General features: G+C 39.6%; 4 protein-coding genes, 2 long non-coding RNA genes and 2 pseudogenes across 7 annotated transcripts; 2 read left to right on the top strand and 6 right to left on the bottom strand.

The window, feature by feature from the left end:
- The first annotated feature begins 2,275 nt into the window (after positions 1-2,275).
- LOC133744905 (uncharacterized) lies at positions 2,276-8,364 on the top strand. The gene is made up of 7 exons (XM_062172931.1): positions 2,276-2,392; positions 3,106-4,511; positions 4,973-5,027; positions 5,127-5,233; positions 6,779-6,869; positions 7,241-7,288; positions 8,072-8,364. The coding sequence occupies exons 1-7, from the start codon at positions 2,375-2,377 to the stop codon at positions 8,174-8,176; spliced, it is 1,830 nt and encodes a 609-aa protein (XP_062028915.1). The 5' UTR covers positions 2,276-2,374; the 3' UTR covers positions 8,177-8,364.
- A 911-nt stretch (positions 8,365-9,275) lies between these two features.
- LOC133745422 (CLP protease regulatory subunit CLPX2, mitochondrial-like) lies at positions 9,276-15,875 on the bottom strand. Its single transcript, XM_062173484.1, has 15 exons — positions 15,178-15,875; positions 15,028-15,089; positions 14,858-14,958; positions 14,681-14,764; positions 13,878-13,924; positions 13,696-13,770; positions 13,535-13,612; positions 12,352-12,408; positions 12,056-12,126; positions 11,877-11,976; positions 11,594-11,698; positions 11,018-11,080; positions 10,758-10,880; positions 10,132-10,290; positions 9,276-9,554 (listed from the first exon to the last, which is right to left on the bottom strand). The coding sequence occupies exons 1-15, from the start codon at positions 15,718-15,720 to the stop codon at positions 9,480-9,482; spliced, it is 1,743 nt and encodes a 580-aa protein (XP_062029468.1). The 5' UTR covers positions 15,721-15,875; the 3' UTR covers positions 9,276-9,479.
- A 28,115-nt stretch (positions 15,876-43,990) lies between these two features.
- LOC133742327 (uncharacterized) lies at positions 43,991-44,826 on the bottom strand. The gene is made up of 3 exons (XR_009862514.1): positions 44,741-44,826; positions 44,514-44,610; positions 43,991-44,187 (listed from the first exon to the last, which is right to left on the bottom strand). It is a non-coding gene; the product is annotated as an uncharacterized LOC133742327 (long non-coding RNA).
- Positions 44,827-52,812: 7,986 nt separating this feature from the next.
- LOC133742276 (uncharacterized) lies at positions 52,813-137,836 on the top strand. Its single transcript, XR_009862465.1, has 3 exons — positions 52,813-53,068; positions 55,867-55,931; positions 136,763-137,836. It is a non-coding gene; the product is annotated as an uncharacterized LOC133742276 (long non-coding RNA).
- On the bottom strand, positions 100,065-102,820 carry LOC133742887 (senescence-associated carboxylesterase 101-like). 2 transcript variants are annotated; one of them, XM_062170584.1, is made up of 4 exons: positions 102,493-102,820; positions 101,954-102,281; positions 101,259-101,813; positions 100,065-101,085 (listed from the first exon to the last, which is right to left on the bottom strand). In XM_062170584.1, exons 1-4 carry the CDS (start codon positions 102,507-102,509, stop codon positions 100,228-100,230), a joined length of 1,758 nt encoding a protein of 585 aa, XP_062026568.1. In that variant the 5' UTR covers positions 102,510-102,820; the 3' UTR covers positions 100,065-100,227. The 2 variants fall into 2 exon arrangements, with proteins under 2 accessions (XP_062026568.1, XP_062026567.1); XM_062170583.1 differs by having other exon boundaries at positions 100,065-101,091; positions 102,493-102,818.
- On the bottom strand, positions 103,051-109,265 carry LOC133742534 (GPI ethanolamine phosphate transferase 1-like; annotated as a pseudogene).
- LOC133742069 (gibberellin-regulated protein 14-like) lies at positions 110,308-111,289 on the bottom strand. The gene is made up of 4 exons (XM_062169760.1): positions 111,201-111,289; positions 111,070-111,108; positions 110,672-110,957; positions 110,308-110,584 (listed from the first exon to the last, which is right to left on the bottom strand). Exons 1-4 carry the CDS (start codon positions 111,255-111,257, stop codon positions 110,403-110,405), a joined length of 564 nt encoding a protein of 187 aa, XP_062025744.1. The 5' UTR covers positions 111,258-111,289; the 3' UTR covers positions 110,308-110,402.
- Positions 137,837-140,788: 2,952 nt separating the features above from the next.
- Positions 140,789-141,719, bottom strand: LOC133744558 (uncharacterized; annotated as a pseudogene).
- Between the last annotated feature and the right edge of the window lie 2,460 nt (positions 141,720-144,179).

Raw genomic sequence — 144,179 nt, 5'->3', positions numbered from 1 at the left:
TCAAAAAGTGAACAGTACTGCATGGGTCATGAATAGTGCCGCATGGGAATTTAAAAAAACAGGCCTGCTAATGGTAATTTATGGACTAAAAGTGTAGGTAGTGGTAATTTGCTAAAAAAACTATCCCTAATTTATTCATGAAGCTCTAAGACCACCCTACACATAGGGGCATCCCTAGGGACAAAATTAAAAATAAAAATATAAACAGACTGAGCCTATGCAAATATAGGCCCAACCCCTAAACATCCCAATAAGATGGAATGCCCATAGTGAGGCCCAATATCCCACCCTTTCACCACAATCATTGCAGAACATGCCTGGGCAATAGCCATCGCCTTCCATCGCTACCTGCACACACCGTTCTCGACCCAGACCAGCCTTGAGATGAACAACAACGCCGATTGACAACCGCCCTCTGATAGCAAAACCAAATCAAATGTCTACGTCCGCTCGACCATGAGAGAGTCACTACGATCCTAGCTAGCAACCCTTATGGCTAGGCACTTATTTGCCCCCCCTCCCCGCGCCCACCTCCCAGCCCAAGAGGGATAGCAGTGCAACATTGACGCTATGTAGGCCTGTCTGATGACAACATCGTAACGACGTGCTGTCAGACGGAGCAGAAGAAAACTTAGAGTTTGACAGTGGCAGAGCTATCCTTAGGGTTTTCAAGGATACTGATATACTCATATCTAGCTTATGGATAATCAATGTGGTTAGATAAGATGAAATAATGTTCATTAAAATACCAATGCTGGATTTAGTTAGAATCATAAAAAATAAAAAAAATAAAAAAAAACCTAGTCAAACTAACTAGGTGAAAAATCTAGTTTTTTACATAACTTTTAATTTTGTTTATCATTAAATGATTATAGAAATTTTTTTTGGACTTCTCACATAATTAACTTTTTGGGTATAATATGAAATAAAGAAACTCGAGTTTGAAAGGAAAACAAACTGAGTTTGGACTTAAAAAAAAAAAAAATTAGGAGATTGCTTCATCTTTAACAGATCCTTCAGTTCAAGGAGTCAAGGACTATATCCCTGTTTAAGGCGGAGGCTTTCTTGGTATTAAACAATATTTAGGACCAATAAAATAGAGAAACCTAAGTTCAAAAGGAAAACCAAATGAGCTTAGACTTGGAAAAGACATGTGCTATGCATAAGTTCATGCCATTCATACCAAGTTTTACTCTGACTAATGGATGCTGACCTATAACTAGTTTTCGGAAGAAAAGAATCAAGAAATCGCATAATAATGAATATTTCCTCCAAATTCAAGGATTGGATCTATATAAGGCCTTGGTTTTCTTGGGTTAATTAAACTAAAGTACATTTCTATTTCGAAAGTGAATCCTAAAGAAAGCAACCAACTTGTGCTTCACAATCCCTAGAAGCCAAAACCATCCAACGAGAAAGAGATGTCTAACGCTTCACCATTTAAAGAATTATTCATGTGGGTTAACATGCATTTGAGAACCTCAACAACAAAAAGTCAAATCAACATCATCATAACAAAGTTTTGATCCCCATAAAAGGGGCTTAAAATGTTGGTAACCCTAACTCAAGTATTTCATCAATTCTAAGTTCCAATAACATGTAAGCATGATGATGTAATCAACCATGGTAGTTTGATGAATCAATGTATCAATATGATTGATTCAAATGCAAAATTTCACAAATGATGAATTATGGATCGTTCATGCAAGTAACGTAGGAATTTTTGGAAATTTATTGAAAAAACTCATATTCCCATTACTGTATATCTATGGAAAAACAACTCATAGATGAAGTTCTCATGACAATTCGTGAATATCTCACAATAGGGGATAATTTTCAAGTATTGATTATGTTGGTCGTAGTCCAAAAGCATACTTCAACTAGTGTAAAGTCAATTTAGCCATTCTTCATAAAGTCGTTAATGTGTTGTCGGTTAAATTTTCTCGAATCGTATAATTAAGGAATAAAAGTTGTGGAAATGAAGACAAATTAAGTTTAGCGGCACACACATTTTCTCTAACACAATGTTTATTGATGATAAATCTACTAGTAGAAGATATCATCATTTAGCCGGAAAAAAATAGGACCAAACAGAGTTCGAAATTGACTCCCCCTCTCCCAATCCTCCAATAATAGAAAAAATTTAAAAGAATAAAATTTATTGAATTAGATTTGATTATATATAAAGAAAACTAATAATGAAAAAAGAAAAAGAAAAAAAAAAAAAAAAGGCTTTAAAGCCATAAAACCCATCTCCCAGTGTGTTTTGTTTGTTTTGGGTAAACCCAAGTTGGTCTTGTCTTCCAATGTCGCCTCTGAAACTGTCCTGTTTCTGATTCCAACTCTTGAACAAACGGCAGAGTCGTCTTCTTGCATGTGTTGGGCATTCATGGTATTAATCTCGCCCTACTATTTCATTCGATTAATTGCAATCCACCAGTAATGTCATTTATTGTTGAATTTTGGAATAGGGATCTCTTCTGGGTTTGATCTAATGCACTAGTTGCTTTACTTTTGATATAAAAGAGAATACAAAGAGAGACAGGAAAGGAGTAATCTTGTTGAATCTCAGGTAGTTATATCGATTTCCCCATCCACCCCGGTTAGGAATTGTTCAATTCTGCAAACATGGCCTATGATTAGGGTTAACATGTCTTTTTTATGATTAGGGTTAACAAAGTTCTAATAGAATTGTCATTGAATGTATTTATCTACTTTACAGTCCACATTTCCGTATTTTTATCATTTACATAGTTTCTGTGTTAGTAGTTTTCCTTAAACGTAACGAATCTGAGTTCTACGATGTAAGAAAGGATGTGCATCTAAGTATCAGCAGGAAATGTATGACGGATGTTTGATTTACCATTTCCTTGTTGGATGAAAGGTTGAAGCAGTAAGATGGAGAGAACATAACATATGAGAGAGGGAATAAGCGTCTCATTTGGTTTGGGACTTTAAAGCAACATCTAAGTGAGTTTGTTTCAGGTGAAAATGTTGATAGAAACTTTCCTTTCCAGTTCAATTGAAGCTGCTCTATTTTGTCTATCTAACTTTGGGTTACAAGATGTCTTATGTGATTGGATGCCTGGTGCTGAAACTTGGCAGATGTGTACAAAATGCGATGATCGTTGCAGTTGCAGAGATGCTCAACTAGCTTCAGAGGAAAAAAAGAATGCTGAGGATTCAAGCAACTTAGTTTTTCCAAGAAGCTCTTCCCAGCTGTCAGCAATTAGTTTAATGTCTGAAAGTTCTGCACCTGATCTTGTATACAAGAGGAGGAAGTTACAAGAAAACTCTGAGACCATACTTTCAGCATGTGATGTGAAATACCCAAGAACTGGTGATTGCCTTTCGTGTATACATTCTGATACTCCTTCACTTGCTGGTAAGGACCAATATGTTCATTCTCAAAAAGGGGAACTGTCAGCAACTAGTTTAATGTCTGAAAGTACCGCACCTAATCTTGTATACAAGAGGAGGAATTTACTAGAAAATTCTGTCATATCAGCATGTGATGTGAAAAACCCGAGAACTGGTGATTGCCTTTCGTTTATACATTCTGATGCTCCTTCACTTGCTGGTAAGGATCAATATGTTCATTCTCAAAAAGGGGAACTGTCAGCGATTAGTATAATGTCTGAAAGTACTGCACCTAATCTTGTATACAAGAGGAAGAAGTTACGAGACCCGAGAACTGGTGATTGCCTTTCGTTTATACATTCTGATGCTCCTTCACTTGCTGGTAAGGATCAATATGTTCATTCTCAAAAAGGGGATCAGAATGGACCATGTTTATGCAATAGAGCATCTGCTGTTATAAAATCAAAGTCTTTTCATGGGTTTTCTGTTGATGAGGAATTAATTTCTAATGAAGCACCTAAAGCTAGTGTTCCAAAAGGTTTAGAGGTAGACAGTGTAAACGATAGTTGCTCGTCATCGAAGTCAAATATGGAGAACGTTTCCACCTCCAATAAGACTGAAGTAGATGAAACCGCTGATTGCTCCTCTTCTAGTGCAATCGTTATGGAAGCTGTGGGAGATCTGTCTGAAAAGGATCTCTGCATCTCTATTCTCAGAACCCATGGGCTGCTCGGGGAAGTTCGGATAACTAGGAGCTGTGGTTCTGCTGATGACATTAATACCAGTAGCAGCAAGAGCTGTCGACGGTCATGCAAAATTTGTAATCGTTCAGAAACCGCTCTGAAAATGCTGATTTGTGATAATTGTGAAGAGGCATTTCACATGTCATGCTGCCAGCCACGAATAAAGAAGGTACCTATAGATGAATGGTTCTGTCATTCCTGCTTGAGAGAGAAACATACAATTCTAAAAGAGAGAGTTACTAGAAAATTTCCGAATATCACTAGTGTCATGAGTAGGAATGCGTCATCTAAGGATGAGGTAAATCCCATACTATTGATGCTGAGAGACACTGAGCCATATAGAACTAGTGTTCGGGTTGGCAAAGGTTTTCAAGCGGAAGTTGATGACTGGTCAGGTCCAATAAACAAGTATGTTCATTCTGTACTTCATTTCTCCGTTTCTGAAAAGTAATATTAAAAAGTATGTTTGTTCTGTACACTGCCTTTGTCCACAGTGTCTCTTCTTTTCATTCTAAATTACAGGTGAATTGGTTTGAAAAAAAAAAAAAACACCCATTTTTCATCTTTCCACATTTTTTATTAACAATCTCTCATACAAAACAAAAACAAAAAAAAAACAAAAAAATCAATCTTGCAAATTAGTTAGGCACAATAGGTTGGAAAGTTCTTGCCTATCTTTCTGTCTTTGTGCTCAATTGTATCCCACAAGCATCATGTTGGTTGGCCCGCATAAAGTTCTGTGTGGGAAACTTTGTTTCCATGCATATGTTGTAGAACAGAAATTTATTTCATCATCTTCCTTTCTCTGTATCCTTGTTTTCTTTTCACGCGTTGCAAGTTACAGCTTTTGTTATTGTCATTTGATACAGTGACGGCATTGGTGAACCGTTGGAATTACATCCTTCGGAGTATGCTAGACTGCATGTAAGGCCTTGATGTGTCTGCTAATTTGTAGTCCACATTTCCATTTGGCATGGGGGGTTTGGAAATTTCATCAAGTACTGACACATCTTTTCTTTGTAGGAGTTGAATTCCAGCAAACCCTCAAAAATTAACTCTATAAGTAACTGGATCCAATGCCGAGAAGTTGTTGATCCTGAAAATGGAATAAGATGTGGAAAGTGGCGCAGGTGATTTATCTACTCTTATATTTCTATTTAATTGGAATTCATAAGGATGCTTGGTATTTTTGGTTGGAAAATTTTCTAGTAATAAGGATTGAATTGCATGCAGTATATTGAGAAGTTACCTTGATACTGATATGAATGAATGGAAGTGATAATTGTAAATTAATCACCAGATAATCTGATCTTTTCCATTGATATTTTACAAACTGGGAGATTGAACAAAGTTGAAGCAGCCCTACTCTCCTTTGTCTAGGGGGATGGTTTGTTCAGTCTGTCTTGGGTAGTGTTTTCGGGTCTCTGTTGGGTGGGTGGGGCTTTGTGCTCTGCCTCTCGGGGTTTCTATTATTCTTGTATTTGCAGTCCGTTTCTCAGGGATGTTTGCGGTGTTTTTATGTAGTCTTGGCCTGATGATTTGAGTTGCGATGTACGAAAATCTGTGTCTCTATGAAGCTGTTTGGGTAATAACAGAGATAAAGTCATTTCTAGATTACTTCTTAAATAATTGGGCACAGATACAGAAGTCAAAAGAGTATCAGGTACAAGTCATTAAAAATGTATCAGTCTTTACAGTAGGGCACAAAAGCTTTTGGGTCATAGCTCAAATAATATGGTATGAAAGGATGAGGGTGGAGAACATATGTTCAAATTTTCATGTAAGAAAAGAAGAGAGAAATAATCGGCATGATCAATGCGAAGTACAAGAACTGGCTAAGTTCAAACACAGAAAACTGAAGATTTCAATTATTGTAACTGCAAAAAGTTGTTCTCGAAAGGTACTAAATGGTGATTAAATAAGAGGTTTAAGGTTAGAAAGAGGAGATGAACAAGAAGTCCATTTGAAGTGAATACATCGTTCAAAAGAGATTGTCCTTGAAGTGCTTAGATCATGAACTCCTCTAGTTGGGTGGCTGTGGGAACTTTTCTACGTAAATACATTGTCCAAAAGAAAAGCATTTACTTAGAGAAATCTGATTTATTTATTAGCTCTGCGTTCTTTTGAACCCTGTATAATTCCACAGTGGCAACCATCTGAGTTGATAAGTGTAAGTTGGTCGCTACAAGCTGTTAAGTATCTCTTTAAGTGTGTCGGCAGGGTTATGAAAGCTAAAGCCTGGTGGAGTTGAAGAATGTTGGCTTTTTTTTAGGTCATTTGGCAAGAGCAGAATAGGAAGATTTTCGAAGACTTTCCTGGTTTGTGTGTGGAAGAGCTTTGTGTTCAAGTGTATTTCTGGTCTGTTCTATGGGCATCAGTCACCTTAGAGTTTAGAAAATTTTCCCTTTCAGCCTTACTGCTAATTGGACAGCTGCACTAACATGATTAGTGTATTTGTTTTGAATTTTTTTAAGCTCTGAGGGCTTCTCGTTCTCTTTCGTACTTGATCTTATTTGTATAAAATAAATGTTATATTAAAAATAAAAAACACCATCGGAGTAAATAATTACTAAAAAAATTTGGATTAGTAATTTGATATGTGATGGAAACTAGTGATTTAAAGTTCTGTTATATCTATGAGATATTTAACATACTGAGATAATTTCATAAAGCAGGGCTCCTCTTTTTGAAGTTCAAACTAATGACTGGGAGTGCTTCTGCTCTGTTCTGTGGGATCCAAGCCATGCTGATTGTAATGTGCCTCAGGTATTCATATCATTTGCAGTCGTCATATGTCTATATTATATAGTTGTAGTTCAATATTCATGTCATATTATGAAGCTCTTATACGAAGAAGCACACTCACCTGCACACACATCTCTGCCTCTTCAGGATTAGGGACTTCTGTGTAGTTAAAGAAAAAATATATATTTAACAAATAAATAGATGGTATAAAGAAATTCACTTTTGTATTGTTGTCAAATAAGTTTTATGTTGCGTTGCTTACACATCCATTTTATTTTGTTATCCCTATCATGCTATTTATTTATTTATTTATTTATTTTTTTCGTGTTGTTGGTATTGGAATTTTATTATTTTTATCTAATTTAATCTCTTCTCGTTTGTGTTTGCCTCAGGAATTGGAAACAGATCAAGTTCTAAAGCAACTGAAGTATGTTGAGACGGTATGTTTTAGTCACTTCCACTAAACTTCATTGCCAGATAACTCTGCCCCTTTTTCCGATGCACCCAACATATTTTAATGGTATGAGCTAATTTTAACACATTACCAGTGCAGTTATGGTTGCTCTCTTGGTTCAAATATCTCTTTTTCTGTACTAAATTATATTCTTATTGTTCCTGGTCTATCTTTCGTATAAACCAAGTTTATTATTGTTATCAATTATGCAACAAAGTCATTACTGAAGAGATAATAAATTTGAGATAATTTATTTTCCTTCCCCATCGATAAGATAGGCAACTGAATACTGAATGCAGAACAAAGAAAAATGTAAAAAAAATGACACATGAGTGCATGACATCATATGCAACTGAAAGAAAATACACATTGCCGTGTATTGATATGATACGATGACTAAGTTGTGTCCCAAAGAAGAGAAAATATTTGTCCTCCTGTACTTACCTTTGGATACCCAGTCTGACCAGCAAGCATTTGGAGTAGATTCTCCATAAACCATTTGAAGATATGGGAAAAGCTTTCAATGGAATAATAAACCACATAGCGAAATTAAAAGAATTTTTTATCTTTAAGTGTGGCTATATGAAGAGTCAATGGTCAGTACATTTGTGGTAGTGAATTTCTCGCATATCTAATACATTTATGTAATGCTGCATGGTTTGAAGTTCATTTGTTTATATCCAAAGAAGATTCTGCAACATCCGTTCTATATCTCAGTTTGTTTGCTTTGTACTTTCTTGCTGATTTTTATTCCTCAAATGGTTTGCAGCTAAGGCCCCGGCTATCTGCTCAACAGCATAATTTGGGTCGCGCCAACAGCACTGGTGATTTACAAAACCGCAGAATAGATACAAAAAGTATACAAACTCTCTGATATGGTGAGAACTCCTTGAGAGCATTCAAAACCTGCCTTGTGTTTGTACATTCATTTCATATATATATCAAATGGAGCTGGCTTTCACCACAGTTAACTGGACTAAAAAATTTTGTAGTCAAAGTACAATGGCTTATGCGCCTCCGCCCTTTTTTGTGTTGTTTGATATTCATCTTTTAGTGAGCAAACTATATGTGCAGTAGTAGATAGTGACAGAGAACAATGGAATGAAAAATCGTGCTTGAGGAATTCAAAATTGAATGCAGTATACTCTGCATGGCTGCATCCAGGTGACCCAACAACAATAAACAGATAAAATTGACTGGTAGAGGGGTAGTGTGTGGTAGACTAGTAGTCTTGCTTTTCTTGAAAAAATATTGAGGCTTGTCTGGACTAACCAGATATTTTCAAGGAGACCAGTGCGGCAGTACCTGCAATTGCCTCATTTTTATTCTCATTTTCTTTTCGTTTCTAGTCTAATGAGTCATTGAGGGGCAAAAAAATTAGAAGAATCTAACCACAGGTGGATGGTTTTCAACAAACCCATTAATAGTGCAGCTTTAGCTAAGCAAGGATGGAAATCCTAATGAACTTGAACAACTGGTGGATGCAACTTGTTGGAGATGTTTGTAAGCCTCTCGTCCTGGCGAATTGATATCTAAGATGGATTGTAGGGGAATTATTATTATTATTTTTGAATGAATGATCCTTCTTCTGTCTAGGCAAGATATTGAAAATTTAGATCATCCTTTTGTTCAACCCCTTGTCAGGGAGTTCTGAAGATGTTCTAATCTTCCTAGACACCCTAATCATTCTTATAAGCTTGTTCATGAAGTTGCTCTCTTAAGTTATAGAAAGATCAATTTGTCCAGCACCAATATTATTTTATGTTTTGTTGCGATTTGTTCCAGCCATTCTATAGACATGTTGATACTTGTAGAGGGAAATGGTCGTAGTGTGTGGAACTAGGACCTGTAACTTTGAGTGCTAATTAACCTAGTACTTTCCTCGGAGCAATTTGGCAATAAACTCAGTAGTTAGAAGCACTTTTGAAACCCCAGACATTCACTAGGATACTAATAGCAACATTCAAGCAACATTTGTAGTTCTGCGGAAACGCAATAATATGCTTTTAGAGTGCCAAAGCCAGTCACAATTCTAAAACAGCTGTACATCGTATTATTGGTCTTGGTGGCACAAGGCAGACAATAGCTACTCACTTGTGTTGGAAGGCATACCAAGAGTTCATTTTCTAACTACTATATTTATATGCGCATATATTTCATACATTGCAACAGAGATATCATAAACCAAAGGCTCTTGATTGAAGCTCCAAAACTTCTTGCGAACATTCGCCTTCAGCAGGCCCCTGCTTTCCCTGCAAGTTCAGGCTAGCCACTATTCAAACAGTATACAACATTTTAACAAAAGTACTACACTATGCCGTTATGAAAGCATATGGAGTTGGTTTCTCTCTTTAAGCTGTTAAAAAGCATTATCACTACAAGTAACATGGCATGGGTAGAGTATTTTTATATTGCTATCATTGTCACTTGGTTTAGCTTTACTCAAAATCATTTTCAAAATTCTCATACTCTGATAACATACAAAAAGAAAAATGGTGTGAATGAAGTCTCTGACCAATAAAAAAATAAATCATATTGCTCAAATCATTTATTTATTCTTAAGATACCTTTGACCTAATTCTATTATGTTTGTTACTCTTTTAACCCTAGGTTTGGGAAGAATGGCATAACTCATTCACTTGGTCAAACAATGATATTCTACTGTAAAAGTCAGCTGTCCAAAGATTTGTGGATTTTACTAATTTCCTGAGAAAGTATAAGGGAACAATAACAACTAATCAAGCAGAACAAGAATGAGAAAAAAAAAAAGAGAAAGTAATCTACAACACGATAAGTTTCCTGAGACAGAGGGGCTTCAGAGAAGCATACCATGTGCTCTCTCGACTTTGTTTCATGAAGAAATTGCTCCACTATGCCTTCACCACTAAGAATTTTTGCTCCTTGTCCTGGAGCATCCACTGACCCAACAGCTTCTTCATCAACCAGAACTGCATGTATACTATTGGTTTCTGTCTTGATGTCTGGAACCTGCGCATAATGATAACGAGCTAGTTTCATAACCTAAATACTGAACCCAGGAAAAGGACTGAATATATAATGTACAAACTTTATTATTTGATGGGTAAGGGATTAAGAAAGTCTATATAAGCTGGGGTTTAATGGGCAAACCCCAGCTGTTTTTTCTTTTCACCCATGCAAATATAAGTTACCAATTTCATTGAATGGGGAGGGATTAAGCAAGTCTATATCGCCTCACATCACAGAGAAGGGTGATACAACCATCAGTGTAAAACAGGGAGTATCATCAGCTGGGGTTTCTAACTTCTCTACTATGGGCAAAAATTTGATCAGTTAATCCCTACTGCAGATTAAGAAATAGTGTCCCTACGTGATAATTGGCTTGAATGTAATCAATACCATCCCTGAACAGCTGAGAAGTATAAAATCCATGTAAATTTTTCATACACTGCAATGACTAACAGATGTCTATTTACCTCGAACATTGCTTCTGTAAGAATATTCTCCAATATGGCTCTCAAACCTCGAGCACCGGTGTTCTTTGCCATTGCCTTCCTTGCAATCAATCTCAGTGCATTGTCAGTAAAATGTAATTTGACCTGAAAAATGTCATACAAAATAAGAAGTTACACACTCAGATTGTCAAGTCTTGCAGGAAAAAAGAAAACAAACAACTAATGGAAGATATGGAAATGAAATTTTTGTGACTGCAAGATGCAATGGTTCAAAAGCTTACATTGTTCATGTCAAACATCATCTTGTACTGTTTACCAAGAGCATTTTTAGGTTCTGTGAGGACCTAAGACAAAATATAAAAATCTTTCAATATCATTAATAACAAGTAAAAGTAAAATTGCAGTCAACTATACCTTGTTAATTTCTACTATCAAGGAGTAGGAATTTTTATCTTCTAGTTTTAAAATGACTGACAAAATATAATTTTTAATATTAATTTTTATTTCATTCTACTAAAAATGGGAGTAGGCATCGTATTCAGTACTTGTATACATAGAAGAACATTGAGCATACATAGAAGTAGTACAATAAATAACAACTAAAAAATAAGATGACAATAATCGGATTAAAGCTCATAATTGTTAGTCTGTTAGTGGAATTATGTCCTAGAGCTTTTAACAAGGCCACCCATAGTTTGTCAGGCTGCATCGAGTCTACAATGGCCACTCTTGGTTGGAGGTTAAGCCTCCTCAACTCACTTCAATTCGCCAGTTATTATTAAAATTCATCTTTCCATTCAAAAAAAAGAAAAGAAAAGAAACAATAGGATTAGATACTATAGAAAACATAAGCACACCTGAACAAGTTGATCCTCGTTTAAAGATGACAAACTCACTAAAATAGGAAAGCGCCCAACAAATTCAGGTATCAGGCCATAAGCAATAAGATCTCCACTTTCTACCTACAGTACATTGGAATTATTAAAATCCAGTGCAAAAGCAATTAGAATATAAATGTGTGGAAGATAAAGAAGGAAATCTCAAGTGAAGAAATTGATAATGCACAGCCCCAGAACGAACAGCCATAAAGTAATGATGGAATATACAATTTCATAGACTATGCTGAGTTTTCGTTCTCACAGATTCCAACAAGGATGATGTCACTATGGCGTCGGTCAATCCACTGGACCTCATGTTTGCACGAACTGGTGCTCCAAATCCAATGGAAGAATCTTGGTGTCTGGAAGAAGAAAAGATTTGCACCTCTGAAGCTCCTTCAAAGTAGAAATATGCAATCAAATAATTTCTGAGTGCATTACCTTTCTGAAATAGTCTTCTCCAAACCAACAAAAGCCCCTCCACATATGAAAAGGATATCCTTTGTATCCATCTGCCAAAATTCAGAATAAAGTAAATGGATGTACTGGAATGGGATGCCGACATTTTTGAACACTGACTCTTGCAGTAGTCAGACTTCCAAGTCCAAAATGTATGATTAAATGAACAGTATCAAACTTTCTGTTTCACAGGAGGATTAGGGGAGCGTGATAACCACTCCCCTGAAAAAACCCTCTAAAATGAGGATGTAGCAGAAATGAGCAGATACATTAAATACCTGTATACTATCACCACGAGGATGCTTCCGAGCTCCTTTATCAGGAACATTAACTACCTGAGGGGTCAGCGAAAAAAAAGGAAATAACTTTAATAGTTTAATTTTGAAGAGAAGAGAATATGATTCCTATATAATGAGTTCACAACCTGAGGACCATATGAGAGCATCATAACTGATGTCTCTGAACGATATTTAAGTAAAAATCATTATCAGCAATCACATACAATACTAAAGGTAGTATTGTAATTTTCCCTGCATTTCTTCAGGATATTCAAAATTTAGAAGAACTAATCGAGGGGGCCCTAGACCAGTTGAAAAGAGCCCGGGCCCGCTCACAGAAATTAGAAATGTATCATATGTGTTTTGCTCAATGCATATGCAGATGCAATCTATTCCAATGGTATGATATCAAATTAACACAAATGGTATCATTACAAAGACTTCTACATACAGACTTCTGCACTGAAATAATAAACTAGAGGTCCATTTAATGACAGATGTTAAGATCATTACAGAGCTGGAGGACTACATAAAAACTGAAAATGAAATATGCAGCTCAAGTTTTACTGCAAGAAGGTATTTTACAAAGGAGACTTGCCCCTTATCAGCCATATTGTTAGACTGGAGAACTGTAGTGTCTTAAAAAATTAGTTTTTTAGCTCTTTTGTTCTTGTTGTTCATCGCCTAGGTTTTTATGAGGACTTCTTGTCCTCAGTTGTTCTGTGTTTCTTTGGCTCCAAAGAAAAAAAAAAAAAAGCCAGAGAGAGAGAGAGACTTGCAAGTCTCAAATGAGTACAAAGTAGATACTTCAAATTTACAGACTCAATAGCGCACAAGTATTAGTATAGGCAATACCACAAACTAATACCACTGGAGAAACAAGAAATTCCACTATAAGCATGCAGGAATGCTTCAATTGTGCAGTTCTTTAAAGTAGAAAAAGAAAGTATTTGGTAAAGTATCCATAGTAGTATTATACAAATTACAAGAATGATTGCCACTGTGGATCAATTAAGAAAACAAAAACGACTGCTTTCTAGATTTATGGCAGTTATAAATAAACTTAATCTAAGAAGGTACAACAGGAATTAAGCTAGCAATCCCTTCATGTTTATGTTCACAAGTGATAGTGGAACAGGGATAATGCTGACAGATTAACTTAAACTATAGATGGTTTGCTTACGGTTCCTTCCAACATTTTCAGCAATGCCTGTTGGACGCCCTCTCCAGACACATCTCGGCCAATATTTAAGCCCTCAGCCTGTAAAAAGAGCACCTGTATTATTATAATTGAGGAAAAAAATGACAAAATCATTTGATTTAATCCTTATCTTTTTACCAGACCTTCTTTATTATCTTATCAACTTCATCAATGTAGACAATCCCTTTCTGAGCTGCTTCCACATCAAACTCAGCTTCCTAAACAAATTGAAATAATCAGATTGTATTATAGTTAGAAGATCACAGAGGTAGAAATATACATTTTCAATGATTGTATAAGAAACACATGAGATCATCAACCATACCGTAAGAAGTCTATACAATATTGATTCCACATCTTCTCCAACATAACCTGCCTGCATATAGGGGGGAGAAAGAGAGAATCAGGGAACCTTTCCATGCAACAGAACTAGTATGAAATACAGCCCTTATCAGGTCATCAACGCAAGAATGAAATTTCAAGATCATGAGAACAGTAAAGCATGATTTTAAATGTTTCTTGCATTAAATCAGTGTACTAAAATCACCTAAGCTTGAAGTCCTTTTGCTGTCTAAATACTAACAATTTCCTTTTCCCCTTTAATTTTCTTGCTTACTCCACAAGTCTCTTTCAAGTTGGTACAATTATGGTAATGAAAAAGGAACTTTAAATCCAGTACTTTTGATCCCACAAGGGATACTTCTAAAGTTTACTTTGAATGACAGTGAGTACAAAGTGTAGGAGCGCTAAGTGAGCCAATGCTTTAGAGCTCTTTAGTACATCCGGTAGAACACGGAAAAAGCTTGTGTGGTGGGTCACAGGAGCCTTCACGAACACACACACATCATTAATTAGAGAGGCGATAACCTTTTAAGCGTGAGAGAAACACGAGTAACAGAAGCAGATGTTTGGATTTTTATATGAGATCCTTCTAAATCTATGTCTGCCTGTATGATCTATCCTCATTTGTACATTCTAATACTCAAACACTGATTCCCCTTTGTCAATTACAAAGGATACAAGATTCCCAACAACATTTAATGCTTCTTTTTCAGGGAAATGATAGCCGTAAAAATAATAGGATGAAGCTGAGAACATCATTTGCAAAATAATATTGAACAGTGCAACTTGCCTGTGTTAATGTTGTTGCATCAGCAATGGCAAACGGAACATTCACAACACGGGCTAGTGTTTTTGCAAGTAAAGTCTTCCCTATCCTTGGTCGAAATAAAAAATAATAATAATAAATGAGGATAAAATTCTATGTAAAACTGGAACTTGTCACAAAAATAATGGTGATTCTACCTGAACCAGTGGGACCCATTAATAATACATTGCTCTTCTCCAACTCAACAGAATCAGTATCAACACTGTGAGGTTTACAATCAACTGAATCTACACCAGACCTGGTATTCCGATAGCAAAGTCAGGTGGACATCCATCTCAACAATAACGATATCCAAGTTCGAACTAACCTTCTCTGTTGGGAAGAATGCCGTATTCTTTTGTAGTGGTTATAAACCGCAACCGAAAGCACCTGTCAAAAAGACGCAGCAGCATGCATTGCATTAGAATGAAGAATGAAAAATGAACACTAACGTATACCAAAGTCTGAAAATCCAAACCTTTTTGGCTCTTTCTTGGCCGATAACAAAGTCATCAAGAGCCTTACGTATCTCCTTGGGAGTCAAGAGGTCTTTCTGGCCGGAACCGGAATCGGAATGGGAAGTGGAATGATGAGTGGGCGGCGCCTTAAGCCTACCAATCTCGACGAAAGTGCCTTGCAAAGGGAGGAGCTTGGATGGCCTGAAATAGAAGGCGGTGTTGCAATTGGGGCACAGATTCACGGCCTGGTAAACCCCCGTCTCTCGGCCCGTAATCGACAGCGGTCGGGTCGAGAACAGGACCGCCATTTGCTTCGAGCATCGGGGACAGTTCACGTCCGCCCTTATGTTCTCGTACTCTCCTCCTCCTCCTCCGACTTCGCTGCACTTGTGCCGCCGCCGCTGCTGCTGGGGTTGTGCTGCTTCTGCACCACCACAACTAGCAGCGACAGCAACTCTTCCGGATACGGGGATTCTGGTGGTTGCGGTGGCGCTTGTGCCGGCGGCGGCGGCGATTAGTCGTGTGAGGGAGGACCTGGTGCTCAATCTGAGAGTGTGAAACATTGTCTATAGAGAGTGTAGGATGATTCTGACGATGAGTCGGTCATTGAATGAATGAATCAACAGTGGTGGGTCACCTCTCGCACACTCCTCCACTTTTACACTGTACTGGGATCTTCTGCTCTCGCATACTAATATCCCCGTTTCTCCATGCTATTGAATCTGAACCGTTCAGAAAAGATAGAGCGACAAAGTCTCGTTTTCTTTAGTAGGATCAACCGATCAACTACTTAAAAAGGTGAAAATAATTAAATTTAAACTGTTTTTCATTCCAAAGATACCCCTCAACGGGGCAAGGATACATCATTTTAAAGGAGTTAGGAATGAGTCCCGACACAGGGTTGGGCAAAGAGGCTTGAAAATTGGCTTGGACCGACCGGTTCAATCAGTTCTGGTCTAATTTTTTTTTTTTTTTGGTTAATTTAATAAATTTGTCTGGGTTGAGATCGAATCGAGTTAGACCCGGTTCAATTCCTGTCCTCCATTTTACAAAAAGAAAAAATTTTCAAAGGGCCCGATTTTTTTTTTTTCCTTCCTTCTCTTCTACTTCTCTCTAGACGTTTCCCTTCTCATTCTTTGTTTTTTCCTTCTCTTCTTCTTCCTCCCTCCCTATCAAATCAACAACGCCCTTCCTCTCCTAAACCCTTCTCTCACTTCTCTTCTTGAACCACCACCACTACTTCCTTTGAGCCCTCATTGCAATTATGCACCCAAAAACCCCCCTTTTGGACTCCCGAACAACCTCATCGCTTCTTAAACTCATCGAAAAAAAACCCTGGGAGTGGGATTCTGGAAATTTGGCCGTAGCTCTGGGCTTGATCAGCCACAGATACTTGGGATTAGTCAGATTCTGCTACGAGTCTAGGGAGAATTCTTCTTGCACCACTCGATGGAGAACTTCGATTGCTCAGTCGAGAGGCTTGGCATGGTCGTTGGCTTTGGTGACGGTGAAATTGTCGAAATTGACCTCGAGCTTCTCCTACGAGGCCTCATCGTCGGGGACGAAGATGTCAGTGACTCCCCAGTCGGCACCGTAGAGGACGCTGGTGGAGCGAACGTAGAGGAGGATGACGGCGTCACCAAGGCAGAAGTAGTTCTGGACGGCCCACTTGACGGCGAAGGCTCTCTCGTCGTTGAGATCAACAACGATCCCGATGGGGCTTGCTCACTATGCATATGAAGGTTCAGTCATCGTCGTGTTGGATCCAAAGGAGGAGATTTTTTTTAAGGTCCGTTTGGGCCCACAAACTTGGGAAACCGGGCCAAGTTTAATTCGTGCCCAGACTTTGGATTACCCGTTTTGGGCCCGACACTAAAAGTTCGAGCTCGGTCCCAATATCAGCTTACTTACATACGGACCCAGCCCGTGCCCAGCCCTAGGATCCTTAGCTTTTGGCAGTTCATTATAGGTGGCTATGGACCGCCACTACTAGGTGGAGATAATAATGATAACTAACATTTAAGGGGACATACAGCTTGTGGCTATGCTGGTACTAATTCGACATAAGATACTTGTATTTGTACTTGTACTATGTCATTAAAGCTTGTTTACAAACATGAGTTTGTGGGTTGAGAATGTTGATGGGCATGGATTAGGGATCTGGTCCTAACAAATCCCACTCTCTTGTGACAAAGTTAATCCTCGAGGTTTGGGCCTTTTCCCATTTGGCATCTTCTTGAGGGAGCTCAACCCATGCATTGAACCAACCATTTGGTGATGTGTCTATTTCTTTTGCGTATAACCATCATATCGAGTACTTTCGATGGAACCCAAGCCATAGAGCCGTCTTCTTCCATAAGAAGCAGTGATGTGCATACAAAGATGTTATACCCAATTTTCCTTTTTAGTAGAGACACATGGAAGATTGGGTGAATCCGGGTGTAAGGTGGAAGGCAATAAGCCACCTACCGATTTTGGAAGTGATTTGAAAGAGCCTATAGAATTTGGATATTAACTTATTCGACGGGCACCTGAGCAAGGATTGTTGGGGATACGAGTACACTTTGAGGTAAACCTTGACTCTGCTTTGAATTTGCGCTCAATGCGATTCACATCAACGTGCTGTTTAATACTAGTCTTAGCCTGAGTCTAGTTAGACTGGAGGAGATGAAGGAGGTTATCCCTATCCTTGAGAGCGAGATCCATAATGTGCATAGTTGTGGTGCCGAGAGTATACATGGAGATGGTAAGTGGAGGCGACCCATATATATCTTGGAAAGTGATCATTTTGATGGCGCTATGATAAGAAATGTTGTACCAAAACTTAACCCAATGTAGGAGAGAAGACCAAGAATTGAGTTTACCATTGACAAAGACTCAAGAGCGCAAGTAATGCTCCAATTACGGTTCAAGACTTCGGTTTGTCAGTTCGTTTGTGGGTGATATGTTGAACTATGACAAATCTTGCAAACATGGAAAGTACTAGGTTCGAGCAAACATGAGTATTGTTATAAGCCTCCCTATAATTGAGGAATAAGCCTTTTACACACTTGTTGTTTAAAGGTAGAGAGCAGTCTTGGCAGCGATTGGTGTGGGCGGAAGATTGAAATTTGAGCTGGTGATGAGTGGTGGTGGTGACTAGTATATTGGTGATAGGAGCATTTTTATGCGACGTTTTAATAGTTAACTCCCCGTATTTTGCTTAGTTATTTCCTTTACTTAATCATTTTTAATTGGCTTTGTAATTTAGTTTCTATTTTTTTAGGTACATCGGAGAAAATGACAAGGAAATGAGCTTAAAGACACATGAGAAGGATGTGAGACGTTAGAGATGACAAATGCAAGGCACAAGGGAAGCAGAAATGAGCTGAAATGAAGAAATTGAGTATTCCTGGTTCGACTAGGAATGAGGCTAGGAAACCTGAGGGCACTAGGAGACTATGCAGCTAAAGGATTACTCAAGAAGCTCAAGAATATTCTAGAAACTTGGGATATTGCGGCAAATAAAGAGACCTAAGTATACTAGGGTTTCTTGGATGCAAAAGGAATGAATTCTAAGTGAAATAAGTGTTTTTGCCGTGAGATATTCAAGGGATTCTGGAAAAGTGACGTTTTTGAAATTTGAAGTTATCATGGAGAGTTTTAAGGGATTTACAATATTCAGAAAGGTTGAAAACAGGTCCAGATACATTCCCTGAGCTCTACACTCCATCCTTGGCCGAAATTAAGGAGATAAATCAGAAAATAATCATGCAATTAATGCAAAATTATTCTCCCTAGAATCAAGGTGATAATTTGAAGACCTCTTATTGGTTGGATGACACAGGAAGGATGATGTGGAATTATCTGATTGGATACTGCTGTGTGGTTCATAACTCCGTTATAGCTGTATGGACTCCCATTGGTATGACATGTATGAATGTGACTTACTGAAGGTAGCTTGTGGTAATGATCCTTTTGATCTTATGAATGAAGGTCTTCATAGACTCTGTTTCGTCATTCATGTGGTACACATGATTCTATAAGAGGTTACGCATTTTTGTTTAAAAATAAAAAAAAGAACATCCATGGCAATTGTATCATAAAACCCTAGGGACAAGCAATCGATCATCATATGCGGTTACCATCTGAATTACCAGCAGCAGGAGGGGTATCATCCATAGCATCACCGGTTGGCACCTCTTCATCAGCAGTATCATGAAACTCAAGAGTACTGGCATCCGTTTCAGCATCAGAGGTCACCGCATCATCATCATCCAACCCAGGATCGTCGTCATCATCAACAAAAAAGTCTTCCACTTGAAAGTAATCAGTTTCATAATTACTATCAAGGAAGGTGCCATATTGATCAAAGAAAGCATACTCCATATGTCAACTTGGGGAGACAAGATTGTCAAAATATCTATCATAGGCAACAGTCTCCTGCAGATATCGATACAAACAAGTGAAGCTAAGGGTGGACTCAGTAGTTTCAGAGACAGAGAAATGGTTAAGACATGATATTACCAGTTCTTCATCGACATTGTGGTTACGAAATGGATTGGTCGGATCGTCTGCATGAAGAGGAAATGGAGGATGAACATGGACTTCCACCACACTAGTCGGTGAGTTCGGAGGAGCCGGGGGGACCTCGGGCGGTTCATCCTGCATGGGGGTTCCACAGTTGCCTACCGGAACAGGACTGGTCATGTTCATGGTGTAGAACAGTGAGAGAGTGGATTTAGGGATGTAAGCAGCAGTGAACCAAACCCGAAAGAGGAATGTGGGATGACGTTTTTAGGGCGGAGAGGAAGTGGGTGGACTAAGGGGCTTCCAATGGGAATTAAATTAATCCAGAACCGGATTGGAACTAGTGCCGACATAATTAATAAGTACAACGGTGGGTAATTGAGTTGAATACTGACCATCACACTACATCTCGAACCCTAGGGTATTCAATTTGTACCATTAGTCGCCAAATGTTACTAGCCTCAATGGAGTAGGATAAGATCCATGAAATAGGGTAGCATGCACATCGAAGACGGCGGACCTCGATTGGAATGGCCGCTGCATTAATAGTAAATCGGTAATCGAAACGACCAAACGAACGTATAATGATTGTTGGGGGGGGGGGATTGCGTACTTCCCTATATTGGCTTGGGATGACGAGCTGTAGCCAGGAGATAAAATTTAAAGTGGAAACGGTTGGGGCCTTGGTAGATCCATGCACGAGCAGTGCAAAGAATTAATCAACAATTTTCACTACTAGAAAATGATCCAATAGCCACACCCCTATTAGACACACTTTTGTAATGGTATCCTTTGATAGAGCAAATGTCACCCTTTTTTATTTTCAGTTTCATTTGTTTAATAGATACAAATAACTGTGACAAGTGAGATGATAAAATTGGTATATGAGAATGTATAACCTTATTAGATACCAATATCAGTATGTATATTAAAAAAATATAGAGTCAATAACATTTATATATATATATATATATATATATATATATATATATATATATATATATATATATATATATATATATATATAATTGATAGATCACACCCTTAATCGTATGTTTTGTTTGCATTACAAACGTGTCTTTCCCGCTGAAAATCATATTAATACTCACGTTTTTATTTTTATTATTTTTTTCCATCGAAACCCACATTTATTTGATAAGCTTTTCTTGTTAATGAAAAAATAATTAATGTATTGTTAAACCAAAAATGTTTATTTAATGTTAATCTAATATATATCCACGTTTAACAAAATGTTTGTTTAATGTTTATCTAATATATATCCACCGAAAGATGTATAATCCCTTTAGGTTACTTAACTTTACATATATATATATGTAGTGGGTTTTTTTTTCCTCTATCTTTTGCATTAGAGATTTATCTGTACAATGCTTCCGAGTTCTTTTATCCTAAACCAAAGAACAGATCTATCACTCTTGATTTACAAGTTGATTTGGAAGCAAGGCTAGCTGCAATCTCCTTCATCATCAGGTATTGCAACCATGTAAATTCAATCTTGATTTCTTTATCTTCAGATACAATCAATAATCATATAGATGTTAATCGAATTATTGTCTACAGATTAGTTTGAGATTAGCGGCATCAGATTGGCTTGCATGATCGATCATCCATGGTGGGTTGATGTCTGATTTCTTTCTCCCTTTCCTATTTTCATATGTTGTGACCGTAATTGTGAATGACAATGGATTGCAGATCTTCTGTGAATACTATGAGGAGAAAGACAGAGAAAGAGAGAGAAAAAAGAAGAGGAAAGAGTAATGATTTGGTGTTTGAAGACGGTAGCGAGTTATTGCCGGACTTTGGAAATCGTATTATAGTATAACTAAGCAAATCGATAAAAACAAATACGGAGTATAATTACTTCAGTATTGGTCCTACATAACCGTGTTTGTTTATTATTACTTCAGCATCGGACGAAGTACGCATACGTCTAATTAAACCACCATGCATAAAGAACTAGTTACTATGTTTTTAAGGGACACCAAATTGGCCGCATCCATAATCATTGACATCTTACGTGATATACATTTGAAATTTTACGTACATGAAATCCTTTGATCCTATTTATAAAAAGTAAAAATAAAAAACAAATATCCTAATTCGCATGTTTTCCTTCTAATTGATCAAATTCTAGTACAATCATTTTTCTGTGATGCGAACTTACGGTTAAACTTTGGGGAAGGATCTAGTGTTCGTATGTGTAATCGTTCCAATATGTGGTACGGGGGGCACCCTTTTTTTGTTTTTTTCACCCACTTCATACTTACTGTAGGTGGAGTTGGACTCGATACGCGAAAACACCAAACTAACCCTCATGCTACCCCATGGGAGGTTAGCTTTGTTTGGAGGGACACTGCGGTCATTTCAACTAAATATATTGTGATTAAATTTAACCGGATGGGCGTCTAGCAAACTTTGACCGGATTGCTTGGGGTTCCGTACCACATCGGCCTGACAGCACAAGGGGATCACCGACGGATGCACGGAAATTGGGAGTCCTTCATCGAGAAGATTCGTAACCAAGAAAGGATGATGGTGTTGGTTTTCCGACACCGCGGTGATGGCCGGTTCACAATACGCCAATTCCGATCAGATGGGACTATGATGTACAGAAACTCAAAACCCCCCCAAGCTACCTAATAGATCAGACCCCCCAGGCTACCTAATAGATCAGACCGCCGACCTTGAAGTGCCCTTCCACTCCTTCGTCTCCCACGTCTGGGCTAAGCATGTCACTGTGGTAAGTGTATATACAGGTGACGTCAAACTAATTTCTATAATGGTTTTCGATGATTTTACCCGAGTAATTTAGCATGTATTATGAATTAAATCTACCAACATGTGTTGTCCTTAATCACAGCCCGCCATCCCAAGGGGTCGCCTATACTCTACCATCTGCAATGATGGTGGTCCAGGACCTAGTCTCTTAAGGTGGGATTCAAGGGAGGGGTTGATATTCCGGCATGTTGAGATGACTCAAGGCGTAGGTTGCATGACTTTTGGTCAAGGCTGGAACAGATTTGCCGACCACAATCGGCTGCTTGATGGAAAGCACTTTTGTGTCTTCACTTATAGGGGTGGCCTTGAGTTCTCCGTCCTTGTTTTCCACAAACGGAGGGGTACCTTGATGATGAAGGTCAGCCAATTCGCTGTTGTGCCCCCACTACAAGAAGTTCCAGAGTTGCAGCAGGTCGATGAACATGCCGCGAATGAGCCGGGGATGCAGGAGGTAAATGCTGATGAGGCTGAGCAGGATATGAACATTGGCGGTGTAGAGGGGGCCGATTTGGGGGCTGCTAATAATGGGCATGTGTACGAGGAGGTTGTCCGTGGCTACCGACGCCTTCGTTATTGTGATGTCAGGATTCAGCAAGGTCATGGAGTAAGTTTAGTTGCTCTCAAAATATTCTAGTACTTGTCCTTTCCATTTTAAGTTCCTGACTTTGATCCACTAAATTTAAATCCTTGTCATGGTATAGATTATGGAAATACCTGGTATGCTGACAGACTACTTGGTCAATGTTTTTGTTTTCTGTCAAACGATGATAGCACCTTATATATTGATTTTCCGTGCAGGCGTTTCTCACAAATGATGCTCGTTCTCTGCTTCCTAGAAAGGGTAATGCATGTGTTAAGCTGCAAAGGTCAGACGAAGCCGTGTGGGATATCGGGGTCGCGCCTAGCAGCGACACTCACTTCCTCACCATGGGCTACAGTAAATTCAAGGAGGCAAATGGACTTCGCAGGGGTCAGCTGCTCCGACTGTATATCGTCTCAAGAGGGAGGTTCGTATTCGAGATATGATGTAATGGTAAGCATGATATTTGGACCGAAACTTGTAATGTTGATGTGTTTTTTGTTGGATTTCCGTAGGATTTGATCATCTATTTTCTTGTTCTCTGTAGTGGAATGTAGGGCATTGAACTTATATCATGGTTGTGTGGTTGTGTTTGGGTATGATGACCCAGTGTTGATATTTGTTATTAAGTGACATGTTTGAATGGATCCTAATGGACATTGGTTGTTGGATCCTAGGTGATATGTAATATGTGGGGATTAACATGTTTCATTTTTTTTTGTGCGATGGTGTGCTTAGATTCACAAGCTCATCAGTACTCGATTCAGTGGTTCGTACAATTCTTTATATGTAGTTGGGACAAGTTAGACTAATCATGAATAGAGAGGATTACCTAGGGCGTTCGACAATCTTACATATAGTATATTACTTACAATGGGTTACTATAATTACGTTGATTCATTTTTAGAGGCAATTTTGGAATGCTAATAGTTTATCAGTTATTCATGTATACTTCATCATGTATAATTGGAGTGGAATGCGTTGTCTGCTATATCTCCATGATCCGCAACTATATTTCCGTTTTGTAGGCTACCTTACTTATGAATCAGTACGTTTTCCCGAGGGTTTACGGTTGTGATTCTTTTTAGGGTTTATGGTTTTCTCTATAAGGATATGGGGCTTCATTTCTAGGCATTAGGTGGTCAAGTCTGATGGGGTTCAAGGTTCGACAATCTTACATATAGTATATTACTTACAATGGGTTACTATAATTACGTTGATTTATTTTTGGAGGCAATTTTGGAATGCTAATAGTTTATCAGTTATTCATGTATACTTCATCATGTATAATTGGAGTGGAATGTGTTGTCTGCTATAATCTCCATGATCCGCAATTATATTTCCGTTTTGCAGGCTACCTTACTTATGAATCAGTACGTTTTCCCGAGGGTTTACGGTTGGGATTCTTTTTAGGGTTTATGGTTTTCGCTATAAGGATATGGGGCTTCATTTCTAGGCATTAGGTGGTCAAGTTTGATGGGGTTCAAGGTTCGACAATCTTACATATAGTATATTACTTACAATGGGTTACTACAATTACGTTGATTTATTTTTGGAGGCAATTTTGGAATGCTAATAGTTTATCAATTATTCATGTATACTTCATCATGTATAATTGGAGTGGAATGTGTTGTCTGCTATATCTCTATGATCCGCAATTATATTTCCGTTTTGTAGGCTACCTTACTTATGAATCAGTACATTTTCCCAAGGGTTTACGGTTGGGATTCTTTTTAGGGTTTATGGTTTTCTCTATAAGGATATGGGGCTTCATTTCTAGGCATTAGGTGGTCAAGTCTGATGGGGTCCAAGTTTGGGGTTCAAGGTCATCATGAAGGGTTTAGGGTTTAATAGGATGAAGGGATAGAGTTCTTCATATCAACGGTTTAGGGGTTTAACTTTTGAACTGGGTTATACTCATTTAAATTTATATCGTTAGGTTCAGCAAGTGAAGTTCCAAGGTTTCATGATAGAGGTTATGGATTTAGGGGCATATGGGGTTTCATGTTAGGGTTTAGGGTTCATGGCTGATTTCATCATTACCTTAATTCAGGTGGCTCAGGGTTTAAGGTTACAACGGGTTTAGGGTTTGGGGTTTACGGTGTGGAGTTTAGGGTTTAGGATTTAGGGTATTGTAGGGTTTAGGGCCATCCTTTAGGGTTGAGGATATATACACGTGGGTGGGGTTGGTGTGTTGGGTTTAGGAGAGGGGTGATGGGAAGGGAGTGATTTTGGTAATCGGGCCGAGAGCCGTGAAGGGTGGGAGTGAATGAAATATGTTTACACGCCAGTGACGTAATTAGCTAAGCTAGTGGATATGACGTTGCCATGCTAGTGTCGTCACAACCAGAGAACTGAATAAATATAATGATGACTCTGTGCTGTGGCGTGATTGGGCAGACATTGAGCCGGGGTCACGTGGGGTTTGTGCACTAATTCTGAAACACGAATGGTTGAGGATCAGAGGTATTAAAGGGTGATATGCTGCTTAAGGGCTGGCCTTTAGGGTTTACGTTACTAACCTCTCCCAACTTTTGTTTATTAGATTTAGGATAACATCCCCTAAACAAACGCAAACGAATAAACATTGTTTCACAATTTATTTCCAATTTAGGGGTAACGGCAATGCATGGCATATCAAATGATACAGTTAGGATATGAATCTAGTGTAGTTAAATTTGTCGTCTTTGTAACACTTTTAACAACAATTTTACTGTATATGATAATATATCGAGGAATATTCGGGTTGGACGAAACATTCTTTACTATTCATCAGGTCAACCTTCATACGTGGGAAGCTCACATTTCGCATACGTGTCAATGGTTCGTAGGACTCCATGAATGTTGATTTTACATGGTTGATTGACCCGGGTCATAAATTACGTCGCAACACCCATGTGCGGTTGTTGTGGATGATAGCTTTGTCCACAAATCAGCAAACATACACATCATGCATAATTCGTATTGCACATCACTATTTTACGTATCGAATGAAAAATGTATACAGTGTGGGTGTGGTGCCATAGCCATTTGATATGGGATACGCTCGTCTCAAATGCGTGAATGTTAAATCAAAGGATGTGTAATTTTGAGAAAATTAGAGAAAAACCCAAAAAATGAAGCTCCTAAAGGGTGTGTGTGATTTTGGGTGTAGAATCAAATTCCCCAATTTTCATTCTAACTTATCACCAAAAAAATGGACGATATCACATTTAATAATAATTACAGATGGGTTATATTAAGAATTTGTCAATACTCATACCAAAACGTCGTCGTATGCTTGGGGGTAAATGGAAACCAGCGGATGCATCATCAACGGTGTGATCTGCGTAAAGAGGACCCACATCCTCATGTTTTACTGAAATTGGACCGGTAGAAGTAGGGTTTCTGCTTCGGTGATCAATTGGCGCGAAATAGGAGCTAAATATTTTGGGGAACGTGCCGAGTATCAAAATTGGACTGTTCGATATCACTGTGGGGGATACGTGGACGAAAGATCATCACTCAATTGGCAATGTTCCTTGTGGAAATGGACTAATTCCTCCTTCGCTAGGCGTTAGTCACTTCAAACTGTGTTCCCACACCAGCTTTGGAATCTCAGAGACTTCAACACGTTTGAGGAGGTCAGCCCACTATAGGTGTAGAAAGGGTGTTTTGTCTTCCACTCCATGATTCAAAGCCATATCCCAGACCACAGAAAGAGCGATATCCCAAATCCGAAGGTGTGTCGAGCTAGTAAGTTCTTCATCCAAGGTGAGGATATTCAGCTCTCCTCCCTACCACAAGTGGGCATTTGCTTTTTGTCTCTATTAAACGTTATATATGTCTGCAGTGTGGTTATCCTCCAATCACCTGTGTAGTTGACTACACGTCTGAGGGTAGAAAACATAAACTAAAGAAGCAAGACGTGTATGTGATATATGTGACCCAGATTGAGAACTTATAATTGGATTTTATATTAAATGTCGGTCAATGACAGTGGTAGTTCTTTAATATGGTTGTTGCATGGGATCATTTGGAGTAGCAATAAATCACACATGCCATCCCACATTCCTCTTTCGGGTTTGGTTCACTGCTACTTACATCCCTAAATCCACTCTCTCGCTGTTCTACACCATGAACATGACCAATCCCCTTCCGGTAGGCAACTGTGGAACCCCCATGCAGGATGAACCGCCCGAGGTCCCTCCGGCTCATCCGAACTCACCGACTAGTGCGGTGGAAGTCCATGTTCATCCTCCGTTTCCTCTTCATGCAGACGATTCGACCAATCCATTTCATAACCGCAACGTCGATGAAGAACTGGTAATATCATATCTTAATCATTTCTCTGTCTCTGAAACTACTGAGTCCACCCTTAGCTTCACTTGTTTGTATCGATATCTGCAGGAGACTGTTGCCTATGATGGATATTTTGACAATCTTGTCTCCCCAAGTTGATATATGGAGTATGCTTTCTTTGATCAATATGACACATTCCTTGATAGTAATTATGAAACTAATTACTTTCAAGTGAAAGACTTTTTTGTTGATGATGACGACGATCCTGAGTTGGATGATGATGATGCAGTGACCTCTGATGCTGAAATGGATGCCGGTACTCTTGAGTTTCATGATGCTGCTGATGAAGATGTGCCAACCGGTGATGCTATGGATGATACCTCTCCTGCTGCTGGTGATTCAGATGATAACCGCATATGATGATCGATCGTTTGTCCCTAGGGTTTTATGATACAATTGTCATGGATGTTTATATATATATATATATATATATATTGTCGACAGTATTCTCGTGGGTTTCATTATAAGTTTGCTTTTAAATCCTGTTGATTGCGGCTAGAATTTCAACTCCGTTTTTTACATGCATTTCGTATTACTTCTTAGTATCACTGCTATTTGCTTGTGGGTCGTCACACTTTGGTTTGGCAAGGGTAGGTTATTAATAGTTGGGTGGTTCATAACTCCGTTATAACTGTATGGAGTCTCATTGGTATGACATGTATGAATGTGACTTACTGAAGGTAGCTTGTGGTAATGGTAGCTAGTATGACTTGGTTGAATTCACGTTGGATCCTTTTGATCTTATGAATGAAGGTCTTCATAGACTCTGTTTCGTCATTCATGTGGTACACATGATTCTATAAGGGGTTACACATTTTTGTTTAAAAAAAAAACGTAATTTAAATATCACGATTGTTTATTGCCAGAGCATTAGTAGTGGATACTTAATTATTGCACTTACATTTGACTCTAGTTTGGCTAGAATAGTGATATGAGTCTATCTTAATAGTGTGTAGAAAGACTTAAAATTATTTTGTGCTACAATTGTGCATGACTCACTTTTATGACTCATATTCTAGTGCTATATGTTTTACCAAATTTACATTATTGTTTTCTTATTTTGCTCCATAATTGCGGATGAGTGTTAATTTCATCATAACTTTTCTAATTTTTCAAATACATTAGCTTGTTACTTTTAACTCATTTAGCCTCAGAATTAAATTTTTGTGCATTGTTCACACCCAAAACTTTTCAAAAAGGATACACCTATGTGATGATACAAAGATCATCACTGATCTTCTTTCTTGAATATGATGCAATTTGAAGATTAACAGGAAAAGTAGTTCATGAAAGAAGAATACCTTAATATTCACCACTTTATAGATAATCCTCCCACCAACTTCATGGACAATCGTACAAATTGAAAGTTTCAAGAGCAGATAACTACAAAATGAAGATAATACAATAAATTAAATGTTTCCTTCATCGAAGTTTACACAAACTAGAATGCTTTATAGTCAAGTAGATTATAGATAGTTATGCTGCATCAAAATGTTTTACATAATCCAAAGCCTCTAGATTCGATCATCTTATAAAAAAAGAAAAGATGTTGCAAACAACAAATGACTCAGAATAATGAATGCATTTAAATTTGATTTTGACAATCCTATCAAGCATATTTCTCAGAACATTATGCCAATTCGTAAGTCTTCTTTTGACTAGGGAATTATAATGATCAAAAACAACTTAGAATAGTAAAATCACACAAATGTCCACAGAGACACCAATAAAGATATGGATATTCCTACTGAAATATGAATATGCTACATACATTACTAATAGTCATAGCTTATCAGTCATGCCGATCAAAATCTACCTAATAATAGGAAGTTTATTAACTCAAAAGACAATTAAAAGGCTTTTGAGGATTTAGTTTGGGTAACTTTGCTAAAGGGCCAGGGTCTAGTGGATAACTTTGCCATGATATGATTCACCCTTGAGTGAAACTTTTTTGAATACAATACTAGAACCTCAAAAATAGCAAAACAATCAAACCCACTTACATAGTGTAATTTGAGTCTTCCCAAAATCAATTCCAACATGGTTTGCTAAGTTATGCGACTTTGCTCTATCTCTTCAAAATAAAAAATGCTAAGTTATGCGACTTTACAGACCATGGGACTGAATTTTCCTTGATGGAACCATTATTTCTGTGAAGCACATAACTAATACCTACAATAGTTGGTACATTTATAATACGCATCACATCCACTGACTGAAGATGTTAATAAACAGGCTCCCAATTGAAACATACAAGCTAGCCGGCATTGCCACTCAAAAACAAAAACTTGGGATAAATTAGCAAACATTTCATCAATAAAATGCAACTTGTGGCAAGCTCAAAATGATATTGATGACAAGTTGACAATTATAAATTAGAAAGACAAACTGATTAAAACAACAGAAGTGATCTCAGAGATAGATCTATCCGGCAACTCCTTTAATTTTTGACTTGAATTGGTCATTAGGAATTGCCTTCTCCAAATTTTTTAAAAAAATGTGCAAGTTTTGTGTATAGCAAACCTACATTCGCAAAGGATATGGTAAAATTTGCAGCTTCTATGCGGTGCGAAAAATGTGGACATCATATAAGAATTTGGTTGTTTTAACCACGTCAAAGACACAAACATCAGCCACTTTCAAGTCATTGTCTTGCACAAATTCCAACTAACCACGCTCGAAGAAGGGCCTTTTAACACCTTGGAATCTGACAGACCATGTTCTATTTGATCTGCATAGGCTGACTTGACGAGATTGCTCATTAAGTTCATCTTGGAAAAAACCAGGTGGCAAATACTGAAAACTGGAAAGGGAAGATGATTTAAAATAACAAAATCAGCAAGCAAAGGAAGTAATTTTAGCTAGGTTTTAAAACAAGTCATTCACATAATTAAGCTAGCAAAACTTGTGATTGTTAATCACAGTTGTACACACTAGGGAAGTCTCAACTAAGTTTGGCACTATCGGCTGGGCCCCATCGGTACCCCCAGGTACTATGCCATGGGCCGGGTTCACAACCCACCATGGCGGGACTCATATGGGATACCAGCCCGGGCACCCAGGGCCCGGGACAGGCCAGCACAGCCCAACGATTTGCACAGCAGGGGGGCTGATATGGCATCAGAGGAGCAACCTGTGTCCCACATCGAAGATTGGGGAGACTCCTTTACCATGCTCGAGTATAAAGGCATTAGCACAACCACCTTTTACGGGTAATAACTCCTTTGTCCACTATTTACTTACTATACATCTATATTAGCTTCTCACTCAGGCATCGGAGAGGTGTAAACCGTCCGGTACGGTTTACCCCTCTAAGCGTGTGTTCTTGGTACAGGATTTAGGAGGCCCATCGGTACCCCAGACGGTATAGCATTCTGTGTGAGGTACCCGGAGAAAGCCACCAGAAACATTGGCGCGCCAGGTAGGGGCCTATCATGACTGAGCCGGAAGGAACGGCAGGAGAGGGTAGAAGTGTTGCTCGGGCACTGATATTCTCTCCGGGTACTTCATCAGCAGAAGCGCCAGGTGTTGAAGAAATTCATGGTCTCGGATCCTTGGACCCGCATGTCCCGGGCCAAGTGTCTCCGGTATCAGAATTGGAGTCCATGCGGGCGGAGATAGCAGCCTTCAGGGAACAATCCAGGATCGATCGGGAACAACAGAATACCGATAGGGAAACAAACCGCCTTACGCAACAGAAAAAGATGCAGGATCTGGAAGATGAAAACACAGCGCTGGCCCGAGCACTGGACCGGAGGCACCAGCACAACGAGGCGCTAACCCAGGCCCTGGCTAGAGCATCCCAACCAGCAACAGGCGTGAACGCTGCCCAGCGGGTAATCCAAGTACCGGTAGAATTATTCCCGGAAAGCTTGAGGCATCTACCACCACCACCGTTACCACAGCCAGTACCGAATATCCCCCCGGTAACCGACGCAAACACGGCATTACTTGTGCAAATGAGCAACTCTTTGCATGCTCTGCAGGCAAGGGTGCAGGCCACAGAAAACAGGGACACCTGGAGGGCCATGGCCACCTACGAGGACCGCCCGGGTCCTTTCACCCAACAGGTTAGAGGAGCCATTCGAGCGGATATGTCGAAGCCACTGAAGATTGACTACACGGGGGTTGGAGACCCCTACCAGCATCTACAGACCTTCCGCTCGCAAACAAGCGCCAAGGGATATACGGATGAGGTGTGTTGTAATATGTTCCAGGAAACCTTGTCAGGGGAAGCTTTGAGTTGGTTCTACGAACTGCCGGTCGGTTCTGTAGGGAATTTCAAGGAGTTAGCTGACAAGTTTGTAGCTCGATTCATCTTACGCACCGATGGGATACACACACCAAAGGGCCTGTTAAAAGTCCAGCAGGGAGAGAATGAAACTTTGAAGTCTTTTGTAAATCGGTGGCAGGCGGCTACCGCCAAGTGCCGGGACCTTAATAAGGAACTGGCCGAGCTGGCTTTCAGGAGAGGCTTAAGGCGCGGAGAATTTCTCTACGGGATTAACCATAATCCTCCAGCCAACTACGACGAGCTGATGGCCACTGCCATCAGACACGCCCAGGCCGAATTCGAAACCTACGGGGACACCCCCAGACCAGAGCTAAGGGTGCCAACCCCGGCCTCAACTGTCAAGGATGAGCCACAAAAGAGGGAGTGGGCCCATAGTCATGACAGGTCACCGCATACCTCGAGCAAAAGAAGCAAAGAGTCCTCATCCAGGACTAACAGTTATGGGACCACTCACCATCAGCGGGAGCCAAGGGTACAACAGGCCCCGCGAACACCACCACCCCCCCCGGTATGAGGTGTTCACAATCCTTAACGCTTCATACGAGACTATTTGGAACGAAAGTAAGGATGAGATACCGGGCCCACCCCCAAGGAAGTTCCCGAAGAGTAAACTTACCCAGCAAGATACCGGAAAGTTCTGCACTTATCATGAGGATGCCGGACACAATACCAATCTCTGTGTTGCTTTAAAAAATACTATCGAGTCCCTTATCCAGAGGGGCAAGCTCCAACGGTACCTGCCTGCTAAGGAGATAGGAGCGGTGGACGTGTACGGCCAAATCTTCACGATCCACGGTGGGGGCCCGAAGGAATTACATCCCCAGAGGAAGAGGCGAAATTCTAGTTTCGGTCATCCGGAAGTTTTCAACTTCCACAAGGCCCCGCGGCAAGACGGTGGTACCGGATGGACATCGGTGACATTCCTGCAGGAGGAGGAAGCCGATCTGAAGATGCCCCATGATGATCCCTTCTTAATCACGCTCCAAATGAACCATTATATAATGTCCCGGGTGCTCGTGGACACCGGGGCCTCAGTTAGCGTATTATTTCGCGATGCGTACAAAGCTTTGAACAGAGGGAGAGCCAAGCTGTCGCAGGATAATGAACCCCTCATTAGCTTTTCAGGGGATATCGTCCAACCACTCGGATCAGATTACCTATCGATCACGGTAGGCGAGAGCCCAAATTGTTCAACCATCAAAACAGAGTTCATCGTGGTGGACTGCGTCTCATCCTATAATGCTATCCTAGGCCGACCGGCACTTTGGCGTCTGAAAACCTTCATTGCAGGTCACATGCTGATGATGAAAGTGCCAACCCCGGTCGGCATTGCTACGATTCGGGGTGACCAGGCCGCAGCAAGGAAATGCTATTCATTGACCGTATCTCGCGGTAGGGGAAAGTCTGAGATGTTGCCCGTGGCTACTAACCCTCTGACGGACAGGTACGAGGATCCCAGGGATGATACCGATTCAGACGAAGAACGGCCCGGTGCCGTAGAGGACATTGAGGAGGTGGTGCTATCAGAGCAGTTCCCGGACAGGACTGTTAAGATAGGTACTAAGCTGTCTCCGGTTATCAGGGAAAGGTTGATCTCGTTCCTCCGCTCAAACTCATCTGCATTCGCCTGGTCATATGAGGACATGCCCGGTATACCAATGGAATTAGCCACGCACAATCTTAGTATTATCCCTTATTCAGCACCGGTAAGACAAAAGAGGAGGGTCTTCACACACGATAAGTACCGGGCTATCCAGGCTGAAGTAAAGAAGTTGATGGCCATCAACTTTGTCAGGGAAGTCACGTATCCCCGGTGGTTAGCCATCGTGGTCATGGTGCCAAAGAAATCTCAGGGATCATGGCGCATGTGTGTGGACTACACAAACCTCAACCGGGCATGCCCCAAGGATAGCTTCCCGCTCCCGCGAATTGACCAACTAATCGACTCCACTGCTGGGTACCGGTTACTCAGTTTCATGGATGCGTTCAGTGGGTACAACCAAATTCGAATGAACCAAGCAGACGAGGAGCACACTGCTTTTACCACAGACAAGGGTCTCTATTGTTACCAGGTCATGCCTTTCGGATTAAAGAACGCAGGTGCCACTTATCAGCGACTCGTCAACTCTATGTTTGAGGAGGTTATCGGTACTATCATGGAAGTTTACGTGGACGATATGCTGGTAAAAAGTTTAACTCCGGAGGACCACGTAACCAACTTGTCAATCGTCTTCACCATCATATTACGCAATGGTATGCGGCTTAACCCGCAGAAGTGCATCTTCGGGGTCGAGGTAGGAAAGTTTCTCGGGTACATCATTAGCCACAGGGGGATCGAGGCCAACCCGGAGAAGGTGCAGGCTATATTAGACATGGTATCCCCAACCTACCGGAACGAGGTCCAATCTCTTACAGGCAAGGTGGCTGCCCTGTCAAGGTTCATCTCCAGGCTGACGGACAAGTGTACTCCTTTCTTCAAACTGCTAAAAACCCAGCACGTCGAGGTAATAGCCTGGACAGCTGAGCACGAGACTGCTTTTATTGGCTTGAAGGCGTACTTATCAGCGGTACCTCTACTTTACAAACCTGTTCCAGGAGAAATGCTCTACATATATCTGGCGGCATCTTCAACGGCTGTAAGCTCAGCTCTGATTAGGAAGGACTCCGATTGCGAGTACCCGGTGTACTATGCTGGAAAGGGGTACACTGGTGCAGAATCCAGGTACCCGGACATTGAAAAAATAGCACTGGCCCTCCTGGTATCGGCCCGAAAGCTTAGGCATTACTTCCAAGCACATTCAATCACCGTTTTCACTAATCACCCGCTGAGGCAGGTTTTGCAGAAATCGGAGACATCGGGCAGGTTAATTAAATGGGCCATCGAGCTGGGAGAGTTCGATATCAAGTACCAACCCCGGACAGCTATCAAGGGACAGGCAGCGGCAGATTTTATTTCTGAAGCGATTCCCTCCCATAACCCTTCCCTGGAATCACCTGAACCACTAGCCCCGGATCCGCCTCCACCAAGCACTTGGCGATTATATGTTGATGGCGCTTCCAACAAGAAAACAAGTGGAGCCGGTATCCTGCTAATTAGCCCGGACGATCAAGTCTACGAGTACGCCCTCAAATTAGCTTTCAAGGCATCCAACAACACCGTAGAGTACGAGGCACTCATAGCAGGTCTGCAGATCGCTCGGGAACTAGGGGTGCAGCACCTTAGTATTTTCAGTGATTCCCAGTTAGTCGTAAACCAGGTCAGCGGTAACTTCGAGGCAAAGGAGCCCCACATGTCCTCTTACCAGGCTCTGGCTCGGGCATTAGTTCAGAGGTTTACCTCCTACATTTTTACCCAGATACCGAGGGCAGAAAACGACAAGGCAGACGCCCTTGCTAAGCTTGCATCAACTTCTCCAAGTCCTACCTATGGAGCCACTAAGGTCGAAATACTCGAAAGACCTAGCACTTCCAAAGTGGTGTCAGAAATATTCGCGGTGGATCACACAGCTTCATGGATGGACCCAATTTTGAAATACATGGTCGACGGCCTAGCACCGGACGATAAGGTCGAGGCCAGAAGACTACAGTTAAGGTCAGCTCGATACACGATCATGAATGGTAAATTATACCGGAGAGGCCACTGCTTCCCGAATCTGAAGTGTGTAACACCGGAGGAAGGTCACAAAATAATGACGGACATACATGCTGGTGTATGCGGTAACCATGCCGGAGCCCGATCTCTTGCACACAAGACCCTAAGGGCAGGATATTTCTGGCCAACCATGTCGGCCCTAGCCCAAACAATATCCAGTTCTTGCCACAAGTGCCAAATGTATGCAAATATCCCAAGGGCACCGCCCATTGCCCTCTCCATCCTCCTTGCACCATGGCCGTTCTGTCAGTGGGGTTTGGACTTGATTGGTAAACTTCCCACAGCAATGGGTCAATTCAAATACGCCATCGTCGCTGTGGACTATCAAACAAAGTGGGTTGAAGCAGAACCTCTTGTCGCCATCACCACGGAAAAGGTAAAACATTTCCTGTGGAAGAACATCTACTGCAGGTTTGGGGTCCCGGACACCATAATCACGGACAATGGTACCCAGTTTGACAATGATGAGTTGAGGGCTTACACAGAGAACCTGGGCACCAGGATTCTATATGCATCCCCGGCCCACCCCCAGACCAACGGTCAGGTCGAGGCTGTCAACAAGATCATCAAGAAGATACTGAAAAAGAAGCTCGACGATGCCAAGGGTCTTTGGGCTGCTAAACTCCCGGAGGTGTTGTGGGCTATCAGGACCACGGCAACAGAGGCCACCGGAGAGACCCCATTCTGCATGGCTTTCGGGACAGAAGCGGTACTCCCTATTGAAACACAGGTCCAGAGTCCCCGGATCGAATACTTCGATGCGGGTACCAACTCGGAAGGCCTACAACTCGATGCCGATTTACTAGAGGAACGAAGGGATGTGGCACACATGCATAACTTGGCTAACAAGCGGAGGATAGCTCGCTACTACGATGCCAAGGTACAATCCCGCACACTGAATTTGGGGGACTGGGTCATGAAGCAGGTCTACCCAGAGCCCCGGGGACTGGATCCATCCTGGACAGGCCCTTACGAGATCATTGAAGAGGTAGGCCCCGCAACCTTTTTCATCCGGGACATGGACGGAGTCGTATCCCGGCATCCATGGAATACCCAGCGCTTACGGTACTATTACAAGTAGCTCCCGGAGCATCTTGTCCTAGCTTTTGCTTTTTGGCCATACAGCTATGGCAAGCTACCCATCGGGTACTCATTCTGTATTAACCATCATGTGGTACTTGAATGGAAAAATGAATTATTCAGACCATTTCTAGCATTTTTTTTACCTACACCGGGCATTCCCGGACATAGCTATTGTCAATTACTCTATTCCGGTAATAAGTGATGCAAGTAAACGCTTAAAGCAAGGTATAAAATCCTAGAAATTTTAATCCCTTTCCAATTCCCATTCAAGTTCAAAAAAAATTCCATTCACAAAAGGCCTGGACTACCAAGCACAGGAATTACGCCATTGTTCAAGAAAAGGATAATTTCTACAAAAAAAAATAAGTAATAATGGTAATTTCCACTACTGCTTGCCACCGGTACTCTGGGATCCACCAGCACCGGACTTGGTTGCCACCTCCTTCTCTTTCTTCTTCTCGAGAAGGCCCCGCCTGAATTTGGCTTCATCCAAGTACCCGGCCGCCACCCACTCCTTGAACTTCATGATAACAGCCTTGTCTTGGGCAGCAGCTAGCATCGCAATAAGCTCTTCGGAAGCCTTGTACTCCTCCACGGCCTCGTGCTTCTCCACGGGAAGACGCTCCTCCAAGTAGTCTGCCTTCTCCTTCCATGATGTGGCAGACTCTGCAGCATCCTTCTCAGAGTCCCGAGCATTTTTTACCTCAACCCGCGCCTCAGTGAGTTCACCCTCAAGCTCCGCGATCCGCTGCTTTGCCGCGTCCATCTCGGCAACCATTGGAGTCAAGGACTCAATCTTTTGCCTCAAGGAGTCCCGCTCCTTCTCCAGCTTGGCCTTCTCACCATGCAGATACTTCACCTGCCCTGAGAGATTGCTAACCTCCTCCTTCAGTTGAGTATCTTCCTCGCTGGCATCAACCGCGTACACATTGAAGAGTGCCTGCAAACACACCGGTTAAAATATATATACAATAAATATCGGTCGCAAGAGTAAAGCAAACCCGTACCCGCATCATAGATTCCCGGGCGAGACGGCGATTCTCTTTGGGGGTATTGTCCTTGGCCCGCACCCGGTCGAGGTCAATATCCTTCAGGTCACTAAGCATGGACCGCACGAATTTTTCATCAGCAACCCCGTACTCACTCAGCAGCTGCTTGATGGGCTTCTTAGGGATTACCGGAATGGCAGGAGACAGTAGGCCAAGTGAAAGCGACGCCTCGGGTACCGGAAGTTCTTTCTTCTGCCTCTTCGCACCGGATCCTTTAACATCCCGGCCGGTATAGGTAACCTCCTGCTTATCACCTCGGTGCCGGTGCTTATGTGACCTCTTCTTCTCCCCTGGAAGCAGGGCCTCATCGCTCCCAGTGGACCGAGAAGAAATGGACACGGCGAGCGGTACCTTCTCCCTTCTGGGATCAGCTATGGTGATAATGTCAGCGGCAGAAGGCTGCTCGACTTGAGTCGCGGGAGCATTGGGATCAGGTTCCCCATATCCCGCGTCAGTGATCTCCAGAAGGGTCTCTTCAATGGACCGACCCGTAGCCTTCGACCCTAGGTCGACCTCAATATGCAGGGCGTCTTCTCCCTGGCTCATCAGCATATCCATCAACTGGTTATCGTCCATTCTGTCCTCCTCTTTGCCTTTCCGGGGTTTCCTCTTCGGCGCTTTCACTGCAATCAGTTCCAAAGTTAGTAAAAAAAAAAAAAAAAAAAAAAAAAAAAAGCCAAAAGAAAAAATTTCTTTCTTTTAAAGCCTCACCAGGGAGCCATCCTAGCCCTAGCCTATAAAGTATAGAATGCCGGATAAATCTATAAGAGCTCCTCTCTTTCTCATTCCAAACAGAGTATACCCGGGCTATCCTCTTCCTTTCCACCTCAGATAAAGTGTAGGCCTGGTCCCCGATTGCTTGGAAAGTACCGGTCAGATGCCACTTCTTATTTTTAATCTGCCACCGCCCACCAGCTAGAAACACTTTATTCCTCCACCTTTTGCTCATCGACGAGGGCATGTCGGTAACTAATGGTTCGTAATCCCTAGCGGCAAATGTCACCGTACCCGCACAGGACAGCTTCCTTGAGTATAGGATCCTGTGTACCGCGCGGAATTCATTTACGGAAGGCCACCCTTGTTGGCACAAGTCCCACATGGCCATCATACTATATATTTGGCGAATAGCATTCGGGGTCAACTGCCCCGGTGACAGGTTCAGCATCCGCAATAGATACTGTAGGCACCGGGGCAGCGGTAGCGATAACCCTTGGTGGAACTGGTTCTCATGCAGCGCCACCCACCCCGGGGCAGGATTCGCGGCCATCTCTCCATCCTTGAGAGGCCTAAGCTCTACTGCGTCCGGTATTCCCCACTTCAGTCGCATGGCGATGATCTCCTTCATCGTCATACTTCTCCCGGGTTCGTCGCATACTGTCCCGTCCGTAAGTGTATACCTAGGCTTCGGTATGCCCTCGGGGATTGCCACCGTGACTACGGGGGCCTCCGCAGATCCATCCTCGCTCTCACCCTCGTCGGACTCCTCACTGCTCTCCGAGAACACCCCCGTCGAGGACCCGGTATTCTCTGCTAATTGACCTACTGAAGCTAGGTACCGATCGATATCCACTTCAGCTTGCCTGGCAGACGACTGGTATGACGATCCCGTATCCCCACCCTTGGTTTATGATTCCATCCTAACTACGATACCGGAAACCTCAACACTCGCTATATCTGGAATCAGAAGCACAAGGGTTAGCCTAACCAGATCTAAGACCACGTTGAAGCGCGGAATCACTCCCCACTTCAAGCAAAACCCAGAAATTCAAGCAAAACCCAGAAATTCAAAGCAAAACCCAGAAACACAAGCAAAATCGAAGAAACCCAAAACCCATGCCAAACTGAAACACAAAAAAAAACCAAACCACATTCTCTTACCTCTTTTCCGGCAGTCGCTAATCTGGCCAAGGCTTTCGTCTTCACTTCTCACAGTGACAGCAACAGAAGCACAAGAGGAGAGAGGGCAAAACGCAAGTTCTCAGTTTTCAGAATTTCGGAAAAAGTGAGAAGGGAAACAGTCTGTTTCCCTCTTAAATTCAATCTCCAAAGCATCAGGGCCGTTGAAGCCGAAAAGCCCTCAACCACAGGATCACTACACGTGTCCCACGTCTCGAAAACCGTCAGTTGAGGGGACGGGCATTTATTGCACAACTCAGTCTGCCCCACGTGGCTGACATGCACCGCCTACCCCATCGGGTACCAAGAGGTTCCAACTCTCTCTACCCCATCGGGTATCAGAGCCAAGTCCTCTTCCTACCCCATCGGGTATCAGAGCCAGTTCCTCTCTCTACCCCATCGAGTACCGGAGGCTCACATTTTCCTACCCCATCGGGTATCAGAGCCAGTTCCTCTCTCTACCCCATCGGGTACCGGAGGCTCACATTTTCCTACCCCAACGGGTATCAGAGCCAAGCCCTTTTCCTACCCCATCGGGTATCAGAGCCAGTTCCTCTCTCTACCCCATCGGGTACCAGAGGCTCACATTTTCCTACCCCATCGGGTATCAGAGCCAAGTCCTCTCTACCCCATCGGGTATCGGAGTCAGTACATTTTCCTACCCCATCGGGTACCGGAGGCTCACATCCTCTACCCCATCGGGTATCAGAGCCAAGTCCTCTCTCTACCTCATTAGGTACCGGAGGCACACATCTTCCTACCCCATCGGGTATCAGAGCCAAGTCCTCTCTCTACCCCATCGGGTACCGGAGGCACACATTTTCCTACCCCATCGGGTATCAGAGCCAGTTCCTCTCTCTACCTCATTAGGTACCGGAGGCACACATCTTCCTACCCCATCGGGTATCAGAGCCAAGTCCTCTCTCTACCCCATCGGGTACCGGAGGCACACATTTTCCTACCCCATCGGGTATCAGAGCCAGTTCCTCTCTCTACCCTATCGGGTACCGGAGGCTCACACACTATGTCAAAAAGGCCTTCAGACGACAGAACTGTTCTGTCGTCTGAACGAACAAAAATGTGTCGTCTAGTACGGTGTCGTCTCTTAGGCGTATCGAACAACAGAAGAGTTCTGTTGTCTGAATTTTCAGACGACATAAAACATGTGTCGTTTGATGAGTTTTGCATTTTGGGAACATTGTGATGAGTTGTGCTAATTTACTTTACACGACAATTATATGTGGTCGTAAATTGTATCAGAGGACAATTAAGTGTCGTTCTATGGTTGATTTGTATGACATTTAAGTGTTGTGTGAAAGATTTTGCAATTATACCATATGTGATGTTGGGAAATGGTTTAGACAATAGATTTATGTTATGTCAATCTCATTACGACGACAATTTACTGTCGTTTGAGATTATTTAGACGACAAATTTTTGTGGTCTGAATATAACAAGGACCACTAATAGTACGTGTTTTATATTATCTGTAATCACGTCCAATCACACTTATTTGTTGTTGTTATACACTTTAGCCAGTACTTTGAACTAACTTATGTTGTTGTTTTGGCTTTCAGACTACAATTTTCTGTTGTCCCATTATCAAACAGAAAATAGACTTCTAATTGGTTTTTGTATTGTTTTTGTGCAGCTGCAACCACACATTTTGGTGTGTTTTTGTTGTAGTTTGCAATTTGAGATAACACATATTACTAGTCCCCTGTTACAATTGGTATGCATGCATTCTGGAAATTAAAATTGCCCATTCATGAAACCATAATATCCACATCCAAAATCATTCATTGCAATTTTGATAAATCCACCATTGTCTCATGTACACAAACCTATTCATGAGCATCAGTTCAAAATGGCTCATATTTATTAATCTGGGCAACCAACAAAATATATGCATGAATCAAGCTTTCATACCCTGAGTTATAAGGCACCCAAAAAATCTGACTAGGCGACAAAGAACGAGCTCGTTTAGTCAGATTTCCACAGTCAATGACACCAGTCTGAGCAGGGTCTACGAAGCTAATCATGTCAAGCATATTCGATTTCTTCAACACTTGATAAAGGAAGCTGTAAAACCACAAGTCCCAAAATATCATTACAACAGTACTGAATATCACACAATGTACAACATAACTAAAATTACAAAAGTAAACAAAGATGTGCCAATTTTCCCATTATGTAACCATTCATTTAAATATATAGAAGGTTACATTAGAACTTAGAATGCAAGTCAGGTGTACAACTACGCACCTTCTTGTTCCTTGGCAAAATTGATGATAATAGTGGCAACCAATAACTAAGTAGCAAAATAACTAAGTAGCAAAACAAGCAGAACCAAGAATATTTATCAGAATAAGACCCCAAAAGAAAGAAGTTGCGACTCGACAGAGAGAGCAAAAGATCACATTTTGATAGATTTAAGGATCTGACAAACTTAGGCTATTTAATTTGGATTGTAGAGCAAAAGAGTTTGGATCATTTTCATAAAAATTGAGAAATTGGAGAGCATGAAAAATGCTCAAAAATAGGTAAGTTTATAATAAATAAAACAAGAAGGTGGCTACACTCACAAAGTGGTTGCCTTCATTTACGAAGATATCCTCCATGTGAAGAAGGAGCGATCTCCACTGACTTGAGAGATCAGATTCAAGTTTTGAAGTGTTGTTTGCATATTGTGGTCCCTTAGGATCAATCACCTTTCACCTGAAACAATGACACGTAGATAAAAAGAACTAAGGTCACCAAACCATATGTAGATATCAAACCGTGATGGGCACCAAGAATTCGACTCTCACAATAGCACCAAGCCTTAATCAGTATGATACTACGTTTAAAGAGATGATCTTTGCCAATGAGGCGATCAACCTGTAAGGTAACAGCACCAGGAAGATGATCAAGAAAAAAAAAAATTCCAAAATCACAAACGAGCAAGAGCACCAAAGTCCAATATTTTTACTTGCTATAATAGACTTGAAAAAAAAAAAAAAATTGCATCTGATAAACCAAAGCTTCCTAGGAAAGCATCCTTTACATGAACCAAATCTGGTGACTTATTCAATCATATGTAGCAAAACTGGACTAATAAAACTCAGCTTTAGTGGAAGACTACCTGCTCAAGAAAGCATAATGTACATAGCCCTCCTAACTAATTGAAGGATATATCAACCACAATATTTTGCACAAGGCACTTTACAAGCTTAACCTGCCACCAGAAAACACAACAATCTTTACTGAGGACAACTAAAATTAAGTAAATCTGAATAGAAACAAAGAAGAATCTCATAAACACACGTGCATTTCCTAAAGGTTTACAGGAAAAGCAAATTAAAGGACAAACTAGCGGTGAAACAAAAAATTTTAATGGACATGATGGTGTGGTGCTACTGTAACGCCCCAAAAGGGTTGACGTCACAGTGGCGCGAATCTTACGAAGCTTAAGTATTGACTAAGTAATACTCAAACTTCTTAAGATGCGCAAGGCTGAAGATAACGAAACTAATCAAGTGAACTTTGATGAATAACTAAGTTTTTTTTTTCTTGTTTTCTTTTGGGCAGCTGCAAAACTCGATATTTGGAATCAATGTATCTCAACCTTTGGTGATGAAAAAACTACATAAACTCAAGTGAAATCTGATGTTAAATAAACTCGAGATAGTCAAACTAAATAGACTACAAAGAGGTTTGAAATCTGAAGCTTCACACTACAATTGGTGGAAAAATTTCAAGCAATGACAGCAGCAATTAGGATTTATCCAACTGAAGTAACAAGCTCAGCAAGAGTAGACAGAAACTTAAAAATAGGAAATAGAAGGATACATATGCATAATGGGGTACCCACTTTCCTAAAAACCGATGATCGATCAGTCTTAATGCCAATTACTTACTTGCCAATGTAAGTACACAAATAGCCAGCAAGAAGTAGCGAGAGTAGCCGTTTACACCATACCACCTAGGAGTGATGCCACACCTCAAAGGATGTTAGACGTCCTCCATATTTTAATCACCAACAATCATCCTTTCAATGATTTAAATCACAACTCTCCAGATTTAAAGTAGACATGCAAAGCTACTATTTTGCAAAATTTCATGTTATTCGCAGTTCAAATAAATGGTCAAACAAGAATCTGAAATGACAGGAACGCTGAATTCTGCAGAAATCCTGAAACAGTGCAGTAACTTCAAAATAGCATAAGTATCTCATTTTAACTCCGTTTTTCATGAAACCAAGTTCAAAATGATCATTGAAGAGTCTATTTTAAGCTCTCAAATATTGAGAGTGAAACAAGGAGTATAGGTTTTTCGAAAATCATGAAATAGCCCACTGGTTCAGCTTGGGTGTTGTCTTTGAGGCATAACTTCAAACACATGATGTGCAGTAATTGAACTTGACCCTTTCGAGTCCTAATCATCCTAATGGAGTCACCATAGCAAGATAATAATCAAAAGTGCATTCCACAACAACCTTGAATAGATTTAAGAACAGAGATTTAACAGAAAGTAGGTGTCCTTACCAAAAGAAAGTTTCTGATACTGATCAAAATAGAGAGGAACTCAGTGGTTTGAAATCTCATAGTCCCCATTTGTTCTATCATAGTGTAATACGTAAATTAGAAGAGGTTACCAAGCTACCAGCCTTCATACTATCAGGCTCTACTTCAAGGGGGAGAATTCCAACTTCAAGGGCTAATCGAATACCTGCTTTAGCGATCAAACTCTGTTGTCAAAGGAGAAAAAGACCTTATAACTGGTGTTGCAAAAGCACCCATCTCAATTCAAATAACTGCTCCCAGGCTCTCTTGTTCTTCCTGGAATCAACTGCGCCAAAGAACTGGAACAAATTAGAATAGGCTGCAATAGGCGCATTGACTGAATTTTAAAGTCATTCATGTACGTCATGCACTTTCACAATGTGCAGAAACATCACTTTATAATATATAAAAATTAAATAAATAAATAAATAAAAAGTAGCCGCATCATTGTTTAAGTAATTGCAATACTATCAGCTTTTTGCATTATGATACCAAAATTGTTGAATTGGCATGCAAGACCTTGCAAGTGAAGTCACATCAAACTACCAATGCAATTCACTATGGAATGAGGTAAGAGAGAATTTGAATACAGTTAATGCTTATGAGAATTACATGTGAAGAAAAATTCCAACTCCTCTTTTGGGGATGTGATGCAATTCAAGTAGGAGCACTCCAGTGCAGAAGAAAAAAAGCCATAGCCCTCCAGAATCTGTATTCACATACAAAGCAATACAACAATATATCAAATCTTACCTGTGTTCATCAATCAATTCTATATGCTGTGGTTTCTTGTCTATTTTTTCTGTGGGCATTAATGATATATATGACTTGAATCTCACCAGTTAAACAAGGTCTCAGTGACCGATGCCAGTCCCACCCCCACCAACAATTGGAAATTTGGAATTAGGCAGCAACCACACAAGGGAGTGGGTATCTGTATGAGCATTAAGAAAAAGATGAAATAAGACAAATTATTGGAAATGAATTGAAATAATTGGTATCTCTACTAATATTAAGTAACAAAAGATGAAAAGAGGCAAATAATTGAAGATGAATTGAACTAGAATCCATGAAATGCTACTATAATACTGTAATCATTCAAATTTCAGAGCATGTAAGTTACAACCAAGCACTGTGTTTCTGGCAAGGACCTTTTTCTTTCGCCGGTAAACTTTTGTCATTGTTCCAAAGATCACAAGTGTGTCAAAAGCCACTACAAATGAATGAGATGGCTACTGGCATAAATACAATTTCAGTAAGGCAACTCACAGGAAATTATAATACCCAGAATTTCTCCAAGCTACCTTTCATGCACTGATCAGTGCAAACATTGAATTAAAGACCAGTTTAACAGAAGGATTGCATACCACCAAAGTCAACTCATCACATTTAACACTTACGGGCTCAGTCATAAACTTGCTAGTTTCATGGGGAAGTATAGCAGAAATCAAGCAACCTACATTATCACAATTGATTTTAGAACAACAATCTAATTTTGACAAGAGCAACATGGCAACATTAGAGCTTAATCTGATTAGAAACAATATGTACAGAGGGATATAAAATGCAGATTTAAACCTGGAGCTCAGGTGGAAGATATCTGGACTAAATTCAGTGTATGCTACAATATATAGGTACAGCTCCTAATTAAACTCCAATCGTATATAACATTACATTCAATTCAAAAGAAGCAGAATAAAGTCCATAGCACTTAATTGCTGATTAATAATAACATGTCCCCAAATTACCTAGATTGATGTTGAACTCTTCAAACTCGTCATCGTCCTCGAACATATCCACCTTGGGGTCTTCAGATGCTACCTTCTGATCCTTCTCCATTGGAACAATGCCTGCGAATTTGCAATCAATGAATCAATTAACTCACTCAGATTTAGACCCAATTACCAAAAATCATTCAAAAGGCGATTGGCATTATCAAAATCAAATCTTGAATCTTTGTACCTAGAAACAAGAACATTGAATCAGATAACCCCAAATGAATTGCGATTCACCGTTCCCAAATCAAAAGGTACAGAGTTTTGAGAGAAAGGGATAGAGAGAAACTTACTATTCAATAATGTGGAGGACTATGATTCTAGGGTTGTTGTTGTTCCTCTGACCAATCTTGATTGTGAGCTTTGAACAGTAAGGTTCTTCTACTCATGTGTTTGCGAATGATAGAGGCCCCAACTCGGTACAACGGTTGAACTTTTAAATTTGTTCAAATGACTGAGTAGTATAGGAATTAAGGTCACATACTTCGATTGGGCAAATCCCAGAACTCGATTAAACAAGACCCATAAATTGATTGGGGAAAAAGACTCCCCAGAAATTTAGACAAACAAGCCTTCTGTTTTTCTGCACTACACTACGAGTAGTGAGCCTTCCCAGCAAATCCTTTTGTAGCACCAAGTTTCCCTAACAAGACCAACAAAACAGAAGAAACGTGTTACAAAATTGAAGAACTATACCCAAACTCAAAACCCCAAAACACAAATCAGCTTTAATTGAAAGAAGAAAGAGTTCTTGTTTGACAACATGGAAGAACCCAGTCGAAAAAACCCCAAAACACAAATCATTTGCAGAAAAAAAAAAACCCTAAAATCAATCGAAGATTGAACCCAGTCGAAACCCTAAACTACAAAATGATTGAAACCCTAAATTGCTTACCAATATCCGATTTGAAAACAGCTCTTGCTGGAGAGCTCCATTAATACGACCATGAAAGATGAAGCAGAGACTAAGAAGAAGGAGAGACTACGAAGAAGAATAGAGAGAGTGAGAATCGAGATCTGAGAGAGCACAGTGAGAAGGAGAGAGGCTAGTGTTTGAGTTTTCTAGTTTCGCGGGTTCTAGGTCGAGTTGAGAGAGCTGAGTGAGAAGGAGAGAGCGCGCGGGGTGATGTTTGAGTGTTTAGTCGTGGTCGAACTGAGTGAGAATGACAGAAAGTGACTTAATTAATTGCGAGGGATATATGTCAAATAGCACAAGTCAAAATAATTTGGGAAATTTTAAAACAACCCCCACATTTAGACAACATTTAAATGTTGTCTGAATGTCACAACATTTTCCAGTCAACTAGGAGGTGGCTATTTGAGAGGGAAAAGACTCAATCAACTTTTGGATATCCCTCCAAATTTGAGATAGGAAATCACCACCTTCTACAACTACACAAATGTGTTGTCTGAATGTTCACCATTTTTCCAAATTAAACCAGTATGGTTTTAATGTATATTCAGACAACAGAAAAAAAAATTATGTTGTCTGAAAAACTCAGACGACATAAAACAAAACTTATGTCGTCTGAAGTGTGTCGTCTGAAGGCCTTTTTGGCATAGTGACATCTTCCTACCCCATCGGATATCAGAGCCAAGTCCTCTCTCTACCCCATCGGGTACCGGAGGCACACATCCTCTACCCCATCGGGTACCGGAGGCACACATTTTCCTACCCCATCGGGTATCAGAGCCAGTTCCTCTCTCTACCCCATCGGGTACCGGAGGCACACATTTTCCTACCCCATCGGGTATCAGAGCCAGTTCCTCTCTCTACCTCATTAGGTACCGGAGGCACACATCTTCCTACCCCATCGGGTATCAGAGCCAAGTCCTCTCTCTACCCCATCGGGTACTGGAGGCACACATTTTCCTACCCCATCGGGTATCAGAGCCAGTTCCTCTCTCTACCCCATCGGGTACCGGAGGCTCACATCCTCTACCCCATCGGGTATCAGAGCCAAGTCCTCTCTCTACCTCATTAGGTACCGGAGGCACACATCTTCCTACCCCATCGGGTATCAGAGCCAAGTCCTCTCTCTACCCCATCGGGTACCGGAGGCACACATTTTCCTACCGCATCGGGTATCAGAGCCAGTTCCTCTCTCTACCCCATCGGGTACCGGAGGCTCACGTCCTCTACCCCATCGGGTATCAGAGCCAAGTCCTCTCTCTACCTCATTAGGTACCGGAGGCACACATCTTCCTACCCCATCGGGTATCAGAGCCAAGTCCTCTATCTACCCCATCGGGTACCGGAGGCACACATTTTCCTACCCCATCGGGTATCAGAGCCAGTTCCTCTCTCTACCTCATTAGGTACCGGAGGCACACATCTTCCTACCCCATCGGGTATCAGAGCCAAGCCCTCTCTCTACCCCATCGGGTACCGGAGGCACACATTTTCCTACCCCATCGGGTATCAGAGCCAGTTCCTCTCTCTACCCCATCGGGTACCGGAGGCTCACATCCTCTACCCCATCGGGTATCAGAGCCAAGTCCTCTCTCTACCTCATTAGGTACCGGAGGCACACATCTTCCTACCCCATCGGGTATCAGAGCCAAGTCCTCTCTCTACCCCATCGGGTACCGGAGGCACACATTTTCCTACCCCATCGGGTATCAGAGCCAGTTCCTCTCTCTACCTCATTAGGTACCGGAGGCACACATCTTCGTACCCCATCGGGTATCAGAGCCAAGTCCTCTCTCTACCCCATCGGGTACCGGAGGCACACATTCTCCTACCCCATCGGGTATCAGAGCCAGTTCCTCTCTCTACCCTATCGGGTACCGGAGGCTCACATCTTCCTACCCCATCGAGTATCAGAGCCAAGTTCTCTCTCTACCCCATCGGGTACCGGAGGCACACATCCTCTACCCCATCGGGTACCGGAGGCACACATTTTCCTACCCCATCGGGTATCAGAGCCAGTTCCTCTCTCTACCCCATCGGGTACCGGAGGCTCACATCTTCCTACCCCATCGGGTATCAGAGCCAGTTCCTCTCTCTACCCCATCGGGTACTGGAGGCACACATCTTCCTACCCCATCGGGTATCAGAGCCAGTTCCTCTCTCTACCCCATCGGGTACTGGAGGCACACATCTTCCTACCCCATCGGGTATCAGAGCCAGTTCCTCTCTCTACCCCATCGGGTACCGGAGGCTCACATCTTTCTACCCCGTCGGGTATCAGAGCCAGTTCCTCTCTCTACCCCATCGGGTACCGGAGGCACACATCTTCCTACCCCATCGGGTATCAGAGCCAAGTCCTCTCTCTACCCCATCGGGTACCGGAGGCACACATCCTCTACCCCATCGGGTACCGGAGACTCAACCCTCATCCTATCACAGTGCGCAGATTAACTACCTACAGCGTAACCCGCTCAAGATGCCCCTTGAACGGGAACTTGGGGGACTCCCTATAGGCACACTAGTGCCAAACTTTGAAGACAAAATAATAATAAGTCCCCACCCAAGAAACATCTTGAACGGGAACTTGGGGGACTTGTACACACTAGGGAAGTCTCAACTAAGTTTGGCACTATCGGCTGGGCCCCATCGGTACCCCCAGGTACTATGCCATGGGCCGGGTTCACAACCCACCATGGCGGGACTCATATGGGATACCAGCCCGGGCACCCAGGGCCCGGGACAGGCCAGCACAGCCCAACGATTTGCACAGCAGGGGGGCTGATATGGCATCAGAGGAGCAACCTGTGTCCCACATCGAAGATTGGGGAGACTCCTTTCCCATGCTCGAGTATAAAGGCATTAGCACAACCACCTTTTACTTACTATATATCTATATTAGCTTCTCACTCAGGCATCGGAGAGGTGTAAACCGTCCGGTACGGTTTACCCCTCTAAGCGTGTGTTCTTGGTACAGGATTTAGGAGGCCCATCGGTACCCCAGACGGTACAGCATTCTGTGTGAGGTACCCGAAGAAAGCCACCAGAAACAACAGTTATCTAGAAAGCTTACCAGAAAAGTACAGACATAAGTGGGAGACATGGTAACCTTTCAAAAAGGTTTTCCAGATTTGAAAGCCTTAGCTCAACAAAGAGCTACATCACAACCTATTTCCTTTCTTTCTTTTTTTGTCAACCCCATTCCTTTTCTTTTATGTGGCCTGAAACCATTAGCTCCCTGTATAGCCTCAGATGTTCTTTGGAATCTGTAAGTGTTAGACTTGCCTCCCCTGTACTTTTTGCCAGAAAAATCTTGTTTCCCTAGTATAATAAATAACATGACACATATTACAAGTTAGAACAGAATGGCACAATAAACAATATTGAGGTAAAAAATATAAAACAAAATGCCTAATCATCTTTTTCTGCTGGAAGATCACTTTTCCATGTTAAAACTTATAATAGGATATAATCACTAGCTAGAACATAGATTGGCAGAAGAAGAAAATGTTATTATATATGACATACTTTTCATCGCAGTCTCATCAGTTTCTATCTACTTTGGTCTTCTATCGAAAAGGGAAACCTGGAATGTTGAATTGCCTTCATATCAAAAAATTATCAAATCATTGTACTCAAAAGGGCAAGTCACTGAGAAGTCCTCCCAACCCTTGTCAAACAAGACCTTCCCATTGTTTTTTTCAAGCTTCATTGGCCATTGTGTACCACGAAACTTATGATTTACTAGATTTGATAGCTCATCTCCATGGTCCCTCACATTCTTTCATGGAATCCTCTACACAACAAATTAGGGTTTGGGTGTTGGTGATGGAACTAATAATTGAAAAGCAAAGTATTGAAGCATAATGTTTACAGAGAAGAAGCTTACAAGTCTTTTTTCTTTTTTCTTTTTCCTCTATAAAATACTAGAAGAATAAAGGTTGAAATTTTGGCTGGTGATCAACTTTGGGATGAAGAGAAGTCATGGTTGAAGTTCAATCAAGATCAGGAGAAGATGAATAAGAATCCGGGCAGGGTCAGCCCTGAGATTTCCAGGGCTCTAGGTGGAAGAACAAAAATGGGCTCACTACCTTCAAATATATTCAAAAAATATATAACAACCTGCAAAAAATATATAGTTTAGACTCCAATCAGATAGTAATATCAAACCCTTTCATTCCAATCAGATACTTTCAAATTCAGTACATCTCGGATTGGGATTCCAATCTCTTTCATTCCTTTCTATAACTTAAGCCCCATAAAATACCATTACTATAATATCAAACCCATATTCAATTGAAAAAGAAAGCTCAGGTAGGGCTGGCCCTGTGAACTTGGAAGCCCTACTGTCCTAAAATAGGAGCAATATCAAACATTCAATGCAGTTGTGACTTCCTTGTACACTTCATCACCTAGCTGTTTTAATTTCTTTAATGTTTCATCTTCTTTATTAATAATCAATGTACTCTACATTCAATATAGATCGGATCCATCACTTAGTTATAAAGTTATAAAGGAAAATAAAAAAAATTATAAAAATTGAAGATTTCTATTAACTATGGTCCAGTAGTGCTTTATTGCTAGAAAAAAATACCTCATAAATTATAAATGGATAAGAATTTGAATTCTGAATTTGATTCTGCTAGAAAGAACATAGCATCGCTGCCTTCTAATATGCTTCTTCATATGTATTAAATTTTCTCAGGCATTCATTTTGAAAGGGTTTAGGGTCAAGATCTCCAATCCTTTTCACACGCATAAAACCCTTACTGTTGTGCAGTCCCTGCAAGGTGAAATAATCAAATTCCCCACCAAATGACCAAAGTGTTTTAATAATAAAAATGATTAATTTCAGTTTAGCCTCCTGAGGTTTGGGGGTGTCATCATTTCACCCCCCCCCCCCCCCGACTCTCAATTTCACTTTTTTACCCCCTGAACTTTCCAATTTTTGTCTTCCATGCCCAATGTCTCATTTTCCGTCCAAATTGGATGTTAAGTCCGATAATGGGGCCCACTTTGAGGGCTAAAATGGTCATTTCAAAACAAAAAAAAATAATATTAATTTCAGTTTACCCCCTGACGACTATGTCGAAGTAAATCAAGCAACGACTTAAATTTCAAACATATTAGGTGCACCCGAATTTACTAAGGCCACCCAATTTGTTATTTTCCTTCCCTTACTTATTATCAATTAACAGCATACACAAACAAACCATTTACCTATTCACATCTTTTACCAATTCACTGGAATAACAACAATCTAATTCACCAATCTCAGCAAGGTTTCGATTCACAGTGATCACACAACATAGCAACCAATTTCAGTCCAAAATGGCGATACCAATAACAGATTACTCACAATTCCAACTCCCTCAAAATTAAACTCAACTCACACAAAACCAGGATAATCTGATTTCAACCAAACCAACCAACTCAGTTCATTAACAATGTAACAACAGTCGAAATTCACCAAAACCAGATGTAACTCAACTCACCTTATTTCGATCTCGGAACCAAACGTTTTCCAGAAACTTGAATGACGATGAACTAAGGATTCAACAACACCCACCTAGAAATTTCTAGACTTTAGCTCTCAATCGAAGTTAGGCCTCGTCCAGAGAAGCGGTCGAACCAGAAACCAAGCCCAGAAAGGCCGGGGAAGTCGCCGACGTCAGTGACGGTGTCGAAGCCGAGAGGAACCCAGAAATGAAATTGTCAAAACTCGATCAAATTCAAAATCTAATTGTACAGCTTGTAGAGTGTTAATGTTGTTGACCGAAATGTCTAATTAATGTAAAGAGAGAGAGAGAGAGAGAGAGGGACACAAGAAATATAGTGGTTCGTCTCCCGCCTTAGCGGGAGACTACGTCCACTTGAATATTGTACTATATGTGTTTGGGCCTTGCTGTAACACCCCGTACCCGGAAATACTATCCCTTAATTTATTTGCATTGCATTTAGATATTTCAATTCATCGTATCGTTAAATTAGCCTTCTTAATAGGAAATTATTTTTATAGAGTTTCAATTTTTTTTTCTTAGCATGGAAAAATAGAGCACGACAATACGAGAGTGTAGGTGCAAACAGTTCGTTAAACGGAGTTATAACGAGAAAGTTATAAGTATTTTCGTGTGAGGGGTATTTTGGTCATTTCGCCTCACCCTAGCTTAATTAGATCAGATCCTCCCCCCCCCCCCCCCCCCCAAATCCATTTTTCACGTGAGAACCAGATCAAGGAGAGAGAGAGAGAGAGTGAAAGAACCAGCTCTAGCCCACCACCGTTCACCTTTTCGGTCGCCGGCGCCGATTCCGGCCAAAATTTTTACACCATCCTCTTCCTCTCCTCATGGGCTTTCTATCCATATAAGTTTCATAACTTAATTTCACTTGTGTGCAACGAATCGAAGGACAGAAGGTTTGATAATCCTCGGCTAATTTTCTGATTTTCGGCCAAACCGTCGACTTTTTGGAGAAACCCCAAGGTATAAAGTTGTTCATTGCCTCATGGGCTTTCTTTTGAGTATAATGTTGCATATATATTTGAAGATTTTGGAAGTTGGGATTCCGGCCACCATGAGCCACCGCGGCTCCGCCGTCTCCGGCGGCCTTTCATGGCCATTTTGAGTGTTTTTGAGCATTATTATGTTTCCTAGGATGTGTTAGTACTAGCCCAAGTATAATTGTTGAATTTTGGATGAGAAATTAGAATTTGGTGTTGGGAATAAATTGGGAAAAATTGTTTTTGGAGTTGGAGGGAAGCTAGTGGAAGAGACTTAAGATGATTATTTGATGATAGGAAGACTTGGGTGACATTATGTCAAGGAGAGGATACGATTGCTAGGATGCATTCACATTTCTTTACTTAGTTTATCGGAATTGAACTTAATTTATTCATAAATTCTTATTGACTAGTGTTAGCCAAATAGCCACCCTCAAGTATAAGGGGTATAAGTAATAGTATAGGGATTTTAAGAAAGGTTGTCGAACCCACAAGGATTGGATTCCTTTCACTAGCTAGGGTGTGAACCTAAGGAGAGCTAGAATATGCAAATGTACAATCACAAACCTAAATTCACAAGGAAATTTAGGCTCATGGTGAGTATGTGCAAGATGGAGTAGTGATTTGATTTTGGTTTTTGAAGATAGTTTTGAATTGAAAAATAGCTAGATGCTCAAATGGAAACTAAATTACTCTAAACTAAACTAATGATCAAATGGATGAAATTTAGGATTTAGATTGTCTACCACTAACCTCCCTTGCAAGTATTGATGCATTTCAATAGGAATGATGCTAAATTAATAAACCAATTTCTCTCCTTGCATCCCTCTCGGGTATGACAAGGGACATGCTCCTTTTGTGATATCAAGCAACCCCTCTCGGGTGTAGTATTTAACTACTTAAGTCATGCATTTCAATCCGGTTAGGTATCTAGTGCATTACACTAAGTGCATAAAGTTTGGAGATGAAGAAATCATGCAAACCAACCAAGCTTATCTCTAAGTGATTGTAATTCACAACCCCTACATGCACACCTAGTGTGCTTTCATGCTTTAACATTCAAAGGTTACCAATCTCTAAACATTATATCATGACATAGCAAACACACATACTCAAAATAGTAAAGTCTAAGCATATGCATTCAACTCTTGAACTAGCATGTAGGCATGTTAAAGAAAATTGCATAACATCATATTATAGCATCAATCCATACAAGATTGGTTAGGGCTTTCAACCCTAGCCCCAACAAAGTAACTACTCACTCATATTCATACAAATTAACACCAAATCTAAAATACATCAAGGAAAATTAAGGAGTTTAAGGAAAGAGTGAACTAATTGAAGCTTGACAAATTGATGACTAGCTTCTCCATGGTTTTCCTCCTTCAATGCCCTTAGATCCTCCTTGATGGTGGAATGAATGGATTATGAACTTGTTGATGTTGATGATGAATGGTATGGTGATGAAGATATGATGCTTCCTTGACTAATTTTGAGTGGTAGTGATAGAGTTTATGGTGGTGGAAGATGGTAGTTGTGGTGGTGGTGATGGAGGAGATGGAGTAGTAAGGGGAGTATGGATATTATGGGTTTGGATTTTGGGAGGTGGATATGGAGGTTTTATGAAGGAGATGAAGAGAGAAAGAAGATGTAATGGGGTGGAATGGGTGATGCCTTAAGAGTGTGATGAAGGGATGCTTATATAGAGAAGAGAGAGAGGAGTAAAATGATGAATGGAAGCAAAAGGAGCAGCTCAAGCATTGAAAGAAGCATGGAGGTGGAGTATGAGAGTGGTAATAGATCCTAAAATTAAGGGAAATGGTTATGGAAGATATGGAGAAAAAGAGGGAAATAATGATGAGCTATAAGAGTGTAGAGTAGAAAAAGATGCCTAAGGAGAAGAGAGGAGCAGCTGCTCTCTTTATTGTGCATGGGAAAACATGAAAATGAAGAGTGTTGGGGTGGTTTTGGATCACCAAAGTCAATTTGGCAACCAAAGGAGAAAAGGTGCATATGGATGCCTATTATCCAAAGGATAATATGATGGACTAATCTTGTTATAATCTTGTAGGATTATTCTAGGGCTCTCCTTGATAGTTTCAGCATCATAGACTTTCCAAAAATGCACAAGAAATCAGTCAAAAGAAGGTTTTAGGCCAAACTGCCATGTTTTGACTTTGTTTTCTGCTCCTGAAGCTTCCTTCAATTGAATCTCCATTGAGACATCAGAATTAGCCTTCGACTTCTTCATACCAAATGTTCCTTGATAAGTGTAGATCATCCTGGTAAAATTTCAGAGCTTAGTTCGCTGTGTTTTGGTCGGAAATTCTTCCAGAATCTGTACAGGTCCTGTGTTGCCAGTTTTTCGTCTTTTAGTCAGAAACCTGGACCAATCATTTGAAGGCCTTACGCTCCGAACTAGCTCTTTCACTCTTCATAAGAAATGATCCTTAGGATGTCTAGAATGGATTTGGAAAGTTTCAGCACATTTGGAGTTTGTTTGATTAGGCTGCCGCCCTTCCTTCCTTGTTTAGCTCGTTTTCCCCTAGCCGGAGTAGGAAAATGCTAAAGTTTACTTTTCATTTCCATGTTTCTCGACCATTTCCTAGTATGATAAAGCAAACATAATAAATATATATAAATAAACACATAGGTTAAGCAAAAGTACAAGATTAGGGGAATAATGAAATTGGATTAGTCAACATTAAATTGGACTTTAGAACAAGTAATTTTCATGTTTTAGGGCACAAATATGTATATGAATTATGATCCAACAACTAGGTAATCCGGTTGAGCAAGCTTCCGAGGACATTCCCGAGATGGGACTCACCTAGTCACCCTTCATTGTGAGTTGGACTTTGTTTTAAGAAATGCATGCAATTACTTCGATTCTTTGATATTTGATTTCCTTAATTATCTATTTAATATTCAAGAAGGTTATTGTGATTTCTCGTAAATTAATTGTTGTGGTCATTATGCAATTTTATAATTTATGCTTTGAAGTAAATTGCTTATTTTTGGGAAAGAAAGGAACTTTTCAAATGGTCTATTAGATATGAAGTTTTAAATGTTGTCACGTGTATGAAAAGAAGGAACCTTCTATTTTGGCAAAGTAAATTGGATTTCAACTTACCTTACGAGTACCCAACCCCAGCAAGATACAGCAATACTTCATCAGTTTTCCGGTTACGTGCACGTATACCCTCATGTTCTGCTTGTGTACCGGCGGACGCACAAGTGTATGACCAGCTCCCCCGCTCTGCTTGATGCGCATAGGTGTACGACCAGTTCTTCCCCCTCCCCCGCTCTGCTCACGTTGAGTTCGCTCCACATGGGTGCATGACTGATACCCTCAAAGTGAGTGTCAATTTAAACCCTGCATCGAATTGTAGTATGAGTAAGTAGGGTATCGTTCTAAACCGGGGATTGAGGGTGCTCCTGTCATTTAAACGTCAAAGAAAAGAATTAGTAATCACAAGTATATAATACATACGAAAATTACAAGTATACAATAGGGGTTTCGAATTGTTTTTATTTCTAAACTAAATTAACTACTTTACAATGATAAATCAATCCATGAATCAAAATAGATAAGGGGTGATACGAAATATGTATGATGAAGTTAACAATCATTAACACGAAAACGAGTTTTCTAATCATAAATCACGGATCAAAACATGTGAATGAAGAAATCAATCAAGAACAAAGATGAAGGCATACAAAGTTCTTTTTACTTTCCTTAATTAAATTAATTAGATGAACGCACCATAGTTAACCCTATTAAACATACAATGCTAGTCATAGAACGCTACTCACTAACAAAACATATTTAACGCATAAAGATTAATGAAAGTTTGATTGATTTAAGCCAAGAACACAAGTTGGAACGCCATACAAGCATGCAAGACTCTTCATTGATTTCTCTAAGTAATTATAGGTTTTCCACTTAGCAATTAAGACCTAGAACGCTAGCAATCTTAATTTAGATTCAATTACATGCTCAATATTCTAAATATTCTAAGTTTGCAACCAAAGAACACAAAACACATAAAAGATGGGATTGAAGCACAAAATCAATGAACTTACATCATCACATATCAAAATCGCAATTTATGTCTTCTAGAAACCTAAAACGTTTTCATGCTTCATGATTATTGGAAACTAAACATCAAAACATAGACTTTATTCTCACAAAATATCGAAACATCCAATAAAACCAAAAACATAGAACGCTATAGAATCTGATTTTTAAGTTACAAAACAATAAAACCGAAAACAAAAGATAGAAGGACATGGTTACACTTTTGAAGAAATTCCAAAACGCAAGAAGGTCTTCAAATGTGGTGGACATTGATGAGGACTATGGCAAGGATGTGTTGGAGATGATGGAACTTTGCTTCACGGCTCCAATGCTTGAACAATGGAGAGGATCCGAAATTTAGAGAGTAAAGGGTAGGATTTGCGATTTGATTATGGGTTTCATGATATTTTTGAGTTGTGGAAGAGATGAACGTGTATGGAGGGAGAGAGATGGCTGAATGGAGTGAAGGAAGATGCCAAAAACGCCCAACATAGGTGTGTATATATAGAGAAGCTCTAGACGTCAAACCCTAGCTCTTCGTCTTCAATTCTGATTCTTCTTCCCTTTTTTGTGTTGATGTAGATTTCTTTTTGAAGCTCGGGAGTGCCACGAAGGCATGAGCGGAAGCTCGTGAGCGGGAAGCTCGGGGGTGCCGCGGAGGCGGTGGGCGTTAGGTAGCGAACCTAATCTTTGATACCCAAGCGTCGGGGTTAACTGCCGGATCAATGGTTACCGTGGGCTATGTTAACCGGTCCCTTTACTCTTTCCCGAAGGAGAAAAGCTTGACTGTAATGCCGCGTAGCGGTCATCGTCATTATGAGGCGTTGCCTTACCTCTTGGCGGTTGGTCGTAGACCATAGACTCGTGGAGTCTAGACCCGTTTAGGTCTATTTCCCGTGGGGAAAGTTTTACAAAATATGGTGGTCCAGAGGCTAGACAAACAATTTACATATAGTGTACATGCAAATCTTGCTAATTTTATGAACAACAAATAAGCATGGCATAGTTTGTCTAAGTAAGCGTCACATGTTTATTTAATTGAGTTGTAATTAAATAGAAGCATAGCATGTATTCGTAATGAAGTTGCTAATAACATTTTGCATTTTGTAAACATGCTTAAGGATCATTGAGACCGGAATGCGGAGTATGGCGTATCTAGCATGTGAGGCCTAGAAAGTGTTGCCAAATGTACAAAATGTTGTAGGCATGCTCAAAAGTTATGAAAGCATGGTATGGCGATAGCTCAAATTGAAAGAGCGTAAAAGATAAGATATAGTTACTTATCTTATGCCGATTTGGAGCGAGGTGGAATTGGAATTATTGTAAGTACCCAAATCATGTTGGAGTTGTCCAAGCATGACGCTCCATTGCTCCGGCAAAGCACCTTAGTTGAAGGATGATGATTTCGCTAATTGAAAAAAGGTGATTGGTGATTATGTTTCCTAGAAACAAGATAGGTGATTAGTACATGAGTACGTAAAATCAACACTAGAATGTTGCATGTGCACTTTGATAAGATATTTAAGCAAAGTGTATAAGCGATGTAGTACTGTATGACAAATGACATGCTTGATTATGATTCTAATATGAATTTCAATTTGGCAATGAAATGTTAAAGAAACATTTTTAATAAGTCGACATGTGAGTACTAGGCCTTGGAGTCTATATAAGACCATATAGCGCAAGCATTATATGCGAATTTAGGCTTCTGAAATAAAGCCATTAATTAAGGATGGTCATGTAACATGAGTTTGCCATAGAAATATGGATTATTCGCTGAGCATTGTATGTTCTTTAGCGGCACAAGTAGGATTTTGGCTAGTTTTGACAGCTGGTTTACATGATGCATATTTGTGCATAGACAAGTATATCATGAGGTGCTTAGTCTAGATGACAATGATCCGGCCTCAATTGCACCTGCATGCCTAGTCTAGATGTCACATTCGTATATTATGAAACGAGTGATATCAATTGAATACTATTGTTCACTTGGGACGCATGTCTATGTATAAATGTGCATGCTAGTATACATGTTGCATGTTTGCAAGCTGTCATGATATAGGAAAAGCACAAGCATAAGGCTTAGTTACTACTACATGTATAACATAAAGCCTACATATACCTTTGAGCCGTGAGAAAAGAAGGCATATATGTATGTGTGTATATTACATAAAGCAGATCATGATGTGCTAGTAGCATAAATGTTTGTGGCTAGTGCACAGGGGGACCCAACATCAAGTATATCATACTCTTGATAAAAATGGGTTCTTGCTTGCCCAAGTGTTATTGGTTAGTCATGCATACTCTAGACACATGTTGTTGTTATGAAGTTCAATAACCAGATAACGAATAGAGACCGAGACTTAGCTTGTTTGGTCTGTTTGATTGCAGGTGAAATCAGTGGTGAAACCACCATTCCAATGAACGAGATTTAAAGTGGATGCACAGAGAACATAGGAAATGAGCCCAAACAGCTCGTTGGTGTTTGAATGCCCAGAGTTGATGGGTGGTGATGTCCGGTGTTGAAGTTGTGATTGCTCACGGTTTAGCAAAGAAGGAGAGCAGGCTGCCGAATGAGTTGTTGGAAGAGCTTTGAGCGTTTGATGGTGTGTGGTGATGTTGATTGACCACTCTATTATAGCGGGGAGAGAAACAGTGGGTGCCCAGTCAGCTGGGTGTCCAAATAAAATCTGGGTGACCGAGAGATTGAACCTCCGCTGAGACAATTGAAGCTCTGCTGGGATTGCAGAAGCTCCGCCGGGATTGAAGAAGCTCCGCCGGGATTGAAGAAGCCCTGCCGGGATTGCAGTCCAGCGGTGTACAGGATAGCGTTGTGGGCTGTGTCTTCCGCTGACTGTCTTTGGCGGAGGCTGCTGGTGCTGGTGGTTTGGCGGAGGCTTCTAGCGGAACTCTTTGGCGGAGGCCTGGGTGTCTAGAGTAAATGGGCACTGCTAGCCTGATGTTGCCGTGAGAGGCCAATGTGCCGCTAAAAGAGAGGATTGAGCGCTGGGTGATGACCGCCAGGCGCTGATGATGAAGAAGATAAAATTGGGTGATGACTTGATATTAGCGGTGCCTGGAAATTTGAACAACGATTGTCAGCTTTTGATCTTACCGGTGCCTGGCGATGCCGCTGATGGATCTTAGCGGAGGAAATTCGCCGCTGATGGTGCTTAGCGGAAGGAATTTGTCGCTGATGGTTGGGTCGTGCAATGGAGGTTGCCGCTGATAGTTGCTAGCGGTATACAGTTCAGCGGGGGCACTGAAGATGACTAAAGAATGCCAAAGTGTCCACAGTACGGTGGACCTCCGGGTGTCCAAAGCAAATTGGTAGAAATTTTTTTTTTTGGTGTGGTACAGTGTTGACTTTTTAGATGGGCGTTGACCAAGCATTGACCGGCCATGATGGGCGTTGACCAAGCGTTGACCGGCCCCGATGGCCGTTGACCACCCTTATCTGATGTTGACCGAGCGTTGACTCGACGCCTACGGGTCAAAGTTAGTGGTAGGTGACGAAGCCTTTGTGTTGGCTTCCCACAGACGGCGCCAATGTTAATGTTGTTGACCGAAGGGTCTAATTAACGTAAAGAATGAGAGAGAGAGAGAGAGAGAGAGAGCAGGACACAAGAAATATAGTGGTTCGTCTCCCGCCTTAGCGGGAGACTACATCCACTTGAATAATGTACTATGTGTGTTTGGGCCTTGTGGCTCCAAAGGGGATTACAAAGTGTGTAATGGGATGTTGAGTAAGTGGGAAGGAGTCTCCTTTATAGGGGAGGGAGGCTCCTTCCTTTACATGTTTTTCAATATGGGATGCTAAAACCACTATTCTAGTGTAGAAATGCCTATTATGGAGGCATGTTGGCAAGGCCGGGAAGGTGGCTTCCCGGCGAGGTATTGGCCGCTTCCGACTACCGTGGCGTAACTTGGACATCGGGCTATGGGATGCATGTCTCGGTTGGGCCCCACCATGGCTTGTGGGCCCCCCAAGAGGGTGTTACTTATGCTTGGTGACATAGAAAATAGCATTGCTAGTAAACGTATCTACATAGAGTATGACGAGGAGATGAGATTTCATACCAAATGTAGCCTAGAAGGTGGCCGGAGTCGCTGGAACTCGCGGAAATCGCTGGAGAAGTCTCGGAGCTTCCAGTAGTCAATTCTCCGTTCTTCGTCTCCGAGACCGTAGGGACGTAGGCGACGGTGAGACGAGGCTATTGTCGGTGGTCCGCCTCGGGGGACGGCTTTCTGGTCGGATTTCTTCCTCGGGTCGGCGACGCGTTTTCGGGTCAGAAGCTTCGAGCTTCTCTCGCGTCTTCTAGATCGATCTGATCTAGTCCCCATCCCTTTAAAATGAAATCAACGGCCCAGCTCAGTAGGTGGAGAAAATGGACAGCCCAAGTTTCCCCGAGATGATCCCTTTTCTTTTTAACTAATTTCCATACTCGAAAACTTTGAAAACCCATAGTAATTAATTTGGATATCCGAAAAATTCGCCGAAAGTTCCCACGAACTCGTCTTGTCGTGTACTTTATTACTCAATGCTTAAATCAAGAATTCCTTCTTGTATAATTTTCTGAAAATATTCTCGAGCACTTTGACGTTTATCGAGATCGTTAAATAATTTCTTGTACGATCTCCATTAAGCTCGATACATTTTTCCGGGGCTCACATTTGGCGCTGTGATAGAGAGAAGGATTTAACGCAGAGAGAGAAGGGAGAAACCCGGGTAAAAAAGTGAAATTGAGAGTTGGGGGGGTGAAATGATGACACCCCCAAACCTCAGGGGGGTAAACTGAAATTAATCCTATTTTTTTGTCTTGAAATGACTATTTTAGCCCTCAAAGTGGGCCCCATTATCAGACTTAATGTCCAATTTGGACGGAAAATGAGGCATTGGGCACGGAAGACAAAAATTGGAAAGTTCAGGGGGTAAAAAAGTGAAATTGAGAGTCGGGGGGGGGGGGGGGTGAAATGATGACACCTCCAAACCTCAGGGGGGTAAACTGAAATTAATCTAATAAAAACAAAGATAACAAGACAATCTACATACACTGATTAACGCCTTGCGAGACTTCTGCAATTCAGTATTACTTTCCAAAAGCATGGAAGTAAGTGTATTATTAAGATATTTCTTCTCGCTCAAATTATCTTCCTTCTCGCTCAACTTCTCTTTAAATTTAGAAATCTAATTTTTAAGTTTATTAACTTCTTCCTATCATTGAATGACCAAAAACAAAAATTGAAAGACTCATTCAATATTCGCGAAAATCTCAAAGTTTCAACTTTTAGAGAACAAACCTCTAGTTCTATCAACTTTTCATCAACATGCTTTTTCTCCATAGAAGTTGTCTCTTTCTGAGAAAATAAATTATTACAGAACACTCATTTTAAGTAAGAATTGCAAATAGCAAATCAATCAGGAAATAAATAGAAGGTAGAATGAGTTGATAATATTAATACCATTTGTTGCAGTTGCTTCTCAAGCTCTTGGTTTTGATATTCTAAAGCTAACAGCATAGTAAAATATAAAGTAAGCTACCACATAAACAAAAATAGAAAGGGCAAAAGGATTAAAAGTGGAGAAAAGTTAGAGCATACCTATGTTGTAAACACCGCTCATTAGCATAGATCGAATTCGTAGTTTTGAATTTTTTGCCTCTAAGGTATGTTCCATCTCACCTTGCATTCTCTTCATGCTCTGCATCTCCTTGAGAATTGTAAGAGTCTAAGGTCTTTTCCTCTGTTCATCTGCAAGATGACTCAAAACAGTTTTAAGACTCCATTTATATCAAATATGAAACTACTTGCGTTATGTATTATGTAGACGATCACCTTTTTCAGAACCACAAACTCTCAAACTCTCCTCAATGGACCTTGCATTGAGAAAACCATCCGACTTCTTCCCAAACCCTAGATTAGCCATTCTCGGAAATACTATTTCTTCCTTTGAGAAATCAAAAGTTGATGGTAAAATGAAAGAATGCTATGCACATATGAAACTCCAAAAAAAAAAAAAAGGCAAAGCAATGAACCTCCAAAAGGCTAAAACCTACCAGATATCGTAAAACAACGAAAGAGAAGATGGAATTCAAAACTCTAGAGACAGAGGGACTTTACCCAAAGTGGTGGCCAGAAGTGTTATGTCAAATAGAGAGATGAAGACCGGTCAGAGGAAGCCTTGCCGGAGCCTTGACAGTGGATTTTAGAGAGTTGAAGCCTTGTTGTCGCTGGGACGAAGAAAGTGAGACTCTCAGATGAATCTGCGATTGGAAACTAACCGAAATCGAAGACAGATAGAACTAGACCCTATTAGTTGGAAACTTAACAGAGTATAAAGCAGAGATCACTTTGAGGGGATCAAACCTCCAATGCTTAAACTTAATATTTTCATTCATGCCCCTTAAAACAGTACATAGACCTTCTTACAAAGAAGAATAAAGATTGAAATATTGGCTGGCAATCAACTTTGGGATGAAGAGAAGTCATGGTTAAAGTTCAATCAAGATAAGGAGAATAGGAATTAGAATCCGGGCAAGGTCAGCTTTGAGATTTCTTGGGCTCTAGGCAGAAGAAGAAAAATTGGGGCTCACTACCTTCAAATATATTCACAAAAGATATAACAACTTACAAAATATATATTACATATGAAGAAGTTCAAAATATTATCAATCGACATCAGGATTGAACAAGCAAACATGCAGAAGTTCAAAATATTACACATGAAGTCCATATAGGGGAATGCATGCTACTACATAAGGCCCCTTTAAACGAACAAACATGAAAAAAGTTCCCCTCAAATGAACAATGCAAATATTATCAGATATCGCACATCAAGCCCCTCAAGCAAACAAGCATGCAAATACATATCAAGTCTCTTAAACAAGCAAACCAAGCTCGAGCCCACGCTCACGTCATACTCACGCTAACGCCAGGTAGATCTACGACCAAGAGGAACATGCCAACACTCAAACAGCTCATGCCAAGAAAAAAAAAAAAATATTAAGCACACAAGTACCAAGCATAAACACTAGTCATGCCAAGCTCCTTTCTAGCCATCAAAGCCCAAGCCAAAACACGCCCAAGCACGGCTGCCACAGGCTTAATCAAATCTAAACCAAATGTAAAATGCACAGCCAAGCCAAAAACAGAAGAATTACTTACACTCAAAATGCAATGTCATGCCAAAACTATTTGCAAAGCAATCAAATGCTTCAAACTCCATTCATTCCAACTCTTCAGTCTTCGTGCACCATCGATCTTACTCAAATACTTGCTTTGATCTAGACATCATGGAAATAGTTTTGATGATGTTTATCAAACGTCATGGAAACACTCTTTATGGCGTTTACCCAACATCATGGAAATACTTTCTAGGATGTTTTCTAACCAACATGGAAACACTTTCGATGACGTTTCAAAACATCATGGAAATACTTTCTATGACGTTTAGTAAATGCTATAAAAAAAATTGATGGCATTTTCTGATCGCCATCAATTGATACCCTCTAAGACGGCACCAGTAGAGACGTCCATTCTGCATGAAGTTTGAAAAACCCCATGAAAACGATTTTATGACAATTTTCAAACGTCGTTGAATGTTTTGTGTAGTTTATTATTAACATTTAAATATTTATATACTTTAAAACTTTCCAAACACAATGAACAAAATTAATTACTTTTTTTTATCATATCAGAATTGATTATGTTAAGTTAAAAATTTTAATTATCTATTTGATTCTTAAACCCCAAAGTAGGGGTCATCATGGGCCCGTGAAGCCTTGTCAAAGTCAACGAAACTTCAGGCCGGCCCAAACTTTCAATATATTGGTCTTGGTTGGAAACTGACAAGAGTACTACGGGGAGGACATTGTGCCAAAGCCCCGTGCAGAAATACAATTATCAACAAAGAGAGTGTCCCGAATAATAACTTAGTCTTTCTTTGCTTTCTAGAGTTGGAAAAGAAAGCCAAAGATACTTACAAAAAAATTCCATAAACAAAAGAAATCTTAGCACAAAAATCTATTGGTCAGGTTCGGGTAGGTTGGGAACATCTCTCGCGATGGTCACTGGGATGTCAAATAGGCCTGGGATCAGTTATATATATATATTTTTTTTTTTTTTTTTTTGCCGAAACTGGAACAGGAACCGATAGCCTTTTCTGGTTCGGTTATTACACTTTTGGAGTGGAAGAACCGTATTTGAACCAAACCGTTTGTTTCGGGTCGGTTCTGCAGTGTTTTTGGTTCCTGAACATTGCTGGAAAATTTCCAGTTTTCTTGCAGTTCTGCTATTCCAAACTGCACAGTTCAAAGCTACCTGCAATCCTGCTATTCCAACCTTCATGTAAACTTCAAGCACAATTCAATAAGTTCATCAATTCATGACTTCAAGCACAGAGTACAGACTTCAATAAGTTCATGACTTCATGATGCAATGAAAAAATACGAACAGTACTGATACACATCCTCATCATCCAACACTGAATCACAATCACTAATATACATACACTGGAACAATAACTCAATAAGTCATAGAAAACAATAAGTCAATAACACAGTGCAATATTGGAATGAAAAAAATAAACACAAAATAGTGATGATTTAGATTTTTGGACAATGCAGCCTTCTTCCAAGTTCTAACTGCATTCATACTTGATAGAGTGATAGAGCTGCTTTAAACCAAAACTTGGCAACCTGCATTGAAGATTTAAAGATTGGAATCAATATTAGAGCCTCAGTTAAGTCCGTTTACAGTTTTACGTTAGTAATATCGAGACAAAAACTCAAGTCCTATTGTCCTAGCATTCAAGTACTCAAGTCCAAGTATAACATGCAACAAATATCAGAGCTATAACTTGTAATCTGCATTCATGCCATCAAACTCTAGTTCACATTCATGCAAATTTAGGATAATCAGATCTTTAAGCTGGCCAAAAGATAGTTGTGAAGACTATGACAAGTTCTTAGATTTTATGATATAACTGTACTCTCCTACTTTATTTTGGTGTATTGCTACTTGCTAGGAAGTGACAATTTTGTTCAACCAAAAAGACAATGAAAAGAATCATGCTTGGGTTGGGCTATGGCTTGGGCCTACCCATTTATATGGTTAAAGATGCTAATTTTAATCAATCCAAAAAACTAAGGTGGATTTGTGTAGACCAAGTTAGAGAAAGATTTTATCAAAAATTCGATATAACCTCTCCTAAAAATGGACTATCCAAAAACCTGTAAATCAGCCAATACACTTCTAATATCATAAATCTCGAATAAACTTCCAATTAGGACCTCCTGTCCCTCACAAAACCAACTTCCAACAACCTCTAGTGAATAGATAAATTAAAGTGTCTCTTGTCCAACATTTACATACAACTTCAATAGATCTTAATTTACTTATGGCATCTCACAACTCTTCTATTTAACATAAAGAAATATCACTAATAACTATAAATTGATGCTAGAAGATCAAGTGGATGTATGCCTTTGACGTTGTGTCACGCCCCGATTTTTAAACAAAATTAAAAATCAATATATAATCTCATAATTATATATGCGTGATGGTTCAGCCATCAATATAAAATACGTGTAAAACTTTTTCCTTTTTAAACCAAGTATATACTGATGCCCTGAACCCATTAAGTCAATACTGACTTGCTCCGCAGAGTCAAATATTACACAAGTTTACAAATTAAATTGCCACAACAAAATAATAAGTAAATGCTCCTCAGAGCTTACTACAAGCGGAAGTCTTAATAACGGTAAAGTCACAAAATTGGCTTCCTACCGTAAAGCTGCTAGCCCGCTACCTCAGTTTCAGCCACGATTACCCTGACCTGCAGAATTAACCCCTACACCATTGAATAGTACACTGGGTTGCCACATAACAAACTCGGTAAGCTTATGAAAGCTTGTATGAGTAAACTCAAAACCACGTACAAAGCAGAAATACATTCTTAAGTCACCTCAACCTAAACAACGATATGCACATAACTCACACTTACAACCATCAATTTCATATTCTTCCATATCATGCTTACATAAGTCAATTCGTGACTACAACCTCATGCTCAGATTCTCAACCTAGCATCCAATTACACAAATTCCAGTCAAACAAGACTTTCTCAAGCAATGTTTGATGCCATTCTAATGCACTACGGCGAATTCCAAAATCACGCTTATTTCCTCTCCAATAGAAGCCTTTGTCATCAACATGACATCGAAGGTGAGAATCAATGAATCACCTTCCTATCCTCACCACAGAGTACAATCGTCACCACTATGGCTTTTAAGATAAATCAAACCATCAACAGATAAATCCAAGAAGAAAACAAGGTAATCACAATTCAAAACAAGCGAAACAATTCAGAGTAACCCCTGCATACAGTTTTAGTTCAGGAGGTCACATTAAGACAAACAATTCAAGTCATAGTAATCATCATAACCTCACACTCTGCCATCCATAGGTAGATCCGACCATCACAGCAGTCCTCTCGATCTCTGTTAACTTAACAACAATTCAACTCCGCTACCGAGCAGTCATCACACTGATCATCACACAGATTCTACGGGTCATCACACAGATAGAAATCGTCCAACTGATCATTACACAGATTTCGCCGGTCATCACACAGATATCAATCATCACAAAGATTCATCACACTGATGTCAGCGATTCATTACACAGATATTCCTACACAATCTTTACATGACAATCATCACAATATTCATCACACTGATTTCAACGATTCATTACACAGATATTCCTACACAAGCTTTACATGACAATTATCACAATATTCATCACACTGATTTCAACGATTCATTACACAGATATTCCTACAAAAGCTACCATATCTTAAATCACCAATTAAGATGGTCATACTAGACCCATGGTATCTCAACAAATGAAATTCTACAATCACAACTCAATACACAATTTCACCATTCTCGAGCAATAATGAACTCATTTCAGTAATTGTTCACATCACTAATACATATACATCACTAAGTATATATATACGTAGTCATCCACTCAGAAATGACACTAATACCAACTATAGTCATAGTTAACCTAATAACTCCAAGACAATAATATGGTAATTATGCTCATAACGAATATTGTGAGATTTACTCACCTCTGAATCCCGCTGCGTCTTCACACGCTAACCAAGATAAGTACAATCGTCCCAATCCACTCAACACAACTCTGTCAAGTACCTAATCACATAATTAAATTCCAGAAAATCCTTGGAAAATAATATTGAATTTTCGGGATACTACAAAACCACAACCTAGTACCCTTCTCAGCTCCAGGCAATGAGGTGACATCCTTCATCACTTCCTTAATAGTGGTGCCTCCACCTTCTTCTACACTTTTATTGAGCACGGAAGTTGATGTGCTTCTACTCTCAATTGCCTCACACATTCGATTAATTTGTTTAGCCAAATGAGCAGCACCTCCCATCTTTTCCTTTTTTGGTACTACTCCTTTACCTTTCTCAGCTCTCTCACTTCTTTTTCTTTTTGGCAGAGTGGTAGCCAAATGATCATTGTCCTCAGAGTCACCACTGCCTTCAAGGTTCACCTCATTGTCACCATGCTGTGGACTTCTAGGAATAGGTAGTGCAGAAGATGGTGCATATGCATGCTCACTAGTGGCTGAAATACCCATGAACATCTTATCCAACTTGTCTTCAAAATCGGGTGCAATTCCTTTTTCTTTAAGTTGCATATTCCTTGTTTTTCTAGACAAAAAAAATAAATAAATCATACGATGTTTAGTGTATCTCAAATGAAGTAAAATTGTGAACCAAAATAATGAAATTGATTTACATACCTCAATTTTGATACGCCACCACTCATCGGATGCATCTATAGTTTGACGGCTGTGATCCCACCCAAAACCGGTCTCTTTCCCCTTCAATTCTTTCCATAATTTCCAATGATCTTTGAGGGAATCCCATTTATTTTTCAGTTGTTTTCTAGTATATTCTTTTGTCATTTCTTTAGTGAAATTACTGATTATATTCTCCCATCCCGCCGGATTAAAATGAGTATGTGGACGATTATTGTTATCCACCTCCTTGATACATAAGTCAAAAAATACATCTACTAAACTCTCATTCCAAACAGCCGACTCTTTTCCCATCTAGCACAGATAAAAAGCATAATAAATGTTATGAAGAAAATCTTTAGATGCATATAACAAGTACAGGTTATAGTATCTATTACTGCCCTACTTATGTTTTGGAATTTAACATGGAATCCTACAAGGTTTATCATGGATACTTGATATATAACAAGTACTGCCCTACTTCTGCATATAACAAATACAGCTCATGGATACAAGTAGAGAGAGAGAGAGACCGGGATGACCAAAAGAAGAGGGTATCAAATGTCATGGAGATCTCCAAAAGAAGCAGGAGAGCCACATTTTCTCCCTTGGCATCAGAAATTTCAAGGGAAATAGCAATAAAGAGAGAATTAATTTCAGTCTATTCCTTTTTGTGAGTTCATATAGAAATCAAGATGACCAACAAGACCAATTTACAATGTTGATAATGTTATCTTTAAATACACTTTAATTAAGCCAACAATGGTAATTCCATCATACATGCTAAGATAACATAGAATTCCTAGAATGTGAAGCAGGCATCTCAGTCATCATCCCAAGACATATTGAAATCATGATGAAGTTACAACTTTCTGATATGAAGACTGGATTTATATATTGGAGGAAACATAGAAGTCAATTAACCTAACCTCTTTGCCTAAATAATGTGCTGTATTCAAACTTATGAAGTATCCCAGATCAAGGAAGTTTATGAAAGTATATTGCGCGCAATAAGTAGACAATTATGACTAATTGAGTCATTGACCAGTAATAGAAGGCTTCATTGATAAGGCACTATATATACAGAGAGAGAGAGAGAGAGAGAGAGAGAGAGAGAGAACCTCTAATTGTTCACTTTCAGCCTTTAGAACATTAATTGAATGTCGCAACTCCTTCACTTATGCAGGATCTGCTGGCTACAGGATGCACTATAATATATAAACACAATAAATACACAATCTCAACTAGGAATATCAAGCAAATAAGATCCAGCTGTACAACATCTCAACTACTGAGACAACAACATCTAAAGAATAACATACATGCAGATCATCAGTGTATTTGATATATGTTGCACAAGCATTGCCTATTAACTTTAGTAAGGATCATGGCACAAAAATTCAATTAATGTTTCATTGAAACTGTAGCTACAAAGTTTAGACCTTGATTTAGAAGTTCTGTTACTCAATGGATATGTTCCAAGTGTTCCCTTCCTATATGCTGACACTAAACAAGACACCCTTTCCATGAAACTCCTGTAATATGCCAAAAGAGTTGAAAAGACAACAAAACTCTACTCTAAGACCTTGTCTTACTGTGTGATACTGATGAACTCTCACAATTGAATAAGAGTATATGTCCGGTTAGTGCTACATCCAAAGTTCCATAAACTTGCCCACCGACTTGTTGAGTTAGAAGTACCATACTTCTATAGATTTCTCAGCATGGCTTCTATTTTACAGTATAAGCTGACATCTATTGAGATTTAAGTTGTGTAAATCAAATAGATTACCAAGCTACGTCAAAACACATAAAATGAGGAGTTTCCATTTTGAAGTTCTGTCCCAAAAGAAATCAGGTATTCTTCTCCAAGAATTGAAATGTATTTGGACACCCAACGAGGTAAAAGGGCGAGCTAGATGATTATAAGCCTACTAAGACCCTACTCCAGTAAAGACCAATGCCTTCAATGAGGCTTCCTTTTAGTGAAAAAAAAAGGAAAAGAAAAAAGGCAATAAAGAATGTTCGAGTAAGGAAATATCCCCAATTCACTGTTCTAAGGCTGTCATTCTTAAGGGAATACTCATACATTTGTGCTTAATGAAATTGTAAGAAATAGTTAGTCTTGAACAAAATTCACTGAAATTATAGTATTGTAGAAAATATCATAAGAAAAACGACCATTTCTAATAACCTGAACATAAGAGTTTTGGATGGTGATTGTTAGCTAGAGCAAATAATCCCTCTAGTTATAAGTTAGAATCAGTAAAGAATTCATAGAGACAAGAAGCAAAATCGTTAAAAGACAAAATGAGATTAGTCTAAAGATGCATTCTTTGAAAGTAACATGAGCAAGCTAAGTAGAGTACAAGTAATAGATAGCTGATTGGGATAGTAGTAATTTGCTCGTTTATGCAAAACATAATGAAGATCTTAGATGATTAAGAACAACCCTCAGTAGATCTAGGAACAATACTCTATTCCACAGAACCTTTTCCATCTTATTAGTCATTTTGATAGTTACAGCTTTGTTTAAAAGTATATAAAATAAACTTTCATTTTATTCAAAGATAGCATTCTTAAGAGGAGCTCTGACACTACTACAAATCCAAATCTAACGACTTTCTTCTACCCACAAAACCTGCAAAACCCCGTCGGATCCACCTGCCAGATCTCAGCTAAGTCTTATGATTCTTTTCTCTCCTCTTAAATCTCGTCAATTTCAATTGCTACACATCACAGCACCTAGTACACACACACACATATATATGCTACAAATCACAATCTCGACCACTCATATTCGAAACCCAGAACGAAATTGATCTCAATTCAACAAAATCATCAAACTTTGAAACTGAAATAGATTAAAAATGAAACTGAATCAAATTGCCAAGGAGCCTTGCTTGATTGAGGCTTCGGTTTCCAACCCGAAATCCTAATGAGAAGCTACGTGAGGCGGCGTTAGAGGGAGAGAGAGAAGTTGATGCAGCGTAGGGATATGAGAAGGGTTTCATTGCAACGAGTAATTGCTTTAACCAATGAAGGATAAATACCGGTATTATAGAAATTTCATTAATCTACAGTCACTATAGCCACAGTTCACTTCCGGCTTCTAAAAGATGGGTTGATGCTGCTTCTGCTTTTCGATGGAAGCCACAGCAGCTTCTGGAAAAAGCTGCTCACAAGTTCGGTTACAAAACGTTTATCGTCTTCCACTTATAAGCGGGGGAGCAAAAAAGCCCCCCAAACGCAGCCTTAAAAGGAAAAAGACAGAGACAGTGAAAAATGAACACAATCACATATGCTTTTCTGCATAACGCAGGGACATCCTCTTCAATAGCATGACTATCTACTTCTTTGTAAGGTTGATATAACAGTATATTACGATTTCAAAACATTCAAGAATACATCACATCCCAAATATTACAATTAGTTTGATATAGAGCAGTAGCTAAAGATATTACTAGTTAAACTGAAAACAAGATATTTCTTGGGAATGAGGAAATTGTAAGTTGAAATGTTGAAAAATTCGATTCACAACTTTTCAACTTTCAAGAAAAATCGAAATTTGAAGAGTTTTTTTTTCCTTCAAAGAGTGCAATTTAAATATTATTTAACTTTATGGTACCTCCCCCCCCCCCCCCCCCCCCCCTCTCACTTCCTCAGTGACTGGTTTCGGGTTCAAGCTAAGGTATTGTTCCTTCAACTCTTTAATGGTGCTCTTGGTTTCCAATTCTGCTGCATTTCAATTTGAGTTTAATTTCTCTCTTCTTTTTAATCATTTACAAGTACAAATTTTGAGTCTAAATTGAATAAGAGCTTTTCTTCTCATTCATTTCGTGCTTGATATCACCTATGTGATGCTTAGCATGACATGCCTGCCTTGAAATTAAACTCATAAGACTATAACAGTTTCGATGAACAGTCACTCACTTTTGACAGTTAAACGGCATATTCATGAACCTTCCATTTTGATACAACTTGATGATCAGTTATACATTCTATTTTAATGTATTTAAATTTAAACTGGTGTCTGGTTTCAATCCTAAATTAGGAGTTTAGGACATATCATTTTCAAATCCTCGGATTGATGGTGATAATGAATTCAATAACTGTGATATCCAAACCTGGAATGGGTGATAATGCTTGATCCTTGATCCTTGATTATTTTTTTTTTTTTTTCAGAAAAGTTTGAATTTGAGTTTTATAGCTTCTGTTTGAACTCTTGGTAATGGTGAATTACTGAATTTGTGATCTTTGCATTTTGTGTTCTATTGTAAATAGAGGTTTTATTGTTTTAGTGTTCTACTTGAATGAATGAATGAATGCAGACTTGTTTGAAGTTAATTTTTGGTTCTTTCAAAGGCATCGATTAATTAGGAGTTTGTTTTGTTGAATTGTTCAAATGAGCTGAAGGCTTCAAGAGGTCAATTTGGAGAATTGGAGGAAAACTTTAGAATTGTTGGTTTTGGGTGTCTGTTAGTTTTGGATTCTTGCAGGTAATGAATGAGTTTAAAGAAGAATACAGTTTCCATTTCTTTTTTTGGCTTTTGCTTTTCCCTTTGTGTTTCCTTGTCTGTACACACGCTCCTTCCAAAATGAGTGACCATGATGAATGATATGGATTGAAAAAGATATGGAAGTTTAGGCAGTGATTCAAATAGTTTTCTTTCCTTTTAGACTGAGACTAATTCAAATAGTTTTCTTTCCTTTTAGAAGTTGGAGTCTCTGGTTGTTAGATCGACTCTCTCAGATATCTAAGTCTTTCTTATTTTTCTTTTCTTTTCAGGATCTAAGTTTTTCTCCCTGATCTCTTTTGTCCTTATTTTTTTGTAATGGTGATATTGGGAATGCAAGAAATGAGCAAATGAAAGGGTTTCCATGAATTTCTTTCAGCGATTTCAACTGGCATTGCATCACTGAACTTTTACCTTTTTTTTTGGCGTTCAAGTAGCCATGAAACTTTGATCCATTTTCTCATGTTTCTCATCTAGGCTGCCTGTAATTAATGAAGACGAAAGGAAATGATGCGAAAAACAAAAGTTTGGAAATGGAAGTGCAAGCATTGAGTGAGAACTTCATAAAACTGGAAGTGGAAAATGGTGAAACAGAAAAAGGTGCAAATGAAGCGAAAGAAAGTGAAATAGAAAAGGATGCAAATGCCGTGATCTATTAGACTCAAGCTGACAAGTATAATACACCTCTTAATGAGAGGAACATAATGCGGTTGAGAAAGCATTTTCTTCAGCAGATGAGTACGTAGTAATGCCTATGTTGTTTCCTGCAAAGTTAGTATATTTGAAACTCCAATATTCTATGGGTTCTTCCATGCAGCGAGATCTTGGTAACTGATAATCACTTAAACATAGAAATCACTGGTAAAGATTTGTAGTGCCTTAAACCATGCATATGGTTGGATGATGAGGTGATTTTAAATCACAATCTATCAAATTACTATGAGTTATTATTATTAATAACAACAAAGATGTGTCTTTCTTCAGCACATTTTGTTCTTGATAGTGGGTAGATACTTTAACAGCTGGTGTTATTAATTGATCCATGTATACTTCTTTTCTCTAGGTCATAAATGTCTACTTTTAGTTGCGAAAAGAGAGAGAGAAAAGAGATCCCAATAAGTTATTGAAATGTCATTTCTTTTGCACGTTTTTCTACAACAAGGTTTAAGACACTACCTCTTTTTTTTTTTTCTTCTTCTTCAACATGTAATCTCATTTATCACTCAATTCAATAGCCTGTTTATATACCACAAATGGTTCTCTCTCCAGTGGCTCTATGCATAGACATTTTACTATAACTTCTTGTGGACTTTATATTGCAGTTAATCAATAGGGAATAGGGTTATAACTTTGTTCGAACATGGACTAGTAAACATAATCTGGGATACAGCCTCATCGATTGTGACAAAATAATTCATTTTAGAGTCTCTTCCTATATATATATATATATATACAGCAAAGATCTGAAGAGGACGTTCATAAAAGTGAAGAAGTGCGGACTGACCAACGCCAGCCATTGGATGTGTTCTGATGAGATCCAATGGTTCCCTTCTATAAAGCCCACCTTTTCTTTTGTTTTTTTTTCTTTGTCGTATTTCTGATATGCGTGTCGATCTACTCCTCCGCTTGACTCCATCTCAATTCTTCCAAGCATCGGAGATTCAGATTGAGAAAGTGATCGATATGAAGATTATATTATTTTCCAATGAAATCAGTTATTCCCTCTTAGACGCAGATCCATTGCCCAGCTTTGGATTTCCAAATTTCAAATCTAAGGATTTGCTCAGTGGGTATAAGAACAATATGCAATACTTCTCTTGATTTGTTGTTTTCTGTTCTTCAATTCAATGAAAAAGATGAAACTCGCTTCTTCATCATCAATTTTTCTTTGTTAAATCGAAATTTAGATATCACTATATCAGTGTTTATTTTCTGCCATGAGTGCATGAAAAAGGGTACAGTCCTCTTTGATGCGACCCTTTTGGTGTTGAGAGATTCATTTCGAAGTGAAAAACAAAAATCAATGTTAATTTGACCACTGATTTTCCTGGTCTTGATCGAAGCTCATTTGAATCATTATTGAGATTAGTTTTGTGAAAGTGCAGGCATGTGGATTATTTGTTTTTTTTCATACTTTAGCAAAGGAGGTGGGCTTTATAGAAGGGAACCGTTGGATCTCATCAGAGCACATCCAATGGCTGGCGTTGGTCAGTCTGCACTTCTTCACTTTTACCGACGTCCTCTTCAGATCTTTGTTGTATATATATCACGCCCCTGATTTTTAACACAAATGAAAATCGATATATAACCCCATAATTATATATGCGTGATCGTTCAACCATCAATACCAAATACCTGAAAACTTTTTCCCTTTAAACTACATACGTATTGATGCCTTGAACCCACTATGTCAATATTGACCCGCCCACAGAGTCATATATTACATAAGCTTACGAATTAAATTGTCAACAACAAGATAAAACGTAAAAGCTCCTCAGAGTTTACTACATAGCGGAAGTCACAACAATGGCAAGACCAACCAAATTTGCTTCCTACCTGTTCTGCTGCCAACAAGCTACCTCAGCTTCAGCCACGATTACCCTGACCTGCAGGATTAACCCCTACACCGTTTGAATAGTGCACCGGGTTGTCACACAACAAACCCGGTAAGCTTTTGCAAGCCCGTATGAGTAACTCAAAACAACTCACACCAAAATCACGGGATGAACCCCGCACGTTTCAATCAAGAAACCAAATCACGCTTTGATCCCTTAAAACACGAAATAAAGGAGAATAACTCACACTTTAATTCCCATTCAAAACGAAATAAAAGAAAGCAACATACACCTTGGTTTCTTTTAAAACGAAACATAGAAAACAACCCACTCCTTGGTTTCTATCAAATATAACATAGAAAACAACTCACACCTTGAATTCTATCAACCGTACCAAATCATACCATAGAAAGCAACTCACACCTTGATTTCTATCAAATATAACATAGAAAACAACCCACACCTTGAATTCTATCAAATATAACATAGAAAACATCTCACACCTTGAATTCTATCAACCGTACCAGATCGTACCATAGAAAGCAACTCACACCTTGATTTCTATCAAATATAACATAGAAAACAACCCACACCTTGAATTCTATCAATCGTACCAAATCGTACCATAGAAAGAAACTCACACCTTGATAGAACCATAGAAAGCAACTCACACCTTGATTTCTATCAAATCGTTAATAAGGAAAACAACTTGCACCTTGTCCCCTTAAAAACTGTTAATAAGGAAGCAACTCACACCTTGTTCCCTAAAAACACGTAATGTCATGAGTTATCAATAACCAATTCCCGTTACCCCATGAATTACCTATATGGCAGACAGACTAGAGCTCTAACTGAAACGTAACCACTCGTCCGGCCAAAGACGTGATTACCTGATATTCTGCCCAAGGTCATAGACCTTCGTTCCTCGGGCCGCACAGTCCCTTGGAGCAAATCATCAAAACAGTCGCCCAGGACTCAAAAACATTACACAAATCGCAACGCTTTTGAAAATAATCGAAATCAGCATTTCCATAATCATTGTTTTCCGAAAAGCCATAACACAAAACAATAAAAAGCATCATTCCATGCATATTGTTTTCATACACAAATCTCAACACTTTTCCCAAATCTCAACGCTTTTCAAAACAAATCGAAATCAACATTTCCACAATCATTTGTTTTCCAAAAGCCACAACCCAAAACAATAAAACGCATCATTCATGCCTATTGTTTTCATAAATCCACAAACCACCAAAACATATATATTTCACGTAAATATATATATACGTAGTCATCCACCCAGGAATGCCTACTAATACCAACTATAGTTTACAGTTACTAAATAACTTTCAAAACAATAAAGGTATTCCGTTCGTAAATGAACCTTGTGAGATTACTCACCTCGAAACTCCCGCTGCGTCTTCAATATAGAACAAACCAGCCAATCCACAAAATAACCGTCCAAATACTTCGCCAAGCACCTAAGGAAGTACAGCTCTGATTCAGTCAACGAATCACAAGGAATAACGTTCGAAACCCTAAATCGAACCAAAATTCCCAAGGTGTCGCCAAATGAGGCGAAACCACATCTGAGACCTCCCAAAGTCTCCGGAACACTTCCACGATCGATGTGTCCAAGCCACAAGTCGATCGGACGCTCGGATCCTCACGGATCGAATAAATTCACCGATATGAAACGGTAAAAATCATAACAAATCCATTCGAACTCCAAAATTTGCATATTATATATCGAAAAGCTCGTATCAACGAGTAGAACATATATAACACCAGAAACAGTTCCTAATATGGCCATAACGCCGCCAGAACGCCGCCACAGGCGGTGGCGCACCGCCGCCAGCCAAAACTCAATATTTCACAAAACTCCCAACATCAAAAAGTTTCATCTAAGCATGCTTGTGAATTTTCATAACTAGCTCGAAGTCAGAAAACAAGCATAAAGGATCGAAAACTACCTCACAAGCTTTGAATTTTTGCTCAATCTGAGTTGAACCGATTTCCACGTAAATCAATCCAAACAAACACCATAGATCGATCAAGGAAGCTCCCACGAACCCAAAGATGGAAGCTTGAAGCCGTGCCGTCGCCAGAGCTACGTTTTCCGGTCGGGTCCGAAATCACCTAACTTTGTCGACTTGCAGCGCCGCCGTGGAGGAGAATTGCCGCTAGAGGACACCAGAGGGACGACCAGACAGAGGAGACGATCTGATCTGGAGCGTTTCACTGCCGGAGACCGCCGGAAACCGCCGGAAAATTCGGGTCGGGTCGGCCGGGTTCGGGTCAGGTTAGTCGCAAAACTTTGATTCTGAAGGTGTAGCCGAGAGAGAAGAAACTTTCCAGAAAAGGAAATGAGGAATTATGAAAATATTTTCGGAAATTCCCTATTTATACCAAAATGAAAACTTCTTCTACTGGCCATAACTTCCTCATACGAACTCCGATTTTCGCGTTCCATATGTCCACGAACTCGTATCGACGCGCTCTACAACTTTCGTGAAGGAAGTTTTCGGAGAATCCCAACGAATAAAAAGTCAACCCTTGCAACCCCCCTAAAACCATATTCTTCACTTAATTATTCGCCCGAAACACTTCCGCTCCATCCACGAGCCACGAAACCGTCCAATAACCACAATTTAAATTCCGGAAAATCCTCGGAAAATAATACGAATTTCTGGGGCATCACAATATATATATATATATATATATATAGACAAGTTCTTGAGCTCTGAAAGGCTTGCATTTTTTTTCTCAGTACTGATGACTTCTTTAGCCTCCCATCGGTTTTTCAATTCTTCTAGTCTTTTCAAACTTGATATAACATTAGGTGAAATTAGTTCCAGTTGAGAGCAACCAGTTAAATCCAACGATCGTAGACGAGTCAATTACCCTATTTATTTGGGCAACTCTTTAAACTTGGATCCTTGAAAGCATTTCTAAGTTTTGTAGTTGGCCAGTTAGAGTTAAATCTCCCAAGATGCACCAATCTAGACACAATGTCTTCAGACCTTTTAGGAACAGAAGAGATGGAGGTAGTGACAGGATGCTCAGACCAGTTAAATCCAACACTCCTAGCTCTGTCGTTTCTTTAAAAAAGTTGCACGGGATTTCCAAGGAGTGATGATCCTCAACAGTAAAGGAAAGATGAAACAACTTTAATTCTTTGCATTGCAAAACTTCAGGAAGGTTGGGGATATTGGACATTTGGAGCGAGATCATAGTGCAGTTTTCACAGTCTGGCCATTCTTTCAACTCATCTCCACCACTTAATTTCAACACATGTTGATCCCTTGATGAAATACGTTTAGCAACATCATGCACAAGATCATGCATTTTGATACACCCATTAATTTCATGGTAAAGCAGTAGACAAGAATCCTTCAGTTTCTCAATCTGTGAATTTAATGCATCCCATGCTTCTCCCAGTGTATTGAGATTTTTAAACAAACCGAAACCAATGTCATATTTGAACAAGTACTCCATATGGATAGTTTTCGGAGAAAGAGTATAAAACCCACAGAGCAAGAACAATGGCTTTAGCTCCTCTTCATCTAATTGATTGTAACCCCACTCTAAAGCCATGTCTCTTTGGTGAATTCTTCTTTGTCAAACTTTTCCAAACGTCTCAATGTATCTTTCCATGCATGTACTGTTCTTCTATTTTTCAAGGCACTTGCAACAGTGACAACTAAAAACGGCAAACGTCTGCATCTTTTGGCTACTTTGGTTGCTACTCTTTTTATAGTAGAATTTTTAATAACATCACCTGCCATCTTCTCGAACAAATTCCAAGATTATTTTCCCTTTAAACTGTCAAGCACAAACTCCTTTTGTGTATGCATCTTACCAGATAATACTTCTCACGTTCTGGATGTCAACAAGACTTTACAAGTCTCCACACCAGAAAGTCCCACATTCTCCAAATCAATTCTTTTCCACACATCATCTAAAATTACGAGAGTTTTCTGGTCTTTTATCCTGGTATATAAATGACATGCTCGTTCTGCAATAGTCTCATCAGGAAGCTCAAGTTCCAACTTCTCAACAATTTCTTTTTGAATTCTTTCAACGCTTCGATTTTGTTTTACATCCAGTATCATAACCACATCGTCAAATAATGTTTTGTCTTTTGTTGCCGAGAAACTTCTTTAACAAGTGTGGTCTTTCCCACGCCACCAAGCCTGTACACTCCTATCATGTTAACATTAGGACAATTTCTCAATAGATCCATTTTTTGTTCACTACCGAAGTTCTTGAACCAAAGGCATCGTAATCTTTAGTAGGTACATCTTGTGGGGTGGTAGCATGTGCAAAAGTGCCGAAGTCTTTTTTCCCATAGAGTTCAGTAATGTCAGGAACCAATTTTGTTGATTTTCGACTTAGCTGATGACGAAGCCTAAATTAGGATATAATCCATAAAAACACTTCTTCTTTTTTTTATGTTCTTCATTCAAGATCTCGTTTGCCGCTCCTGTGATCTTTCGAACATCAGTCAGCCATTTGTTGACATGGGCTTCAACTTCTCTGATGTTTTTCTGTTCTTCACCAACCCTGTGCTCCACACCCTGGCTCGCAACAACCAAGTCATTCAGTTGATCCTCTAGGGTTTTGACGTTCCGATTGTAGTAGATTAGATAACCCACTTGGCGTCCAACTGGCGCAATCGCTAAGTCCACAAGTTTTCCAACAAGTCCGGTACCAATATCAATAAGAAACGCCATGATTGTTACTGAATAGAAAAAAAAATCAAATAAAATTAATAGGAAACGTAAAAGGCCTTAGACCACACATAAATAAATAAAAAATAAAAAAAATTCAAATAGCCACAACTTTTCTATTTATGAAAATAACTGACTTTTTTTTATTGATAAGGATGGCTACTTTAAATCCCCATTTACACAACACACATACCTAAACCGTTCTTCCTTTGAACGTCGCCCTCTTCCTCTCTTACTTCTAGTTACTTTCTAAGGGGGTCTAGTACGTTCACTTCGTAAATAAATCTCATATATGAGATTGACTTCACAAAGGTTTAAAATAATTTGAGATCTTTTATGATGATAAGTCTCTTACTTATATAATGTATCTCGTAAAGAATCCTATTGTAAGACCCCGGAAATTAGTTATCAATTTCTAATTGTTTCTCGGAATTAATAAAGTGTTCGTTAGTACGATTTCGTGGTTCGAGGGTGGAGCGGAAGTGTTTTGGACAATTATTCGCTCGGAATGCTCCGATTCAAGGGTTGACTTTTTATATGTTTGGATTATGCGGAAACTTCATTCACAAAAGTCATAGAGCGAGTCGATACGAGTTCGTGCATATGTGGAACGCAAAAATCGGAGTTCGTATGAAGAAGTTATGGCCTTCGGAAAAAGTTTCCGTTTTTGGGTATATAGGAAAAATCCGAAAAAATATCAGAAATTCAAGTTTCCAAATCCGGAAACTTTTTCTCTCTCCCGAGCAGCCGACTTCGACCGGCAATATCTCTCAGCTCCGACCACCTATCGACACAATTCTTGTCCCTTTATCTTCGTCTTACTCCCATCTACAACTCTGTGAAGTTTCACGACGTGGGTCGGCCCGTCCACGACGCAGCAACACAGGGAAGTTTCGCGGCGGCGCTGCAAATCGCCTTGGTCAGAGTTGACGATTCCAACCACCTTAGGTGAAATTTCGTGAGGGGTTTTGTTACCCAGAGGATGAGGAAGGACTCTCCCAAGGTAGCTTGCAACGATTCAACCTGTGGAGCTTAGATTTTGAAGATTGGGAAACTAGGGTTCTTCGGGTTTCAAACCTTTTGAGGTAAAATTCGGCCAAACGGCTTTGATTCAGACTTTGTGCTAGTTATGAAAGTTGTAATTGGAGTTGAGATGAAGATCTTTTGTGTTGGAAGTTTTGTCAAATTTTGACTTTGGGTGGGCGGTGGCGCCGCCACTGTGATGGTGTTTTCCGGCCAGCTTCGGCCACCTCATGGACAGTTTATGTCCCTCTTTGTGTTCTACATGTCGATACTATCGTTTTGACATACAATTCGTTAATTTTGGATATCGCATGAAATTGTTAGGAAATTTACGGTTTCGATTGTTTCGGTTTTCGATCCGTGAGGATCGGACCTTCCGATCGACTTGCAATTTTGATATATTGACCGCGCCGTAGAAGTGTTTTGGAGACTTTGGATGGTGTCGGATGAGGTTTCGCCTCGATTGGCGTCACTTTCGGATTTTTGGATCGAATTGGGAGATTCGAAATTTAATTGTTGTGGTGATTCATGTACTGAGATGAGACCGTGTGTGATTAGGTAGTTGACAGAATTGTGTTGAGCGGATTGCGGCGATTTATGCTTATCTTGGTTAGCGTGTGAAGACGCAGCAGGATTTAGAGTTGAGTAAATCTCACGAGGTTCATTTATGAATGGAGTTACTTTATTTTCGGAATTAATGGTTAAATTGTGAAATCGTTTTTCATAAATAAATATTTGTTTTAAAATTATATGAACTTGATCGTCAACGGTTCATAGGTAAGGTAAAATGAAGTTTTATTATAAAAATGAAGTTTTATTATAAAAATGATTTTTCACGGGTTTTGTATTTGCGAACTATAGTTGGTATTAGTAGCATTCCTGAGCGAGTGACTACGTATATATATATATGGACTAAATACTGTTTAGTCCTTGAGCTTTTGACCATAAAACACTTCATTCCTTGACCTTCTAATTTCACACGTTTAGTCCCTGTACTTCAAAATTTCAGACCAATAGGTCCTTGCCGTCTAAAAGTCGCGGCGAAATGTCTATTATGCCCTCAGTTCTTTTTTTTTTAATAAATTTATTCCTTTCTCTTTTTTTATTTATTCTTTTTTCTATATTTTATTTATTCTTTTTTTTTTTTCAAACAGAAAGAAAGAAAGGAAAAAAAACAGAAAAAAAAAAAAACAAAAAGAAAGAAAGGGAAAAAAATTCCTTTTCCAAAAAAAATAAAATAATTAATTAATTTTAAAAAAAAGAACTGAGGGCATAATAGACATTTTGCCGCGACTTTTAGACAGCAAGGACCTATTGGTCTGAAATTTTGAAGTACAGGGACTAAACGTGTGAACTTAGAAGGTCAGGGACTGAAGTGTTTTATGGTCAAAAGCTCAAGGACTAAACAGTATTTTGTCCTATATATATTTACGTGAAATATATGTATCTTGGTGGAATTGAGTGTGTAGTTGACTATTGTTGTGCAATGTGATGTTGAGGAAAATAAATGATTTTGGAAAGAAAAGATGGTTTTGTCGGCTTTGAGTTTTGAAAGAAGTAGGTATGATTTTGGTGATGGTTTTGAGTTGAGAAAACAATACTTGAAAAATGACTTCATTATTGTTTTGAGGTTGTTGGAGTTGAGGAAACAATCTTTTGTGATAACCAGTGTGGTGATATGTGAGATGATTCGCGTGATGATGATAGGAGCATTTTAATGCGACGTTTTAACTGTATTTCCCTATGTTTTCTGCGCCATTTCCTTGGAAAAATCCCTGTTTTGGAAAGTTTCCATTCTTTGATTGGGAAAGTTCCTATTTGTATAAAGTTTCTATTTTTGTAGTTTTCATTTCTCATTTCTGGCAAGTTTCTATTTTTCATTTTTAGTAACTTTCTATTTTTCATTTTTAGTAAGTTTCTATTTTTCAAATTAGGTAAGTTTCTATTTTTCATACTAGTTTCTATTTTCAGGACCTCCGAGCTAAAAAGTGGAAATGAATGCACGAATGGAAAGAGGAGCTTACAAACGCCTAGGGGAACAAAAATGAAGGACATTGGACCACAGAAATGAGCAGAAATGAAGAAAAGAAGTTTTCCTAGTCCAACCAGGAAACCCTGCGAATTGGAGGAAGGCTTCCCTAGCAAGTTTCCAACGCAACCATGAAAAAGAAATGGAAAAATAATGTGTTTTGCGTTGAAAAATGAGAAGGCTTGAAGATGAAGCAACGAGGCCCAAGAACTCTATGGATTTTCGGCTAAATGGATCAAGGCCCATCAAAGCCCATGACATTAGGGTTTGTGACGCAAAACCCTAACCCTAGAGATGTTTTGCCGTGAAAACCAAAGAGAGAAACAAGGGAGATGGCGTGAAAATCAGAAAGTAAAAGAAGATTACGCAAGAGATTCTCTAGGGTAATTTTAATGGAAAGATAAACCCTAGGAGACTCTTGCCGTCCAAGCCAAGAGGAAAAGGAGGAAGTTGCCGTGATATTCATGATGAAACCCTAGAGAATTCGGCAAAAAAATATTCTAGGGAGAGTTTTATGGAAAGACAAAGTGTGGAGAACAAGAAATGTCCCAAAAGACGTCCAAATACATCCCTAGAAACCCTAAAGGTAGTTGGCCGAATTTGAAGTAGAAAATCAGAATTATCTCAAGGTATTTCGGCAACTAAATAATAGGGAGATATTTTAGAGAATTATGTGATTGGTTGGACACATCATAGGGCTTATGTGGCAAGCAAGCATTGGAGGAAAATTATGGAGAATTAACAAGTAATTGCCCTGAGAATTTTGAGGAGTGCACGGCTTGGAGACCAAGTTTGCCGTGCTCCTATATATACTCCCCTCTTCTCAACGTCAAGGGTTCCCATTCTTTACGTTAGACACTTGAGAAAAAAATCAGAAAATCTTCTTAGCATAACCGTGAGTTTTTCCATCCTCTAGTCATCTCCACGAGTTCAAGCAAGGCCAAGGGAGAAGAAGCATAGCCGTGAGCATCCATCATCCATCTCCAACCTTGAAGCTTGCTTTCGAGATTCAAGAGACCATCACATCAATCGTTCATCATCATCTTCATCCACGGTGTAATCCGATTCTCCTTTGTAACCTTTGCTTTGAATTTCGTTGGATATGAACTAGTTGACATATATGTTTGAACAAGTTATTATTTCTGAAATTTTATGATTAATTGAGGAATTTTCAGATTCTTTTATTGCGATTCAAAGTTGCTTATGTGTGATTGTTTGATTAAATTTGTTTAATTGATAACTCTTGTATGTTAATTCTAAATGGTTCGAAACTTTTAGGGTTTATGTATGAGTGGTGCTACGAATTTAAGAACATGAATCAACTTTTTGGTTTTGTGTTCTTGAATCGAAAAGTAGTAAAGGTTTTGTACAAAAATCGGATTTAATCAAAGAGGATTGCAATTAGGTGGACTTTTTCATACTAAGTTGCACACTTGAGTTGATAGCCTTTCTAGGTGCTTATTGTGTTGAACATGACATGATTGACTAGCTTTCTAGGGCTTTAATGCATGTTTGATAGGATTAGTCTTTGTGCTTTCACTTAGATTAATTAGCGTTGAAAAGTAAAATATGGGAATTGTTTGCTTTCTAACGATTTACATGATCAACTCCTTTTGCATGACTTTGATGAACAATATTAGGGTTTAATTGATTTTAATCATAAGTTTGGATTTGATCTTTGTTCTCTCATTCCATTTGTGTTTTTTTATGTTTTTGTATTTTAATTGTTTTGTTAACTTAGTTTATTTTCGAAATCAAAATCAAAAATTCCCCCCTTTTTCGTAAATAGTGTATATATGTGTGAATACTATACTTTGTTTTAATTTTAATTGTTTAATTGTTTGAAAATGACAGGTGTACCCTCAATCCCCGGAATAGAACGATCCCTATTTGCTTATACTACTAACGACATTTTCAGGGTTAAATTATATGCTTGCTTAAAGCGTATCAGATGATTGTGTGTAAATGATGTGGGTTGTGGCTGTTGAGTGATTGGTGTTATCTATGATTGATGGTGTATTGTTTTCTAGTTTATTTCTATTATTGAATTGTTGTTTGCTTTCGTAATCTCCTGAACTAAATTATATGCAGGGATTACTGTTTTTTGAATTGATTGGTTCTAATGTAATCTCCTGAACTAAACTATATGCAGGGATTACTATGATTTTTATTGATTTGTTTTAATGTAATCTCCTGAACTAAACTATATGCAGGGATTACTATGATTTTGAATTGTGTGCTTTTAGTGATCTCCTGAATTAATTTTCTAAGCAGGGATTACTGGTTTTATTTACTTTAATGATGAGAGTGCAGTTGTGGTTGAGACTCGTAGTGAGTCGAGAAATGTTTTATCATGTCGTTGTAGTGATAAATGCTTCCTGTCGAGAGGAAATGAGTGATTTCGTTGGTTTGTAGTTGAGCTTTCAAATGATGGTTTGTCACGGTGGTGACTCGTGTTTTCCTTAAAAAGAAAAAGATTTTGCTTTTGGAAAATAATTATTATGTTGATTGTTGTCCTTGGGTCGGAAGGGTGTTTTGTGGTTATTTAGGTTTACTCATACGAGCGTGCAAAAGCTTACCAGGTTTGTTGTTTCAACCCGGTGCAATATTCCATGGTGTAGGGTTTTTGTGCAGGTTAGAATCTCGAGTGACCGTCGTTGAAGCTAAGGTATATTTTCCGTAGCGTGGACGTAGAAGTGTTTTGGTTTTAGTCTTCCGCTGTGTAGAGAGTTGGTGAGCATGTTTACTTATTGAATTGTAATTCAGTTTAATTTGTAAACTCTCTATAATGTAATATGTGACTCTAAAGAACGAGTCAATATTGACATTGTGAGCTCGATTTTTTTAGTTGCTTAATTTAAAATTTTAATGAAAAAATTTCTGAGTGTTTTCTTGTTCTTGTTGAGTTTTTGCGTTTCGGATTTGGATTCCTTTATTCAAAATTCGGGGCGTGACACCTATGGATAACACATACGCGAATTTTCCGTTCTGCCCCTCTAGAAAACTATGCAGAGAAAAAAAAAACGTAATTCAACAGCGTCTTCATCTCCTCTCTCTCTCTCTCTCTCTCTCACGTCTAATGCTCCAATCAATACTTGCTTGTTAGTGATTTCAAGAAGACCTTCAATTTAATGTTGAGGATGTGCCAAGACGGTTACCATTCAGACTATTACAGCTTAGTATAATTCAGTCCCTTAACCACTGAAACTTGCAGGAGAACAAAGAGACTGGCAACCCTCCGAACCTTATTAATCTTTTTTTTTTTTTTGAAATGAAACTTATTGACCTAAATGCAAGAAAAGTCGAGTGTTGTGGGAGGATCATCGTCAAGAATGGATTTGATCGAACTGTAATCTAGTTCTAGAGCATGATCTTGAATTAAAAAATTTTCAACATCGGGTCTTCAAAATAAATGGTGTAGGCAATGTAGGTCCCATTAAACCATATGCTGTGGCAAATCATGAGCTATGTAAAACCCACCAAAAATGAGGGAAGAAGATAACTCTAGGTCGATTCATTCAACTATTCCTTTTTGTTTCAATAACAAATGATTGTAAAGAACATTAATTAAATGAAATCAACAAGTTTTGGGATAATTCCAATCAAACAAAATATTTTCCTTCCCTTTCATCTATCTAAAGAAAAAGAGAAAGAGATCAAGAGAGGACTGAGGAGGGTGCGGGAGGAGAAGATGATTGAAAGAGGCTGGGTTGGATACATATATATATATATATATATACTATTTCAGTTTTCTGAAGGGCAGAAATGGAATTAGAATTTGACAAAAATCTAAGGAGGTTTACATACCAAATGTGGAGGTATGAATAGAACCACTCTTTTAGAATAGTTTTGCTCTCTCTCCCATTGTCACATAGAGAGATTGGAAGAGAGAAAGTCATCGGAGACTTCGCCGGTCACCGGCATCCGATCACTGGTTGCCGGAGTCCTGTCACCGGTAGTCAGAATTCTGTACCAGTCGCTCAACTTTGCCGGAACCTCACCGGAGGTTTTATTGGGGGCGATAAGAGTTGAGAAATGTTTTATTGGGGAAATAAAAGTTTACGGGGGGAATAAACTTATTATTACCCACGAATAAATGTTTTATTGCCGAAGATCTCGTCGGAGGTCCACATGAAGATCGTCGGAGATCTCATAAAAGTTTTAGGAGATTTACTGACCCCAATAAAATAAAATCTGTTGTTGCCGCCCAATAAAGTTTTATGTTTATTGAGTGTCAATAATCTGGGAAAAATGAAGAAGTTTGATATTTTGAAAATATTAAGAAGTTTATTGACCCCCACCCGCAAAAAAAGTTTATTGCCCCCAATAAAAGTTGTTATCGTCTAGCAATAAAAGTTTTATTGCCTCCACAATAAAAGTCTTATTGCATCCCAATAAAAGTTTTGAAGTCAGGCGACCGGTGACAAGAATCTGGAGTCCGACTAAACTTCTAAACCAATAAATATTTATTGGAGAGAGTGGCATGCTTGTAATTTTATAATTGAGTTTTATCCAAAATAGTCTTTTTACTTTTAAATGGGATAAATAGACACACTAATCTCTTATTGGAGTAAGTGAGTTCATGTTTGCTCAAATTTGAGCATTTGGTCAAGACACCTATTTATTATTCATTTTCTATATATGTTTGGTAAACACAAAATTTCCTATATTTTTATCTACTTATAGAGCAAACTATAGACCTACTTTCTGACCTAGCTCTGCTAGGGTTTACTCGACGGCAACAGCCTTCGACAAAATTTCCAATCTGACCGGTAGCGGTGATCTTCGACTATGATGGTGGGCATATCCTCCCTTTTTTTGTCTGGCTGGTTTGTGGGCGGTGGTGGCGGGGGCGCCCTCTCGCGTGCCCATCTGACTTTTCTTTGCGGTTTTTTTCGAGGTCCAAGGATCATGATGGAGGCTGGATATTAGCTAACTCTGGCGTCGTCTTGTTTGGGAGACAGTCTAGTGGCGGATGGATTTGATTGTGAAACTGACAGAGGTCGTCGGGGTTGGTCTGTAGGCAAGATCCGAGTTCGGGCGTTTGAGGTAACTCTGGCGCGAAGATCGATGGCATATCGTGTTGAGCCTCTGTCGACTGTGCTTGTAGGTTTTCGGTGCTGTGCATGGGCTGTACATGAAAAGGATGCTGGCAGAGGTTTTGAGGTGGATGACCGGAGATCTACGGTGACGGAGGTTGACGACGGCTTCCGACCGAAGTGGGTTGCTTTGTCTCCTTGTTGGGCAAACTGCTTCTGGGATCCTTGCTTTGGGCTTTCCGGGCTAGGGTTGACAGGATGGCTTTGTCCAACTGGGCTATGGGCTGCTTGACTAGGTCTACATCTTTGGTGCGGTTTGGCTCAATTAGGGCTCCAGGGCCCATATATAGTACTATTTAATTTTTGTTTAGGTCGCAAAGATCAAATGGTTGGTTGGTAACTTTATTAAACTTCTTCTACGCATCTTGGTTTTTGTTAGAATAATGCTGTGTGGACTTTCTAAAAGGTGGGTGTACTCTGGGTATACTGAGTTCTATTTGTTTTAGAATAGGATTTTGTATGTCCTAAATGACGGCTCTTTACTGTCGACCCCATAAGGGTATGTCGTTTGGTACTGCTTGCTGAATTATAAAACCGGGTTGACCTCTTTCGATTCCAAAAAATCGATGAAATATGTCTATCTAACTTTAAAAAAGAACTGAATTTCAAGCCCAAAGCTGCAATAATATCCTATTTTTTATAAAATTAATGACGGACAACAAAGCCTAAATATTATATATATTAACTTGGAATCAACAGCACGTACTGGCTTTGTATACATGCGGGAAAATGAAACAGTTTGCATATTAATAAGGGAAAATTTCAAGAACAGTACATGAAGTATGACCCGTTCTAACCTTTCGTGAATCAACTTTTGTTAAAATCAAAACGGTACATGACTTTTAAATCTCGACCCAATTTTGGTGTATGCCGTCAACAATATCGTTAACCTTATGTAATTATTCATTTGTTGAAGGGTAATATGGTATTTTTACAGTTTCTTCTCTCTATCTCTCTCTCGACTCTCTGACTCTGGCTTTCTCTCTCTCTCTTCCACATACCCAAGTACCCAACCCTCTCTTTCCCCTTTGCTTGCTCCCAAGAGACATTATATGTCATCTTCTCTTACAATTTCAACCCCAAAGTGAAAGTTGGATCATCTCACTATTTGGGTTTTGGGGGCCTTGTTCTGATCTGAAAAGGGTTTGCTTTTTTTTTTTTTCCTTTATATGAAATCTTAAAGTTGACAATGGAAGTGGGGATGAGGATATCGGCGAGTCATCGGCTATGCTCCGGCCGGCGAGCGGTGGAGAGGAATAAGAGGGCCGCCGAAGATGGATTCGTCAATAGGGTCAAAAAGTTTCAGGTACTGGCGAACGTAGGTGTGGGGACGAGTTTGGAGTCGGAGAAGGATCAGGTCCGTGCGGCGACGATGCTGAGCTTGGGCAGCAACGATGGGGTTGATTAGACAAGGGATGAGGTGGAGGCAGCCGCCGCGGAGACTTTGTCCAGGCACTATTGAGTGAGTTTGGTTGAAATTTCTATGGTTTTAGAGTTCAACGAGTTTTGGTGGACTGAATTGGATTGTATGAGCATGATTTTAGGGGTTTGGTTCAACTTCTAATTGCTAATTTTGTGGAAATTGGGGTTTGATTAGGGATTGTAGATGATCAGGGGAGCGAATTGTAGTGTTAATTGAGTTTGACTATTGTTGTTGGAGAGTTGACTGATCAGAATTTGCTCGATGCTACCACAGAACCAACCCTTTCTCTTCCTCCATGCCGCAACCACAGACTTGGAAAGTGTGGTGGTTGACTGCGGTGGTCAAAGTACGATGGTAGACTGTGGTCAATAAGAGAAAGGCTGGATTTTGGATTGAAGGATAGACTGAGGGAGAGAGGGAAAGTAGGGTGTGACTGATTTGCCCCTAAAAATTTGACGGAAGGTACACTCACTAACGGAATCCGTAACGGCATGTACTTAAATTGGGTAGAAATTTGAACTTGATGTACCGTTTTGATTTTAACAAAAGTTGATTCACGAAAGGTTAGAATGACCAATACTTCATGTACTGTTCTTGAAATTTTCCCTATTAATAAATTGGTCCATCAGTAGAAACCCTACGATTGACTTCATTGCATTAATCCATTAAGGGGGTCGACTTCTCGGAACAAATTAACCTGGATTTTTGCAAATATCATATTCATTGCATGAGTATATGCTCAGGGATAATCCCCATAATATGTCTCTATTGACTTATTTCTTTCCTAAATTGGAGATCAATGAATAGTGTTATTAAGTTACAGTAAACAATCATGTCTAAATGTGGTAACATACCCTATTCGAATGTTTATATTATATCTAAAAGAACACATTCTGTCAACGAAAATAGAAAAATAGTACCAAAGGTGTGTTTAAATATTTCAAAATTATAAAACAATTAGCGCACATAATGGTTTAGAGAAGTTTTGAATGAGTTGGGTAGCAGATTTTTGAAAAGGAAGCTCGATCAAGTTGTAATGGAGGATACGTCATAGTTGATGGGAGGGGTGTGCTACTCGCCTACTCTACTTTACTTATTTTGTAAAGCAAAGTTTTTTTTTTTTTTTTTTGTCTAGTAAGCAAAGTTTTTAATGAGGCAATTATTAAAAAAAAAAAAATTACTGAGGCCACATAGTGCCCCTATATTTGAAATTTTTTTTTTTTTAAGGAAATGACAATTCTATTAATAATAAGAAATATTACAATTAGCAGATGTAGAAACTATATCACAATGAAAGATATAAAAATAAAACAAGATATCAAAAGGCATCGAAAATAAAACCTAGTAAAGATACGACTGGATGTAATAATGCATCTAATAATTGGTTATTAGCTAATTCAGGTAACAAAACGTTCTGAAATAAGATTCTGAAATAACCATCCAAAACCCAGATTTGAATATGAAGTTGATTTGAAGGAGGTCGAAGAATGAGCGAATGTTCTGGGTAACCCAGCTCAGGTAAAATAATACAAATTTCTTAAAGTGGAAGTAAGCGTTGCTCTTGACATTGGTTGGAATGTGGTTAATACTTAATAGACTTGATGGGGGCCAGGTTCAAACCACCTCCAGCTCTTTTGTTTTTTATTTTTTTCCTTTTTAAATATTTTATTTTTTGTTGAAGGAAAATCGACTTAGTGTGCCTTATCAAACTAGGAGTAGCAATAGGAGAGAAGGTTCTAGATTTCCCAATCCTACACGGATTGGTATTCCTTGTAACATTAGAACTAGTACTTTGTAATCCCTATATATAGGGCTCCTATTCTCAATAATATGATTACAATTCTCTCTGCAATTTCTCTCGAATCTCTTTTTCCTTAAACACCGCTGCCCCTGCAAAGCAAAAACCAAAAACCCAAAAACTCCAAAATCTGCCGCAGCACCTAGCCCTTGCTAGCCAAGCCTTGCAGCCCTCTCGGCCCTGCCTTCTCCTGCATCACCGCTGCCCCTGCAGCCCCCTCGGACCACCGCACGCCACCGCTGCCCCTGCAGCCTTTCCGATCATCCAACCGGCCACCGAAACCGGACTTGCAGCTGCCATATTTTTCGGCCCAGTTTTCTGCAACTTTCAGCAGAAACTACAACCTCCTACTGCCATCATCACCGAGTCCTCCATTAATCAACAACAGTTCAAGCTTCCATAAGTTCAAGATTTCAAGAATCAAGGTTTCAAGCTTCAATTAACCAAGTAAGTTTTTATAATTAAAGTTCCCGCTTTCCGAATTTAAATTCCTCCTTCTTTTTATTCGGGGACTTGCAACCTCCCTTCTTCTACATCCCACCTTTCTTATAACGTGGGTTCGATCATTGAAAAGCGGAATCATGGGGATTCACGCAATTAACGAACTAAGAGCGTTCGTAAGACTTCGGACTAAGAGCGTCCGTAAGCATCGAATTTTGACCATATAAACATCATTGTTTCGGTCTAATCCAATTATTCTTGGAAATCGATTTCTTGGTAGCATAGCTCGGAAATCTTATTATTAGTTGTCGTGGAAGTTTTAAACTCCGAAACTAATATATTTCTTCTTCTTATTTCAGGATGTCGAAGCCAAAGCTTGACTTTCCTATACTTGACTCAACTGGCTCGGAATATCATAGTTGGGTCACGGATGTTGAGAACCACCTCACTTCAAAAGGGATCCTACCCGTAATTCAAGCACCAAATCCCGACCTCATATTTGAGCGTACGGCTACAAATAATGCCACCACTCTCATCTTGATGAGACGCCACATGGATAAATCACTCCGATTGGAGTACATGGCAATCAAGGATGCTAGGGAATTATGGGTTGCGCTAGAAGAGCGTTTTGGTAATATTCAGGATACCCTCCTCCCCGACTTGAAAGTTCAATGGAGCAATCTACGATTTGCTGACTTCAAGTCTGTAGCTGGATATAATTCAGAAGTTCTTCGCCTCAAAACCATGTTGGGGTTCTGTGGACAACCTGTCACAGAGCAAGAACTAATTGAGAAAACTCTCTCCACCTTCCCCGTCTCAGCTATTTTGCTATCAAAGCAATACCGAACTGAATTCAATACTGGACGGCTCACGAGGTTTCATCAGCTAATTAATATTATGTCTGTAGCTGAAAAACATGATAATATCCTCGTGAAGAATTATAATTCAAGGCCTATAGGAACTAAGAGCGTTCAAGAGGCGAATTATAATAATGCACCCAAAGGAGGGCGCAAGGAGCGGAACCCTAAAATTAAGGGACACAACAGACGTTTTGGTCCATATAACCGCCCTACAAAGGAAGGAAACCGCCAAAATGGCGCAGGAGCACGTGGCAACAAGGGCCAACGTGGGAGAGGGGGGGCACAAGGCCGCCGGCCATAGGGGTGACGCCATTGTCCAACAAGGACGTCAATCTCGTCCTCATGCACGTGATGCATCTCAATTCAAGGGAGGAAATCGTAATGATGCATGCCATAGATGTGGATCTATTGAACATTGGTTCAAGCAATGCAATGCAAGCAAGCAATTAGCTGCACATTACAAGGCATATAGAGACTTCAGAGAGCATGAAGCTAATTTTGCCGAAGAAGAAGAAGATGGTGATGATGCCAACGTCAATCTCACTATAGCGGACTTCAAATCTGACAAGGAATTGCACAAGGATGCTGCAGATTTTGATTAGTGTAGTCCTTTATGTTTCCAAGAATTATGTAATGGCAATTATGCCTTAGTCAATAAATGACATCGTGTATTAATTCTATCTTATGTGGCGCATCGAATTAAGTATGATGTCTAGGAAGGTAATTGAGATTAGTGGTACTTAGGAGAGCCTCACTCCACCGACATCTCTCTACTTCCCTGGTCATATTTGATTAGAGTTACCAAACGGATAGAGTGACTACGATTTGTCTACGATTTGATTTGTATTGGATTAGATTTTGGTCACGAAACTTTGATGTAATCATTGGCTATTTTAATAAAGTTTTCGATTTGTTCTATACAATGTCTTGGACATATTTTTAATTCGAACTTTATTATTTTTCAGTATGTTTCCCGGAGAGCTAGAATGCCTCGTGGATAGTGCAACTACACATACTATCCTTCAAAATAGGCAACTGTTTCTATGGATGACACCATCTCGATCTTCCGTGACTACGATGGCTGGATCATCTCAATTGATTCATGGTAGAGGACCAGCCCAATTTATGTTGCCAAATGGCACAATTTTAAATGTCACCGAAGCTCTTTACACTCCTAGGGCAGGAAGAACCCTATTGAGTTTTAAAGATATAAGAGCCAATGGTTTTCATGCGGAAATGCATTGTGAGAATGGACAAGAGTTCCTTTGCATTACCTCTAATGACTACGGATATAAAAGAGTCTTAGAGAAACTTATGTGTCGATCTAGTGGGTTGTATGCAACCACTATTCGAGTAATTGAATCCAATCATGTTATGAGAGATGATTTATGGGATTCAGACACATATAGGCTTTGGCACGACCGTTTGGGACACCCAGGTCGTGACATGATGATCCGTATATTAAAGACTTCACACGGACATCCCTTTTTCCGAACGAAAGGAAGTAAAACTCGAAATTTGGATCAATGAGGAGCACCTGCGCCTCACGGCGCCTTCCCCCTTCAAGTCCGGCCACCACTAGCCGGCGCCGCCATCCCCCTGCGGCTCAAGGGTGGCTTTGACGCCACCTCTGCTCCCCTGACTCCAATTTCTACTTCTGATCAAGTCAATTGTGACTTTATGGCTCAACCAAAATCCTCATTGGTTATTTCTAAAGCCCATTATTCGTTCTGCAAAGCCTGCTCTTTAGCAAAGTTAGGATCGAGACCATCCTATGCAAAGGACACCAAAGAAAATATACCATTCTTGCAAAGAATCCATGGTGATATTTGTGGACCTATTCAACCACTATGCGGACCATTTCGATATTTTATGGTGTTGGTTGATGCATCGACACGCTGGTCACATGTCATGCTATTGTCCACAAGGAACGCTGCATTTGCTAAACTCCTAGCACAAATAATTAAGTTACGGGCTCACCACCCTGATCATCCTATTAAGTCTATAAGATTAGACAATGCTGGGGAGTTTACATCAAAAACTTTTGATGATTATTGCATGTCCATTGGGATAGAAGTTGAACATCTAGTTCCTCATGTTCACACCCAAAATGGTCTCGCAGAAGCCGCCATTAAACGACTACAAATGGTCGCTAGGGCATTGGTAATGCGTACCAATCTCCCTATTTCTGCTTGGGGCTATGCAATATTGCATGCAGCTGTGCTTATTCGTCTGAGGCCCACTGCCACTCAACCCTTTTCTGCGTCCCAGATGGTGACTGGGTATGAGCCTAATGTCTCACACTTACGCATATTTGGGTGTGCAGTATATGTGCCTATTGCGCCGCCACAACGCACCAAAATGGGTCCTCAAAGACGATTAGGCATTTATGTTGGATATGATTCTCCAACGATTATCCGCTATATAGAACCCTTGACAGGCGATCTCTTTACCGCTAGATTTGCGGATTGTCACTTCGATGAGACAGTCTTCCCATCGTTAGGGGGAGATAAGAACATCAATGTTCAACAGGAACGACAGGAATTGTCGTGGTCTGTCCCCACTCTGTCTCATCTTGATCCCCGAACCGCACAGTCCGAAATTGAAGTGCGAAGAATTCTCGATCTTCAGAACGTAGCAGAATTGATGCCTGATGCGTTTTCTGATATCGCTAAAGTGACGAGATCACACATACCTGCTGCAAACGTGCCTGCAAGGATTGATGTCCCTAAAATCAGAGGACATGACGCCATCTCAAGGGCATTTGAGCATGGCGCCAACGTCCCTAGTGATGGTGACGTTGTGGCTAGGCCCACGGCTCTTGCCAGGAAGCGCGGGAGGCCCATAGGTTCGATGGATTTTCGCCCAAGAAAGAAAGCGAGTTTGGCACAAAATAATCCATTAATCATCGATGTGAATAATCCATCTCATGAGAATATTCCGGATTATGGTTATGTCCAAGAGACATCATTGGGGGACGCTCCAATGTCAGAACCAACTCCAGAGAATAGAGAGATCTCCATAAATTACACTAGTGTACATGAGATGATGGATAGAAATTCTATGGCGATTGATGATGCATTTGCATATCATATTGCAAAAGGAATTATAGAATATGATGATATCGAACCTCGCTCTGTTGAAGAATGTCAACGAAGAGCAGATTGGCCTAAATGGAAAGATGCGATCCAGGTTGAATTGGATTCACTAACAAAGAGACAGGTATTTGGGCCTGTAACGCAGACACCCCCAAGTGTAAAGCCTGTTGGCCATAAATGGGTCTTTGTTAGAAAGCGTAATGAGAAAAATGAGGTGGTAAGATATAAAGCCCGCCTTGTGGCGCAAGGTTTCTCACAACGCCCTGGAATCGACTACGAGGAGACATATTCTCCCGTAATGGACGTTATAACGTTCCGCTACCTTGTCAGTTTGGTAGTTTCCGAAAAACTTGACATGCAGCTTATGGATGTGGTTACAGCATATCTCTATGGGGATCTAGATTCAGAGATATATATGAAGGTTCCTGATGGACTTCAATTACCCAAATCAAGTGGCTCTAAACCACGGAGCGCGTTTTCAATAAGATTAAAACGCTCACTATATGGATTAAAACAATCCGGACGGATGTGGTATAACCGTCTAAGTGACTACTTGATTGGGAAGGGATATACTAACAATGAAATATGCCCATGCGTGTTCATTAAAAGAACAAGTTCCGGATTTGCAATCGTAGCAGTTTATGTCGATGACATGAACCTAATTGGAACTCTAGATGAGTTGAAGGAAACTGCTAAATACTTGAACTCCGAATTTGAGATGAAAGATCTTGGGAAAACACGGTTTTGTCTCGGTTTGGAACTCGAGCACCGTAGTGATGGGATTTTGATCCATCAGTCTGCATATACTCAGAAAATCCTAAGGCGCTTTAATGAAGATAAAGCAAAGCCTGTGAGTACTCCCATGATTGGTCGTAGTATTGAGCCCGGAAAAGATCCGTTTCGTCCAAAGGATGAGGACGAAGAACCATTAGAGGCTGAAGTGCCCTATTTAAGTGCAATAGGCGCATTATTGTACTTAGCTCAATGCACAAGACCAGATATCTCATTCGCAGTGAACTTGTTAGCTCGACATAGCTCCGCGCCAACACGCCGCCATTGGATTGGTGTAAAGACAATCTTTCGATACCTAGGAGGTACGATTGATATGTGCCTATTTTATCCCTACAGAGAGAAGAGGAATGACGGAAGAATGGGATCGGACCCCATTAGGCATGGAGCCGCCGTCCACCATGACAAAGTGACCGGCCATATAGCCGCCAACGCCGCCGCCACCACCAAGGGTGGCCGGCCTCACTCTATCCCCCTCCATCAAAACTACAATGATGTTTTGATGGGTTTTGCTGATGCAGGGTACCTCTCTGACCCTCACAAAGGTCGCTCCCAAACAGGTTATGTCTTTACCATGGGAAGCACTGCGATATCTTGGAGGTCTACAAAACAGACCCTTGTTGCTACCTCCTCAAATCATGCAGAGATTATTGCTCTACATGAAGCCGTACGTGAATGTATATGGCTAAGGTCTATAATTAGACATATACAAGGAAGTTGTGGTTTGAAGTCTACCACAGATGAACCTACATGCATTTATGAGGATAATGCAGCTTGTATTGAGCAAATGAAGTTAGGTTTCATCAAGGGCGACAACACCAAGCATATATCGCCTAAGTTCTTTTATAATCAGCAACAACAATCACTTCTAAAGATTGAAGTTAATCAAATCCGATCAGAGGATAATGTAGCGGACTTATTCACTAAGTCGTTACTTAAATCCACCTTCGAGAAACATGTGAAGAGCATCGGATTGAGAAAGTTATCCGAACTCCCACGATTGTAGCAATCAGGGGGAGATATCGACATCAGGGGGAGTTATGATGTCTACATGTTCGATCTCAAAGAGTGAAGGACGTGTTGTGCTCTTTTTGTCCTTCGACCAGGATTATTTTTGTCCCACAGGGTTTTTGTTACCTGGCAAGGTTTTTAACGAGGCAACGGATGAAGCGTCACCACCAAGTTTGAGCGGCACAAGGGGGAGTGTTGAAGGAAAATCGACTTAGTGTGCCTTATCAAACTAGGAGTAGCAATAGGAGAGAAGGTTCTAGATTTCCCAATCCTACACGGATTGGTATTCCTTGTAACATTAGAACTAGTACTTTGTAATCCCTATATATAGGGCTCCTATTCTCAATAATATGATTACAATTCTCTCTACAATTTCTCTCGAATCTCTTTTTCCTTAAACATTTTTATACTTTTTTTCCCCCTAATAAACTGTAAACTACGTTTTGTTACCTGAATTAGCTCGGTTTGTATTCAGTGCATTATTAGATGAATTAATTGTTCATCCGCAAATCACTAATAATACCAATGGTTCTCTTCCAACTTTCTATTGTTTTCTTAAGTTTTCTTGTTGAGTGAGTAGTTTGAGGTGAATTTCTGGTCATTTTAGCCTTTGTTTTATACCATGTTGTTTTCCAATATAATTAAAATAAAAACACGTAAGAGCTCCCGCTGAAAAGGTCGTCGTCAAATGTTGTTTTCTGTTTCGACGTAAATGAAAGCTCAAACGACCTATGGCGTGGTCGCTAAATGTTCTTCCAATATAATTATATAAAAGTTGTGAAGACCTCTGTTAACAATAAAACCTTGGCACATATATTAGTTTTAATAGATTAATACTTGGTGAACCACGTTTTTAGATACCACATACATCTCACCTTATGTGGCTGATGGTGCTTGGCGTAGCTCTTCTAATCATGCGGGTTATGATGACATCTTTAGAGATTTGAGCGGTGGTATTATAGGTGCCTTTTGTTCTAATCTTAATATTCGGAGCTCTGTGGCAGCGAAGGTTATGGTAATCATTAAGGTTATTGATCAGTTAGCTTGGGTATGGGATTGAAACATATATGGTTACAACTTGCAAGTTGACTTGGCTCTTGTTCTTTCATTTCTTCATTCTCATCAAGTGGTGGATGTCCCCCAGATCTTATTCACTCTTATTGTATAAATGATTACTTGGGGCTGCCCAATTTTCGATTTCGTTAGTTTCACTTTCTTCTTATATTTGTCATTTGTTTTCTTTTCTGATTGCTTTCTCTCGAGGGATGAGCCAGGTCTAGGCTATTCCTCTGTTTGTAAAAATGATTACTTGGGAGTTGGGACTGCCCGATGTCCGAAAAGTTAATTTTTCAATATAATTAAAACAAAAAGTATGGAAGACTGTTGTCATGACCTCGCCTGAAATAATTAAAATAAATCTCGTAAGAAACCTCCACGACAAACAATTTGTTTGACAAAACTTGTTTTCCAGTATAATGAGAAATAAAAACTTTAGACGATCTTCGGTAAATGCAAGCCCGCCTCCCAAAGGTCTCCGGCATGTGGACATTCATAATGGTGGTGGTGATTTGGATTAATCAAGGTGTAGTTGATGGTGCTGTTTATAATAATACTCCTGGGGAGCTACCAATACCACAAAAAGCAATATACAGCAAGAAACCAATCTTGTCCCACAAGAGTCAGCAAATCAGGAATTAACAGGGTCTTTTACAACAAATTTATTGAACCACCAATTCCAAAAGACTGGAAACTGAACACGGAGAGCAATACAACAAGAAGGAAAAAGGGCACCAAATTACACACAATTTTCAATGGCATAAACCTTATTTGTTGGATACTTGGATCATAAACTAAGTGAACTTCCCTGCCTCGTACTCTCTGGGACCGCCATTTTTCATGAAGTCCAAGAGCTCATTGCTTTCAACAATTCCCTTATAATCATTCCACCATTTCATAAAACTGCTCTTCTTCAAGAAAATCTCAGGTGACACTGCATAATTCTTGAGAGCATTCCACACGTAGTCCTCAAACTCTTTCAACTTCCTTTTGTCATCACTAGTTAGTCCTCCATTCTCCAACAAGATGAGAGCTTCCTCAACACGCGCCCAGAAACAAGAATCATCATTCAAACTAGAACCCACGTTCTCTCTTTTGGATTTGCTTGGGCCAGATTCTGGTTTTTCTTCTTGTTTCTGTGTTTCCTGCTTCTTCTTCTTTTCTTGCTCCTGCTTCTCCTTCTTTTCTTGCTCCTGCTTCTCCTGATGCCATTTCTCCAACAGAGTAAAATGTTTAGGCCTTTTCCCAGCATCAGTTCGGTAATTTTTATCCCCATCCTTATAGTAGTCTGCAATGTGAAGTGGTTCAACCATTCCTCTGTAGTTTGTGCCTGCATAAAGCCAACGAACCCGAAAGTGAGCTCCTTCTAACTGGGGCTTGTTCTCTACTTCTGTGACAGAGTCCTCCCAGTAATTCATGAGCTTCTTCTTAAACCCCTTAACGTCACTGTCAGATTGATTGCCCATCGTTCTGTACAAGTCATAGTATCCAATATTTTGACGTTTGGCGTCCTTCTTGTACCACTCCAAGAAGGCCATGTGAATTTTCATTTCATTCAATTTCTTGTCAGAATCTGAGTTCTTCTTCTTCTGAATTAATAACTTTGTTTCATGTTTTTTCATCTTCCTGACCAGATTGTCAGTATCCTGGGACTGTTGCTGTTGCAATGATAACATTTTAGTAATAAGTTGAAGAAAAAGTTTAGAAAAATATATCGTATTCTTATCATAGTTTGATTTTTTCTTCTCTATCACTCCACACCAAATATAGAAATACATAAAGTATGATGATATTTTCTGTAAATTTCAGTGAGATCATATGTTACCTGTGAGACTACTCCAATTGCTAGGAGTTGTGTGATTATGCTAGCTTGAAGCGGATGGCTTTGCCCTTCAATGGACTTGAAAATATTACATAATGCCTTCCGCTTGAGATCCTCCAAAATTTGTCCATAAGAAAACCCCAAATTAGGATCTTGAGTTTGAGCACTGGGAGAATTGGTTGTCACAAATTGTTCCGAAATGAAATCTGGGTCCTCAGAGCAAGCACAACCCGAAGCCGAGCACAACAAGAATGTTCCAAACGGCTTATAAGCACCTGCAGTTGTATTTTGGGACATAAAGATTTTCGGTGTATGATCTTGGTCGGAGACTATATGCAAGAAGCAAGGCTTCCAAGTTGAGAATTCTAGCACACATTTTCGAAGGTGTTCATCGCCAACAAGTGGAGAACCGAAAGTAATGCAAAGCGGGCGTTTGGTTTTCGACAAGTTGAGGCCTTCTAGCAACCATAAGGTGAAGAGTGTAGCCACACTACCTCCCAAAAATTGTCCAGTGATGATTATTAATGGTGGGGTTTTGCTCTTGCTGTTCTCTACCAGCTGAAACATTGTAAAGGTTACTTACACGTCAGAATGATAATGAAGCAGAACAAGAGGCAAGCAAGTTATGTTGAATCGTTACAAATACTTGTGAAACTAACTCAGATAACTAATTTAGTTGTTAGCTTCTCACAACCAACCTTATTTTTCAGGAGGAGGAGGTCATTATAATGCGACTGGAATAGTTTGATAGCTGCTTCATTGATGGAGAAAACAGGATTGCTTTTGTTGCACAAAAATTCAAAGTGAGCAAAACCTTCTGACGAAACCAAGCCTTCTTGTCCCTGAAGAGAGCCAGGTGGAGTGCCAAAAGCTATGACGATTGGATTTTCTGGTTGGATTATTTCATTGTACAAGGATGGCTCTGCATTTGGATTAACCTGTCTTTGTTGCTCAATCGCACACCATGCCTGGTGTACCGGATCAGAGTTCACCACAAAATTCGCCGATTCTAAGCCGCTGCTAAACCTACCATCATCAAGAACATAAGTTAAACATAGTCAATATGGGAAGTGAAAACAAAATAACAGAACCCAGCAAAGAACCGGTGGTCACTACTTGAAAATGACAAGAAAATCGAAGCACAGTGGACTCAGATATGGTGAACAATCACAAAAACCAGCTTGAAAAAGAAAGGAAAAAACAAAAAACAAAAATAGCATCAATGGACATTACGTACTGGTTTTGGATGGTCATCTTCAAGCTTTCTGGGATATGCTTAGAGAGACAGCAGAATGGTCATATATATATAGTTATATAGTTGGATCATTTACCTAAACCAACAACCCCCATGAAACTTACTGAAATGTACGAAGCACAGGAAGTCTTCGTCTTCAATAGTTCTTTTTTATTTTGTCTGAAACCAAGAAATTTCATGAAAGCATCATAGGAAGACGAAGACCGAAGACCTTAGCTAGATACAAGATGCTTTCCTTAGCTAGATACAAGATGCTTTCCCTGTCCGTATCTCTTTCTCTAATAAGTTAACGTCTCCGCACACAAGTTCGTACGCAAATCACCATTACTTTACAGAGAAATTATTCTATAGTCTTTTTTTTTTTTTTTTTTTTTTTGAGGGGAAAGGAAGATATATTCCTGTGAGAGAAATTATTCTATAGTCTTAGATGGTAACATTTGTTATTTTTTGCTGGAACGACTTTTGTCACAGAAGAACATATTTTACTCAAATTTCGAAGACTTCTTTATATAAGCACTTTCAGATGTAAGCACCAGGCAATTACTTCTTCAAAAACCAATTTGATTGTCTTAAACAGTTAAAAATCCTCGTTTTGGTTCTTAAACTACATTTTCCTGACCATAAATTAAATTTAATTACAGATCGATCAATGATCTGTAACGAATATAACTGGTTAAACTAATTAATCAACTCGTAATTGGGTGTGCCAAAATTTCCATCGAATTTGTACAACCTTTGGCGAACACTTGGAAAATCCCCTTGCTCTGAATATCGCAGATAGCAAAGCAAGACCAATTATCAGAAAAAATGAGAAGCTGTAACAGGTGGCCTTCGAACATAAAGCTCAGCTTTAAGGAAAACTGATGAGCGCAATATCCTAATTTAACATGCTTTAAATTGCTTTCCGAGAAGACCGCTCCACAGAACCAATACAGATATCCTTCGTGTATACGTTTGTGAGTGCGAAAAGCAACAGAACAAAGACAACTTGAGCAGTCATGATTCCAAAATGGCTGATGCTGTTACCAATTTCCATCCAATTTCCTGTATTCTGGACCTGCTACCGATCAAAAGTCAGCAAAGTTTGTAACATAACAGAGCCTTCATCTACATTGAGTATGTATAGAAATGCAGTGTCTGGCCCACAGATTTATAACTCTTATCTGTTTAACTATTACTTTATTCAGGAAATTCTCCTACATTAAGATACAAAAATGCAAATGACATTTCATGTACAAGGAACTGAAGACCAATGAGATGGCATAATTTTATTTGAAGAATATAGTAACCCTACCAGGAAGAAGAAATGCATAGTCATAACGTCTGAAAACAATATAACGAGAAAATAGCATCCCAATCGTGGAAGTCGGTTCAGCTTTGTTATTGCACTGAATACGCATCTGCATTTCAATCCACCAAAAATAAGGTTAAAAATTTTCATTCATAGAAAACCAATTCAGCATTCTCACACAATAACTATGTAACATTAAACCATATAATAACAGGGTAGCTCAAGCCAGGAGAAAATATAAGTACAAGCTATAACCATTTGATAACTTGCTCACATTTTCTTATGGCTCAATGCTATAACCAGTCGTAAACACCTACCACACACAAAATTGTGATTGTACTTACATGACAAGCAGAAATGGAATGAATAGCTTGAAGATGAGTAACGCTGCCATAAGAAAAGGCTGCAATAAGAGAAAACAATATCAGCTAAGTAGCACAACTCTGCAAATAATTTGATTCAACAAAAATTCAACCTTCACTTACGCTGACGACAGTAATGAACCGATAGACTGATGAGATTTTGAAACTTGCGATACTTGCAAAATTTCCCGTTCCTCCATGAGCAACATACTTATCAAATCATGAGTCATGACCAGTAAAATTATGAAAACCACTATGCAACGTAAATGAATTCCACTTATACAACAGTCAGATACTTTTTATCAAACCTTTGAGGTCAATCATCAGCGTAATGAGTTACAAATGTTTGATATGATTCCTTCAACAAGACTATCAGTACTAGCTAAATTTATTTGTGCAAATTAATAATTGATAGGTGGCAACAAGCCTTACTTTTCCAATTCACAGTTTTCTCAATATATATTGCCACTTTCACAAGACCTTATCAGACTTAATTCATAAGAAGCAACGTCACAGAGATCACTAATACAGGTAAGGGTCTCTGAAACTTCATTTGGAAAAGCAAATAGGAAAAAAAAATTCAAAATTCATGAAGATATAATTTAAGAAACCAAAGCACTTACAAATATTAAAGGAATTCTGATGTCAGACAGCTGCAAGTATCGACCATCAACTATGGCATTATCCTCCATATTGTTAAAGGAACTTGACAACATTTTCACCTTACTTGAGTAAATAAGAGTGTTTTCAAATAGTATCCAAGCCATGAGTACAAGAGCAAAAGCACCATAGAAGACAGCTTCATATCTGCATAAGTTTTGAGAATTAACCAAAACATTAAAACAAATCCATCCTAATATCATGCATATCACAAAGCTGTTGAAGACAAAGATGAGAGGTAACGCATAAATCGCCTGTACCCGATAGATAATAGAAGAAATGTGGGCGCAAAGCCAAGAAATATGGACGTAAGCCTGGACAAGAGACCATTTGCTGAAAATAATGGAAGTACCATCGAGGGACCTATGAGAAGACAAAATAATAGGTAAGTACAATATGTCGAATTCACTTTTACTGTTACTCGGGCATTGAAATACATCAATTAGTATACCAACCACACAGAATTGATAAAATAATTATAATAAACTAAATTTTGAAAAAAAAAAAAATTGTAGAGCAAAAAGTATAACGTGACTTTTAGGAGCTTAAAAGGAATGAAAAGGAGAAAAGAACAAAAGTTAGAAGTTGGATGTATAGTAACGCTCAAAAACTATAATGTAAAACACCAAAATGCTACTCTAAGGGCATACCAGCAATGGACCAATTTATAATCTGGTGCCAGACATGCAATTCTTGGTTCTCTGTTCTATGAGATGTTGATATTGACACCGTCACAGATGATAATCCAACCAAAAGAGCCTAATTATATCCAAGAGAAAAAAACAGAAAAAAAGCAAATCTTTAGATCAATGGAGTTACATTAAACATTAAATTCATACCAACAGAGGGCTGAGACAAGTGAAGCACCTGTAATTGAAAGAGCATGGGGAACTTGGATTTCTTTGCATCACTATTACAGATAGTGAGACAAAACTTGTTTCCTTCAGTATGCTGATCTAGAAACCTCCCAGCTGCTCCGATCAAAATAATCATAACCCCACTCCAAATTCTGCAGACATGATATTTCACAAACACAGACATAATTGTTATGGCCAACCCAAATGCTACTAATATGCATCAAACTCAAGATAGTTAATACAGTAAAGTTGTCCCTTTATCTTAACAAGCTCAAAATCTTATTGAGTAGTTATATGGCAATCAGATTCAATTCTTATCTTACACAAACCTAATAAAGCATACCATAGCTAATTTAAGTTCTTGAAACTAGTTCATTTTGCCCATAAGCTGATGTGAGAAAGGCATTGTTTGAATTCAAGATTGTGCTAACTTTAATTCTTTGTCAGTTAATAAGTCTGCAACTATTTGAAAACTCAACTGTCACAAGCACACACACTGAACAAACATTCAAGAGCTCACTTACACTAGACTTTTATTATCCGGAATTTCCGCTGGCATCAAATGTCAGATACTGATAAGAACCAGCATGCACCACAAACAAAGAATGGAATCCCAGATCTCCATGGAATTGACTTCAAAAGATAAAGAAAAGCTATGACCCCCACAGTCAGAAAACACCATGTCTAGAGCTTCCTCTCGGTGAAGCTATTCACCTGCAGAAATTACCAACTTATGGTTCAGAATTTTAAAATACCACTTTACCAGGGCTTGCAGCAGTATGATTAATAAGTTTCACTTCAATACCAGATATTCAAGTATGAATACTGAGACAGCACAGGCAGCTCCAACTTTTGTGAAATAATTTATTTCTCTTCCATGTAACTGTTTCCATAATGCTTTTATGAACCGATATTCACAGATATTTGTGTCCACAAAAATACTGTCATTGTTGTGTATGCATGGTAAAGAGGAGGAGACTGCTCCATGAACAGTATGATGCTAAGTAGTCCCAGAAACAAGCATCCACAAAGTTGTACCTGCCAAAAATAATAAGATATTTTAGTTAAATTTTATAGTTAGAAAATTTAAAATTTATAGACCTTCAAGTTTGGTATATTCATAAAATTTTTCCAACTTTTTTTTTTTTTTGTAAGGAAAATATATCCCTGTTTTTCTGTGAACTTCTTCAATTAATAACACAATTACTGGTTACACAAGATCAAGCTTACACAAACATTACTTTTCTGGTATAATCTGTCCAGTGATCTGCTTGCTACTTTGTCAATATATCCCCTGCCAATGACGTGTAAGATTGCAACACATGGAGAACAATATAGGTCATCCAACCAATATACCCAAGAATAATTACAGTCATGAGCATCAGCCAATCATAAGTTTGAAACTAATGAAGTCCTTGCAGTGCTAAGTCTCGGAGATTTTAAGATAGTTTCCTTGCAGCTTCATAGTCTCCATTAGATATATGATCCTCAATCTGATCCAAGAGGGTTGAATAATGGCCCAATGGTTTGAAAGGCTTAAAATATAGGCTAAAATATAATGAAGTTGCCTCCTTGGTTTCTAATTTTGTCAAGAAAATCAACATCAATAAAAATTCAGTACCACCTCCTCTCCTTCCAAAGATCCTCAGTGGAATCAGATATAGTAAATAAGGCCTAGTTGCAACCCACATCAGTTATCTAAATAAAGATATAAAAAAAGGATACGTGATTTCCGAACAAATTGATTGAGAACTTGCTTTGTATTGGCTAGAACAGCTTCAACTTCATCTGTCTGGATTATGAAACAAAAATAACAATAATCTATCAGTATTCTACCCAATTATAATCTAGTTGGACAAATCTAACTAATCAATAAAATTACATAGCCCAAATCACAAGAAGATGGGGAGAAAAAATAGTTGGACACTGCTTTACCAGTAGGACAATGGAATTAAAGATATGTACTTTTACTTCTTTTTTTTCTTTCTTGATAAGTTATACAAATACAAGAACAATGTTGGCAAAGATATAAGAGGTAACACTTTTAACCATTTACAACAAATAGAAAAAGTCCTTCGAATAGATTGACTAACCTTTTTCATGTCTATGTAATCAAGGGGTAAACTCCCAACCGAGTTTACAGGACATGGCAATCCAAGAAGTGTTGACTGCAAGAAAAATGAATCACCAAATAAGAGTGATAAAACTTGAGGTTAGTTCAAATGGACAACAAAAATAGGGGACAAACAAATTGTACAACCATGAGAGGTGCGATATCAGCTTGATTGACATCCACCCTTTCAATGCCATGAAGGCCCCATTCTTTAGGCGTTGGCGTGTCATGCATATGGTCATCAACAAAATGAGTACCACAATCAGAATGTCCATCTCCATGGCTGCTACTGGAAATAGGCTTTGGGTGTTTAACACCTGATCCCCAAACAACAAGGGGAGTATCAGTGTTTGAAGGATGTACATCTCCGTGGCTACCTATGCACAAAATTAAAACACGTAAGAACGTTATGAGGGGAAAACCAGCACAAAGAAGAATCCTTTTCTGGGGTTAGAGAAGTTTATTATATAAGTAATGCAGAATCATAATAATAATAGCTTGGGGAGAACAATGAAGCAATACACTTCTCTAGCAAAAGCTTCCAACCTTTATCATGCATTCCATGATCAGCAGTAAATACGTATGCTGTACGATTGTCCTTGTAGTAATCTTCAAGAAGATTATAAACCCTTTCAGCCATACTGTCAACAACCGAGACATTATTGAGATAGATGGAGGAAAAGGGGCGATGTGCATGACCATTTGAATCACAACCAAGTAGGTGCAAAAACACAACAAGATTATCCTGTAAAAGTAACTCCTTCAACTTTGGGTCCTCTTTGGACCTATTCATTAGGCTCTGACATTGATCAAACGACCACTCATCCAGAAAGGAGGCATCTGCATCAACACGTCTAAATTAATAAAGCACTGTACGAAGCAAGAATCTGGTGCCTGTAAATGTAAACTCCTATCATTTCTACACTTACAATCACACCTACATCATCATTTCAGTATTTACTTTAAACATTACCAGTGTTCGAAGACAGAAGGATAAGTAATTAACAAAAATGTAACTTCTACTATTAAATGAACTCAATTGCAAATTCAAATAACTCGAAAAGTAAACACAATGAGCTCAAGTTACGAAATCAAACCAGTAGCAAAGTCTTCGAAATCATGAGGATAACTGTTCCAAGTAGTGTGAGGCAATGCAGCACAGAAAATTGGAACTATATCCGGACTACCATACGAAAATGTATGCCGGCTCCGGTTAAACACCGAATCAAATTCAACAGGATTAGCTTTCCACCCTGCAAAACAACTCCTACATCTCATCAACACCGCCATTGTTATCTATAACAAAAACACTGAAACAACAACTAGGTCATACCTTTCGTAACAGCACTCGGATCCTCATAGAAGCCAGCAATAATCGCCACGTGTCCCGGCCTCGACTCAGTCGGCGGCCGAGCATGAGAGAGTCCCCACCGGCGGCGTCGGCCTAGAAGAACTTGTCCGCTCGGAGACAGTCAGCTTTGAAATTCCGGAAAAACCACTCGTCAAAATCCGCAACTCAAAAAAATTGACTGAGAAGAAGATGAGAGGTGAACTTGATTCCGGCTTCTGCTGCTTTCTTCTACCTCTCTCCCTCCCATTTCTCTGAGACTCTTTGCCTTCGCCGGCGTTCAACAACTCCTTTCCGTTTGCGCTCTTTTTTTTTTTCTGAAAAAAAGGAAAGAAGTAGTGGGCCGGGCCTGGGTCGGGTGGTTTTTAGGGTCAAGGCACGGGATCTGATTGGGTATTAATCTTATAGGGAGAGGTTTTTTGCTTAGTCAAAATAGGAAATTTAGGAAGAAGGTTGAGATTGAAGAGAGGCATTTGCTCCTACATTTTGGGGAGAGGGAGTGGCTTCTTGTTCTCTACTTTTACTGTTCTGAGCTCCATAGACCTCAGTTTATTACACTAGATTTGAGTCTCGAATAACGTGACATCTGTTTTGAACTTTTGATAAATCATACACTATTTATTTTGAATTAGTTTATAAATATGCTAAGTTATTTAAAAATAAAAATGAGGACATAGTACATGAGAAATATATGAGACTTGAATTTGCAATTGTTAGCATTTTCTTTCACCGTGTAATTTTTTTTCCCTTGAAAATATGATAGAAAATTACAAAGAGGATTCCCTTGGATTTTATACGAGACTTTAATGAAAAGTTGTATCCTTGTTACACAAGGAGACAAATGATTACACCACATACTGCTTTGGGAATAAGTTTGGCTTAATTTAGCAAAATGATATGCTACCATACATTTTGGTTTCTCTGTAAATACGATGAAAAAAAATGGTTGTAAAACTTAAAGTCAAGTACTAATATCTTGCAAAAGTGTGGACAATAAGAGATGTCCTTCTGTAATCAATAATTCTGGTGTTTCGAAGTAAAAAGTTGAGGATTATACGTACAGTAGTGGAACTCTATTATAACTTAGTTAAATAACGTACACTTAACAACAATTAACGGACTCTTAGTCATATAATAAGATGTTGCTCATTTAATACACAATCTCAAGTTTTATAATATGTATACTTTTATTAATGATCGATCGACGACATATACTTAACTAATCTGTAGTAAAATGAAATGTTTAGTTAATTGATATCAATCATGGGCACTTATGGCCGTGATACTCCATATCAGTGTAGCACTTGCCACACTTATCCATGTTGGTGCCATATTCTCCCGGCGGAACACATTTGCACCGGCTACAGCACTTCATACACAATCTCCTGCATATCTTCCTGTGTGGTTCTACTTTGCACCTCGCTGCACACAACGGCATGCAATCTGCAACAAAATTAAACTAAATAAACTGGAACATGAAAAAATAATTATAACCGTTAAAGTGGAGATGGTATTTTCGTTCGTTCGTACCTCTGTGAGTATTCACAATGGGAGTGGATGATGTTGTGGGTGGTGTTGCTTGTGCACAGATGACTGGCGAGGGTGCTTCAGGAATGCCCGAATATAGCCACATACTTAATAAACTTTGGGACTGGTGACTGGCAGGTGGTTTTGCTTGTGCACAGGTGATCGGCGAGGGCGACCGTGGTAGAGTAGCAATGGGCTGATTTAGCAGTAGAGGTGATGATTCAGGTGCTTTAGGAACATTGCGCGGATATAGCCACGTATCGAGTAAACTTTGGCGTTCACTTTGATCCTGTTCGAACGCAACACAAAATGATATAATTGATCCAAACATATTGAATAGGACTAACTGAGAATAAACGAAAGATTAATAATAGGGTAAAATTATGTTAGGATATGCCTACCTTCTTCTCAACTTTCTCGTGATCATCATAGCATGAGACCTATGAAAATGATCGAGGATATATATCAAAGAACTAGGACACTAATTGTAAAAGGAAGAATGAACACGAAAATATAACAAAAGATTAATTACCCTAGTAGCGACAAGGAGAACAGAGGCACAGAGAATGAGCATAGCTGTGAAAGCCATTACCGAGAAGACGATGAGAATATGTATGCGCCTTTATATAGTGTCGAAAACTTGAAAATAAGGAGCAGAAAATCCAGTAAAGATAAGTCCCATGCCAGTTGATGATTCATGAATTGTGAGACATAAGTCATGGCTTGCTGTCCAAAATCTGACTTGAGAGTTCGAGCCTTAATTTTTTCTCCATATATGTATACACTAGACTACATGAAACATCTACATGCATTTCTTATAAGAGTATGTGTCACTAAATCAATTGGTACCAACATTGTACCCGAACCTAACTAAATTGCATCAAACTTTCACATTTTCATTTGCAATTGCTTGCCTAGCTATTTGACCTTCCTGATTTTTTGTTTATGGGAGCTTGCTTTTCCTGCTTTTGTTGCAAAATGTCAATACAAAGTTAAGAACCTTTTTGGGGCAGGAGAAGTGAAGATCGACCTTGAACAGCTATGTTATTATCCGCGGAGATTGCAATTGGTGCAAATTCTAGCATAATTTTGTTTCTTTCAACTTCCATGTTTGGATTAAAAGTGGTCCATTTTTCGCTATAAAATGTACCGATATCCTTATATTCATTTGGGCTAAATACAAATTACTACCTTGTGGTTTAGGTCCAAAATCAATTCAGTCCCTGAACTTCTAATTTCATCAAAAACACCCCTGCACTTTCAATTTTGATCTAATAGGTCCAATTTGTTAGTTTTCTGACAATTGAGTTATTTAACTTGTTAATGTGGCTCATATATAGCCTATGTTTTATGATGTGGTGTCGAGGTGGTCTGCATAGTCAATTTAGGAGTGAGTCATACAATTAAAAATAATTAGTTTTTCAACAAATAATCGAACTATAACTTGAACCCATAACAGAATATTAACGAATTGGACCTATTAGATCAAAATTGAAAGTGCAGGGGTGTTTTTGATGAAATTAGAAGTCCAGGGACTGAATTGATTTTGGACCTAAACCACAGGGTACTAACTAGTATTTAGCCCTATTCATTTTAACTTCAACAAGCAGGATAGCATCCGCAATGCCGCGGGTTTGTTTGTTTGATGCGGCATTTTCAATATTATCCCAAATTGATGCTCAGCACACATTATCCTTCTTTGCGGCAGGTAATTAAATGTTCTCATTCAGAATGTAGAATGTACTAACAAATAAAGAGAGATAGGAAGAACACATAAATCAACACTCCAAAGCAGCTGGCCATCCTAAATTGGCATTCAAAGGACATGCAAGCTTAAAGCTGGATTGCACACAACTTTGCAACCAAAATTTTTGGGTCGAATAAACATAATTGAAACATAAGAACATACAATTTTTTTTTTTTCATTCTAAAACACTCACGGTGGGCAACAATATCACAAATCACAAACATAGTTATGTTCAAAGCTTCTTGCGGTTATGCCTCTCCATGATACTTATTATGCAACCAAGTGATTCCAAACCAACCAAAACTTAATCCTAAGGCCCTAAACCATTCATGTAGAACTCTCTTGCCAACCATTTTAGTCACTACCCTATACTGTAATCATGCCTCCCGTAAACGGGACAAGTTATGGTACTGTGATGTTTATCATGCAATCACTTTGCATCTACTTTAGCAAAAATTACAACCTTGATAACAAAGTTATCATATTCATTTACACTATTTACATATAACTAAACCAAAATTACAACATTGACAACAAATTTGTTCAAAAACTTAGAACAAGGTCATAGGTGGTGTAATTATCATTAATAGAACTAAGATTATATAGAAAATATGACTCACTTTACCACTCTGACAACAAATTTGTTCTTACATTTATAATTATTTGTATGACATACATGTATGTATCATAAAAAATTTCCCCGTGAACCATTCAACTGAAACAAAAAGGAGGGAAAAAGCCATAACAGTTGATAAAATTGCTTCAAGAATCAAGATGTTGTCATGAACCGCTACCACAACCACGCACCCCTCATTGGAATTACCTGCATTGATCGTAATAATGCCTTCAGATCAGCATTCTTAGCCGTCAAGTCTTGATTTTTGGCCTCATAAGCATCCACTCCCAAAAATGAAATAGTCACACATCGGACATGAAGTGGTTATAGAAGGCTAAATAAATCGACCAAGCTACGTACAATCTTTTTATAAAAATCATTATTAGTCTTCTTTTCGGTTCATGTTCCCCGCTGCTAGCTCCATTCTTTAGGTTTTCATGTAATATTAGGAAAAATTAGGTGGATGAATATGAAATTGTGTAGGCCTGTACGAAATTCAGCTAATTAGTACCTAAAGAAAATTCATTATCTCCATGCCTGATCTAGATTCCTTCTTTTCCTTCATCAACACTTCGTTTAGCCTTTCCTGATATTATAAAAGCATGACTAGCTCGTACTTTTCAAATCATGTAATCAGTCATGTATGAAATTCTTTTTTGAAACATAAATACCCAAATGTTGTCCTAAAAGTAGATAATAGATTTAGAACATAAAGTACCTGCAGCTTCATGCACTCCTTTTCTTGTTTTCTTCTTCTCATGCATTTGTTGTGTCTTTTAGTCACTTCTCAAGATCCTAAACTATATCATCTTAACAACAAAAACTCTTTTAACAAATTCAAAGGCAACCAATTTGGAAGCGATTAAAAACACGATAGAAAAATTATAGGGATTTTATGTTTTGAGTCGCTATAATAGAATTTTTTTTTTTAGAAGAATTGTTGATGATGTTCTAATCATGACACTTGAGCTTGAAGAATGTCTTTAGAAGTGTTAAGGTAAACAAGTTGGATTAATTAATACCAAGAGAAGTTGTGTCTAGACATATGAATAAAATTTCGTTTAATATTATTAATTATTTTTATAAGCTCAATAATAGTATTGTTTAGCTTGATGAAATATGTATTCCTAACACGGAAGCTTTGCTTTCCCTCCTTGGTCCACTTAGTCATCCAGCCCATTAATTTCGACAATTGCAATTACGCAAAAGACTTCTCGAGGAGGATGACCTGATCTTCCCTAACCCAAAGAAGGCACGCACAATTAATCCGTCTTTTCCGGAGCCAACGTAGAATTGTTGATGATGCTCTAATCATGATACTTGAGCTTGAAGAATGTCTTTAGAAGTGTTAAGGTAAACAAGTTGGATTAATTAATACCAAGAGAAGTTGTGTCTAGACATATGAATAAAATTTCTTTTAATATTATTAATTATGATTAAATACTCGTTACTCCTCATACTTTTGCATGAAAAACAGTTTAGTCCAAAATTTAAAATTAAACAGTTTAGTCCTTATTCTTTCTAATTCTCACACAACAGGTCCTATAATGACTATTATACCCTCACTTTTTTTTTTCTCTTTTTTTTTTCTCTCTCTCTCTATATATATATATATATATATATATATATATATATATATATATATATATATATATATATATAGACACACACACACACACACACACATACACACACACACACACACACACACATATATTATGTGTGTGTGTGTGTGTATAGAGAGAGAGAGAGAGGCAAAAAAAATAAAAAATAAAAAGAGAGAAAAATAAAAAAATTAAAAAGTGAGGGGTATAAATAGTCATTTTAGGACCTGTTGTGTGAGAATTAGAAAGAATAAGGACTAAACTGTTTAATTTTAAAATTTTAGACTAAACTGTTTTTCATGCAAAAGTATGAGGAGTAACGAGTATTTAGTCTATTAATTATTTTTATAAGCTCAATAATAGTATTGTTTAGCTTGATGAAATATGTATTCCTAACACGGAAGCTCTGCTTTCCCTCCTTGGTCCACTTAGTCATCCAGCCTATCAATTTTGACAATTGCAATTACGCAAAAGACTTCTCGAGGAGGATGACTTGATCTTCCCTAACCCAAAGAAGGCACGCACAATTAATCCGTCTTTTCCGGAGCCAACTGACGTTGAAGGCCCAAATACTCCACCTCTTCAGCCTTTTACTTCTGATTTCCAACCAGGTCCTGTTAATCAGGTTGCACGACGCCGCACCAGAGCCACTCGTGGACGTGGTCCGCGCGGTCGTCCGAGTCGGGGCCGTGGTTCGGGTGCTTCCTCTGCTTTACTAGATCAAACTAAACAGGTTAGTAATGCTTTTGAGGTACTTGGTACTATTACTGTGGTCTCTACTTTCATGCATACTTCCACAGAGCCTCCCCACTCTCATCAATCACAACCTCAGCTAATGGAACCTACTGGACTCTCTACCCGTAGAGGCAAGGGACAAGGACGTCGAGGTCGTCCTAGACGGGGAAGCAACATCAGTATCGATGCCATAGAAAGAAATGTCAGTACATCCTTGGGAGATGCATCAGTACCTATGGTGACTACAACTCCTCAAGTTTCCATTCTGGGAACAGCAGCAACTATGTCATATTCAGTGATTTCAGTCGTTCCTCCCACTTTGGTAGCTCATCCATCACCTAAGCAATCTAATTGCTTTGGTGGCTGGCAAGAAGCCATAAGATCCCCATGAGGGTGTTGGCCTGGAATTGTCAAGGCTTGGGGCAGCCACTGACTTGTAAAAACTTAAGATGTTTGTGTAAAAAACATGCCCCATCTCTCCTCTTTTTGATGGAAACCAGGCAATCTGAAAAAACCATGGACTTTTGGCGTGCACGGTTGAAGTTCGACCATCTTTTGACTGTAAATTCAGTTAGACCTGGGTCTGGGGGGGGGATTAACTTTGTTGTGGAATAATGATGTTCATGTGTCTGTAATATACCAGTCTAAATACTATGTACATACCTCTGTGTCCTTTGTAAGCTTGTCTTTTCAATGTAATATAACTTGGCTCTATGGTACTCCTCATGATAGTGACAAGGTTTGGTTTTGGCTATCCATGATCAGAAAGTTTGAAGCTTCCACAATACCTTGGTTGTGCATTGGGGACTTCAACGAAATACTCTCATCTCAGGAAAAATAGGGTAGCAACCCACAGCCACAATGGAGACTGAACCTTTTTCAACAGTTTGTTTCTCACACAGAATTAACAGACCTCCATTTGCATGGCCCTCAATTCACATGGTATTGTATACGACATGGTGATGTATTCCTTAAAGAGAGAATTGACCGCTGTATGGCCAATTCAGCATGGCTCTTTGCTCAGTCTGCATCTCAAGTTTTTCATCTTCCCAAGGTGGGATCAGATCATAGACCATTATTGATGGATATCAACCCATCTTCCTCTCCTCGAATTAGACTCTTTAGATTTGAATCGATTTGGTTGACCAATCTCGACTGTTTTTCTCTGATTAATCAAGCTTGGCAACCGGATACTGGCAGTGATCCTCTATTACAGTGGGTCTGAAATCTTTGCCGTTGCAAATCCACACTCCTCACTTGGGCAAAGACTGCTTTTCCCAACTCATCACAACAAATCAACACTCTCATGTCAGAACTTGATCATCTGCATCAGTCAACCTCTCCAACGGCTGGTTCTGAAATACATCAGCTCAACACCCAAATTGATCATCTTTGGCATCTTGAAGATATTTTTTGGCATCAATGATCGAGAATCTCTTGGTTAACAGCTGGTGATCAAAACACCAAATTCTTCCATCAATCTGCTATTCAAAGAAGACATATCAATACCATTTTGAGATTACGTAATGAGACTGGCGAATGGCTTTCCCAAGAGACTGAGATCAAAAGTTCATTACAACAATACTACCAATCTCTTTTCACTACATCGGGTCCTCGTCATTGGAATGGTATACTCAACCTCATTTGACAGGACCCGACCCAGTAATCACCTCGGATACCTGGATACGAGCCTGCGGGGCCCACATTGAACGAAATCCTACCGAAAATTCGGCAGAACCTCCCCCGAATATGGGCTACCCAAATAATCACAAACCTGGACATAAATTAAAACCTTAACTTTCACTCAACCCATCTCAATATATATTTACATTCTAAACATAATATTACATGTGGAACAATTCAAATCCCAACATAACTTCAACAACAACAACAGTTCGAACAACAACATCCATCAATTGGAAAGGGTTATCAGAGCAACGCTAATAAGTAAGCCGATATCATACAAGGTAGGTTAAGTAATAACCTACGAACAAAAACGGAAGCGCTGATGCCACAATCTTTAGCGCCTGGACGCGATCTCGGCAAATCTGAAATCTGGGCATTTGAAACCGAAGGGCCCAGGGGAAAACATATAAAATCCATTAGAATGAGTGGACAAAACCAAAACCGAATCTGAAACAGTTAATGGAATGCCTCCCCATTTCTCTTTATACTAAAACCGTCATGCAGCGAGATTCCATAAAATCCCAACTTAATTCTTTTTCTGAAAACTCTTTTGATGACTAGGAAGGACTGCTTCCTAGGCATCTCATGCCATCTGGGAGGGAATGCCACCCAGGTGACGCATCGGAAGGGACTGCCAACCGGAATAGGAGGCGGTGGTTAGTTGGGACTGGCAACTAGCCACAGGTAGTAGACGGGACTGCCGACTAACTACCTCATGTCATCTGGAAGGGACTGCCAACCAGATGACGCATCGGATGGGACTGCCAACCGGCTGTAGTCTGGACGGGACTGCCGACCAGGCTATTCCCTAGAAGGGACTGCCAACTAGGTAAGTTACGCATGCGCCAAAACTGGCCTCCTTGTCAACTGCTTTTCTTTAAAAACCTTTACTTTTCACAAATCGTATTTTCTCAAATAATGAACCAACTGAAAACTTATTTTTATGCTGCATGCATCATTTATACAAATTTGAACAAATTTATACTACTTTATACAAAATAAAAGTCCACTCACAATGAGTCTCGCAGCTAATTCTGCTGCCTGCCCGTGTCCTCCTCGCTCGAGGGCTCAGTACGTCCTGTAATAATTGGGCAGGATATAATTAATTATAAAGAGAAAACAATCTCAAAATCAACTCTTATTCCCTCTGAAGTTAGTATTCGTTACTCATAAATTCTTATAAAATCCCACATCCCATTTTGGGATTAAATTATTGAATATGGAACTTCCTTAACAATTCAACATCCTAACCCAATCTTAAATCATCGCAAGGATCGTTCCGATAACTTAGTTAATTAAATTTCAATTCCTTCACCATAAATAACCACCAATTTATAACACAATTCCTTTCCCAAAGTTTCCACATTCCTTCATAATTTTTTCTTTTCAATCCACAATCCACAATCATTTTTCCTACTTTCCAACACATTAAATCAATCTTACTCTATAACCAAAACCAATTTTAAACCATAATAATCAAGCAACCTAAACCAACAACAAATTTCCAAGAAACCTCAAACCAAACAACCTCAAGCTCAAAACAAGTTCAAGATCATCATCACAACACACCCATCAAGTTCTATACCTGCAACTACAATCAAAATCAAGCAGAAATGGCCGGAGAAAGCAAACAAAAACCAAGAACCCGACAGTTACTGTTCACGCGAAGAAGAAAGGAGAAGGGGGGGGGCAGCTCGGGCTTGGCTCGGGTTGTCTCGATTTTTCTGTTTTTATTTCACTTTCTCTCTCTTTCCCCAAAATGGAAAGCCCTTAAATAAAACCCAAGCTAAAAATAGTAACTCCTAGTTTAAGTCATAACTTTCCCGTTAAAATTCCGATTCAAACAAACTACGTGTCCACGAACTCGATTTTTTTTTGTATACTACGGCATTCTCAAGGAAATTCCCAACTTAACAGACAAAATAGAAAGTCAACTCCTCGGTCAAAACCGGTAAATGTAATTAGTAAAAATTTTAAGGTACGGGGCATAACATCATTGACCCTATTGTAACAACCCAAATGAATGATGATATGCTATTACGTATCACCATGGAGGAAGTTCACAATGCGGTTTTCAGCATGGAAGCCACGAAAGCACCAAGACCTGATGAGTATTTTGGTATCTTTTATCAAACCTTTTGGAGCATTGTCAAGACTGTGATACACCAATCCTCAGTTCAATTCTCGTCAGGCAAACCGCTTCTGTCAGCTATAAATCAGACTCATATTGTCCTCCTCCCAAAAGTTGTGGCTCCAGAATTAGCTGACCAATTTCGACCAGATTATGCAATTTTTCTTACAAAATTTTATCAAAAATATTGGTCACACATATGTGCCCTTTGATGCCTTCTCTTATCACAGACAACCAAGCAGCTTTTGTTGCTGGCAGACAACTCCAAGACAATGTCGCCTTAGCTCATGAGATGTTTCATCATTTGAAGCTGTTGCGCACTAGTGAAGATGGAGAGTTTGCGTTGAATGAGATTTCCTAGAGGCATTGCTTTCAAAATTGGGTTTTCATGATCGCTGGGTGCGACTGCTCATGAACTGTGTTCGCTCGGTTACATTATCAGTGGTGGTTAATGGGAAACCCTCTTGCTCTTTCAAAACCTTCACGAGGACATCGACAAGGTGATCCACTATCCCCTTTTCTGTTCCTTTTTGTCTCAGTGGTTCTCTCTCGTTTGGTTCAAAAAGCATGTATTTCTAATCATCTACATCCCTTACGGCTAGACAGGGGCCCCGCAATTAGTCATCTCTTCTTCGTCGATGACTCTCTCTTCTTTTTCAAGGCAACGTCAGATGACTATATGGCTCTCTCCACCCTTCTATTGGGATACTGCACAGCTTCGGGACAAACAATCAACTTTGCCAAATCTTCACTTTTTTATAGTTCAAATACTCCGACTTCAACAATGGTGAACTGGAATAACATTCTCAATATGACGCACATACTCGATCCGAGTAATACTTGGGGCTTCCAATTGTTTGGGGGAGGTCCAAGGTCGCAGCCCTAAGTTATGCCCGAGAACAAGTCAAACAAAAAATACAAGGCTGGCATAAATCGCTACTCAATCACGCAGGCAGAGAAATTTTGATCAAAGGAGTAGCCACAGCCATTCCTGCCTACCCCATGGCTTGTTTCAAATTTCCAAAGACTATCTGCAGTCAAATCGACTCCGCTCTTCCGAACTTCTGGTGGGATAATTCTGATCACAAGTCCATTCATTGGAAGAGTTGGGAGACTTTAGGACTCTCTAAATCTCAAGGCGGGATGGGACTTAGAAGTTTGGAAAATTTCAACAATGCACTTTTAGCGAAGCAAGGATGGCGAATTCTACAAAACCCCCAATCTCTTTGGGTCCGAGCTCTCAAACAAAGGTATTTCCCTCATTCTTCTTTTTTAAATGCCCCACGAGGTACAAGCCCTTCTTGAATTTCGTCTAGCCTCTTAGTTGGTCGTGACTTATATATTGAAACAAGGTCTACTATGGCAAATCGGTGAGGGTTATGATGTCTCTATATGGTGTGACAAATGATTTCTACTTTACCAGATCATCGACTCTCATCCCCCAATATGGACCCACATCTTCGAGTTTCCTCCATTATACATCCTATCAACCGGCAGTGGGATCTTCGATTGATACGCAGATCTATCACGGCAGCTGAAGCCACTGCTATTATGGCCATTCCACTCTCCCACCATGCATCTGTTGATCGACAAGTATGGCCTCACACGTCCAATGGATGCGACTCTGTCAAGTTTGGATATCACCTTTGTCATCTCACCGGTAACCCTCTTCAATCAGTACATCCTCACACCTCTTTCCAAGTAGATTCTATTGTTTGGAAATGGATCTGGGTCTATGTGCGACTCCCAAGGTGAAGCACTTCATATGGAGAACCGTCTCAAATGCATTAGCTACCGGCGATAATTGTCATCGGCGTCATCTTGCGACTTCCCCCATCTGCCCTTTATGTGACTCACAACCAGAGACTATTGAACATATTGTCTTCACGTGCTCTACAGCCACAAAAGCATGGTTCATACATCCCTTAAGCTATAGGCTTCCTACTGCTTACATCTCTACTTTAGCAGCTTGGATTCATCAACTTATCACAGACTGGCAATCTGAACCTTTTAATTCCTCGAAATTTACCGAGGTGGCCTACCTACTCTGACAGCTATAGAAGCATCGTTGTGATTGTATTTTTCATCGCAAACCACCCGACCCCTTTGTTGTGGTCTCGCGGGCAATTGCCGCAGCCTACGAATTCTCTGAAGCTAACCACAAGTTGAGTCGCATTACCAATGAGACCACTTCATCATTGTCCTTACAGCTTTGGGAGCCACCTCCCCCTGGTATCATCAAGATAAATGTAGATGCTTCCTGGCACTTACAATCACTTGGAGGTGGAATTGCTGCTCTCTTTCGAGACTCCTCTGGTTTGCTCCTCCACGGTGTGGCCAAGTATGTTTGTACCTCTTCTCCACTGCTTGCAGAAACCTTGGCTTGTAGAGAGGTTTTACTCCATGCTCATGATCTCTCTCTGACAGATATCATCATCACTTCAGACTCTCAAGATCTTATTCACTCCCTTTTGCACTCATCTCATTATTCTCATTGGTCTCTAGCTCCAATCATCTCTGATATCTGAATTTTGGTTGCTTCTTTTAGCAGCCTCAGCTGGTCTTGGACCAGCAGAAAAGCTAATGTTGCAGTGGATCACGATGTTGCGTTGACATACAGGAGGGTGTGCCCACCCATGTGGGTTTCGCAACCGCCTCCCTCCTTGCAACTTATTTTGCTTTCTGATGTTACCTCAACTGAACCTTAGCTAGTTGTTCTTTTCCTAGTTAGTTTTGTCTTCTTTTGGTTTCCCTCTTGTATCCTTCATTTGGCATGAATGAACTTCAGTTGACAAAAAAAAAAAAAAGAACGCGGCTTGCTATTTTATTTCAAGGGCAATTGTACTTGTATTCTTAGATGAGTATTTGAGTGTAGCAGGGGCCACATGTTTCCTTGTTGCGGACAGAAGGTCCAGGTAGAACACAGTTGCAGCGGTCACAAAAAATCATGCATACATCCGTGCACACTTTCTTATTTTGATGAAACGCACACCTCTGATCACACAACGTTATGCAATCTGCAACAGGAGCATTGTCATCTTGATTGGAACTTGTGGGACTAAAGTCCCACATGGAAGAAATGTTGAAGGATCATACCTTTTTTAAGGACACAACCATGTTAAGAATTAAATGGGCAACAAGTCAAAATGTGGGCTTCAGTGGGCTTTCCTATTGGGTTTCCCTATATATATATATATATAAGTCAAAGATAGGGCCTTGGGCCTTGGGGCTTTTGGGCTCGGTTTGACTAAATCTGATTTTATTTTTTGCTTAACTGTTTAATTTTCGGATAAAATCTAACAGTTGCAATGGATGAAATCAAACAACGTCAAACAACTGCCAACACAACTGCTCATCTTGGCTTTTATATAAGGACGACCTTTGGTCGTCATTATCAATCAATCAATCTTCTTCTTCTTCCTCCCAAAAGTTATTCTGAGAAACATAAAGTAGAATTCGTCAGGGTCAAGTTCTTGTGCAAGAACTTGTACCAGATAGTTGTATCCTCTAGATAGACGTCCGAAACTACAGCACAAGTGGGGACGAATTTCTGTCTTAGGTCACAGCAGCGCAAGCCTCTATCTGATCAAGTTAGTGAATTCAATTTCGGATTAAAGTTATTTGATTTCAATTGATTACCTGTTATATATATTGAGTTTGTGTTCTATATTTAGATTATATATATATATATATATATATATATATTGTTACTGTTCGTATATACTGATTGGTTCTAACAGGAGCTAGTGCCACATCATCATCATCTTGAGGTGCTGGAGCTGGTGGAGGTGGTGGTGGTGCCTTTTTTGAAGCTGGGGGAGGTGGTGGTGCCTTTTTCAAATGTGACAAAGGCGGTGACCTTCCTTGAGCTGGTGGAGTCGAGGGTTTGATTGGAGATGATGGAATGGGGAAGGTCATAGAAGATTTTGGGCACCTGCACTGATGCGTATAAGGCGTTGTTACCTTAGTGTTTAAATTTTCACTAGTCTTATGGCTACCCATGTCTGAGATGGTTTTTCCAATATCACTGCCAAGGATAGTTCCTCCAGCTCCAGCTTTGGATTTGGATCCACCACCGCCACCAACAAGAGCGGGTGCATTTGCCAGAGGTGAAGGAAAGGGTGCGTCCATAAAAGGGGATAGAGCCAATAAGTTGTCATCTTGAGGTGAGGGAGCTAGTGTATCTCCCTCTTCTTTCTCCGGTGGTGGTGGTGGAGGTGGTGGTGGTGGTGCCTTTTTTAAAGGTGGGGGAGATGGTGGTGCCTTTTTCAAAGGTGGCGAAGGTGGTGACCTTCCTTGAGCTGGTGGAGTCGAAGGTTTGATTAGAGATGGTGGAGCGGGGGAGGTCCTAGCCGGAGGAGGTTCCTTCCCACCTGACGAGCATGTGCAATTACGCTTATCGGGAGGTGTTTCATTTTTCTTATGTTTTAAAATTTCTTGGAGGACGTCTGCAGCTGTAACGGCAGCTGCAACTTCTAAGCTAGATATGGCAGTGCCACTAAGACCACCGGCAGCGCCAGCACCAGTGGCAGCGAGAGCGGCAGGTAGAAGGATCAAGCCAAACAAAAGGTTGTTGTCTTCTGAAGAATTATTCTGTTTTGAAGGCGGCTGAATTAATAATTGAAATGTGTATTATCTAAAAATTATAGCAGTGAACTAATTTCGTACAGACTATTATTTCAAGAGTTTTCGCCAACTTTTGGCACATAATGCATTAGATATAGTTGTTTATGAATGAGACTTTACCGGGGGTAGAGAGGGTATAGGGGGTGGGGGAGCTGGTGCATTTGCTCGGGGTGCCGAAGCCAGTGTATTCCCTCGAGGTGCCGAAGCCGGTGCATTTGCTCGCGGTGCCGGAGCCTATGCATTCTCTTGGGGTGTCGGAGCCGGTGACTTCACTGGAGCCGGTGGCGATGTTTTCTGGGGTGGAGGCGGCAGCTAGAAAAGTAAAACATACTTCAGGATTTATAATCAACTGAATTGACTATTGATATCAATCCAAAATGGGATCAAACTCCTACCCGATTTCAAGAAACATAAGTAGGGCTCCCGAATATTAGATCCGGATCTATTTATTTTCCTTTAGTACGTTTTGTTGCAAACGTGAAGCACGTAAGAAAGAACTAATAATTAACTTTCATTAGCATGCTACGATAGTATGAATACATATAAGGTAGTGAATTTACCGAAGGTTTATCAGCATCACCATGTCCTGCCATGGACTGAAAAAATTGATTAAATTTAGGGATTCATGAGAAAAGTTTCTCATCAATTAATAAGGGGAGAGAAATTTGCACTCCCCAAATTGTAAACCACACTCCTACTTTATTTTTTAATAGTTTCTTTATCTTTGGGGCATGTAATTTTACAATATTATTCTTGCATTACTTTTTTCTTTTTCCTCATGGTTTGTGAATATAACTCCAGTGCCTTGATCTTTCAGACGATGCATTTACTGGAGAGATTGAACATCTGGGTTCGTCTATGCAAATTAACATATATATCTGCCAAAAGTAAAGAGCATGAGCAAAAATTGGAACAATTAAAAAAAACAAAAACTATAGGATGAGATGAATTAGTAAAATTGACCTTGGAACGAAGAGGTTTGCAGCCACTGTTAAAACCATATACATGCTCACAACATATGCACATCAACTCGACAATAATCATAAAAGGATCAAGACTCACCTTCAGCAATTACTGGCATGGATTCCATCTCTGCAGCTACTAAACTCAATCACTGAATATGGCCTTCTGTTGCTTACCAACCTTGCTTCTCAATGGACAGAACTAATGCAATAATCGTGGTGGCAACAAGGACCAATTCATCCATATATATAGGAGACTTAAACCTCAAGAAGCTTCCCATTAAAGCAGTCCATATCGGTTTAGGTTTCCTAGTTAGATTCTTAATGTATCACATCATTGTAGTCTTTCTTGCAGACCAAGAATTGGATTACTTACCTTAATGAATTGATACACTCTTTCATTAAATTACAATATTGATTATCAGTTTATGTCCATGTTGAACTAGTTTTGACATTAAGCTAATTATCAATTTACTATATGTTAATGTGTGACAAGTCCATGTTGATTCTAACAATCTCCCCCTTGGACTGACACATATTAAGCTTGATAATTTGCACCAGAAAATGTCAGAAACTACTCAACTTACTGTAATGCGCGCCAGACAACAAAATCAAACCAGAAATCCATTCCAACATGGTCGGATCACAGTTACTTATGCAGAGCAAGAAACAGTATACATTTTAACAAAAATGCAGAGTTTCAAAACCACAAACACAAGCTCCTGCAATCCACATATGTCAAACCAGAAGTGATACGATATATGCTAATGTGTATCAACAAGAAGGCATATACCAGGTCCTACTTTATCTTTCATGAACCAGAAACTCAAGCAAATTTTTCTTGAACACCGATGGCTTAAAATTGTTGCTTGAACCATAACATCATGCTATACATGATTTAAGCCATCTGATACCAAGTATAACTTTAGGTACAAAATCGACAATTTTCAGAACATTCAATAAAAGCTGCAGCAATAACCAAAATCTGAAAATACCTCAAGAAATTTTATTGATAATAATAAACTGTCTTTACAACCAAGTTATGATAGATAAACTGGAAATCCACAACTCAAGGAAATACAAGAACTCAGAAACCTTAGAAATTTAAATTGCTCCAACTGGACTAACTCTCTACTGAACCTAAGCATCTAGATTAGCTAAAACTCCAATGCTTGCTGTATGCTTCTGGAATGCTGCTACTGACAAGGCCTTGGTGAAGGGGTCTGCTAGCTGTGAATTCGTGTCAATGCTCAAAACAGCTATTTCACCATGTTTTACCCTTTCTCTAACACTGTAATACTTTAAATCAATATGCTTGGAATTATTTGATCTTTTACTGTTCTTGCTAAAGAAAACTGCAGCCTCATTGTCACAATAAATCACAAGTGTGCCAGCCACAATGTGACTCAATACATTGGTCTGCATGAGAAAATTCCTAATCCAAAGTCCTTCACACACAGTTTCATATATTGCAATAAATTCAGCTTGCATTGTAGAAGTTGAAACAAGAGTTTGCTTCATGGTTTTCCAAGCAATAGCACCTCCTGCAAGCATGAACACATATTCACAAGTCGACTTCTTGGAGTCTGGATAATTTCCTGCAAAATCAGAGTTTGAAAATCCAATGAGTTTCAGATCCTCCACTTGCCTATAAACTAGCATATAATTCTTTGTTTTCTGCAGGTATCTCAACACTTTCTTCCCAGCTACCCAATGTTCATGGCCTGGATTAGACTGGAATCTTGACAAAATCCCTACTGCAAAAGACAAGTCTGGCCTAGTGCAGACTTATGCATACATGAGACTTCCTACAAGTCTGGCATAAGGCTTTGACTCCATATTCTCCTTCTCAACATCATTTTTGGGATTTTGCTTCTTGGTCAATTTATCTCCTTTGGACATGGGAACTTCTCCAGCTACACACTTCTCCTTACCAACCCTCTTTAAAATTTTGGTAACATAATTCTGTTGAGACAAACCAAGTAGTCTCTGTGCCCTATCTCTTTTAATCTCAATACCTAGTACATAGGATGCTTCTCCTAAGTCTTTCATGTCAAAATTCTTTGACAGAAAATTCTTAGTGTCTTTAAGCAGTTTAATGTTACTGCTAGCCAAAAGTATATCATCCACATAGAGTACCAGAAAAATAAAATTGGTCCCAACTGTCTTCAAATAAACACACTCATCCACCAAATTTTCTGTAAATCCAATAGAAGTAGAAATCACATAATCAAATTTCTTGTACCACTGTCTAGAAGCTTGTTTTAGGCCATAAATTGATTTTCTTAACTTACACACTAAATTTTCACTTCTAGCTTGTACAAATCCTTCTGGCTGCCTCATATAAATCACTTCATCTAGTTCACCATTCAAAAAGGCTGTTTTAATATCCATCTGGTGCAGCTCCATATCAAAATGAGCAACTAAAGCCATGATTATCCTAAACGACCCTTGGCAACTAACCTTGCTTTATGTCTCTCTACATTTCCATTTGCATCTCTTTTGGTTTTGAAAACCCATTTACAACCTATAGGTTTCTAATTAGGGTCAGGCTCAACTAATTCCCAAACTGCATTTTGGCTCATGGAATCAGTTCTGCTTCCATTGCTAGCTGCCATTGATGAGATTCACTACTTTCAATGGCCTGATTAAATGTAGTTGGATCATTGTCCTTTGCACAGTCCATTTCAATTTCTGCTTCTTGCAGATAAACAATGTAGTCACTCTCTCTCCCCCCCCCCCCCCCCCCCCATAAGTTGGTTTTCTTGCTCTCTGTGATCTTCTAGGCTGAGGATTTTCAGGATTAGGTTGAGCTACTTGAGGATTTTGAGGTTCTTCATTAAGGATTTGTTCAGGTACTTGATCAGTTACTTGACCAGGTACAGGTACTTGATCAGTTACATCTTGTTCTACAGGCAATGCTACACTTATATTCTCATCTGACACAATTTCCTCAAAATCTATGGTTAAATCCTCAAAATTTGTATTGTGAACTTTTTCACTTAGAAACTTTACTTGATGTGTTTCAAAAATTCTAGGTGAATGATGAGCAGAATATAATTTATAACCTTTAGATTTATCTGGATAACCTATAAAATAGCAACTAACAGTTTTGGGATCAAGTTTATTCAATCTTGGATTATAAATCCTAGCTTCTGCATGACATCCCCAAACATGGCAGTGATGAAGACTAGGTTTCCTGCCACACCAAAGCTCAAAAGCAGTATTTTCTATAGCTTTGCTAGGTGTCCTGTTGCAAATATAATTTGCAGTTTTTAAAGCCTCACCCCACAAAAATTTAGGCAAACCAGTTGTACACATCATGCACCTAACCATGTTCAAAAGAGTCCTATTCTTTCTCTCTACAACACCATTCTGTTGTGGGTTATAGGGTGTTGTATATTGAGCTTTAATTCCATTGTCTTGCAAAAACAAGGCAAATGGACCCTTTTGTTGGCCGGATTCAGTGTACTTGCCATAGAACTCACCACCTCTATCTGATCTCACTGTTTTGATTTTCTTTTCTAGTTGATTTTCTACCTCAGACTTAAAGATTTGAAAAGCTTTCAATGTTTGTGTTTTTTCTGAAAGTAGATAAACATAACTGTATCTAGAAAAATCATCAATGAATGTGATGAAATACACATTCCCACATATAGTTTGATGCCTAAATGGTCCACATATATCAGTGTGTATGAGTTCTAATAAATTTTGGCTTCTATATGCAGTCTTCTTTCTAGTATTAGTTATTTTTCCCTTAAAGCATTCCACACAGTCTGTTAGATTAGAAAAATCAAGTTCATTTAGGATGTTGTTTTTCGCCAAAATTTTCAGTCTCTCTTTTGAAACATGGCCGAGTCTTCTATGCCATAAAAATGCAGACTTTTCATTTAGTTTGGTTCTTTTAACACTTGTTAAAGTGCTAGTACTGTTAGTGTTATTTTCAACAAGTAAAATTTCTTGTTGAGCCATTGAATAATTTAACTGTAAATAATCATTCATAATAACACCAGAATCTCTGTTTCCTTTCTCGTTTGTTTACGTTTTTCTCTTTCTTTCAATAAGAGTTACTGGGGGCCTTGTGTCCGAGAGGGTGTCTTCCTAGAGTTGGCTCTGTCGGCGCGAAGGTGTTGTCGTGATGGGTTCGCCGTCCAAATCTTCTGATGGAGTTGTTGGGCGGTGGGTTCTAACGGCACCGAATCGGCGATCTGGGAGGAGGCAGTGGCGTGTTCCAGGGCTGGAGAAGGGTGGCTCGATCTCGGAGCTGGCTGATCGGTCTCGATCTGCTCTTCTGGGATTGGGGAGGAAGGCAGCCATGGTGCAGCGCTGGGTTGGAACTTACCGCCGGCGAGTTGTGGCGGTTCTTTGGCATCTGGGATCTGTACGGCGGCTGAGACCTTGTTCTCATGGCGGTGATTCTGGGCGGAGGCGTGGTGATGCTGGAGGGCGGTGGCAGCGAGTTTGGCTGGCGGCGCTAGAGCCCGGGATGCAGTGGTGGTTAGGCCGGGCTTTTGCATTTGGGCCTTGCTGGTGGTTGTTGGTAACAGTTTATTGCTTTTTTGTTTGTCTTTCTTCAGTTGTTGCTTTGTCGGTAATAACCTCCAACCGTGTTCCGGTAGGAGGCAGTGGCCTGTGTGCCAGTCTTTGCACCTTGTGTGCCTGTTTTACTCTTGGTAGGCGGCGAGTTCCTTACACTTGCAAATGGTCGTTGCCTCTTAGGAGCAGAGTGAAATTAAGTGTCACTGGATGTAGTGTCCAGTGGCATCATGATGGGAAAGCTGTGCGTTTGGTAGTTATGCTTTGCTGCACTCGGGTTGCAGATCAAGTTATCTTTCCGTTGTGTCACCGCTGCGTTAAAGCAGTTAAACCAAATAGAGTCGCCAGTAGAGCGCTCTTTGCTAGTTGGTGCTTTGTTGAGTACAAGCATTTAGTAGAGACTCAGGATAGTATTTCAGGATGTTCTACTTATTGTAATCAGGGGTTTAGGCTCAATGTCCCCCCTTGTATTCGACAGTTTCTTTAATCAAGGCTAACAAGGCTTGAGGGCTGCCGCACCGCCCTTTTCTAAAAAAAAAAAAAAACACAAAGATGTTTTGATGATGGTATTGGTTTTGATCACAACCACCTCTGCCATAGATCTCCATCTTGTATTTCTTCAGGCAAGGGAACCACAAGAGAGAGGAAGAGATGAGAGAGAGAGAGAGAGAGAGAGAGAGAAAGAGAGAGAGAGAGAGAGGGCAAAATGGGAAAAGCATGCAAAGAAACTTATAAAAGTATAAAATATAAAAAGTGGGAGTGTGATTTACAATTTAGGGAGTGCAAATTTCACTCCCCATTAATAAAGATGTTAAATACAGGTTACATCATTTAATAAAAAGAGACTACCTTATTCCTTAATTAATAAAAGTGATACATAGTGTAGAAGCTAAGGGATTAAAATAATATTCTTTTACAGTTAAGTGATAAAAGTATTAATTTTTTTTGTTTTTGATTTTATAGAAAAAGTATTATAATAGTTAAAGTTGAGTTATCATCGGCAGAGTGAAATTATAAGTCATAGATAAATTTAGAACTCTAAAAAAATACAATTTATCAATTGAAATTTTACATCAACAAAAATAAGAATAATGAAAATAGGGTTTTTTTTTCCTTTTTTTTAAAAGTAAAATGCAATACTTGGTTAACAATGACATGGACAACTCAACTTATAATATGATATTTTTGATAACATGATCTCACAAAGTGATGCTATATCAATCTCGACCTTTATAAATTTTCATACCAGCTATGAGAATGAAACATAACCTCCACAATATTAGCTATTCTAAATAAAGTAATATATTACACCTTCTTTGATCTAGTACCATTTAGTCTAGTGGTATAAGTTTTTCATTTGTACTAGGGAGGTCGTGAGTTCGACTCATAAAAAAAAAAGACCAATTGTTGATATGATCAAAAAAATATGTCGCAACTTATCACCCACTATAAATTGATGATATACATATGTAACACATTTTGGTGGACAAATACTCAAACTGTTTAAGGAAAACTGAAATTGGGAGAGAATTGAGTCGTGCTTTCATTGATAATAGGGGCCTCTTTATATAGAGGATTACAAGTATAGAGATAGAGTTGTACATGGAAACATAATCGTACATTGATTGGATATCTCCTAAGATTCTCCGAGAATATCTCTAATATAAACCCTATTTCAAGTAGAGCAAGTAACCTCGAGTTTGGGCCAGACACATATTCTGGATTTACTTGAACACTCCCCTTTGTGTTGCCCAAACGTGGTGCTCCTCTCGTTGCCTCATTAAAAAAACTTGCCGAGTAACAAAAACCCAGTGGGACAAAAATAACCTCGGTCGAAGGGGAAAAAGAGCACAACACACCCTTCACGTTTCGAGACCATACATGTAGACATCTCCGCCTGATGTCTGCATCTCCCCCTGATGACTACGGTCATTGGAGTTCGGATAACTTCCGCAAACGATGCTACTAACATGTTTCTCAAAAGTGGAATTTAGGCAATGACTTAGTGAGCAAGCCTGCCACACTGTCCTCAGATCAAACCTAATTCACTTTGATCTTGAGGAGAGTCTGTTGTTGCTGATTATGCTTGGTGTTGTCGCTTTTGATGTAGCCTTGCTTCATTTGTTCAAAACAAGCAGCATTGTCATAAATGCTTGTAGGCTCATCTGTGGTAGACTTCAAACCACAATTGTTTAGAACATGCGTAATTATGGATCCAATCCATATACATTCACGAACCACTTTGTGAAGAGCAATAATCTTTGCATTGTTCGAAGATATAGCGACTAGGGTCTACTTTTGTGAAGAGCAATAATCTCTTCATTGTTCGAAGATATAGCGACTAGGGTCTATTTCTGTAGACCTCCAAGATATCACGGTCTTTACCCATGGTGAACACTTAACCAGTTTGGGAATGACCTTTGTGTGGGTCAGAGAGATACCCAATATCAGCAAAACCTTCCAAAACACATGTCGTTTTGGGATGGGGATAGAGGACGCAGGCCAGTGTTGGCGGCGTTCCTGGTGTGTGATGGGTCCGAATCCATCATCTCTTTGTAGGGATAAAGCATGCCCATATCAATCGTACATCTCAAGTCCGAAAGATACCTTTTAGACCAATCCAATGGTATCGCGTTGGCGCACAGCTATACCTTAGCTAACAAGTTCACAACATATGAGATGTCCGGTCTTGTGCATTGGGATAAGTACAATAATGCGCCAATAGTACTAAGTAAGGCACTTCTGCCTCTAGCACATCTTCGTCATCATCCTTTCGACGAAGAGGATCATTTTCAGGATTAAGACTACGGACGATCATGGGGGTGCTTGAAAGTTTGACCTTGTCAAAATGCCTAAGCATCTATCAACACGATGCTCAAGTTCCAAACCGAGACATAATCGTGTTCTCCCAAAATCCTTCATCTCAAACTCGGATTTCTAGTGTTCAGCGATTTCCCTTAACTCTTTAAGGGCTTCTAATGAAGATCATGTCCAACATGAACCGCGATAGAATCCGAAACTTGTTATGGAAACGCGTGGGCATATCCCTTCCCAATCAAGTAGTCATCTTAGTGAGCGTTTCAACCTCTTTGTAAAACGCGCTCCATGGTCTAGAGCCACTTGACTTGGGTAAATGAAGTTCACCATGAACCTTCATGTACATTCCGTATCTAGATCCCCATAGAGATACGTAGTGACCACATTTGTAAGCTGCATGATCAGTTATTTGGAAACTACCAAACTGACAAGGTAGTGGAGTGTAGTGACATCCATTACGAGAGAGTATGTCTCATCGTAGTCGATTCCAGGGCGTTTTGTGAGAAGCCTTGCTCCATAAGGCGAGATTGCCATCTTTTTTTCTCATCACGCTTTCTAACGAAGACCCATTAGTAAATAGGTTTTATGTCAGGAGGTGTTGGCATTACTGGCTCAGAAAACCTTCCTCTTCGTTAGAGAATTCATCTTAACCTAGATCGCATCTTTCCATTTAGGCCAAATCTCTCTACGTTGGCATTCATTCATCAACGGAGCGTGGTTAGATGTCATCAAACTCAACAAACTCATGCGCAACTACATCATCAATCATGATGCAGTTTCTATCCCACGTCTCATGTACACTAGTGTAAGTTTCATAGAGCTCTATATTCTCAGAAATAGGTTCTGACGTTGAGGCGTCCCCCAACGATAACCATAACCCGGAAGATACTTATGAGACGGATTTTGAGTGTCGATGATCAAATGATTGGAATGTGCCAAAGTATCCTTCGAACCCATGGGCCTCCCACGCATCCTAGCGGGGGCCATGGCCTATAACGCCAGAATGCCACTCTCATTGGCATTGGCGCCATGCCTACCTTCGTGTAGGGTGGCGCTACGTCCTCTCATAGGGACATCCATCCTTGCAGGCATGTTTGCAGCATATTTGTGTGATCTCGTCACTTTAATGGGGATCAAGATGAGACATAGTGGGGACAGACCAAGACAATTCCTGTCGTTCCTGCTGAACATCTGTGTTCTTATCTCCCCCTAACGACGGGAAGACTGTCTCATCAAAGTGACATTCGCAAAGCTAGCGGTAAAGAGATCGCCTTGCAAGGGCATTAAGTGGCGGACGATTGTTAGAGTCTCAAATCCAACATAGTTGCCCATTCGTCTGTGAGGACCAATCATAGAGCGCTGTGGCGGCGCAATTAGCACATAAATGGCACACTCAAATATGCGTAAGTACGATACTTGTACCCAGTCACTAACTGTAATGCAGAGGTAGATTGAGTGGCGGTGGATCGTAGACGAATTAGCATAGCTGCATGCGATATTGCATCACCCCAAGCGGATATGAGGAGATTGGTGCGCATTACCAATGTCCGGACTACCATCGTAGTCGTTTCCGCGAGACCGTTTGGGTGTGTTCATGGGAATATGATGACCAACATCATTCTCAATACAATAACCATCGAAAGTCTTCGATGTAAACTCTCTAGCATCGTCAAGTTCAATTGACGGAATTAGGATGATCCGGGGAGTGAGCCCGTTGTCATATGATATTTGCTAGGAGTGTACCATAAGCAACATTTACAAGTGGACAATGGCACAACACGTGACCAGCGTGTTTGCGTGTCAACAAACATCATGAGATATTTAAACGTCCGCAAGTTGGTTGAACTAGTCCACGGATTCTATGTAAGAACATAATGAGTATTTTCATATCCTTTGCATAGGACGGTCTCAGTCCTAATTTTCCTAAGGAACGGCTTTTGTAAAACGAACGAGAGGCTTTAGAAGCAACCAATGAGAATTTTGGTTAGGCTTGAGCGTCTGAAACGCTATTTGAAGCAAGTTGGTGATTGCAGCATCACCTGAGGCGCCATCACCATGATGGACACCATCCATGGCGTCATGGATGAGGACTACGCCAGCCCTAGGCTGGTGGTGGACGGAGGCGGTGCCCTAGGCAGCAGCGTCGGTCACACTTAATCCTTGAATCAACTTTTGATTCATGCTTCATTTCGCTCGATAGAAAAGATGTCCTTGTAAAGTCTTTTGTAGACGGATCATCATATCATGACTAGGATGATCTATCCTGTCGTGACAAAGCCAATATGTGTCTAAATCCAAGAGATCTGCTCTCATAACTTTATTGGATTTAATAGCTCGAATAGTGACATAAAGTCCGCTAGAGAGACACATAAACTTCTCTAAGATGCGCCTTTGTTCGTAATCATTAGAGGTATTGTAAGGGAACTCATTTCCGTTCTCTACATGAGTTTTCGCATGGAATCCGTTGGCAATTCATAGGTGCGATTTGACCTAGGAGCGTAGAGAGTTTTTGCGACAGTAATCAAGGTGCCATTTGGCAGGGGGAACTTGGGCTATTCCATGTCCTTGAATTAATATTGATGACCCAGCCATCGTAGTCACAAAAGTAATATACTCAGAATCAAAATTGAGTCATCATGGGAAGAACTCGAAATTTTATTCATAAGCCAACGGAGTTACATCACTGTCTCTTTGACCAAAGAGAATCTAATCCAAAATGCTAGCTAATGCAAAACAATGGTAGTCGTCTAACTTCTTTCGGTAATTCCAAAATAAATGTGACCAAGTGAGTAGAGAGATATCGGTGGAGCAAGGCTCGCTTAAGTACCACTAATCTCAGAACCTTCCTAGACATCACACTTACTGTGGGTGAGCCTACTTTGAAGAAAGACTAAACCATTGGCATTTACTAAAAAAATATATGGTAATTGCCTATTACATCTCTTGGAAAAATAAAGACTTAAACAGAATTGGCGATCTATTGATCCCAGCCAGATTTGTAGTCTTCAACCCTTCACTCTAGATCATCTTCTTGATCTTCTTATTCCACATAGTGATCTTCTCTTACTTCACAATATGCTTTGTAGGCGGTGACAATTTCTTCACGAGCTCTACAAATGTGTGCCCAATGATCAGACACTCCACATCGAAAACATTCTCTTTGCTCAAACTCCATTGATTGAGGCGCTTTGAAAGCGTCATTTAGATGACTCTTAGTGTTGGTGGCGCCACCAACATGGCCAGAGGCGTTGCCTCCCTCTCTCTTTCCACGTTGACCTCTTCGATTCCGTGTTCGCCTATATTGGCGGTTACCTTCCCAAGTAGAGCGATTATATGGACCAGAACGTCCAGAAGTATCCCTAAGGTTAGGGTTTTGCTCTTGGCGCTTTCTTTTAGGGGCGCGACTATAATTGGACTCTGGAATATGCTCTATGTCCATGGATCTCGAATTATAGTTCTTCACAAGGATGTTGTCATGCTTTTCAGCGACATTCATAGCTCCAATGAGCTCATGAAACCTTGTGATCCGTCCTGCAGTAACATCGATTCGATAGTTCTTAGCAACCACCAATGCAGAGACAGGGAAGGTAGAGAGAGTCTTCTCAATCAACATCGCATCTGTGATCTCTTTACCACAGAATTCCATTAAGGATTTAATGCGAAGTGCTTCCGAGTTATAGTCAAGAACTGACTTGAAATCACAAAGGCGGAGGCTATGCCATCTCACTTCTAGGTCAGGAAGCAGGGAGTTACGGACGTTGCCAAATCTTTCTTCGAGTGAGACCCACAGCCTTCTGGGGTCTTCTTCATTCATACACTCGTACTGGATCGAATCATCCATATGACGAGTCATAAGGATGATGGCTTTCGCCTTATTTGCCTCTAAGGCTGCTCTATTTGCTTCCAAAGCTTGAGCTTGCTCAACAGTTAGCACGTCCTGGCTAGGCTCGAGAATCGTATCCAGGATTCCATCGGCCTTGAGATGCTGGCAGACATCACGAACCCACCTGTGATATTCAGAGCCAGTTGTTCCCAATGGAGCAAAGTCCAATTTGTTCAGGTTACTCATCCTAAAAGAGAACAAGAAATTAGGTTAGTTTCGGAGCGAAAAAGGCTACCACGAAAACAAATAAAATTACTGAGCGTAGTCGCTTCCAAGAAATTAGGAATTTTTGAGCGTGGTCGCTTCCAAGAAATTCGATTCCAAGAGGGGTTAGATTAGATCGAAACAATGATGTTTGCGGTCGATCGTTTTATCTCAACAAACTCTAAGTTTGGAGGACTCTATAAGCTCCAAGCTTGGAGTGAGCACGAACCCCCACAGTTCAGCTTAATTTGGGTCCCCTATGATAAAGAAAGGGGGTAGAAGAAGGAAGTTTGCAAGTCCCCGAAAAAGAAGAGAAATTGAATTAAAAAACTCTAAAAAAACAGGAACGTTTAGTAAAAAATACCTTGAAATTGGTCGCCGGAAAATTTTTTTTGCCGGAAAAAGTGGTTGGAAAAGTGGTCGGAAAAGTCGTTGGAAAGTTGCTGATAGGAGCATTTTAAAGTGGTATTTTAATAGTTAATTCCTCACATTTTGCTTAGTTAATTCCTTAACGAATCGATTTTTAACTCAATTTCTATTTTCTTAGGTACATTGGAGTAAATGATGGTGAAATGAGCATTAGGTCCACACTTACCTATAAATGGTGGAGAAAAATGGAAATGTACTAAAATGTCAATTTTACACATTTTCCTACTCCGGCTAGGAGAAACCAAGCCAAGCAAGGAAGAAGGAGCGGCCGCCGGACCAAATGAACTTCAAATGAGCTGAAACTTTCCAGATCCATTCTACACATCCTAAGGATCATTTCTTATGAAGAGTGCCAGAGCTATAATTGAGTGGAAGGCCTTCAAACAGTCAGCCCAATTTCCTGCAGAAGCAAAACTGGAAAACTGGACCTGTAAGAGGTCCAGCAGCATTTCCAGCCCAAAGGCATGGAAATAAATTCTGAAATTTTACCAAAATGATCTACACTCATGGTAGATCATTTCATATGAAGAAGTCACGAGCCAAAACTGAATTCCTGTTGGAGAAATAATTGAAGGAATAAAAGGGCAGAAACTGACCTAAAACAGCTCAACACCACATGTTCAAGTTTCCTACCCACATGAAGAAAGCTAGATGCTTTTCTCTTTTTCCTTGGATATATTTTTCTGCTCCAATAGATCATCATCACTTCCATACTTCTGCACCTTCATGCCTTGCTTTCATTTCATCATTACTCCATCTTTTCCATATTTTACAAACCACTTTCATTATTTTTCTTCCATTTATCATTTCACTCTTCTTTTTCTTCCCTATATAAACACCTTCTCCTCTCACTCTAAGTAGATTCCTTCATCCATTTCATCTTCTTTGTCTCTCCATTTCCATTCCATTTTTCTCTCCATTCTCTAGTTGCAAAATTCTGTGTTTTCAAGTAAGAAGAAGAAGAAGAAGAAGGAGCCGAGAATATCATATCCTCCATCGTCCACCTTGAAGGCTTGCTTCCAAGATTCAAGATTTCAACGTTTCAAGCACTCCATCTCTATCTCCAACTCACGGTGTAATTCATTCTTTTTCCTTATTTAATTTCGTAGGAATTTGTTTCTAGTTAACAATAACATTAAGGGCAAAGTTTAAGCCCAATTTCTATGTTTGAATAAAAATTGTGATTTCTTTATGTTGATTTTTATGTTGCTTATGTGAGATTGCTTAATTGATTTTGGATTATGGAAAACTTTTATATGTATGTGTTCTTTGATGGCCAACTTAGGATATATGCATGTAATTGGTGCTAGATTTAAGTAGTAAAGGCTTTGGACAAAAGTCGAAATCAATTAAGGAGGATTGCAAATAGATGAACTTTTTCATACTAGGTTGTGCACTTTGGTTGACATCCTTTCTTTGTTCTTCATGCATTGAATGTGTTCGTGATTAGCTAGTTTTCTAGACTATGATTGCATGTTCAATAGGTTTAATTTAGGTGCTTTCACTTAGATTAAATATTCAAGGAAAGTAAAATATGGGAAATCATTTGCTTCGAATGTTTCACATGGTCAACTTATTTCTCATGACATAGATAATCAACTATAGGAATTGTAATTGGATTTCATTCATATGATTGTAGTTTTGATCTTTGTTTCTTGTGTTTCACCCTTGTATATGTGTTTTTACACTTTCTTTATTTCATTTAATTTTAATTCCAATTCTATAATCTCAAAACCCCCCTTTTTATATTAACTTGTATATATTTTTATTCTTTATTTTATTTTTGTACATAATACTTTTTACTTTATTATTTTAATTCTTTATTTGTTTTTTTTTACAATGACAGGTGTACCCTCAATCCCCGGAATAGAACGATCCCTATTTGCTTATACTACTAACGATGTTTTCAGGGTTAAATTATGCGCTTGCTTTGAGCGTATCAGTTGCCGGAATAGTGGCTGGAAAGTTGACCCGTGCTGACGTGGCTGCTGACTGGCTTCAGAGTGGCGCGCTGATGTGGCAGGCTGACCTAGCGAGAAGATGGGCCTGGCTGGAAGTGGGCCAGGGACGTCGCTGGAAGTGGGCCAGGGACGTCAGTGGGCCGGGTCAGCCTTCTTCTTCTCTGGGCCTTTTTTTTCTTTCTTTCTCTTTTGTTCTCTCTGGGCCCGCTTCTTTCTTTTCTTCTCTCTGGTAGTGGGGGCGTGCCCTTTGTTTTCTTCTTTCTTTCTTCTTCCTTTTCTTCTTCTTCTGACGTTCCTCCCCTTTTTTCTTTCTTTCTTTCTTTTCTTCTCTCTTCTGACGTTGCTCTCCTTCTTTTTTTTTCTTTCTTTTCTTTTCTTCTCTCTTCTGACGTTGTTCTCCTCTTTTTTTTTCTTTCTTTTCTTTTCTTCTCTCTTCTAACGTTGCTCTCCTTTTTTTTTTTTTTTTTTTCTTTTCTTCTCTCTTCTGACGGTGGGGCCGCGTCCCCTTTTTCTTCTTCTTCCTTTTGCTAACGTGGGCCGGGGTAGATGATTTCTTCCTCCTCCTTTTTTTTTTTTTTTTTTTTTTCTGCTTTCTTGGATCTTAGTTCCTGGGTGGGATCGAGAGCTTCAAGGTAGGGGTTGGTGGTTGTTAGGGTTTGAAGGCTACGATTTTAGAGTTTCAGGGTTAGGGATTCGTGCTGATAACGTGTTTAAGGAAAACTGAAATTGGGAGAGAATTGAGTCGTGCTTTCATTGATAATAGGGGCCTCTTTATATAGAGGATTACAAGTATAGAGATAGAGTTGTACATGGAAACATAATCGTACATTGATTGGATATCTCCTAAGATTCTCCGAGAATATCTCTAATATAAACCCTATTTCAACTAGAGCAAGTAACCTCGAGTTTGGGCCAGACACATATTCTGGATTTACTTGAACACAAACAATATTATAGTATTATCTTTCAACCCTTAGGATTGGTTACGTAGTGACGAAAAATTAAAAAATTAAATTATAATTAGACTTAACCGGTGTGATCCCCCGTAAAAGAAAAAAGGAAAAAAAAATAATCTTATTTGTCTTAATAAGTACATGTGAGTCTGGGGTGGTGGATCTAGGTCGCGGTGGTGGCGGGTTCCTCTAGTTTGGTTTCGATGAGGCTAGGTGGGACGGTGGGTGGCGAATACTTGAGTGAGGAGGGCAGCGGTGAGGCTGCGATGGAGCAACGACGGTGGTGGTGCGAGGGAGATGAAGATGGGGCGGTGGCAGGTCGTCATGGGCGACAATGGGTTTGGTTGGTGGGCTTGTGCTTTCCTTCAGATGGCTGGGCTAGAGATTGGACCTGGAATGGGCTTATGGGCTATTATTGGCCTGTTTTTACTATTTATGTTTTTTGTTTTTGTTGTTTTTTAGTAGATTGTGGTTTTATGCCGGAAATAAGTTCCTACCGAGTTGTGATAGGGCGACGTGGGCTCTGTCCCGGACTACACACCTTGTGTGCCTTGTTTGCTCTGGTTAGGCGGCGAGTTCCTTGTTTCATCAAATAGTCGCAACCTCCCAGTAGCAGGATGAAACTAAGTGCTACCGGATTGATTGTCCGGTGGCAAAATAGTGAGAAAACTGATAAAATTAGTAAATTATGGCTCCACGTGAGCATATTCTTTTCAGTATGTCACCACAATTGTAAAGCGAATGGAGTAGCCAGTAGTGCACTCTTCGCTAATTGGTGCTTGTTAAAATACATATGCTTAGTTGAGACTCCGGTTATTATTTAGGGATGTTCTCTTGATGTTCACTGTATTTTGGGATTTAGGCACAATATCCCCCCATGTATTCTGTGGTTTCATTAATGGTCAAGACTTGAGAACAGCCGTACTGGTCCTATTTCAAAAAGGGAGAATTTTTCTAACAGTACCTGAACTAAAGGTCACTGTGAATTAACGTTACTCACTTTACACTAATTACACTTTGGTACCTGGACTATAAATCCCGACTCACTTTGGTACACACCGTCAATAACTCTGTTAGTTGGCATGTCACCTGCCATATTTTCAAGGGTAAAATTGTCTCTTCACTATCCACCTTTAGAAAATCAAGTTTTTTAATAAAAAGAAAAAGAAAATTGGTGGTTCACAAATCGGTTGTTCCACCGCACAAATTGGACCTCCGTCGGCGGCATCTTCAGCACCAGCAGCTGCATCTCATCGTCCCCCAAATCGTGGATATTATTTTCACAAATTTGGTAGCTGGGTACTTGGTTGCCAAATCTTCGAGACACTGCATCAACAATCCACATTCTGCAATTCCTTCTTTGTAGAGAAACACCACCACCCAAACGTCAGGTGGAGCTTAAGAAACCTCACGCACAAAATCTGATCCCGAAATTGGAACCACCGATCCAAAACTTGCAACCTCAGCCGCTTCTCTCAATTCAAACAGCCTCTTCCTCTGGTATTCCTTAGGGAAGAGATCGTCGTCGAGATCGGGATCGTCTTCGAGATTTTCAAGGTCCTATCGGGTCTTGTCATCGGTCCAAGAATTTTCTTTAGGAAGAGAGGCTTCGTCGTCGGCCGGAGTGAAGGGAGGAGGCTTAAACGCTGGTTTCTTGGGCGGAAGATTGCCAAGCTTAGCCTGATTATCGTTCCACTCGGTGGAGGCTCCGTCCAAGTCCTTGTAGATATAGTGATAGTCCCCCATCCTCGAAGATACAACAAGATATTCGAGGATGTCTGTGTCCATAATCAATCAAGCTCTGCAAGCCTCTTTTCTTTCCTTTTCTATTTTGGGAGCCCAGATCAGAACTGCTATGAACTATGAAGCACAAGGTAGTAAGAACAGCTACCAAGATTGGATTTTTTTTCTTCAGTTTTTCATGTTGGGTGTAAAATTTTTTGTTGGGTTTCTCTTAGTTTTTGTTGCTTAAATTTCTGGGTTTTGGAGCTCAGAGTGGTATGAAGTTGTTTGACATTTTGGGTCTGAATGGTTTTAGTTTAATCTTCGCATAATGTGAATTTTGTTTTTCTTACTGGGTTTTTAGTTTTGGAAGAGTGGTTTGTGTTTTGGTGAATGTGTTATGGTGTTTTGAATATATTGGAAGTGTATTCTGTGATGGTTGGTGAGAAATAAATCAAATCCACATTATGTATTTCTGGGTTCTTTGTTCAGCTCAAGTTCGTTGGCTTGGTTATTTTATGGAGATTTGTTTTCCCGGTTGCTTGAGAGAGAGAGAGAGAGAGAGAATATACCAAACTACCGTACCCTTTGAAAAATGAAAAATAACATAAGGTTAACGGTGTTATTAACGGCATGTACCAAAAGTGGGTAGGGATTTACAGTCCAGGTACCAAAGTGTATTTAGTGTAAAGTGAGGAACGTTAATTCACAGTGACCTTTAGTTCAGGTACTGTTCGAAAAATTCTCCCTTTCAAAAAAGTACATGTGATCGAAGTATATATAATTAAAGTCAAAGTTGAAACAAAGTGCAGCAAAGTGTTGAAACAAAAAATAATAATAATAAAATTTTGCAAAAAAGTCCCTTGGAAGATATTTGATGTACACGGCTTGGCATTTATCTACAGAAGTACAAAACTTCTAAAGGAAAGAAGAAGATTGCCGGGTTAGTTAAAAATCAGACCCTAAGCTTGGATAAGATTCTTCTTGCATATTTGCCAACGTCAAATGGGATATTTGCTGACCATGCAATTCAAACTTGTTTGAATCATTCAAAATATTTCAAAATAGAGATTGGATTATCTAGAACATGACCAGCCTGCATCTTGAAATTAATATCCAAGTTCAAATATATGCATGCAAGGTGAGAAGTGTGGCTGCTCAAGACTTAGCCATGTTGGAATGATGAAGAGATAAGAAGTCTATAGACGGTTGCTCAAGATTGGGGATTTAAAATTTAAATAACTCAAAGTCAAAGTTGAAGATATAATCCCGGCTGATCTTGAATGCCTCTATATAGTGTTCCTTCTAGCTACAACGGGGGGACAAAAAAGAAATACAGAGAGCATACGAAACAGAGAGAGAGAGAAAAGAAACACATAAAGAAGGATCAAGCTTTGCTAGCAGAGAAAAGTTGCAGGTATACACCTTCTCTCCAATTAATCCTTCTATGTCTCGTGGTCTTCCAACACTCTAATAGGTCGTTCATGAACGACCACAATTATTAGAGTCCTCCAGAAATGGCGTTGCTGCTCTCAAATACTTAACGCATTGAAACAAAACGGTTGTTCACGAACGGCCTCGTTTCAATGCTCAAAACTGATAGGAGCACAAAGTGTGACGTTTTTAAAATGTATTTTCCCTCATTTGGCTGAGTTATTCTCTTAAAATTACTAACTCTAACATAGTTTTTGTTTTTAGATACTTTAAGGTCAAAAATGGAGAAAAGGGGCGAAAAAGAGCATAAATAAGCGTAAATGAAGGATGAGTCATTTTAGAAACTTTCCTCTTTCATTTTAGGAAATATTTCCTATTTTGTTTTAGGGAAACTTTCTTCCTTTGGAATTTCCTATTTCTTGTTTTAAAGAGAGAATTTAGGAGTCCATCACATTAAGAACTCTTGAGTGATGAATTCAAGGAAAACTTAAAAGAAAAGAAGACTTACATAAATCAGGAAGAATTCAAGGAGATAAAAGGGAGTGTTTATAGTCAATATTTATTCTTGATTATCTTATTTTCTATTGATTATAGACACCAATTAATTTCTGATTTTTCTTGATTATAGGAGTTCATTGTGTGCACAATTCTTGGAAGAAGAAATTAGTGCAATTCAAATGAGAAGAATAAGGGATGTATCTGGTCACTATTCAAGGGAAAGAGAATGAGCATTTTAAGGGGAAAAGAGATAAGACAAATCAAGACTCTGTCAGGAGAAAATCAAGGGAATTTGGAGGAGAAATCACCTCTAGATGAATGGTCATGATTGCATCACAAGAGATGAGGATTTCACTATAAATAGCAGACATTCTCCACTCCAAAATCATCACTTCTTCACACAAAATTCAGTTCATTAGCCTAGTTCTCTTCTCTCCAAAACCCTCTCCAACATTCAGGAAAAAAAAGCCTCTTGTCGTGAAGAGCTTTAGGACTTCTCCAAGGCTGTTCGTGTTCTTGAAGGCCTAGCCCTATGTTCTCTTGACGTTCTCCAAGCTTCCTTGAAGATCAAAAAGTGTAATCCATGACCCTTATTTATGTTTTCGTACTCTTTAGTATTGAATTTCAGATTTTGATTATGAACTTTGTTATTGGAGTTGGATTTTTGTTGAGAATGAGTTTATATTAGTAATTTTCAGATTCATTTCTTTATGTTCTTGAGTTGTTTATGATATCTCTACAATATGATTTTGTGCCATCCTTTTATATCTTTAAGCATATGATTTTGGTTGAATAATGATGTTAATCTGCAGGTTAATGAAGCCAAATTTGTGTTCTGATTCACCTAATCGTTTTAGGGCAGAAATTAAAGTGGTAAAGGCTATGTACAATGGTCGAGATTATATGCTACATGTTTTGTGCGTTTGTAACTTCTTATGGATGCATACATGTTTGAATTCAGAATTCT

The sequence above is a fragment of the Rosa rugosa genome, chromosome 4, assembly GCF_958449725.1.
Source record: "Rosa rugosa chromosome 4, drRosRugo1.1, whole genome shotgun sequence".
Classification (NCBI taxonomy): Eukaryota; Viridiplantae; Streptophyta; class Magnoliopsida; order Rosales; family Rosaceae; genus Rosa; species Rosa rugosa.
The sequence above is the reverse complement of the archived record's forward strand: the minus strand, read 5'-3'. Positions and strand labels throughout refer to the sequence as shown.

Coding starts and splice junctions, on each gene's coding strand:
- LOC133744905 (XM_062172931.1), top strand. Junction 4,512..4,972: donor TGGTCAGGTCCAATAAACAA/GTATGTTCATTC, acceptor CATTTGATACAG/TGACGGCATTGGTGAACCGT. Junction 5,234..6,778: donor AGATGTGGAAAGTGGCGCAG/GTGATTTATCTA, acceptor TTCATAAAGCAG/GGCTCCTCTTTTTGAAGTTC.
- LOC133745422 (XM_062173484.1), bottom strand. CDS start 15,720: ATGTTTCACACTCTCAGATTGAGCACCAGGTCCTCCCTCACACGACTA. Junction 12,127..12,351: donor CTCGTGGTGATAGTATACAG/GTATTTAATGTA, acceptor GAATTTTGGCAG/ATGGATACAAAGGATATCCT. Junction 10,881..11,017: donor TGATGTTTGACATGAACAAT/GTAAGCTTTTGA, acceptor GACATTTTTCAG/GTCAAATTACATTTTACTGA.
- LOC133742887 (XM_062170583.1), bottom strand. Junction 101,814..101,953: donor TCCTCCTCCTGAAAAATAAG/GTTGGTTGTGAG, acceptor ACAATGTTTCAG/CTGGTAGAGAACAGCAAGAG. Junction 101,092..101,258: donor CAATTGGAGTAGTCTCACAG/GTAACATATGAT, acceptor TCATTGCAACAG/CAACAGTCCCAGGATACTGA.
- LOC133742069 (XM_062169760.1), bottom strand. CDS start 111,257: ATGGCTTTCACAGCTATGCTCATTCTCTGTGCCTCTGTTCTCCTTGTC. Junction 111,109..111,200: donor TTCTCCTTGTCGCTACTAGG/GTAATTAATCTT, acceptor TCATTTTCATAG/GTCTCATGCTATGATGATCA. Junction 110,958..111,069: donor ACGAGAAAGTTGAGAAGAAG/GTAGGCATATCC, acceptor GCGTTCGAACAG/GATCAAAGTGAACGCCAAAG.